We start from the raw sequence: 128301 nt of genomic DNA on the forward strand, positions 1-128301 counted from the left end.
ACTCCTGACCTCGTGATCTGCCTGCCTTAGCCTCCCAAAGTGCTGGGATTACAGGCGTGAGCCACTTTGCCCAGCCTAGATCATATTAGAATTTTTAAGTTGGTATTTGTCTAATATTTTTACTAATATCTTTCTCATAATGGTAAAATTCCTGTATGCATTAGTCAGGATAAGCTGACAAACAAGGTCCAGATCTCAGTCGTTTAACATAAGTAACACAAAGGAAGGATGTTCTTTTGCTTGCGTCACAATCCAGTGTGGAGTGCAGGAGAAAGAGGATCTGGCCCCTTGGCCATCTGAGGCCTCTGTCAATACCTCAGAGAAGTCCTTCAGTGAGTCTGCTGAAAGTAGGGAAAGGGCATGAAAGGCATCCCCACATGCATGGCCTCTGACTGGAGGTGACACACATCGCCTTCACTCACAGTCCATCAGCAAGGACGAGGAGATAAGGAGAATGTCAAGGAAGGCAGTACTGATGTTTAAGCTTAAGAACAACCAGCTAGTCTCAGCCACACCATGGGTAGTAACAATGCCTTATTCTACCTAGTTAAGTGAATGTATGTCCACCCCAGAGTGCTGATGCTAACATAGAAATTCTGGCCTCCCAGAGAGGTGAGGGAGAGGGAGATATATGGCCGGACGCCTTCCTGGTCCTTCTGTAACTCTGAGGAGGTAGACTCCTTACTTCACCGACCAGGTGGTAACTGCTTTCAGAGCAGGAATATTTGGATAGGGAAATATTCAGCTATGTCTCCTTCATGTAAAGGGCTGGAGGCCCAGGGGTTTTTAAATGAAGGGAGGAAGTCCATGGATTTGCTTCAAGCATTTGGTGACTCCCTGGAGACCATATGTAAAATTTTGTGTTCATGTGCAATTTTCTAGGAAGAGGGTCCCTAATTAGGCACATAGAAGACATTCATTAAATATTCCTTCTAAAACTCACAAAAGGGTCTGTGTAAGTCAGTGTTGTCCAGAGAAACAGAACTAATAGAATGTGTCTATAAAGGTATTTATTTTAAAGAATTGGCTCATGACTGTGGAGGCTGGGAAGTCCCAAACCTGCAGGGTGGGCTGGCAGGCTGAAGACCAGGAGGAGCCAAGGCTTAAGGTCCTGTCAGGCCAGAGAATCCCCTCTTGCTCAAGGGGAGTCAGTCTTTTGTTCTTTTCAGGCCCTCAGTGGATTCAATGAGACCCACCCATATTAGGGAGGGCCATCTGCTGTACTCAGAGTCCACCGATTAAAATGTTAGTCTCGCCCAAAAACACCCTCACAGAAATGTCCAGAATAATGTTTGACCATACATGTCTGGGCACTGTCACTTAGCCAAATTGAGACGTAAAATTAACCATCACAGAGTCCTTGACCCAAACAAAAGGCAAAGGTTGGGAACTACTGTTTTAAGAAGTTTCTGCCATTCTCCCTACTTCTCATCAGCTAGTCTCTATGCCTGGTCCAGCTTACTTACTCCAGTGGCATGTAACCACTCCCTTCTAGCAACTTTCCATCTATTCCACACTGAGAAAATTGGAGCAGGAATACTCAATTGAACGTTTGTAAATGTTAAAGAAAGCATTACTTTTCTCCAGGATATTTTTGTTTGTTTGTTTAAGTTGACAGAATCTCTAGAAACGTTGCTTAATCAAAACATTTTAATCTTCCTTTTCTGTATGTGTCAGTGATGGTATAATTGGCTAAGGTGTATATCTTTCAGTTTATATTTTACATCTCTGCTTCTAGTCATTTGTGTTGAAGAAATCCTCCAGCAAAACGAAGTTCCTTGAAATCACAGATTATACCTTATTCCTTCACAATTCTCTACAGCGTTAAAAATGCTACTGGCACAGGCACAAACACTCATTAACTTGTGGTGTTGTCACATTCTGTTTTATTTTACTCCACTAACATTAAACCACCAGCTACCCCTGGTATTAAAAATAACCCACATTTATCTTTCGGGTTGTCACTTAACTTGGACATCTCTACCTTGATTTCACAGAAGGAGCTGCACATACAGAAGACAGAGGCAAGGCTGGGGCAAGAATCATCTTACTTTCTGGTTATTTCTTTGCATAGGTAAAGTCCAGGGATTTAATGCAGATATTCTCTTCCATCCTCCTTTAGCCTAACTTAATCCTCATCTGAAAAAGTCCAGTGAGGTGGGTTTGCAAGAAAAAACTCTTTCTGCTCATTCTTCTGCAGGGCCCCTACTGGTGCTGTAATGTGGTATGGCTGCGACTTCCCTTCCTTGCCCTGGGAAAGAAAGGATGTTCTGTTTCGTGAAGTATTAAGGGACCTGGATAGGTCAGTGCTGCTCTATTAATATAAAATGAGATTATTCACCAGCTGTTGTTTCCTTGCTTTCAGCAGAGCCATTGAAACGTTTGCAAAATAGCAGAGGGTTCCAGATGGGAGGAGCCATTGTTCAAAGTCCAGACCACCCAGCGGGCATGTCAGGTAATGGGCTTTACATCTGACCCCCGCAGAAATTTGATAACACATTAAGGGTGTCATATGATTGGTCTGCGCCATTGGGCAAAATACCCTCCTTTTCCTTCCTGCTGACTTCTTTTTCCCCATTATCTTCCTTCTCCTCTTGTAGGACCACAAATCCTCCTAAAAATCTATTCAAAAGAAGTTACTAGATTAAGTTAAAGTTAAACTCAGTTAAAAAGATAGTAAATGTTGTTTTGGTGTCAAATTTGTCTTTTGCAGCTCACAACACGACCTGCTTATGTGTTTGATTTTCAGACCCGTAAGATGTTATTCCCAACGGAAGAAACAATGGCAGAGAAAGGTATCTATGTAGAGCAGCAAGCCCCTCAGATTTAATGTGCATGCAAATCAACTTGGGTTCCTGTTCACATGTTTCAGTAGGTCTGGAAGGGACCCAATAATCTGCAAAGCAAGCAACCAGGGGATGAGGAACTCTTTGAGTGGCAAGGATGTGGACTGGATGTTGTTTAACTGCTTCTATTTTGTAGCACATCTGTCAATTTGACTAAGCTATAGAAAATACAGGATGACAAACTTTTCTCCTTAAAACTGAATTCCTTAATGCTTTGTTACAGAAATGTATGAGGATAGAGCATTGTTCATTATCCTTTTTTTAAAAAAGGTTCTTTCTACTGATGATCATTCAACCTTCATTACCATTTTTGTTGGTTTTCCGCTGTGAGCACAGGACACCTATTCTCTATCTGGATCCAGTATACTAAGCTATAACCACCTCTCCCAGGAAATCATGTGTTTGCTGGGAGTGAATTTTCCAGAAGGCACCTTGGCCTCATGACAGGGAAGGTCTGATTCCAACTCTACCAGGGAAGAACTGAGAGACCCTGGACAAGTTGTCTCGCCTTTCTGATCAATTGCTGTACCTAAAATAGGTACACTGTGTGGGGGGAAGCGATTAAAATTTTTGAAAAAATTTTAATTTTTTGGTTTTTTATTATTTTTTATAGAGATGGGGTCTCACTATGGTGCCCAAGTTGGTTCAAACTCCTGAACTCAAGCGATCTTTCCTTGACCACCTCCCATAGTGCTGGGATTATAGGCATGAGTTACCTACCACTCCCTGCCAAAAATTTAAAAAAAATTTTGAGTGGGAAAATAGAACTATCAACTTCACAGGATTATTTTAAGCTTTAAATGAGATAGTGTATGCAAATTACTTACTATATTACATGAAGTAAGAACTAATCCTCATAAAGCCATGTGAAAAGCTCCATAAAGCAGGCTTAAAAACAAACAAACAAACCCCTGAAATTTACATTCAGAATTGCTACAATGTTTTCCTGTGATCCATATTGGAAGGAAATCTTTCCAAGACATCTCCCATCCCCTGCCTTGTTTAATGGTGTCCCCTGAATTCACTTTAGCTCTTTCCTCATGACTCAGGGTCCCTGTTTTGCAACGAGTGACTGTACTGTCCTGGAACATAGGGATGACCTCAGGCAGGGGTTTTTCTACTGTCCACCCTCCCCTCCCCCTCCTCCACCCACACTGTCACAGCCGTGTTCATAGTTCCATAATAGCACTTACCACACTGTGGCAAAAATATCTGTTTACTCAGCTTTTTGGCCTGGGACCCCCTTTCTTGGGGCAGGGGTCAGGTCCTCAGTAAATGTTTCCCCAGGCCCCATTTAAAGGGTTGGGTGTCCAGAACTCAGCAGCATGGCTTGTGTTCAATCATTCCAACACTTTAAAATGCCCCCATGTCCTCGGCCAAGTACTGAAAGCACTGCTCTGTTTTATCTTTTCCAGATAATCAAGGACAGAAATTACATTCCTCCGTAGAACCTTGTAATGGTTTTAAGTTACTGAAGGCCCAAGAAGATATTTATTCTTCGGCTAAAATTTAAGCCTAGTCTGTCTTCTTTGCTTTTTCTTTTGGGTCTTTGTTCTGCTTTCATTGACGGCAAGGACATTGGAATCAGACAGCCCTGGGTTCAAATATTGATCTACGCTTTAGTGGTTATCTGACTCTGAGTGAGTCACTTAAATTCTCTGCTACTCGGCTTCCATATCTGAAAAAATGAGATAATTCTCAGCCTGCAGAATTGCTATGCATGTGGAGAAGCAGTAAAGGTATAAAGATGAGTAAAACTCCTGTAAGGACGGAGTTTTGATTCCCCTGGCTTTGATAACCTTGCTAGGATTGAGGCAGGAGTAGGACTCTAAAGTGTCTTCCTGAGTAATGTTAGATGGCTCTTACCCAGGCTTCCAGAGCATCGCCTAGTCATAGTTGGGCATTGTACTTTGCAGAGCACACAGGTGAATAGGACACCAAGCTACTCAGGGTGGCTAAGTCTGGTGGTTTTCTTCCCAACAGTCATTCTCTCCTCACCTTTCATCCTTGCTCTCAGAATCCACTTTCCAACTCCAGAGGCTAAAAATGTCAATAAAGGTTGAACATCCCTAATTTTAAAATGTGAAATCCCAAATGCCTTAAAATCCAACATTTTTTCAGTGTCAATGTGGTGCTCAAAGGAAATGGTCATCAGAACATTCAGGTTTTGGGTTTTTGGATTAGGGATGCTCAACCGGTAAGTATAATGCAAATATTTCAAAATCGGGAGGAAAAAAATCTGAACTCTGAAACACTTCTGGTCCCAAAAAGTTTTGAAGTTTTTGAGTATTTTGGGATACTCAACCTGAATAACTGTTTTTTTTTTTTTTTTGAGATGGAGTCATGCTCTGCCGCCCAGGCTGGAGTGCAATGGTGCAATCTTGGCTCACTACAACTTCCGCCTCCTGGGTTCAAGCAGTTCTCCTGTCTCAGCTGAGTAACTTTTATTATAAGGGCATGAGCATGTAACCCAACCCCAGTGAAGGAGTTTAAAGGTAAGTCTTCTGAGATGTTTCTGTGAAAGTTTTTCCTTTATGATGTGGGGAGGAGGAATAATGGTCCTCTTCCTATCTTTAGATGTAGTTATGTGTGAACATAATTCCTGGAGCTGTGGCAGCCTTCTTGTGACCATGAGGGAAACTCTGAGGATGCAAACCAATATGCTGGGGATGGCACAGAGGAAAGTAGAAAGCACATGGGTTGAGTGCTTGATGATATTGTTGGATCCCTGAATTCACTAAACCTGAAAATGATACCCCCGGAGATAATAAACTTTATTATTTAAGCTTTATGTAGTTACATATTCCATTATTCGTTACTTCAGTATGCATTCAGCATACAACTGAGAAGGCTAAGCTTCGAAGTGTGGGGAGAAGGAGGAGGCTTGACGGTAGCACAGCAGAAAAGGAAATTAGAGAAAAGCCGCCTCTATTGGGTGTGCACTATAAATCTCTACTCCACTCTTTTGGGGAAGCCTCAGTCAATTCCACATGGCTCGTGAACACTTTTGGTGTTCATGGATTGTTCTGGGGGACTTGAAGAAGGGTTGAGATCTGTATCAAGAATGATGCCTGATGAAAACAGAGGCCCAGCTGGAAATAGGTGCACTTCTGGAATACATAAGAATTTGAGACTATATGCAATAAATGATAGATGCAATTATCACTATATGCAATAAATGACAGATGCTATTATTACTATATTATCAGTATTATCTTAGCCCCTGACTGGTAGGCAGAAAGGAGGTGGAAACTAGATGCTTGTGGGTGGGGAGGTACCTGGGGCAGACCCTGTAGTTGTCCTTGAGAAGAAGCCTGTGACCAAGGCTGTATGAAGACAGCAAGGGACTGAGCAGCAATTGGCAGTGGCCCCAGCGGATGAGCAGTAGCAGAGCCGCTGTAACTCTACAGATGGGACCAAAGACTGGATCCCAATTAGCGGAACAAAGGTCTGAAATCAGAGCAGGCTTAACACAAGTCTGACTTATTGTTTTGGAACATGGCTTCCTGAATTCTCCCTGACTAGGAAAGAACTGGTTCTACATCTCAGGTTGGGACTGACCTTCAACCTTCCACACAGAAATGAAGTTGCCTTAAGAATGTTACACACCAGCCGGGTACGGTGGCTCATGCCTGTAATCCCAGCACTTTGGGAGGCTGAGGCAGGTGGATCATCTGAGGTCAGGAGTTCCAGACCAGCCTGGCCAACATAGTGAAACCCCATCTCTACTAAAAATACAGAAAATTATCTAGGCATGGTGGTGGGCGCCTGTAATCCCAGTTACTTGGGAGGCTGAGGCAGGAGAATCATTTGAACCTGAGAGGCGGAGGTTGCAGCGAGCCGAGATTGCACCATTGCACTCCAGCCTGGGCAACAAGAACAAAACTCCATCTCAAAAAAAAAAAAAAAAAGAAGAATGTCATACACACACTACACATGTAGAAATACATATAAATTCTCCTTCTTTGTCTCGGTCTCTCTTTTTCTCTGTATGTGCATATCTCCTTATCTTAACCTCTCACAAAGGGCCTTGGGTGCTAACCTAACATACCCAGACAGCTACAGGGAGTTCTCAAAGCCAGGGATTTGCTTTGGTCAACGGGGTATCAAAGGAGTAACATACCATATTTGAACTGAGGCTTTAAAGGGCCATTGGGTGTTTTGCTCTTTTCATTCTGCCACGGAGATGACAGGCCTCGCTTGACTGGGGGCTCCTGCTGCAGCCTTGGTCCCCGAATGTGAAAACACATGGAGCAGAAGCAGAGCATTCACTGATGTGATGGCAGACGTGTAACGGCAGAGTGAGGAACGTGGATTGTTACAAGCCCTTGGGATTTAGGAAGTCATTTGTTACTGTGGTAAAGCTGACTAGTAAATCCAGACAATCACTCAGATTGCCAAGCTGAGAGACATCATAAATTTTTGTTGGTTTAAGTCACTACATTTAGGGTCTTTGTAAGGCAGGAATAGATAGCTGGAGGCTGAGTGGCTTCAGACACTGAAAAGGTTCAGGACTCAAATGATGCGCACAGGGTTCAATGTCTCTGCTTCTCTTAACTCCACCTTCACCCTGGATGAGCTATTACCCCAGCTCTGTGCAGCAGACTCCAGCAGCCTTAGATGATGCAGTATTTCCAGGCTCATATCTTTCCAGGTTCAAGTCCAATAGAAAGAGAGCTTCTTTTCTGGCCATGCCTACAAAAGCCCTGAGGTTCACTCTGAATAAACAGACAGGCTGAGGTCATGGTCCCACCCGTGAGCACTCACTGTGGGGGTGGGGATGGCAGCGGCTGGAGAAGGGGGTGTATCTGTTATGAGTCTTTCAGTTGAAACTCAAACGGCCATTTTAAAAAGGGAATTTATTTAGCCACGTAACTAAAAAGAAGAAAAATTCATGGATGGTTCCAACTTCAGGTGTGCTATGATTTGGAGCTAAAGTAATGTCACTAGGACTCACCTCTTGACTTTTCAAAATTACTGACAGACAAAATTACGGAGATGTGCTCCCCACTGGGAATTATGAAAACCAAGGAGAAGTGGGTTTTGATGACAGTAATAGGTTCCAATCAAATGTTTGGGTTCCTCATTTAATTTGGTTTCTACAAGTAACCATAAACTATAAGATGTTAGTTTTGATATATGGTCGCAGGTTTTTGTGTAGCAAGGAATCAGTGTCCATGTAAGTGCATCTTTGTTTCAACTGCCAACAGAGACAAGAGTGTAAAATGGAGCCGGATTGCCCAAGCTCAGATTCTGGCTCTAATACTTATTAGCTGGGTGACCCTGAGCAAATTGTTTAACCTCTCTATGCCTTGCTGTATTCATCTGTAAAATGAAAGATGATATTCTCTACCTACCGCATAGGGTTGTTGTTAATACATATGAATCACCTAGAATAATGCTTTAAACATATTAAATGCTCAGTGAATGCTAGCTATTATTCCCATTTCTATAGAAAACAAATGATTACTAATAAAGACATTTTTCAAAAATGACCATTTTAGATGGCAGGGGTTGGCTTGGTTCAGATTTTTTGCTTAGCAGAAAGACAGTGACTAGAACTGTATTTGCTCATATTGTGCATCAGAAAACATTCTTATATTGTTCTGCTGTGTGTTTTCACCTGCCCCTGCATGTTCTCATCAGTTACTGAGCTGTAGTCTTTCAAGAGAGATATTTGTGCTTCTTTTTATGAAAGAAACCCTACATAAAGCTCAACTAAAGCTACAGGGAGGAGACAAAGTAAAGATTTCTTAGATTAGTATATTTTGCAATCTAGCTTTGAATAGTAAGGATGAAGCATTGATTTCTTTTTTTTCTTTTTCTTTTCTTTTTTGAGATGGAGTCTTACTCTGCCACCCACGCTGGAGAGCAGTGGCGCGATCTCAGCTCACTGCAACATCCACCTCCGGGTTCAAGAAATTCTCTGTCTCAGCCTCCCAGTTAGCTAGGATTATAGGCACCCTCCACCACGCCCGGGTAATATATATATATATATATTTTTTTTGTATTTTTAGTAGAGACGGGGTTTCACCATCTTGGCCAGGCTGGTCTTGAACTCCTGACCTCATGATCCAACTGCCTCCACATCCCTGAGTACTGGGATTACAGGTGTGAGCCACCGCGCGGGGCCCTGGAGCATTGTCTTCTATCTCCTTTATCTTCTCATTGCATAATCTTGTCTATTTTTTTGGGCAGGGGAGCAGGGGGAAACTTGAAAAACTTGACTCTCCAAGTGTGGCATTAGTAATTATTTGAACTTCATATCATCATGAGTTACAGGTTACTCATTGCTTCTCAGGGTTATTTTTGTTTTAGCTGTATTGTATAATTGTGGTTGATAAAACAATCGTTTGATTAATCTGAACTTATTCTGGCTCTGGTTGCACACATTCCTAACGGTAATGTGCCCCTCTGTGAGACTGGCAGGGATTAAGCTCTGCAGGCACATTACCCACAGCTCTGTCTTTCAGCTTTGGATGCTTTTACACAAAGTTCCATATTGAGATGAAAAGGGGAAGAGTGGGTGGGGCTAGAGAGATGCTTAGATAAGTTGAAATGCTTTTGAAAGGACTGGTATGTATAACTTGAGTAGGTTTTATCTTCAAGCTAAAGTGGGGTAGGAAGATGAGAATTTTGCCTCATTGCTCTTCAGGTCAAACTTAGATCTCTGAGAGATTTCCTTCACAAACACAAGCATTTGCTCAACATGTTCCTGAATTAAATGTGAGGGATGGTTTGGGAATTAGAAATCTTCTGGGACAATTTATGAGTTTAAACAGCTACCTGAGTCTAAGGTTTCTCCAGGGCAATTCAAGTTGTTTTTCTCTTAGAGAAGGAACAAAAAAGTGTAAGTATTCTATGACATTTTTAATTTAAATTTTTGGTAGTCTGCAAGGTTTATTGAGTACTCAAGGTATGAAGAAAATACTGATATCTAATAAAAGCTTTTTTTTTTTTTTTTTTGAGACAGAGTCTCATTCTGTCACCCAGGCTGGAGTGCAATGGCACGATCTCCACTCCCTGCAACCTCTGCCTCCCAGGTTCAAGCGATTCTCATGCCTTAGCCTCCCAAATAGCTGGGACTACAGGGGTGTACCACCACGCTCAGCTAATTTTTGTATTTTTAGTAGAGATGGGATTTCATCATGTTGGCCAGGCTGGCCTGGAACTCGAGACCTCAGGTGATCCGCCTGCCTCGGCCTCCCAAAGTGCTGGGATTACGGGCATGAGCCACCACATCTAGCCTCAAAAGCTTTTTTACTTTTGAGTAAAGGTAAAAAAAGGGAATGTTTGATCCCTAAACACTAATAAAAATAGTTTTATAAAGCAATAAACTGTGTTGGGTATTATTGACCACCACCACACAGGTGTAGGTATATTTGTATTTCTTTCTTTTTTTTCTTTTCTTTTCTTTTATTTTTTTTTTTGAGACAGAGTCTCATTCTGTCACCCAGGCTGGAGTGCAGGGGCATGATCTTGGCTTACTGCAACTGCTGCCTGTGTTCAAGCGATTCTCCTGCCTCAGCATCCTGAGTAGCTGGGATCACAGGTGCCTGCCACCATGCACGGCTCATTTTTTGTATTTTTAGTGGAGATGAGGTCTCACCATATTGGCCAGGCTTGTCTCGAACTGCTGCCCTCAGGTGATCCACCCACCTTGGCCTCCCAAAGTGCTGGAATTACAGGCATGAGCCACCGCACCCAGCCATATTTCTATTTTATAGTTTAAATATCTGAAACTTTGAAAGTTTAAGAAACTTCCTATGGTCACAAGTGTAGTAAAAGATTAAGGTGGGAATTGAAAAGATGAAGGTCTGTCTGTTGCTAAATGTGTGTTGTGTTATTTCTGGGGTAGGCATAGAACTTCCTGTGATAATGTTCTATATCTCTGTTACCAATACAGTCCCCACAATATGGTGGCTATTGCACACATAAAATGAAACTAGTGTGACGAGAAACTCAATTTTTTTTTTTTTTTTTTTTTTGAGACAGGTCTTGCTCTCTGTTGCCCAGGGTGCAGTGCAGTGGCGCAATCATAGCTCACTGCAGCCTTGAACTCCTGGGCTCAAGCAATCCTCCTGCCTCAGCCTTCTGAGTAGCTAGGAGTGGCTTAAATGTAAAAATTTAGAAGAAATTTTTAAAAGAATTTTTGTAGGGACAGGGTCTCATTATATTGCCCAGGCTGGTCTCAAATTCCCAGTCTCAAGAAATTCCCCGCCGAGGCCTCCCAAAGTGCTGGGATTATAGGCATGAGCCACTGTGCCGGCACTAGAAATTTAATTTTTAGTTACATTTAATTTTCATTAATTTAAATTTAAAGTTAAATAGCCACATGTAGCTAGTGGCAGTTGTATTGGACAGCATAGCTATAGGACATCACACTGCCTTATCTATAAATGGTTAAGCTACTGTGATCTCATGTATAGGACATCTGGGTATCAAAGACAGAAAATGTGAAAGTGTAGTTGGAGGAAAAAAACACATTTTATCCAAAGCAAAGTTACTTTTCTTTTCTTTTCTTCTTTTTGAGACAGAGCCTCACTCTGTCGCCCAGGCTGGAGTGCAGTGGCATAATCTTGGCTCACTGAAACCTCTGCCTCCCAGGTTTAAGCAATTCTCTGCCTCAGCCTCCTCAGTAGCTGGGATTACAGGCGCCCGCCACCATGCCTGGCCAATTTTTGTATTTTTAGTAGAGATGAGGGTTCACCATCTTGGCCAGGCTGGTCTCGAACTCCTGACCTCGTGATCCACCCCCTTCAGCTTCTTAAAGTGCTGGGATTACAGGCCTGGCCAAAGCAAAGTTACTTAAACTGCAGTATTTAAAGGGAAATAGACCTAAAAGTTATAAGACTCATACAAGTTAGGTAAGAAAAATTTCTTTTAGAAAATTTCTATTGGCCATTTCACTTAAGGATTATTAATGTATTGGCAATGTTGATTATAAGGGACATAGGAATTTGAAATAGGGGGAAACAGTGTGCCCAGAACTGTGTTGTTCACTTTAGGAGACCAAGGTGGGCAGATCACCTGAAGCTAGGAGTTTGGACCAGCCTGGCCAACATGGCAAAACCCCTTCTCTATTAAAAATACAAAAATTAGCCAGGCATGGTGGTGCACACCTGTAATCTCAGCTACTCAGGAGGCTGAGGCATGAGAATTGCTTGAACCTGGGAGGCGGAGGTTGCAGTGTGCTGAGATTGCACCACTGCGCTCCCACCTGGGCAACAGAACAAGCCCTTGTCTCAAAAAAAAAAAAAAAAAAAAAAAGGCCGGGTATGGTGGCTCATGCCTGTAATTCCAGCACTTTGGGAGGCCAAGGCAGGCAGATCACCTGAGGTAAAGTGTTTGAGACCAGCCTGGCCAACATGGTGAAACCTTGTCTCTAGTAAAAACAAAATTAGCTGGGCCTGGTGGCGCATGCCTGTAATTCCAGCTACTTGGGAGGCTGAGGCAGGAGAATCACTTGAACCCAGGAGGTGGAGGTTGCAGTGAGCTGACATCACACCATTTCACTCCAGCCTGGGCAAAAAAAAGGAAATTCCATCTCAAGAAAAAAAAAAAAAAAAAAAAAAACATTGTTACTGCATGTTTCAGTTCTCTAGGCATTTTCCAACCTAGGGAATCATAAATTCCTCTCAAATAGTAGGGACAGAAGAGAATGTTTATAATCAAACTAATGAACCAGTCTTTTGGATGGCTACTTTCAGGTGTCTCCTGCCTCCCATTACCTTGTTTTCCAGGAATGACTTTAGAGCTGAATATTTATAGACTGGAGTCTTTAATGCTCCATAATTAGTAAGCAGAGTATGTCTCCTCCAAACAGCAATATGCAAAGAATAAAAAGGTATCTACTTAATACAACTCTAGATGACAAGCCCTTTTTTGTCTGACTTCTGGATTTAGTGGTTTGTCTGAGTCCTCTCCTAGACTTGCTGACTTGACGATAAAAATCTCTTTTTAGTAGAGACTAGCTTTTCACACTTGTTTAATTCTTCCTCTTTTGGTAACCAGTTTACCTAGACCTTTTTTTGTTTGTTTGTTTTACAACTAAACATAACATCATTGTCCTGTGGAAACCCTTTTGTTTATGCTGGATCAAGGAGGTATCTCTAGGTGTTGTGACCCAGACAGGGCACATGGCTCTCCCTCATCTCTCTGTGTGCCTGCCTGCAGAAAACCAAATTACAAACGTGGGCCCTGCAATCAAGTTGCATGGACCCTCTCTCCTCCTGACTGTGCAAGAGTTACTTAGCATTTTTTGCCCTCAGTTTCTTCCTGTATAAAATAGGGGTAAAAATAATTTCTACCTGATAATACTGTTGTGAGAATTAAAAGAAGTAATCCCAGAAAAGGCTTAATGTAGTTTCTGGCACATGGTACACACTCAGCAACTGTCATTGATCATTTTTTCCCCCATTTACATCTCTACATGTTGGTGATTTTAAAAAATCATTATTTTATTGTTTTCAGTTCCGGGGTTCATGTGTAGGATGTGCAGGTTTGTTACAGAGGTAAACACGCGCCATGGTGGTTTGCTGTTCCTATCAACCTATCGCCTAGGTATTAAGCCCTGCATCCATTAGCTCTTTTCCCTAATGCTCTCCCCTACTCCCTGCCATCCCCCGATTATGTTTTATTTTTATGTATGTATGTATGTATTTATTTTGAGACAGAGTCTCCCTCTGTCACCTAGGCTGGAGTGCAATGGCATTGATCCTGGCTCACCGCAACCTCCGCCTCCTGGGTTCAAGTGATTCTGTAGCCTCAGCCTCCCGAGTAGCGGGAACTACAGGTACCCACCACCATGCCCAGCTAATTTTTTAGAACTCCTGACCTCAAGTGATCCGCCTGCCTCGGCCTACCAAAGTGCTGGAATTACAGGCGTGAGCCACCACAGCCTATTATTATTTTATAACCACAATCCCCATCTTCACCAGACTATAATATGACTTTTTTAATGCAAAAAAAGAGACATGCTCCTTTTTTTTTTTTTTTTAATGGAGTCTCACTCTGTCGCCAGGCTGGAGTGCAGTGGCGTGATCTTGGCTCACTGCAACCGCCGCCTCTGGGGTTCAAGCGATTCTCCTGCCTCAGCCTCCCGAGTAGTGTGTGCCAGCACACCCAGCTAATTTTTATATTTTTAGTAGAGATGGGGTCTCACTATGTTGGCCAGGATGGTCTTGATCTCTCTTTTTTTTTTTAAGAGACAGCATCTCACTCTGTCGCCCAGGCTTGAGTGCAGTGATGCAATCTTGACTCACTGCAAGCTCCACCTCCCGGGTTCACACCATTCTCCTGCCTCAGCCTCCCAAGTAGCTGGGACTATAGGCGGCCGCCACCAGGCCCGGCTAATTTTTTGTATTTTTAGTAGAGACGAGGTTTCACCGTGTTAGCCAGGATGGTCTCGATCTCCTGACCTTGTGATCCGCCCGCCTCGGCCTCCCAAAGTGCTGGGATTACAAGGTGTGAGCCACTGCGCCCGGCCTGGTCTTGATCTCTTGACCTTGTGAACTGCCCACCTCGGCCTCCCACAGGGCTGGGATTGCAGGCATGAGCCACCGCCCCTGGCTGCTCCTCATTTTTATTATACCAAACATTTTATGGATTCCGTTCCAATGGGTAAGGTTAATGTTTTTTCTCTACTTGAGTTTATTTATTAATCCACCTAACATTTGTTGAGGCCTCATCATGTGCTATGTACCATATTAGACACAGGGAACCCAAAAACGAGTGAGACATAAATGCTTTCCTCCAGGTACTCATGTTTACTGGAGATGATGCAGAAACAGATAACAAATCTGGCATTCGTTCAAAGAGGTCACTTCCCAGTAGGTCTAGTATTATCAAAATAACTTCCAGCAGGGATCAGCTGAAATTGGATGCCAAAGGGTTGCTTTTTGTTTTCTTGTGTGGGGAGGGCAGGGTGGATGTTAATAACAGGTTAGATATATCAGACATTCCATCTGCTGGAGTTCATATGGTTTAATAAGGTCATTCATACCTTAATGTGAATGAATTATTTCTTATCTGAGATAATGATTTATCTTAATAACTTTTAATTTAATTTTTTTTTTTCCAGATATGGGATCTCATTCTGTCGCCCAGGCTGGAGTGCAGTGGTGCATTCACAGTTCACTGCAGCCTCAAACTCCTGGACTCAAGCAATCCTCTTGCCTTAGCCTCCTAAGTCTCTGGGATTACAGGCACGAGCCACTGCACCCAGCCTATCTCAACTATTTTGAGAGTGAAAACTTTGGTTTGAGGGTGATTTGGTGGCCTAATGCGTTTGAGACAGGGAAGACCTGCTGGGTTGAGCACAGTGGCAGCTTCTGGAAAATCAGAAGGCCCATGAAGGACTGGATATGAGTGGAAAAAAATCAGAATACTCAACTTCCTGTCCGTTTGACAATTATGATCAATTACTGTCTTTGTATTTCTCATCTGTAAAATAGGGAGAGACGGGAAGAGATGCTGCTGGACTGGAGTGATGGGCTCACAGGTTCAAAGCATTATGCCTGTGAGAGGAGCCTTCGAGATCACCCAGTCCAACATGCTCATTTCACAAGTGAGCAACTTGCTACTTATATGAAATAACCTGTTCAAGGACACACTGCTTGTTATTGAAAGAACCAGCAAGTTACTAAACTTTCAGGACTGTGTTCATCTCTAAGGTACCATTTCGTTCTATATCTAGTATTATACAATTATATTTTTACCTATATGTACTATAATATCTAGTATTTTAAAATTTTATTTATATATGTGTCCTACAATATATAGTAGTATAAAATTATATTTTACACATATGTAAAATCATGTAGATTTTACATATGTGTAAAATTATGCAGAATCATGACCTTGAGACCGTAAGTATATTCTAAATTATGCCCACTACTATTTTAACATTGTTTATTTGATTATAGTCTAATTATTTGAAAATGATATTGGAGGTACAATGTGTGTGTCCCGGGCCCATTAGCCCATTATTATGCCTTGAGGTTACCTCATTTGTGTTATCCACATAATTATGTATCAGTGCTTACTGGCCAGACAGTAGCCTCGCTTGAGGTGTCCCCAGTGATTTCTGAGGATTTATCTGGTTCTTCCTCTCTGACTTTTCGCCTTACTGCTACAATGCTGTGTCTGCTGCTACTGACTAGCATGGGTCATGAGATGGTTGCCCTGCTAGGCACATTCATTTCCATGACTGGTGCTCCCTGGAAAGGGGACACCCTTGGAGAGGAGACCTTGCTTTCCTAGAGTCTAAGGACTGTATTTGTTCTTTGGGGAGAGTGGAGGTCTTCATTACTGCTGTTCTAGACATTGGCCACAACAGAAACCACTTGTCTTTGTGTGTCTTTTTGCTTCCATTGTTCCTGCCAATACCACAGACCCTCACCATGCCTTGGAACCAGAGCTCCAAGCTCCGCCTGCCCTAGAGAGAGATGGAGATGACAATTTCAACCATACAGGGCTTTCACAGGGATTAGAGATGATGTATATAAATGCCTGGCAGGAATTCAGTAAATGAAAACTTTTATTATTTTAGATTTCTTTACCACTGAGGTAAGAGCACTGCTAGGTAGCTGGGTTGATGCATTTGGATGTCATTTTCTTCAATTTTCAGTATTTGCTTTTTGCTTCAGGTGTGCTTCAAGTGTGGTGAATTAGCCAAAAGGTGATCATGAGGGAAGGAAGGAGTTTACTCATTCACTCATTAATTCATTTGTTCATTCAGCAAACATGCATGATAGAACATGCTGCTAGAAGAAAACACCTGAGACCTGATAATTTATAAACAACAGAAACTTATTTCTTTTTTTTTTTTTTGAGACGGAGTCTCTGTTGCCCAGGCTGGAGTGCAGTGGCGCGATCTTGGCTCACTGCAAGCTCCGCCTCCCAGGTTCACACCATTCTCCTGCCTCAGCCTCTGGAGTAGCTGGGACTACAGGCATCCATCACCAAGCCCGGCTAATTTTCTGTATTTTTAGTAGAGATGGGGTTTCACTGTGTTAGTCAGGATGGTCTCGATCTCCTGACCTCGTGATCCGCCTGCCTCACCCTCCCAAAGTGCTGGGATTACAGGCGTGAGCCACCACGCCCGGCCAACAGAAACTTATTTCTTACAGTTCTGGAGTCTGGGAAGTCCAAGACCAAGGTCCCAGCAGATTCTGTGTTTGGTGAGGGCTGCTCTCTGCTTGTTGCTGTGTCCTCACATGGCAGGAGGGATGAACACTGTGTCCTCACATGGCAGGAGGGATGAACACTGTGTCCTCACATGGTGGAAGAGACAGAAGGACAACAGGCACTACAGTGCTCCCTTCATTTTTTTTTTTTTTTTTTGGAGATGGGGTCCTGCTATGTTGCCCAGACTGGAGTGCAGTGGCTGGTCACAAGTGTGATCATAGCCCACTATAGCCTTGAATTCCTAGCCTCAAATGATCCTCCTACTTCAGCCTCCCAAGTAGCTGGGGCCACAGGTCCACAACTGGCTCCAGCCTCTTTTATAAGAGCACTAATTCATTCATGAGGGCAGAGGTATGATGACTTCATTACTTCCCCAAAGACCCCACATCTTAATACTAGCACATTGGGTATTGGCTTCCAACGTATGAATTTTGGAGGGACCTAGACGTTCACACCATAGCAATAGGTGACAGAGAGAGAGATAAGACTACACAAATTGCAGCAATACAAAACTGTAAGTAAAGTTCTTCTGAGGTTCAGAGGGAAAGATATTACTCCTCCCTGGGAAGATAGTAACAACTAATATTAATATAGCAATTTCAAAGAACTTCCACATGCATTTTAGAATTTGATTCTCACAAAACCCCAGTGATTCAGGATCCTCACTTGTAGATGAAAAGAGGATTCAGGGCAGATTATTGACTTGCCTGGGCTTGATCTGATAGGATTCAGCCCTGAGACCTGAGTTTTCAGATTCTGAAGATCCTTCCACAGCACCATGCTGGGAAAGCTTCATAGAGAAGGTGACCACGTGGGATAAGTATTCAAAGAGGAAGCGATGTTGACAGGCAGAGATGGGGCAGGGCCATCTGAGCAAGTCAAACAGCAAAGATGTAAAAAGTGGAAAGGTTAAGATATGCTTGGAAAAAGGTGAGCAGAACATGTTAGCTGAAGAATGAGTCATGTGCAGGGGAACCAGAAATAAGAAAAAGTATCGGCCGGGCGCGGTGGCTCACGCCTGTAATCCCAGCACTTTGGGAGGCCGAGACGGGCGGATCACAAGGTCAGGAGATCGAGACCATCCTGGCTAACACGGTGAAACCCCGTCTCTACTAAAATACAAAAATACATATATATATATTAGCTGGGCATGGTGGCGGGCGCCTGTAGTCCCAGCTACTCGGGAGGCTGAGGCAGAATGGCATGAACCTGGGAGGCGGAGCTTGCAGTGAGCCGAGATCGCGCCACTGCACTCCAGCCTGGGCGACAGAGCGAGACTCTGTCTCAAAAAAAAAAAAAAAAAAAAAAGTATCTTGCACTGTGGCTGCATCACATATGATCTTAACCACTAGACGGTTTATTTATTTATTTTAATATATATATTTTTTGAGATGGAGTTTTGCTCTTGTTGCCCAGGCTGGAGTGCAGTAGTGCGATCTTGGCTCACCACAACCTCCCTCTTTCGGGTTCAAGTGATTCTCCCACCTCAGCCTTCCAAGTAGCTGGGGTTACAGGCATGTGCCACCATGCCCGGCTAAGTTTTTGTATTATTTTTAGTAGAGACGGCATTTCACCATATTGGTCAGGCTCGTCTTGAACTCTTGACCTCAGTTGATTCACCTGCCTCGGCCTCCTAAAGTGCTGAGATTATAGGCGTGAGCCACCGAACCTGGCCCTAGACTGCGTTTAGAAATGACTTGACAGACAATGGCAGAGGGGAAGGGTATGCTGATTGGGAGCAGAGGTGAAGTCTGGAAGATCTGGAGAAATGAGTCAGATTGCTGTGGAGGGATTGGGGAGGCAGGCGGACTGCCTAGGAGGTGTTAAGGTAGTCTTGTGGGTGGCATGGGAAGAAGAGAGAGATGCCAGAAACACTGAGTGGTGAATTAATATGGTGACTAGTTGAGGGAGTTGAGGGGGAGACAAGAAGTAAAGATGGCTCTTAGCTTGGAGAGGTGTCCCTGGAAGAATGGTTATGCCAATAACAGAGTGGTGAGTTTGCAGAAAGAAGCTGACTTAGGAGGCAAATCATGAACTCCTTTTCCCGTCTGTTATGCTCGTGTTGCCTACGGCATACTGCTACCTGACTGACTGCTGGCATGACTCCCCATGCCTTGGGAAGGTGGAGAGTGAGTCAGAGGGTTTGACTGACCCCTGGGCTGAGGACCCTTCCTTCCTGTCTCCCCCGAGACCCCCCAGTCCTTCATACATGTGCCTGATGAATACAATGCTTGGTATATGGTAGACACTCACAATATATGTGGAAAATAAATTCATTTAAAGTAAGAGCTGTTGAGAAGTTTCAGGCCAAGGGTGATGATTAGAGTGAGGCAGAAGAGAAGGAGATAGTTGCTAACAATGAGAAACACCAAATTTGAGTCTCTGGAGGTGGTCATTTCCCAGAGATTAAGGTCTCCAAGGTCTGGTGCAGGCTTGCACTTTTTACCACTTGAGTGGTAAAAAACTTGATGAAGTTAAGGATGTAGAAAGACTGTGGTGTCAGGGTGCCACATTTGTGGATGCTGAAGTTACCAGGGATACTGGCAAATAATAAAAATGACTAAACTAGATCGAGGCAAAAGGGCGGCCCTGCTTTGGACTGGGCGTGAAGAGAGGTGGCATAAGGTAACCTGAAAAGGGAATACCTACTAAATTATAATAGAGACTGAACAACAGTCTGAAATTTTCTCTTACATTTAATCAAGGAGAATGGCAAACACAAGTTCTGTTTCCTTAAAACTCAAGAGTTGAGCTAATGTATTCTTTCTTTTTCCTTTTTTTTTTTTTGAGACAGAGTCTCATTCTGTTACCCAGGCTGGAGTGCAGTGGCACGATCTCAACTCACTGCAACCTCCACCTCCCCGGTTCAAGCGATTCTCCTGCCTCAGCTTCCCGAGTACCTGTGACTACAGGCATGCACCACCACGCCCGGCTAATTTTTGTATTTTTGTCGAGAAGGGGTTTCACCATGTGGGCCATGGTTGGTCAGACTGGTCTCAAACGCCTGACCTCAGGTGATCCTCCCACCTCAGCCTCTCAAAGTGCTGGGATTACAGGCGTGAGCCACTGCGCCCCACCTAGCTAATGTGTTCCTTCTAAACTCATAGCTGGTGTGTGTGCATGCGTGTGCGCGTGCGTTTCCCTTCAAATGAGTAGTTAGACTAAGATCAGGTGTTGCAAACTGAGGACCTGATATTCTGAAGTGACTGAAATGCTTAAGTGTATTAACAAAATGTGAATTAATATTTAAAAATAAAGAGAAAAAGAATCTACCTTTTTGGTTTTCCTTGAAAAGTGGAATCTTCTGGCAACACTGGGCCACAGTCCAATATGACTAGAGTATCTGAAGCCTGTGTTTATCAAGGGGCCACACCCCACCACTCACAAGACGAATGCCCCTGGACATAGCTTGGCCACCAAAGGCTTCTGAGGGCCTCAGGCTCTTTAAGGCCCTTTCCCTTTAAAGATTGTCCTTTTTGATCCCTTCATGGTACATTCCTACCAACTTTTGACCTCAGTTCAATTAAATTATAAGTACTACAACATTACATACCTGCTCATGTCTACCATAGATTCTGAAAATTAATTAACATACAAGCTAATGAAGCTCACTTGCTCCAGAAAGCAGCTTTTTTGTTTGTTTTTTGTTGTTTTGTTTGAGACAAAGTCTCCCTCTGTCGCCAGGCTGGAGTGCAGTGGCGCGATCTGGGCTCGCTGCAACCTCCGCCTCCTGGGTTCAAACGACCTGCCTCAGCCTCCAGGCGCGCTCCACCACGCCCAGCTAATTTTTGTATATTTAGTAGGGAAGGGGTTTCACCATGTGGGCCATGGTTGGCCAGACTGGTCTCGATCTCTTGACCTGGTGATCCGCCCGCCTTGGCCTCGCAAAGTGCTGGGATTACAGGCGTGAGCCACCGCACCCGGCCGAAAGCAGTTCTTTATTAGTGCAATCCATCCAAATTTCCCTGTTTCATTCCTTTGATGCCCCCGGAGGGAGTGGCAGTGCTACACAGGAGAGTGTGCGGACCAGGGCTTGGCTGCTGCCTGAAGGCTAAGATTATGTGTGGTGGTAGAACAAGAAGTGTTGGGGGCATGGAAATACAGGGACTGCCAGAGTGAAGGTTGCAGAACCGGGGTTGGGAGGATGATGAAGAAACTGGGCGACACTAAAGCGCCAGTTCAACAAGTATTTATTGCGTATCTACGACATGCTAGGCATTGTTTTTACACTAGAGATTCAGCAGTAATTCAACCAAAGTACCTGCTCTCACTAAATTCCCGTGCGGGCAGCCAGGTAACGCACGTAAACACTCGTATCACGTAGATACACATGTACATGTCAGGTATATATACATGCTATTTATAAAACTGAAGCAGAGCATGGACACAGCGAATGAAGGTGGCTGCTATTTGGGAAAACCTCCAAAAAAGCGAGACTGCGAAGCACCCGCGGTTGTTCTTTTTCTGATTTTCTACCTACCGGCAGCGAGGTGCGCTCCCAGGAAGCTCCGCCCTCTTCCTCCTGATAGGGCGCAAGGTGCCAGGGAAGCTCCCCTCTCTTCCCCGCCCAGAGGCGGCCTTGTAGGGGCGGAGCTTTGCGCCCAGCAATCTGAGCGCAGCGCGCAAAAAGCCGCGCGCACAAGGGTCCCGGCATTCTCCTCGTTCGCGCTAGGCGTGGAGAATTACCCCAGGCGGATCGTGGCATGCTGGGAACTGTAGTTGACGGCCGCTCCCCCCACGCCTGAGGGGCGGTAAAAGCCGCCAGGTCCGGCTCCATTTCTGACACCAGACTTGCAGCACCCAGGGGTTGTGGAGAGCCCTAGCAGGGAAAGACGGCAGGGTCATCCCGAGAACCGACGGGCACGTCCAGTCCGGCGAACGCCCAAGCCGGTCGCCGCCCCCGGTCACGTGTCGCCAGCCTCCACGGGCGCGCGCCGCTCTCAGCACCGTTCCCGCCCCACCAGGCCAGGCAGTCGGCCCGCGCCTCCCCCGGCGCTACTGCCACCTCGCGCTCGGAGGCGTCACGGAACGTGCTCTCCTCTCCCCCTCCCCCCTCCTGCTCTTCTCCTCTTCCCCCTCCCGCGCCGAGACTCGCCGCCGCCGCCGCAGCCGCAGGAGTAGCCGCCGCTGGAGCCGCGCGCAGCCATGGCTGAGAACCCCAGCTTGGAAAACCACCGCATCAAGAGCTTCAAGAACAAGGGCCGCGATGTGGAAGTGAGTGTGCTTCCGTGGTCTGGGCCCGCCGGGCCAGCGACGCGGGGAGGGGCGGGGGGCCGGCGCCGGGCTGGTTCTCGCCGGCTTGTGGTCGGCCGGAGTTGGCCGCTGCCTCCCGTCACCGCGGCCCCGGGTTGGGCGGAGCGGGCGGTGAGACGCGGGCCGGGCTGCAGTCACCCTCCGAAGCTGCCGGCGTTGCGACCGGGAAATGCCGGGGTTTTCGGCCCCGTCACGCGGGCGCGGCCTTGTGTCGGCGAGGAGGGGATGTGGAGCTGAGGCGGGGTCCGCGGGCCGGGGCCGCCCGAATGAACGGGGATGCTGCCGCCCCGGCCCGCCGACCGCACAGCCGAGGGGGCGGCCGCTCCTTGGCGCCCGCCGCTGGTGCAACCTTCCGGCCAGTGCAGCCCCCTCTGCGCCTCCCGCGCGGCTGCACATGGAGCCTCGGCTCTGCCGGTCCCGGCTGCTACCTTCTGCTAGCCGGGCCCAGGCGGGCGGTGGCGGCCCGCAGAGGGGGGTGGGGACCAGCCGGGTAACTGACTTGTTTGAGGGTGATAGATGGGGGAGGGTAGGATGCGCCAGGACCATTTTCTTATATTCCAGTGCTCGTCTTTGGACTAGTCGTGCCGAGCTGTTCCAGCTCATACTCCTGCAACTGCTGGCATTTGAAGCGAGCTGAAGGTGGACAATAGTTTGCAATCTATTGTGTTCAGGCTTCGGAAAAGAGGTTGTTCCGACCTCCGCTCATAGGACTTGTTTTCTTAGCCTTTCTTGGAGTGGGGTGTGCATAGAGTGATAATTTCTTTGACACGTTTTACTAAAATAAATTGGATACATAGGGTTCATACGTTCTCTTACGTACCTCTTGCTCCAAGCTAGTAGAATTTCCAAGTGGTTGCAAAACTAAACATTCATCGCGGTCAGTTAGTTGCTACTCAGCTGTTGCCATTGTCTCATTAAGGTGACATTAGCAGGTACTATTTGCAAACTCGGCTTGTTGAGGCAGCGCTAGAGGTCTCTCTGCAGCTACTGAAAACAGTAAGTATAATGCACAAACTTCACTGGGACCGTGACCTTTGGATTTGTTAGGGGGAAGATGGTTTTAAGGCCACAGCCTTCTTTTCTAATACTAGGCGACATGATTTGCAGTTTTGTAATTTTTGGTAAGAAGCTAGTGTGATTAAGAGGTGTGTATTTTATCCTATCTTAAGGAAGGTTGTGGGGGTAAATACACCGTTCAGCGTTCTATTTTGTAGAGAAACAGACAAACTCAGGTCGTTTTACAGAGCTACAAAATTAAATACTAGTAGGAAAAAACCTAGGGAGATATCCGTGGAATTCCCATTTAAATGAGTCAAAGATCATATATTCTTTCCTGGTCATGGTTAAATTTGTGAGAAATACCTCTAAGCAAAAACTTGGGAATAGAAACAAGAAATTTTGGAACTGCCTCCTGTTACCGGTCCACTTGATGACAAGTGTTAATTTTGAACTTTTCCCATTAGGAGTTTTTCTTGAAGCCTACCCTGTTCCAAATAAAAATGTATTGAAAAATACTCATATTGTTTATACGGAAGAACCAGTAACGTTCTTCCTTCTCTTGGATATTGGTACAGGTTTTTGTTTCATTGTTTACCTCTATTATTGTGTTATGGTAGCTCAGTGATACTTACTAAGGACTCCTGCACATAATAGGTACAAAACAAATATTTGCTGATGATAAGAATGTAACCAGTGACTTTTAGATGCATGAAAAAGAGCATGGTTGCTAAGCCATTCAGCCTGGTATTGGTCACAACATTACATTTCTTGGGACTCTATAGGGTAACTAACACATGAAATAGACATTCAAATGGTAGTTCTAATGTGGCAGACACTGTGTTAAGAGCTTCATGATACCTTATTTAATCTGTGTAACAAGTGTATGAGTTAGGTGTGGCATTATCCCCACTGTACATGAGGAAAGTATTTTTTGAGACGGAGTCTTGCTTCTTTACCCAGGTTGAAGTGCTCAGGCACTCATAGCTCAGCTGCAAGCTCAAACTCCTAGGCTCAAGGAATCTTCCCACATGGCCTCCCAAGTAGCTGGGACTACAGGCAGACACCATCACACCTGGCTAATTCTTTAATCTTTTGTAGAGACGGAGTCTAGCTTTATTGCCCAAGCTTGTCTTGAACTCCTGGGCTCCCGTGATTCTCCCACCTCAGGCTTCCAAAGTGTTGGAACTACAGATGTTAGCCATCGCACCCAGCTGGAACTTTAGGTACAAACCCTCAGTGTGCTTATGTAGCCTGTGCATGTCACTCAGTGGATATGGGTATTATTTATTCACTGATTGTCTATGGGTATCTATCGATGTTAGGTCTTGGGGATAAGGAATAAGACGCAGTCTGTACCTCAAGGAGTTTACAGTCCAGTGGGGGTGATAATTACAATGCAGAACAACAATTGTTACAGTGTGGTATTCCGAAAATGCATGCCAAAAAACTACTTGGAGGTGAGCAGAAAGGGAAGATACTCTGGTTTATTTCTAATGGATGAATGGGAGTGAGCTGATGGTGAAGGATTAAAGAAGGTGGCCAGGCAAAGAGTGGGAGAAGGCGGATGGAAGAAAGAGGCATTCCAGACCAGAGGGAGCAGTAATTGAAGAGTCCTGAGAGAAATGTAGGAGAGAGAGAGACTGAAAGGTAAACTGGGGTCAAATCTGATGAAGGGCCTTTATTGGGGATTTAGGCATATCTAAGAGTAGATAACCATGCTTAGTCTTGTCCGTTAGAAACATAGTACAACTTAGCTCTGTAACTGAGTAGTTGTGGTTATCAGGCTGTTCTAAAACAGTGAGATGCACTTTGATAAGCTGTGATGCCTATTTTTTCATATACAGGATAGACAAAAGCTGAAACATGTTAGAAATTGTAGAAGCAGCTGATACACAAGATGTTAGGTGCAAGAATAAGATACATACTTGTTAAAGAAAATAAAAGGATACAGTTATGCCAGGGGATTGTGAGTAGAGACAGGATTGAGGAAGAAAATTTCTTTATTGTTCAGTCAAGAGAGACTTTAAGAGATCTTTGGAGAGGAAAAAAAAATGAGGTTAGTGAATCTTATAGGAAGTATGTACCAAACTTAAAAGGGGCATGTTAACTGGTGAATAAATATCCAGGTAAAAAAGAAGAGTGATTATATTAAAGAGAGGAGACTTCCAGATGGCCTGTGTTGGTCCAAGAATATCTTGTGGCAAAGAGTTGCTTGGAAGCTTTTTCTTGATAGGGAAATCTGGAGGAATTTATTCCAGAGCAAAGAGAAGGTGTAACATGATTAGAACAATGGAAAGGGTGACAGGGCAGTAATACCTAGAATTCATTTTTGAGAAATAATGCTGCTATCTGGTCTGCAAGGAAGAGTTTTCCAAAAAATTGAGACTGGGAATGGCTACAACCTGGAATGAGGATTTGATGATGCTGTTCTTCCTCCCTCTTCCTCCTCCTTCACATTCTTTTTGTAAAGATCACTGAAGAGAAAGGGAGTAAAGGTTATTCTGAGGTTTATAGATGGAGGAAGGGAAGGAGTAATTATTATCACTGATAGAAATTTGGAGCTTGGGTAGGGGAATGGATTTTGTAGCTGAAACTAGGAAGTACATATTGGAAGGGAAACATTTCCTTTTATTTGTTCTGGAATGTGCTTTTTAAAAAACAACACAAAACAGGGTCTGGCTCTGTCACCCAGGGTGGAGTGCAGTAGTGGCCCAGGCTGGAGTGCAGTGGCCCAATCTCAGCTCACTATAACCTCCACCTCCTCCCAGGCTCAAGCCATCCTCCCATCTCAGCCTCTTGAGTAGCTGGGACTAGGCACATGCCACCACACCCGGCTAATTTTCGTGTTCTTTGTAGAGATGGGGTTTTGCCATGTTGCCCAGGCTGGTTTCAAATTGCTAGCTCAAGTTACCCCCTGCCTTGACCTCTCAAAGTGTTGGGATTAGGGACATGAGCCACCATGCCCGGTCCTGGAATGTGCATTTTAATACTAGACCTTTTCATGTAAGGCATTGATTCTTAAAAACTTTTTTCTTGTTTTCAAAGATAACTTGTAGAAAAGTGTGCAAAATAGTAACGTTCTGTTTAATGAATACTTACAAAACAAATGCTCAGGTAACTGCAATCCACGCCAGTTTCTCATTTTCTTGCTCCTGTATATCTCAAGGATGTGACATTTTCATTAGTAACAGTAATTAATAATCATTATTTTAAAAACCTTAACATTTATTGTTTACCGTATACCAGTGCTAAGTACTTTATATAGATTATCTATTTAATCTTCACAACAGTCCTATCAAGTAGGTACTATTGTTATCCCCATTTACTGCTGAGGAAATTTGAGGCCTACAACTCTTAAGTGGCCCTGAGTTTCCATTGGGTGTTAAGTGGCAAAGCCTGGACTTATATCAAAGCTTGATGCTAAGCAGCCGGGCGCAATGGCTCATGCCTGTAATCCTAGCACTTTGGGAGGCTGAGGCAGGTGGATCACCAGAGGTCAGGAGTTCGAGACCAGCCTGGCCAACATGGTGAAACCCCCATCTCTACTAAAAATGCAAAAATTATTAGCCAGGTGTGGTGGCTCATGTCTGTAATCCCAGCTACAAGGGAGGCTGAGGCGAGATAATCACTTGAACCAGGGAGGTGGAGGTTGCAGCGAGCCGAGATGGTGCCACTGCACTCAAGTCTGGGTGACAGAGTGAAACTGTGTCTCAAAAACAAACAAAGCTTGATGCTAAAGCCAGAACTCTTGCTTACTGTGCTGTACTCCACCGAAGGGAATCTAAGACTTAACTTGGGAATCTAAGACTTAAAGTTAGTGAATGGGTAAAATATCAAAGAAACATTGACTATCAATCTCAGAAATTGCTATTTCTTTTTTTTTTTTTTGAGATGGAGTCTCGCTCTGTTGCCCAGGCTGGAGTGCAGTGGCCAGATCTCAGCTCACTGCAAGCTCCGCCTCCCGGGTTTATGCCATTCTCCTGCCTCAGCCTCCCGAGTAGGTGGGACTACAGGCGCCCGCCACCTCGCCCAGCTAGTTTTTTGTATTTTTTTAGTAGAGACGGGGTTTCACCGTGTTAGCCAGGATGGTCTCGATCTCCTGACCTCATGATCCGCCCACCTCGGCCTCCCAAAGTGCTGGGATTACAGGCTTGAGCCACCATGCCCGGCCTAGAAATTGCTATTTCTATATTTTAAAACCTTGCTAATAATTTTTGATGAATTTTATTATTAGATTTATTTGCCTTTTTATCTTTTTACTCTTGCAAAGTTTCCTTCTTATCAGCAAGGAGCCAGTTAGTTGGTTTTACCAAAAAATGATAATCCATAATGGGCTTAACACTTAAGCTTTCTGCTTTAGCTTCTGATACTAGGGCTAATATATATTTTCTTTTTTTTTTTTGAGACGGAGTCTCGCTCTGTCACCCAGGCTAGAGTGCAGTGGCCGGATCTCAGCTCACTGCAAGCTCCACCTCCCGGGTTCACGCCATTCTCCTGCCTCAGCCTCCCGAGTAGCTGGGACTACAGGAGCCCACCACCTCGCCCGGCTAGTTTTTTGTATTTTTTAGTAGAGACGGGGTTTCACCGTGTTAGCCAGGATGGTCTCGATCTCCTGACCTTGTGATCCGCCCGTCTCGGCCTCCCAAAGTGCTGGGATTACAGGCTTGAGCCACTGCGCCCGGCCTAATATATATTTTCTCACCTGCAAAATTCAGTTAGCTCTACCAGACTTGCTTCTGTCTCTCTGGAACCTCCAATGGTAAGTGGCAGTATCTGATTGTCCAAGTTTAAAACTCTATCCTTGACGCCCTTCTCTTCCCCTCCTTCATCCTTTTCTGTATTAGTCATCTGAAGTACCCTCATGTTTGTACCTGTTACCAACCTTACTTCCACTGCACCTAGTTTAGACCCTTACCTTTCTTGCCTGAACAAGTATAATAGTGTACCTAGCTCTTCTGTGTTCAGTATCTTCTCTCCCCAGTGTATCTTGTGGATTGATTTCTCAGATCTTTCTGTGTTACTTTCCTGTTTATGATTCTTCCCATTGACTTCAGGATAAAAGTCCTTAGCATGCCACACATAGTTATAAGACCCTACCTTTTTTTTACCTCACTTTGCACTATTTCTTATATCTCCTTTGTGCTAGCCTTGATAAAGTACTGGAGATGCTTGAGTAACGAGTAGTTTCTTCTTCATGCCTTTGTATATGCTGTTCTTTGTGCCTTCTTTTGGCTGTCTGTTGAGTTGGGGCTCACTCTGGCAACGTATCTCTTCAGTGAGACTCCTTCATATATCTCTGGAACACCAAGATTACAATTCTGCTACACCATGTCATTCTAGTTAAAAACAAAAAACAGACCTTTAAAAATTCTCCGTGAGGCCTTTCCTGACTTATAGCATGCTTGGTGCTATCAGTTCCTATTCTTTTCCTCCTCTCTAGTGTTTCCCTGTGTGAATTTTCCTTCACCTATTTGGGATAAATTGCTGTGATATACAACAAATTCTGTTTGTGTATAGCTATTCGAGTATTTGGGCTCTGTTGAGAAGCTCACTGAGAATAGATAACCTTGGATGTAACTTGAAACACATGAAACTTAATAGAGAAGAAAGACTAGATGGTATACCTGAAAAAAGTCTACATTTGGGAATGAAAGGTTCAGTATTATTCTAAGACATTAATTTTCTTTTGGTGTTGACTCCATGGCATCGATACTGTTGCCTAGCCCACCTTGAACAGACTGTTCTCCTATAATGTATTTCTGTAACATGAACTCACTCATACTTGAATGGTAAATAAAAGAATGTTAAGGCAAAATTCATATTAGTCCATATGTGATTTTTAGTAGCACATTAATGTTTAGCACTCTCAAATAACAGCAGTTGAACATAAAATACAGAAACACAGTTGAATGGATCAAGTCCAAGAGTATACATATTGGCCATGCACCCGTGTTCTGCCTCTTGGCTCTGTTTAACCATGTGCAGTGTCTAAAGGTGCTTACTACCATCCGTCCTGTACATTGCCCTCTTTCTTCCTAAGTTTGAAGAGTGTTAAGTGTTTCAGGAATCTATATGTCATAGAACAGACAAACTTGTTGTTGTTGTTGTTGTTGAATGCACTAATGGGGCATATACTGCTTCCTGGTTCTTGGAGTACTCTTTTTCAGTCAGCTTTGCTAAGTCTTCTTCCTACCCTTTGAATGTGGTGGGCATGGCTTGGGATTCTGTCTACGATTCTTTTATCTATAGACTGTTTTTCTTGCTCGTATCAGCAGCTCCCTTGGCTTTAATCATCATTTCAGTGTAGGGGGAATTAAATTTCATAAAATCATCATCTGGAAATTATTCACATGAACATCTTTTTAGCTTCTCAAGCTCGAAGTGTTTAAAGCCATGTTCTGCCTTTGTTTTTTCTTTTTTCTGTTTATGGCATCATCACCCTCACTGTGACCTGAATTTGAAACTTGAGAGGCTTCTTGGACTTCTTTCTCCTCTTCCACATTCAGTCAGATGTCAGTTATGGAGCTCGAATCTCTGTGCTGTCTCTGGATTTTGGCCCTGCCTCTATATTCTGCTGCCTCCAGCCTACTTTAGGCCTTATTACCTGTCACCTTCCTGTTTAAAAACTCTCTCCAAAGTGGTGTTCTTCCTCTAGTTTATGAGATTTTTCAGTGAGCCTGATGCCTGATTATTTCTCCAGATTCAGCCTTCTTCCCCCACCCCCTTAAGCCCTAGCAACACTGAACTTCTTATATGCTTATACATAATCTGGAATCCCGCCTGCCCCTCCTCGCCAGTGCTATTTCTATTCTCAGGGCCATCTTGCTGACTGGAATATCCTTCTCTGCCTCCTGTTGCCTGGCTAATTCCTACCACTTTTAAATACTCAACTCTGGTAGGTACCATTCTTTGCTCCTGGAAGAAGTCTGAGTGTATCTTTCTCATTGCAATTATGATAATGTATTCTAATTAGATTTTATTTTTCTTACTAGATTGTGAGCTTTTTGAGGGCACAGACTATGTATCTTCATTGCCTACCTCTTAGTACAGTGACTAGAACCAAGCAAGCACTAAAATATTCCTTGAATAAATACATCCTAGGCACCACAGACACGATAATTTTCTCACGTATTTTTTAACCGAAACATTTACTCTTTTAGTGCCTTTTTCTACTGCTTCCCAAATCAACTCCAAGCTTTTTATTATGACAGGTGAAGTTCTGGGAGATTAAGGCATGTACATAGTGAATGAATTAGTGATTAAGGCTAATTTATATGGCTAAGTAACATTCCTTTATATGTATATACCACATTTTGTTTACGCATTCAACTATGGATGAATACTTGGGTTGTTTTCAACTTTAGTCTGTTGTCTCCCAACCATTTAAAAATGCCACTAATTTGTTCAGGTCAGTTTTCTTATATTAAATTGCACTATATGAAATTGCCTTTTTCCAGGTTTGTAACAACAGCCAAGTATTGGCAATTTCATATGGTTTAGCCTAGTAGACTGTCCTAATTACTGGGTTTGTCTGTTTCCTTCTGGTGGTGCTTAACTGGTTCCTCTTATTTATTTTTTTTTATCACTGTTTGGATTTTTTGTAATCTGGAAGTTTTTAAAAAAAAATTTTAAAACTTTTTTGAGACAGAATCTTGCTGTTGCCTGGGCTGGAGTGCAGTGACATGATCATGGCTCAAGGAATCCTCCTGCCTCAGGGTCTTGAATAGCTAGGACTACAGGTGCATACCACCGTGTCCGGCTTATTTACTTTGTGTAGTGATGGGGTCTTGCTGTGTTGCCCAGGCTGGTCTTGAACTCCTGTCCTCAAGCAGTCCTCCCTCCTCAGCCTCCCAAAATGCTGGGATTATAGGCATGAGCCACTGAGCCCAGCCTAAACTGGAAGTTTGATTTAAAGGCTTGATAAGCTTCAAGTTAAGCTTTTATTTATTTATTTAAACTTCAGTTGGTGATAGTGTGTACTTCATAATATATCTCAGTAATGATAATAAGATTGGTCATAGGGTTCAGGTGATAAAGAACAAATAGTTTAATGCCATGAATGTGAAAGTTATTTAACAGTTTGTGAAGTGAATTTTAGTTATTTGGGTGAAATGCTGCATGAACTGGGTGAAATGTGACATGAACTGGATGGCATTTCAAGAAGTGGAAAAAAAAGTAACTTGGTATCCAGTAAAGGAGTTACAAAGTATATTTCTAGAACTTCTAACTTCAGAGTCAGTAGGATTTTCTTTCTATGACTGACACCACTCCTCAGTTGACTTTTTGTTTAGTTAGCATACGGTTTGTCTGTATAGTTGGCCCTTTGTAACCTGTGGATTCGTAGGGCTGACTGTACTATACCATTTTATAGAAGATACTTGAGCATCTGCAGATTTTAATATCTTCGGGGGAGGGAGCATCTGGAGCCAACCCCCCGAGGATACTGAGGGAGGACTGTATTCTCATTTTCAAGTCTATTCCTTTATCTTGGAGGTGAAGGAATATTAAAAGTATAAGGAGGACGTAGCTATCCTTTTTGCAGTTTTACTATTAAGAAAAATTTTGTTACAGCATAGCTAACATCAGCAGTTAAAATGTGGTAAAATAAATCTTGACTATATTTACTTGGAATTAATCATTCTCGATTTTCTGGGTTAGGGAGGTTGTATATATACAAGATTTTACTTTATTTTGACACCTGCCTTAAATATAGTTTAGTTGTTTTCTTGGTTCTTGAGAATCACCATTATGCACGTGGATATTGGGTTTTGCTTTTATATAAGTGATGCCTTCAGGTTGTTAGATTAACAGAATTTTGTCCTTGATTTTTATGCTTGTGGAGTTTTTGCTCTTCATAATTTTTTGGCATGTCCTTCCCTTACTTTTCGTCTATTAGCTTTCTCTTTGATATTGTCAGCATGTTTACCTGTGGTAGCCCCTGTGTTTCTTTTTATTTGATGCTTTACATATTCTAGTGACTTGGGAAACAGATTTATTAAACATTTATTTAGCTTTTTTTTTCTTTGAGATAGGGTCTTGCTCTGTCATCCAGGCTGGAGTACAGTGGCACAGTCACCGCTCACTGCATCCTTAACCTCCCAGGCTCAAGTGATCCGCTCCAATAGCTGGACAGGTGCATGCCATCAAGCCCAGCTAATTTTTATATTTTTTGTAGAGACAGGCTGTCGCCATGTTGCCCAAGCTGATCTCAAACTCTTGGGCTCAAGCAATTCACTAACCTCAGCCTCCCAAAGTACTGGGATTACAGGCATGAGCCCCCGCTCCCGGCGTGTTTAGTATTTTCTTTTTTTTTTTTTTTTTTTTTTTTTTTGGAGACGGAGTCTCGCTCTGCCGCCCAGGCTGGAGTGCAGTGACCCGGTCTCAGCTCACTGCAAGCTCCGCCTCCCGGGTTTACGCCATTCTCCTGCCTCAGCCTCCCAAGCAGCTGGGACTACAGGCGCCCGCCACCTCGCCCGGCTAGTTTTTTGTATTTTTTAGTAGAGACGGGGTTTCACCATGTTAGCCAGGATGGTCTCGATCTCCTGACCTCGTGATCCGCCCGTCTCGGCCTCCCAAAGTGCTGGGATTACAGGCTTGAGCCACCGCGCCCGGCCGTGTTTAGTATTTTCTACATGCTGTGTAGACATCATTAGGTGCCAAAGATTATAAATATGAAAATATTCCCTGATCTAAGGAAGTTCAGTTTAGTGGGAGAGACTGATACTTAAGCATATGGCTAGTGTACAGTGTGATAAATTCTGTGATACAGGTACATAATTTGTAAAGTACTGTAAGAGCATAGAAAAAGTGTGACTGTACCTGGGGAAAATTAGTAAGTTACACAGAAGGTCATACTTGAGTTAGGTCTTGAAGGATGAGTTTGCCAACTCAGAAAGAAAAATAGCATGAATAACAGTGACTGTGTCATGGAGTCTGAAGGCTGGGCATGTTTAAACTGCAGCTGTTATGAGGGGCATCGTATCCATTCTCCCTGCTTTTGGAAACAGCCTTCTGATTTGGCCTTGGGAAGCTACGTTTCTGCCATTGGATATCTCATGGTGGGATTTTTAATGTAGGTAATCCTGCCTCTGGTTAATTGATGTGCCTCACACTTTTCTGGCTAACACAAATTAGGCTAATTCTATCTCTGGCATTTAAATCTTGAGTGAGCTGATACTGAGACCTAATTGATTCATCCTGACAGAAGTACTGTGAAGGTAACCATCCATTAATTCCTGCCTGCTAGATATGTGGGAGTTGCTTCCATAGGCTTGATTCTTCAACTTTGCCTTGGTTTTGTGAATTACTCTATATTCTACCAATAAATTCACTCTTCCCTTTTTTTCTTAAGTTAACCCAAGTCAATTTCTGTTGTTTGGAACATAACTCTAAGGTGATCAACTGTCTTGGTTTGCCTGGAACTGAGGTAGTTCCCAGTATACAGGACTTTCAGTGTTCAAACAGAGAAAGTCCTGGACAAACCTTAACACATTGGTTGCTCTAATTGAAACAGTTTGGGTGTAAAAATAATGAGTTCTCGGAATCCAAATGTTGTTCAGATGAAAATATTCAGTATGCAGCTGAAAACGGTGCAGAACTAGCTTGCTTCAGTTATGTCACTCAGCAGCTATTCGAATTCTTTACTAAGTGTGAGGGATAAAACAATGAAAATAATGATAACCAGTAATTGTTGAGCACATAACTATGTGCAAGGCACTGTGTTTATATGAATAACCTTAAATAATCCTCACAAAGTTTACATTATATAGAGGAAGAAAATGAGTTCTTCTTCATTTTCTTCTTAATTTGTTAAGAACATACGGTTAGGAAGGGGCAGAACTTGCATTCAGTCCCAGATTTCCGACTTTAAAACTCCATGCCCTTAATAGCTGTTTTTCTACTTTACCTCAGGGTTCCTGCTCAAGGAATGTGTAGACTAGTATGCAGATTATATGAAAGCAAGTAAATATTTCCTGTAGTGGAAGTGTGTACCTAGTAGAGCGGGCACATGGGGAAGGAATCACCTGAGTTGGCCTGGGTGAGTCACAGAAGGCTTCATGGAGGTGATTGTGCCTGAGCTGAAAGTAGAAAAATGTGTAGGTATTTGTGGTAAATCTTGGGCAAGCCTGGAAGTAAGAGACAGTGTGATACGTTCTGGGGAACTAAAGTAATTCAGTATTTCTGGCTGGGCGCAGTGGCCTTTTACGCCTGTAATCCCAGCACTTTGGGAGGTTGAGGTGGGCGGATCACCTGAGGTCAGGAGTTCGAGAGCAGCCTGGCCAACATGGTGAAACGCTGTCTCTACTAAAAATGCAACAATTAGCCAGGTGTGGTGGCGTGCCCCTGTAGTCCCAGGTACTCTAGAGGCTGAGGCAGGAGAATCGCTTGAACCTGCAAGACAGGGGTTGCAGTGAGCGGAGGTTGCACCATTGCATTCCAGCCTGGGTGATGGAGTGAGACTCCGTCTTAAAATAAATAAATAAATAAAAATAGAAAAGAAATATTTCTTCAATATTGAGGTGGAGTAATTGGAAATTTGGGTAGAACAGACAAGAGCTAGATTGTGAAAAACCTTTTCTCTGGGGAACATTTTAAATAGTGAAATAGATTGTGCATTTAGAAGCATTGCTTTGGTTATACCATAGGGGATGGATTGGTGAAGACGAGAAGAGAGTTTGGGAGTAACAGCAAACCCTTAAGGTCTCAGGTAGGTGGCCTGACTATAGCATTGGCATTGAAATTGAAAAGCAGAAAAAGTTACTAGGACTCATCTTTTGGCATATTTTACCTTACAGAGTAGAGGTTGGCAAGTTTTTTGTAAAGAGCCATAATATTTTTTAAAAGCCTAAATATTAAGGCTTTGAGGGCCATTCTGCTTGTATTGCAACTATTCACCTGTGCCTTGAGCACAACAGCAGCCATAGACTGTAGGCAAACAAATGAGTGTGGTTGTATTCTAATAAAGCTTTATTTATGGAATCAGTTGGGGGGTCTGGATTTGGCTCACAGGCCCTTCTAGGCTAGTGTGGCCAGTGGTGAAGATTAATAGTTCAAAGCAATGACTAGTGTAAGATGATAATATAGGTGAGGGATTATAGGGATAAGAAGGAAAGAGGAGCAGGGGAGTAAACAACCCTGAGGAACCAAATCATATTAGGAGACAAGGTGAAAATGGTGCTGAGGGAGTCTGTAGGAAGCTTAGCAGCAAAATGGTGTATCAGAACTTTAGGGATGAGTTTCCTGAAGGAGGGGCAGTAATTGCAGTATCAAATGCTACAGAGAGGAGAGACATGATGAGATCTTAAAATAAGCCTTTCATTGTATTTGCTCATTGGGGCTCAGTGAGAAGTGGAAAACTGAGAGTGGTGGAGGCTGAAAGCTAGATCATGATGAGCTAAGGAGTGAGTTGGAGTTGAGGTAGTTAGACTACTTAGAACTTTGGTTTAAATATTTGGTAGTTAGTCATGGGAAAGAGGAATCACAGGTTAGCCTGAGGAAGAAGTAGGATTGAAGGAAGGCTGTTCGTTGTTTTTTATTTGTTAAGAAGGGTGGTGTTGACTGTAGGCTAAACTGAAGAAGCCAGAGCAAAAGAGACCTGAGGACTTGGTTAGAAAAGGAGCAAACGACTGATAGAGTAAGTAGGGAGTTGTTAGGGAAGGCAAGTAAGAGATGTAAGAGATGTGGAGAGATCTTGAAGGAGCCTCAGGTGGAAAGGACTTGAAGTACAGACAGAAATGAGGATGGGCTGCATTAGGGGTGGAGAAACTGGAACAAATTATACTTAGTGGCCTCTGTTTTCTTTGACAACGTTATCTATAAAGAATGACAGGTTTAAGAGGTAATACTTGAAGGAAAGGTGTTTCAGGGAAAGCAAACTAGGATTTATATAGGAATGAAGGCCCAGCTGAGGTAAGTACTGTACTGGATTGTTATTTTGGTAACAGTAATGAACGATTTTCAGTTAAATTATATCAGATTTAGCTATGAATGCATTCTGGATTTTAGTTAGAATTGTTAAACCAAAATCAAAGTGTAGAAGTCATATTCAATTGAATTGTTAAAAAAAAAAAAATGGGGCCGGGTGCGGTGGCTCACGCCTGAAATCCCAGCACTTTGGGAGGCTGAGGCGGGTGGATCACAAGGTCAGGAGATCGAGACCATCCTGGCTAACACCGTGAAACCCCATCTCTACAAAAAATGCAAAAAATTAGCTGGGCGTGGTAGCAGGCGCCTGTAGTCCCAGCTACTTGGGAGGCTGAGGCAGGAGAGTAGTGTGAACCGGGGAGGTGGAGCTTGCAGTGAGCCGAGATCGCGCCACTGCACTCCAGCCTGGGCTACTGAGCGAGGCTCCATCTCAAAAAAAAAAAAAAAAGGAACTAGCAGGAATGTTGGAATTTATTGAGTCCAACTCCTTTTTCACAGATGTGAAAATTTAAGGCATAGAAAAATAATGAATGCTGTCCTCTCATCTAGTTGGTAACCAGGTTTTCTGATTTCAGAAAACCAAAAATCACTTGTTTTTAATTATGGGTTTTAGCATAACACACTTAAAAACAAAAATTCTGGCTGGGCACAGTGGCTCACAGCTGTAATCCCAGCACTTTGGAAGACAGAGGAGGGAGGATTGCTTGAGGCTAGGAGTTAAAGACCAGTCTAGGCAATATAGTGAGACCTCATCTCTACACAAGATTTAAAAAGTAGGCAAGCATGATGGTTCACAACTGTAGTCTCAGCTTGGGAGGCTGAGTTGGGAGGATCTCTTGAGTCCAGGAGGTGGAGGCCACAGTGAGCTGAGATTGTACCGTCTCAGAAAAAACAACAACAAAAAAACAAAAGCTCTCTTTTATAAAACTTTCAAACATATGTAAAAGTAGAGAGAATAATATATTGAACTCCCATGTGGCATTTTAAAACAATTATAATTTATGGTCATTTTGTTTAATTTATATCTTGTTAAAAGAAAGTCCTTAGCCAAATTAAAGAGTTTAACTGAGCAAAGAATGCTTTGTGAATAGGACAGCCTCCTGAGCCACAGTATGTTCAGAGAGATTCCAGCACAGCCAGGTGGTGGAAGATGTATAGACAGAGGTACAGAAGCAGTCAGATTGGTTACAGCTCGGCATTTGCCTTATTTGAACATGGTTTGAACAGTTGGCCCCTTTTGACTGGCCAAAACTTGGTGACTGGCACAAAAGTAGGTTACAGTCTGTTTACACCTCCATTTAGATACATTTATAGTTCATTATGTACAGAGAAACCTTTAGACTGAACTTCAAATATGTAAGGAGACAGCTTTAGACTAGATTTAACAATCTCTACCCACTTCTACTCTTCCCTGTATTGTTTTGAAGCATAATCTATCAGTATTATGTTTCATCTGCCAAAATTTTAACATGTATGCCTGAAAGGTAAAACATACGGTAGTTTCAGTATTTTTTCCCCTTTTAAAACATAACACACAATATGGGTTAATGTGGGTTATGTGGGCTAAGCAGGTTGATGTGGGTTAATGTGAGTTCTGTGGGCTAAGCAGGTTGATGTGGTTAATTTTTAATTTCCAAAGATGTTTATAAGTTATTATGAGTGGACTTTTTGGAAATAAAGATTTCCTCGTATTGCAGTATTTTGGAAAGTGATTTTACTAAAAAAATAATACAGGCCAGGCATGTGGCTCATGCCTGTAATCTCAGCACTTTGAGAGGCCCAGGTGGGAGGACTGCTTGAAGCCAGGAGTTCTAGACCAGCCTGCTCAGCAAAGTGAGACCCTACCTCTACAAAAAATACACACACACAAAATCAGCTGGGTGCATTGTCGTGTGCCTGTAGTCCAACCTCCTTGGGAGGCTGAGGCATGAGTGATTGTTTGACCTGAGGAGATCAAGGCTGCACTGAGCACTGCATCACTGCACTCCGGCCCACGTGACAGAGCGAGACCCTGTCTCACATAAAGAAAAAAATAGTATAACAACAGTTTATGTGGCATTTATATAATATTGGGTATTATAAGTAATCTAGAGATGATAGGTTATATGCAAATACTATGCCATTTTATATAAAGGGACTTGTGCATCCTTGGATTTTGGTATTAGGAGGTCCTGGAACTTGTATACTTTCTTTGCATTTCCTGTTTCAGAATCACAAAAGGAGTACAGATCCAACTCTTCAGCATATCTTTGTGGTGGTTACAGAGGGTGTTAAGACATATGCTGTTGTTATTTTTCTTTATTCAAAATGATAATAATAGGGACTGAAAGGTAGAAAGCTGAACAGAGTATGGAGGAAGGTAACTGAGTAGGCACTGAAATAATTAGAGGGATTGGATATTGCATGTGTGTTCCTCAACATTTGAATCAGCAAGAAAAAAGGAATTAGGTAGACTGAGAAGGATGAACATGTTGGCTAAATATTGGGCTACAGATTGTAGAGATGCAGATATGGGTGGTAGAGAAAAAGTAGAAACTAGCTTTTGTTGTCCTCAGCTAGCAGAGCAATGGACTATACAGTTAGTATCTTTTTATAAATTTGAACTGACTATAAATTTGAAACTACTTCCCATGACTATATGTATCTTGGTTTTGAAATATATACTTGGGAATGCTTATTGAGGTGCTTTTTTTTGTCTTTAGATTATGCAGAAATAATTTTAGTTAACTTTAGCATGTGGTATTTTAAATAAGGGTCAAAAAAACATCAGAAATGGATAGAAGTGTTTTTCAGTAAATATTTTGGGAATGGTCCTTGTATAACTTAATTTGTGTACTAATTCATATTATGTATTCACTTATAGTTACATTTCTGCTTATTCTACTTACTAGTAGTTAAAAATTAACTATTTTTTAAAGGGAAGGGGAGGATGAAAATAAAAATTGTGATTCTAAATAAAATCTAAGCATTCAGATAGATTCACAGATTTTACAGAGAAAATTTATAAGCTGGTAATTCCCAGTTAGGATTATCATACTATTTAATGATAAAATGCATGTTTACTCCTGTATAATAAGAATAAATTCTATTGGCTGGAATCCTTCAATAGATGTGAAAATAATTTAAAATGCTTCCTCACTGCTCTTGGGCAATTTAAAGTTACTGTCAGGGACTATGGCTGGTAACAACAGTGTGGTTTTCAGTTATCTGTTAGAGTTCTGGAAACCTTGTTTTTGCTTGGAAGAAAGAATTGGTACTTGGATGTTAAAGTTCTATAGGGGCACAGCTGGGTATGGTAGCTCATGCGTGTAATCCCAGCACTTTGGGAGGCTGAGGTGGGCAGATCTCTTGAGGCCAGGAGTTCGAGACCAGCCTGGTCAATGTGATGAAACCCTTGTCTCTACTAAAAATACAAAAAAAAAAAAAAAAAAGTTCTATAGGGGCTGGATATTTGCTTTTGTTTTCTAAATTTTGTGGATGTGGGGCTAGTGCAAACAAACATTTTTGTGTATCCTGTTGAACTCTTGAAACTTTGGAAAATTTGGAATATTTGAGAGGCTTGGAACTAAATAAATCCAATTTCGGAATACAGAGGGAGAAAGTACATGGACTATTGTAGTACAAAAAGCATTGTCACTGAATATGACCCACCCCAAGTCAGATTGAACAAACATTGGTTGTACAAACTCTTTTTTCAATATTGTGGAGCCAGAAGGAAATAAAAATGAATGAAACAAGATCCTTGTATTCAAGGGACATATTTAATTTAATAAGGTAAATAATAACTGAAGGCAACTATAAAACAGAACATGATAGTTTAGTAAGAGTAAAGGAAGTTTGGGAACACAGAGAAAGGATAGGTGTGAATTACAGCCTTAGAGATTTGTGAGGGCTTCTTGGTGGAGATGAACTGGGCCTTGAATGTTTCATGGTTTGACGAAGATGCATAAGTTAGAAAAGCAGAAACAAATATTTTTTAAAGCTGGTTTGTTTGTGACGGTTTACAGCCATATGGATGAACTTCTCCCTAGTTTGTCTCAGCGACCCAGGGCATTAGCATGAGAGCCTGTTAAATCAGTGTTTCCCATCTGGTGCGCTGCCCTAGGGGTGGCCACCCAGGGACTTGGGTGGTGGAGCCTGTGTAGCCTTGTCCTTTTATCTCAGTATGCTGTATAAATATTTTCTGTGTGTGTCGTGATGTGAAAGTGGCTGGGAAGCACTATTTTAACTTACTAAATATTTCTCTCCTGGTAATAAATTCTTCAGTGTATTGTTTAGCGTTTGTCAAAAATAGCTAGAATGTTTTCTTTTTTCTTCTTTTTTTTTTTTTTGAGACAGTCTCTCGCTCTATTGTCCAGGCTGGAGTGCAATGGCACGATCTCCGCTCACTGCAACCTCCGCCTCCCAGTTCAAGGGATTCTCCTGCCTCAGCCTCCCAAGGAGCTGGGATTACAGGCATGTGCAACCATACCTGGCAAATTTTTGTGTTTTTAGTAGAGGCAGGGTTTCACCATGTTGGTCAAGCTAGTCTTGAACTCTAGACCTCAGGTAATCCACCTGCCTTGGCCTCCCAAAGTGCTGGGATTGCAGGCATGAGCCACCACGCCTGGCTGAATATTTTCATAATGAGAACACATTCCTAATTAGTTGTTTTAGTTACCAGTGCAGGAGTCTTCTGATACATTAGACATAGCTCCATGCAGCAATTAGGGGGCACAGCCAGGTTTATAACTTTCATTCTAAGTTTTTGTATTTGTGAACGTGATAGTATTATGTGAGGACATGATATGTTTGTGGTCATGGCTAAACTTTAAATATAATTTAACCAACATATCCCTCCCTATGCTTTTCTTTTGGTAAGCATAGTAAATACTGGACCTATTTCTGAGAAAACTGTACACTGTTTACAGCAGTGCAGGTATTAGCGAGGAAGGGATGTTGGGCAGATCTGCTTAGGGTTAAAGATAGCCTTGCGAGGAGGTCCAGAGCTCTCTTGTCTAAAAGGCAGAGAAGGAAGAATGAGCAAAAGAGAAACCTAAAAGTTCTGAATTTACAATCCAGAGGAAACCAGGCAGCTGGACATCCAGGCCTAGGTGTTATAGGAGACCTCTAGTTATGACTGCTGTCAGGTGTTGAATTCGGGGTATAACTGTAGATTCTTGGGGCTGTGGCTCATGTGGCTTTAATTAATCTTTCTCTCTTTTTAAAGAATATATTAATTGTATTGAAGTGGAGAAATTGGAGTCTCTGCTGACTTGTATCAAGGAAAAGGACCAAGACCTGGTGTGGTGGCTCACACCTGTAATCCTAGCACTTTGGGAGGCTGAGGCAGGGGGATCACTTGATCCCAGGAGTTTGAGACTAGCCTGGGCAATATGGCAAAACCTCGTCCCTTTAAAAAAAAAAAAAAAAAAAATAGCCTGGGTTTAGTGGCGCACACCTGTGGTCCCAGCAACTTGGGAGGTTGAAGTGGGAGGATCCCCTGAGTCTGGGAGGTTGAGGCTGCAGCAAGCCGTGATCACTACTCCACTCCAGACTGGGTGACAGAGCGAGACCTATCTCAAAAAGATGACTATGAATGGGTTAGTCTTGGTGCTATAGACTTTCAGAATGTGGTTACTTCTTCCTTTCTTTTTTCTTTTGGTGAGGTAGGAGTTATGTAGTGCCTAGAGGTGTTTCAGGGACCTTCAGAAAATATATAGCACCTTCCTGCTCTTCTTGTTCAGTTCCTCTGCCTAGTAGACTTCAGCAGTGTAAGTTTGGTTTTATAACTACTGTAAAGTCATTTTTACATGAACTCACCACTTAGTCCTAATAATCATTGGAACATAAAATGAACAAAACATTAAAATATGTCATGTAAATGTTATTGTAAATTTTACTTATTTATAACACTCTTAAAGGTTTATTAGTTTTTGACTGCTTACAATTTTTTTTAATTACAGGGAATGTTTATCAGCTGCCCCAAGTGTTGATAAGCAACACAGGTCCAAGTGCATAATATGGTATTAATAGGATAAAAAATTAGGACATTGGTAATTAAATCATAGAAAAAATAATCTCTGAGGCAGACTAATCTAGAAAGGGCTTTAAATAATTTAAGTACTTCTCAGAATAATTAACATTAAAAAATTACAGAAGTAATACACATCAGTATTTAGCATGATGAGTTTTGACAAATGATTACCCCCTTGTAACCACTATTGCAATCAAAATGTAAGTATTTCTGTCTTCCCAAAAGTTCCCCCATAGCTCTTTGTAGTAACCCCTTCCTGTCCCTCACCCTTAGGCAAATATTAATCTGCTTTCTTTCGTTGATCAGTTTGCCTTTTCCAGAATTTCGTTTAAATGTGATCACAATACATACTCCTTTTGTATCTGACTTTTAAAAAATTTAATATTAACATTCATATTTTGTGTGCCTAAAGTTCATTCTTAATTGCTACTCATATTCATTACATGAATGTATCACAACAGTAGGCCATTTACCTACTGTTGGCCATTTGAGTTGTTTCTAGTTTTTGGCAACTATAAGTAAGACTGCTGTGAATATTTGTTTATAAAGCTATGTATTTGTCTTTTGGATCAATATAAGTCTGTGTGTTTCTCTGTTGGATCAATACCTAGGAATAGAATGGCTGGGTCATATAAGTGTGTATTTATAACTGTATTTATTTATTTTGAGACAGAGTTTTGCTTTTGTCACCCAGGCTGAAGTGGAATGGCACGATCTCGGCTCACTGCAACCTCTGCCTCTTGGGTTCAAACAATTCTCCTGCGTCAGCCTCCTGAGTATCTGAGATTACAGACGTGTGCCACCATGCCCTGCTGATTTTGGTATTTTTAGTAGAGATGGGGTTTCACCATGTTGGCCAGGCTGGTCTGGAACTCCTGACCTCAGGTGATCTACCCGCCTCGGCCTCCCAGTGTGCTGGGATTACAGGTGTGAGCCACTGTGCCTGGCCCAACAGTATTTAGAAACTTTGAAATTCTTTTCCAAGGTGGTTGTACTATTTTACATTCACCAACAGTACGTGAATTCTACTTGTTCCACATCCTCACCAATACTTTGTTTTGCCAGTCTTTTAAATTTTCATCATTTTACTAAGTGTGTAGAGGTGTCTTACTATGATTTTATTTTGCATTCTTTACATTCTGTTGATGAAGTTGAAGAGCATCTGAAAAATCCACAGCTTACATCATATTAATGGTGTAAATGTAAAGCTTTCCCCCTGAGATCAGGAATAAGACAACGGTATTCATTGTTGTTGTTCCTATTCAGTATTGTACTGGATTTTCTAGCCAACACAATTAATTAGGCAAGAAAACAAAATAAAAGATAACCAGGTTGGAAAATAGGAATTAAAACTCACTGTTTGCAAATGTGATCTTCTGGATAGAAAATCCTAAAGAACTCACTTAAAAACTATTAGAGCTAATAAATGTTTTCAGCAAGGTTGCAGGATACAAGAGCAGTATGTAAAATCAATTGTATTTTAGTATACCAGCAATGGGCAATCTAAAAATTAAAACAGGCCAGATGTGGTGGCTCATGCCTATAATCCCCAAAATTTGGGAGGCTGAAACAGGTGGGTTGCCTGAGCCCAGGAATTCAAGACCAGCCTGGGCAACATGGCTAGATCCCATCACTACAAAAAAAATGCCAAAATTAGCCTAGTCTGGTGGTGTGTACCTGTAGTCCCACCTACTCTAGAGGCTAAGGTGGGAGGATTGCTTGAGCTTGGGAAGTCAAGACCGCAGTGAATTATAATTGTGTTGCTATGATGAGCAATAGAACCTCCAGCCTGGGTGAGACTGGATAAGCAACAGAGTGAGACCCTGTCTCAAAAGTCAAAAATGTAGAAAGCTGGGTGTGGTATCACATGCCTGGAGTCCCAGCTACTTGGGAGCAGAGGAGGGAGGATCACTTGAGCTGGAGATGTTGAGGCTGCAGTGAATGGCGATTGCGCCACTGCACTCCAGCAGGGGTGACAGAGTGAGACCCTGTCTTAAAAAACAAAATAACAATTTTGTTACAACAGCATTAGAAAGAATAAAATAGGAATAAATTCAGCAAAAGTGTAAGACTTTTTTTTCTTTATCAGGAATTCATTGCTTACTGAAAGTTTATGACTTGTGCGCTGAAAACTACAACTTCACTGAAAGAAAGATCTAAGTAAATGGGAATATATTTCATGTTCATGGATTGGAAGAGTTATTGTTAACCTGCAATATTCCCCAAATGACCTAAGAGATTCAATGCAATTTCCCATAAAATCCAAGCTGACTTGCCTTTTTTCTTTTTTTCGATTCTTTTCTTTTTTCTTTTTCTCCTCTTCTTCTTTCTTCTTTCTCCTCCTCCTCCTCCTCCTCCTCCTCCTCCTCCTCCTCCTCCTCCTCTCCTCCTCCTCCTCCTCCTCCTCCTCCTCCTCCTTCTTCTTGAAATAAGTTGATTCTGAAATTTGTATGGAATTGCAAAGGACCCTGAATAACCAAAGCAAAACTTGAAAAATAAGAACTAAGTTGAAGGACTCATATTTAGCAATTTCAGAATTTACAGAACAAGCAAACCTATAGTAATTAAGACCGTGTGATACTGGCATAAGGATAGACATATGGACCAATGGAATAGAATTGAGAGTCCAGAAATAAACTTTCACATTTACCAGTTATATTTTGGGGTTTTTTTTTCTTTTCTTTCTTCTTTCTTTTTTTTGGTAGGTGGGTAGGTCAATTGCTTTTCAACAAGGGTGGCAAAACAGTACAACAAGGAAATAATAGTTTTGGTTTTCTTTTTTCAACAAATGGAAGAAATGACTATCCACATACAAGAGAATATTGGACCCTTACCTCACACAGTATGAAAAACCAACTCAAAGTTGATTAAAGATATACATGTAAAAATTAAAATGTGTAAACTTCTCAGAAGAAAACATCTGTATAGATCTTTGTAACCTTGGTGCTGGTTTCATAGTACCACCTTAAAAGCACAAGTGACAAGAGGAAGTATAGGTAAATTGGACTTTATCAAAATTAAAATATTTTGTACTTCAAAATACGTCATTAAGGAAGTAGAAAAGTGGCCAGGCGTGGTGGCTGGCTCACACCTGTAATCCCAGCACTTTGGGAGGCCAAGGTGGGAGAATCGCCTGAGCCCAGGAGTTTGAGACCAGTCTAAGCAGTGTAGTGAGACCTCGTCTTTATAAAACATTTAAAAATTTTCCTGGTGTAGTGGAAACACACACATCTAGCACATCTGTAGTCCAAGCTACTTGGGAGGCTGAGGTGGGAGGATCACTGGGGCCCAGGAAGTTGGGGCTGCAGTGAGTGGTAATCACGCTCCTGCACTCCAACCTGGGCATCAGAGCGAGACCCTGTCTCCAAAAACAAGAAAGGAGAAAAGCAGCCCGCAAATGGGAGGAAAAAATTGCAAATCATACATCTGATAAAGATACTACTTAACCTCCAGAATTTGTAAAGAACTACAACTGAACAATACAAAGACAATCTAGTTTAAAAATGGGCAAAGACTTGAACAGTTCCTTGAAGAAGGCATACAAATGACCAACAAACACACGAAAAGATGCTTAATGTTATTAGTCATTAGGGAAATGCAAATCAAAAGCAAGAGATACCATTTCACATACACTAAAATGGCTAAAATCAAACAAATAATAGCATTGGGAAGGATAAGTAGAAATTGGAACTCTCATACACTTCTGGTAGCATGTGCAGCAACTTTAGAAAATAGTTTAGCAGTTCGAAATGTTAATCATAGAGTTCTCATATCACTTAGCAATTTTATTTTTAGATATGTGTTCAAGAGATGAAAAACATGTACACAAATGCTTGTTATAGCATTATCATAATATCCCCAAAGTGGAAACAACCCAAATGTCCTTGAATGGAAGAATAGGTAGATAAAATGGGGTATGTCCATACAGTGGAATATTATTCAGCAATAAAAAGGAGTAAAAATTTATACTAGCTACGGCATGGATGAATCTCAAAAACACGCTAAGTGAAGAAGCCAGACATGAAAGTCCACATATTATATGATTCCATTTATATGAAATGTCTGGGCAGTCACATCCATAGATACAGAAAGTAGATTAGTGATTTCCAGGGGTTATGGGAAGGAGCATGGGGAATGAATACTAAAGAGTATGTGATTTCTTTTTGTGGTGATGAGAATGTTCTAAGGTAGTGGTGATGGTTATGCAACTCTGTACTAGAAACCACGGAACTTGTCCTTTTCGGATAAATTTTATGGCATGGGCATTATATCTAAATAAAGCTGCTACTAAAAGAAAAAAGGAAAAATATAAGTAGCATAAATTACCTAAGGAAGGCATTTTCAGAATGGAGTTTATGTAGTAAAAGTAGCATGGCATTCTGGCTTCTAGTAATGATGTAGTACTGTAGAGTTACCTTCCCATAGATAACAATGATAATATCTGGACAAAATATATTAATTTTTCTTTAAAGGTACTGGAGAGTGATCAAAAGCAGACAGAAACTGGAGGAGAGCCTATTCTTAAAACATAACTATCTTGTGAAATTTATGAGTTGGTAGGTTTTTGTCTGAGGGTGCTCTGTAATCCTCCTTCTACTTGGTGAAGAATACCACAGCCTTATTTACATGAAATGTAAGAGTACAGAGTTCTGGGCTAACAGAACAGCAAGAAACTTAGTCGGTAAATCCTGGAAGAGAGGCAGCTAGAAAAAAAAGTGAGTCCAAAAATTCTCATATAAGATCTGTCCAAATTCTTGGCAGTTTTTAAATACTATGCATGCAGTGGTGGCATGTGTGGTACATGTGTGTGTGTCACATGAGTGGGTTCTTGACATTTAGTAGGTAGAACATTAACTCCTAATAGATTAAGTTAAAGTCACAGTTGTGATCCCTAGTGAGTGATCTCAAAATTAAAAGGTGAACCTAAATGCCAGGAGAGGAATATCTAATGGAATGCTAGAAAAAAAAAAAAAATTGTTAACCCAAATGAAGACAGGCTGGCAGAAACAGAGAAATAAAAAACAAATGAGTTGATAAAAAACAAAAATACCATAATGAAATGCCCGATACCAACAATATCAATCATTACGTTACATTTAAATTGACTAAAGCACCCCAATTAAAAGGCAGAGATTGTCAGACTGGATTAAGAAGCAAGACCCAACTGCATACTGTCCATTTTAAATACATTTTGCACTATGTAGTGCAATTTGGTTACAGTGCACATTGACTTCTCTGTAGCAGCATTTTTTTTTTTTGAGACAGAGTCTCTCGGTGTCACCCAGGCTGGAGTGCAATGGCATGATCTTGGCTCACTGCAACCTCAGCCTCCCAGATTCAAGTGATTCTCCTGCCTCAGCCTCCTGAGTAGCTGGGATTACAGGCATCTGCCACCATGCCCGGCTAATTTTTGGTATTTTAGTAAAAAAAATTTTGTATTGTATTTTTAGTAGCTAATTTTTTGTATTTGTATTTTAGGGGTTTCACTATGTTGGGCAGGCTGATCTTAAATTCCTGACCTCGTGATCTGCCTGCTTTGGCCTCCCAAAGTGCTGATACTGTGTAGCAGCATTTTAAATACAAAGACACAGGTTGAAAGTAGAAAGATGAAAAAATATAATAGTGGTATGTACATTTTGGACTACATAAGGTAGATTTATTTGTTGTTGGTACTCACATTGTAACTTAGTAATAAAGCATAGGTTTTAATGAATGGTTTGTATAGGTATACTTTGTGCAGTAAACAAGTCATATTTTGTAGATGTTCTGTAAAGACTTGTTATGGAAGGCACTTTTGCCATACTGTCCCAGAGAGAGAGATTGTGATATCCTTGTTTCTTAAGTGGGGACTCTGGGGTTCAGATAGGTTAAGTAATATGTCCAGGATCACATAGCTAGTTAGTGACAGAGCCACTAATATGGTCTTTCCATTGTATAACTCTTGTGGCTTTAATACCTAAGAAGGTACATAGGAATAGATTTTTTTGAAATTTGAATCACATTATTTTTTAAAGAAGCTTTAAACTGTACACAGTTTAATACTCTTTCACACACATATATACACTGATGAAACCATCACCACAATCAAGATGATAAAAATATCATTTGTAATAGTTCTTTTTATTCTAATTTAATTGATATTATTCTTTTTTTGTTTGAGACGGAGTCTTGCTCTGTCACCAGGCTGGAGTGCAGTGGCGTGATCTCGGCTCACTGCAACCTCCACCTACTGGATTCAAGCGATTCTCCTACCTCAGCGTCCTGAGTAGCTGGGACTGCAGGCGCCGGCCACCACGCCCGGCTAATTTTTGTGTTTTTAGTAGAGACGGGGTTTCACCATGTTGGCCAGGCTGGTCTTGAACTCCTGACCTCAAGTGATCCGCCCACCTTGGCCTCCCAAAGTGCTGGGATTACAGGTGTGAGCCACTGCACCCGGCCTAATTGATGTTATTCTTGCATTAAATTATTTGATGGTATTGCTCTAAAATTTTAAACTCTTGGAACATAATGTCTTGTGTTTAGTCCTAAACCTATACTTGCAGTCCTTTTTCCAGTCAGAACTTAAAAAAAAAAAGAAAAAAAAAATCCTAACTTGATTACCTCTGTAAAGAGGAAAAAAAAGGAATCCCATTTCAGTTCTTTGTAAAGTGAAAAATCTCACTGCCTTCTTAATTTTTTAAAAGAATTCTAGTTGATAATCTTGTAATATTAATGTAATGGAATTTTCTGTCTACAATGGAGTAAGAATAGGCTTTTTTGGAAGGGTAAAACAGGCTTTAATTTTTGATGTTAGGTTTATTAATAAACTTCTCCACCTCCTGCCATATCTTTTTAAACTGTAACTAGCAGACCAGTGGGACTGGATAGAGAAGGAAGTTTGAAGTTTCCTATTTATTCTTAATTTCCCATACTAGACAAGACTTTTTTATCTTCCAGAGAGGATGCCATTCAAATAGCAAATTTAATATAATTTCAAATTTAATAAAAATCTAAATTATTTGATTTTTAGTTACTACTATAGAGAGGCTAAATGTTTCAAATTTTTGATGGTCTCACTAGCACAGGAAGAGAACAGGTTCATAATCCAAAATTATAAAACACAGGAAGAAATATATCACAGATAATACAAACACCAAAAACATCAGTCTTATGTCTCCTAAGAAATTCAGCAATAGAGGTCATCAGAGAAAGACTATAAAATAAATATCTTTAAGATGATTGAATCATTTTAAGAAGGACCTAAAAACATAAAGAAGTAAAAAGTACTACAAAAACAAACTATTTTGCTAGAAGTGAAAAATAAATCATTGATGTTAAAACCTCAATGGACGGGAGAAGTAATGGCATTTAATATTGGAAACGGAGATTACAACCTGTAAACAGAAACAGAAAAGGGAAACAAACATTGATGACTGCCTGCTTGGTAACACGAGCTGCTTTTATTAATGTTTATTTTATTTAATTATTGGAACTCCTTTTTTTTTTTTTTTTTTTTTTTTTTGAGGCGGATTTTCGCTCTGTCGTCCGGACTGGAGTGCAGTGGCCGGATCTCAGCTCACTGCAAGCTCCGCCTCCCGGGTTTACGCCATTCTCCTGCCTCAGCCTCCCGAGTAGCTGGGACTACAGGCGCCCGCCACCTCGCCCGGCTAGTTCTTGTATTTTTAGTAGAGACGGGGTTTCACCGTGTTAGCCAGGATGGTCTCGATCTCATGACCTCGTGATCCACCCGTCTCAGCCTTCCGAAGTGCTGGGATTACAGGCTTGAGCCACCGCGTCTGGCCTGGAACTACTTTTTGAGGTAGTTGAATATCCCACTTTTAGAGAGTGCTGTTATCTAGAGATAAGGTAAAAACAGTAAATTAAGTAAGACCAGTGAGGAAAATGATGAACTCAGTTTTGAATGTCTTAAGGAACATGTGGGGTTTTCTGGGGAGTAATCCAGGAGATACTTTAGTTCAGGAGAGAGATCCGGGCTTGAAATTTTAAGCTGCTTAGATTCCCAAGGATGTGGCACTTGCAGAACACACCAAAATCTGTTTACTTAGAAATATAGCAGTTTACTTAAAGGATGCTGTCTAAAGGGAGCTATAGTTGGAGGGGTGATTCACATCTGACATATGACATTTTATATCAGCATTTTCAAATCTATAGAGACAAAAAGTAGATTAATGGTTTTGTAAGACTGAGGTGGGGAGCTGGGTGGAATGGGAAGTGACCGCTAAAGGATAAAAGATTTCTTTATGGCCGGGCGCGGTGGCTCACGCCTGTAATCCCAGCACTTTGGGAGGCCGAGCGGGCGGATCACTAGGTCAGGAGATCAAGACCATCCTTGCTAACACGGATGAAACCCCCTCTCTACTAAAAATACAAAAAATTAGCCGGGTGTGGTGGCAGGCACTGTAGTCCCAGCTACTCGGGAGTCTGAGGCAGGAGAATGGCGTGAACCCGGGAGGCGGAGCTTGCAGTGAGCCGAGATTGCGCCACTGCACTCCAGCCTGGGTGACAGAGCGAGACTCCACCTCAAAAAAAAAAAAAAAAAAAAAAAGAAAGGTTCTTTATGTAGTGATGAAAATATAGGCCAGGCGCGGTGGCTCACTTTGGGAGGCATAGATGGGAGGATCACTTGAGCCCAGGAGTTTGAGACCAGCTTGGGCAATGTAGTGAGACCTCATCTCAGAAAAGGAAATATGATAAATTGATGGTGTTAATAGTTGTATAACTCAGTGAAATATACTAAAAACTATTGAATTGTTTAGTTTAGGTGAATTGTTTGGTAAGTGAATTATATCTCAAAGCTGTTATGACAAAAAAGGTAATGGTTCCACTTTGATGTATTGATTAATCATAACCTAGAATATATACAGGTGAGCAAAATAATGAATAGTACTGTTTTAGATGCCAGATACAAATATTTTTCTATATTTAAAGATTAACTAGATTTTTCCTTATATACTGTTTATAACATGGAAAAGTTACATATTACTGCACAATTCAGAATTCATCAGGAAACAAATCTGGATTATCCAGAGTTATTAATATGTAATTGGTAATTGAAGCCATGGAGATATATATGATAACCTAGAAAGGGTTTGTAGAGTAACGAGATGAATAGGCAGAACCTTGGGAAGAGCAACATGGATAGATGAAGGAGGAAGATGAAAGAGGAGGAAAACCAGGAATGTGGTATTATGGAAGTCAAGGAGATGAGAATGAATGAAGTGTTCTCCTGCAAAGATACCGTGTAATTAAGGATTGTGTTCCATGAATAGAAGGTTGCTGATAATGTTGGCAAGAGCAGTGCCAATGGAATTTTGGATGGAGTGGACTAAATAAGTAGAAATGAAGGCAGTCTAGACGATTTCAAAAATTATGGCGAAAGAGAACAGTAACTAGTTAGAAGAAAATGTAAAAATGTAGGTTGAGAAAGGGGTTTTTTTTTTTTTTTTAAATGAAAGACATGGACATGCTCATGATATGGGAAATAGAATACTTGAAAGATGGGGAGAGGAGATGGATAATTGGTGAAGCAAGGGGACAGTTGATGAGAGGATATTAGATTCACTGCACAACCAGCCACCTCTTGCACTGTCATTGTGACAGGATGAAAGGAGACAGGGATGTTGGGATTGGGGAGGAGATTTAGATGTGCACATTAGGAAGTTGAGGGAGTGCTACTATCTGATAGTTTATGTTTTCTCAGTAAATATGAGGCCTGGTCTTCTACTGAGAGGAAGGAGGATTTGGAAGGGGGCTTGAGCAGTAGCTTTTTGTGCAAAATCTAACTAGCGGAAAGCCTGGAAAGATTTCTAAACAGTAAGCATTGAGAGCTTAATTGAGGTTAGAGACCTAGAATTTGTTATACCTATAATGGAGGTTGAGTAATTTGTTTTTTCTCTTGCAACACTTAGCAACTCAGCTTTTGGAGTGAGAATTGAAACAACCCAGGGTTAATTTTTCACCAGGGCAACAGGATAGAAGTACAAGAGTTAGAGTTGATGAAGTATGAGGACTGTGTAAGAAGGAAACAAAAACAGGAAGAGCGAGATTCTGTCTCAAAAAAAAAAAAAAAAAAAAGGACCAACAGACTAAAACCTGACAAACTGACTCTTTTTTTTTTTTTTTTTGAGACAGAGTCTCTCTCTGTTGCCCAGACTGGAGTGCAATGGGACCACAACGGCTCACCACAGCCTCAACCTCTTGGGCTCAAGTGATCCTTCCATCTCAGCCTTCAGAGTAGCTGAGACTTCAGGTGCTCAGCACCACACCCAGCTAATTTTTTTTCTTTTTGTAGAGATGTCTCATTATGTTGCCCAGCCTGTTCTTGAACTTCTGGGCTTAAGCACTCCTCCCACCTCAGCCTCCCAAAGTGCTGGGATTGCTGGTGCCCACCACCTTGCCTGGCTAATTTTTGTATTTTTAGTAGAAACGGGATTTTGCCAAGTTGGCCAGGCTGGTCTTGAACTGCTGACCTCAGGTGATCTGCCTACCTAGACCTCCCAAAGTGCTGGGATTACGGGTGTGAGGCACCGTGCCTGGCCAGTTTTTAGTCTGTTGCTTTTTGAAAATAATCTGTTTTTCGCTGGCTCCTTCTAGGATATTTTCCCCCTGGGTAAAGAAATCTTTTTATTTTCCCATTTGCAGTTTGCTGGGTGTCTTGAATCTGTGATATTGTTTTTTATCAGTTCTGGAAAATTCTTAGCTATTATCTCTTCAACAGTTGCCTCTGTCTTGAGGAACCCAAACAAACACTGTTTTGTATTTTTTGTATCCTCTATGTTTCTTACCCTCTCTTCTGTATTTATCGTCTTTAGCCCTCTTTTATTTCATAATTGGCAGTTTCTTCTGACCTGTCTTAAAGTTCATAGAATCTCTTAAACTACTTTAAATTTGCTGTAAAAACCATCTATTGAGTTCTTATTGTTGGTTATATGTCTCACTTAATAATTATTTTTTCATATCTCAAAGTTCTGTTTTATTTTTTTTTTATTTTTCAGATCTGGTCATTTCTGATCATTTCTTCTGGCTTGCTGATATATTTTAGTTCCATTTTTCTGTTCCTGAAATACTTGCTGTAGTTATTTTTTATTGTATAACCTAAGTGTTAATTTAGGTTTAACTCTCCAGCCTGGCATCAGGGGTCAGGACTTTATTTCTGTTCCCAGTATAAATTAGGCAGCTACCCTCATAGTTTTCATTTCACTTAATTACCTTTTATGACTTCTCCCTTAAGTTCAACTTGACTGATCTCTCCTCCTCTTTACTACTTATATGACATCAGCAATGCATTAAAAATATTTTTTTCTGTTAATAGCCAGGATCCAGTTGTAGTAGAGCAGGTAACCTCCCAAAGTATGAGGTCTTTCAGAGAAGTAACATACACTGTTTCTGTCCTACTTTTTTTGTTATTAAGAATATGTGTGTTATTTAAAATATAGGAATTCTTTTTAAAGACATGATACCATTATGACACTTGCTCATGTGATCATGGGGAGAAAGGGCGGCAGTGCTGGTTCGAGTCCCGGAATCCGAAGGCCATAGAACCTGGAGTTCTGAAAGCAAAAATTACTCTTTGCTCCTCTTTTTGTTCCGTCTGGGCCCCCAGCTTATTGAATGCTGCCCACCCACATTGAGAGTGAAACTTCCCCTATCGGTCTACTAAGTCAAATGCCAGTCTCTTCAGGAAATACCCTCACAGGCACTGGGACAGCCTAGTCATTCTCATCAAGTGCCTGACCGCCTGGGTTTTCCTTTCAGCAGAAGAGGGACGAGCTCAGTGCCTTCTGAACCACTGAGGATAATCAGTGCTTTTACCAGCTTTCTGGGTATCCCTTAATCCAGTCAGGTTGACACCTGGAATCCACCATCACAAGGTCCACACATTGTGATGATTGATTGATACGAGTTCAAAGTCTCCTTTTTAATTTATGGTCTCTTAACCTCACCATCTTTGTCTTTTTCTATGCACTTTATTGTTGGAGAAACTAGGCGTAGAGGTTCTCATAATCTGAATTTTACTTTTTTTTTTTTTTTGAGATGGGATCTCATTCTGTCACCCAGACTGGAGTGCAGTGCTGTGATCTTGGCTCACTGCAACTTCTGCCTCCTGAGCTCAAGCAATCCTCCCACCTCAGCCTCCTGGGTAGCTGGAATCACAGGCATGTACCACCATTCCTGGCTGAGTTGTTTTTTGTATTTTTAGTAGAGATGGCATTTCATCATGTTGCCCAGGCTGGTCTTGAACTCTTGAGCTCAAGCACTCTGCTTGAATTGCTGGGATTACAGGCATGAGCCACTGCGCCCGGCTGGATTTTACATTTTATCGTGTCTCTTGACATGTATATTGGCCCTCTGTATTTCCTGTAAATTCAAAGTGGAATCTAGAGGCTTTATCAGATTCTGATTATTTGGGGGAATTGGGGAACAAGACTGCATCATATGTGATGGTTTTCTCTTCCATCAGAAAGGCACATAGTGTCTTGACTGTCTCTTTCTGTTATGTTGACAACCACTGAGGAACATTGTCTAAGTCTGTTATTTACTAGGATTTGTAAAATGGTGCTAATCTGTCATTCCTTCTTTAAGCTAGACCAGGGGTTCCCAGCCCTGGACCACTACCAGTCGGTGGCCTGTTAGGAACTGGGCTGCACAGTAGGAGTTAGGCAGCAGGCAAGCAAGTGAAGCTTCATCTGTATTTGCAGCTGCTCCTCATTGCTTGTATTACCACCCGAGCTCCACTTCCTGTCAGATCAGCAGCTGCATTCGATTCTCAAAGGAGCACAAACCCTGCTGTGAACTATGCATGTGAGTGATCTAGGTTACATGCGTCTTATGAGAATCTAATGCCTGATGATCTGTCACCATCTCCCATCATCCCCAGATGGGACCTCTAGTTGCAGGAAAACAAGCTCAGGCCTCCCACTGATTCTACATTATGGTGAGTTGTATAATTATTTCATATTAGAATATAATAATAATGGATAAAGTGCACAATAAATGTCGTGTACTTGAATCATCCTGAAACCACCTGTTCTACTTCCTAGTCCATGGAAAAATTGTCTTCTGTGAAACCGGTCCCTGGTGCCAAAAAGTTTGGTAACAGCTGAGCTAGACTACATCTATTAAGAGAAGACTTCCCCTCATCTATTAATTGGTTAAATTACCCCATGATAAAATTTGTTTAGAAACAGTGAAATGAATGCTTGATTCTCTCCCCTTATCAGTTTTCAAAATAATGAAGTAGTTCATTATCATCCTTCAATGATGACCATTTAGTTGTTTGGGTTTTTATTTTTATTTCCTGGATTTACAGATTGAAATCTATGTGTATTTGAATTCATTGTCTTATTGATAATTGATTATAATTATACTGTTTTTGAACATTTGGAGCCTCTTCATGTTAGCTCCTGAGTTGTTTTTACAAGACTCTAGTCTTGTAAATATCTTTGATATTTGGTTATGTTAAGATATTGCAGGCTTATCTTATACCTTTTCTGCCCACTGGTCAGAATGAACCAGTTCTCTCTGTTTGCTATTGGTGGTATTTTTTTTTTTTTTTTTTTTTTTTTTTTTTTGAGGCGGAGTCTCGCTCTGTCACCCGGACTGGAGTGCAGTGGCCAGATCTCAGCTCACTGCAAGCTCCGCCTCCCGGGTTTCCGCCATTCTCCTGCCTCAGCCTCCCGAGTAGCAGGCGCCCGCCACCTCGCCCGGCTAGTTTTTGTATTTTTAGTAGAGACGGGGTTTCACCGTGTTAGCCAGGATGGTCTCGATCTCCTGACCTCGTGATCCGCCCGTCTCGGCCTCCCAAAGTGCTGGGATTACAGGCTTGAGCCACCGCGCCCGGCCTATTGGTGGTATTTTTGAGAGTATTGTCTATGCACTCACTGATTTGGTCATTGTTTCTAGGCGTTGGAGATACACATCTCCAAGTAGACATCTTGGAGTGGATAGATGAAGGATTAAAACAAAATTTTGTGTGTGTACGTATGTATATAAATATATGTGTATGTGTGTATATTTATATGTATACATATGTATATGTGTATTTATATACATACATGCATGCATAAACACACACATATAATGCATATATTGATATTCCAGTTCAAATTCAGGACTATAGGTTTTACTAAACTACCTCTATCATATATCTGTCTTTCTCCTAGGCCAAACTTCCTGTTTTTTTCTGACACCAGGAATAATAGAATATGACATTTTTACTCATTTACTTTATTCCACATAGACACATAACAGTCTCGGAATAACAATACCAGCAGCGCTGCACCCAGTAATAGGGTTACTCAGAACAGTTTGGAGCTCTCCTGGTAGTTCTCTTTAGGATTGACTGGGGATGCAGGGTTAAATTGCTGTGTTGAAAAGTTACATGGGATAGTGTGATTATGCTACCAAATGGATACACATTTATGTTCATTTCTTTATTTTTAGGGATTGCTTTTCTTGTTAAATTTGATTTTGTCATATACATATGCAGTTTATTTTCATGGTTTTAAAGTCAAGTCCTAGTTTCCTTGTTGTCACCTATATATTTGTGTATAAAAGAGTCATTGTATGTGATCTGTTTTGTTTTTTCTGTTTTATTATACTTTTGGCCTTTAGGAATGTTTGTGGTTTTGTTTTTGTTTTCTTTAGTCCTCTCCTTCTTAGTTATTTTCTATTGATTCCCCATTATGTACATTATTGAAATTAGTTGTGACTTTCTCTTCTCCTTCTCCCTCAGCATCTGATGTATATCCTTTAACATTTTTATTAAAAACTGACCTTTATTTTGAGGTAATTGTTGATTCACATGTGGTTGTAAAATATAACACAGAGAGATCCTGTTTATCCTTTCTCCAGTTTCCCCAGTGGTAACATCTTGCAAGATGCTTGTACAATATTTATGTTCATTGAAGTCGTTACTTGTATCAGCAGTTTGTTCCTTTTAATTGCTATATAGTGTTCCATGGTATGAATGTACCACAGTTTAAGCTGTGAAGGATACCTGGGTTGTTTCCAGGTTGTAGCTATTAAGAATAAAGCTGTTGTAAACATTTGTGTACAGGTGTGTGTGTGTGTGTGTATGTAGGTAAGTTTTCATTTATCTTGTATAGATGTCCAGCATATGGTTGCTGGGTCCTGTGGTTGTTACATGTGTATTTTATTTTATTTTATTTTTTTTGAGACAGAGTCACACTCTGTCACCCAGGCTGGAGTGCAGTGGTGCGATCTCAGCTCACTGCAAACTCCGCCTCCAGGGTTCACGCCATTCTCCTGCCTCGGCCTCCTGAGTAGCTGGGACTACAGGCGCCCGCCACCACACCCAGCTAATTTTTTGTATTTTTAGTAGAGATGGGATTTCACCGTGTTAGCCAGGATAGTCTTGGTCTCCTGACCTCGTGATTTGCCCGCCTTGGCCTCCCAAAGTGCTGGGATTACAGGCGTGAGCCACCGTGCCGGCCACTTGTGTACTTCAAGAAATGGCCAAAGATGCTATCATTTTACATTCCCACAAGCAATGTATGAAAACTCTCCACACTCACCAGCATTTGATATTATCACAATTTTGAATTTTAGATGTGTAGTAAGATCTCATGGTGGTTTCAATTTGCATTTCCCTAATGGCTAATAGTATTGAACATCTTTTCATGTGCTTGTTTGCCATGTGTATATCCTCTTCCATGAAATATTTTTTCATTTCTTTTGTCCATTTTCTAATTCCATTGGTTGGTTGGTTAACTGTTGAGCTTTGAGAGTTGTTTTTGTTTTTGTTCTTTAATTCTAGATATTAGTACTTTCTTGGATGTGTGGTTTGTGATTTTTTTTTTTTTTTTTTTTTTAGTCTCTAGCTTCTCTTTTTATCTTCTTTACATGAGTGTTCACAGAGCAAAATAGTTTTTTATTTTGATGAGGTCTAGTTTACTAACTATTTCTTTTACGGATCATGCTTTTATGGTCAAGTTTAAGAACTCTTTGCCTAGCCCCAGATCCCAAGGAATTATCTCATATGGTTTTTCCTAAAAGTTTATAGTTTCACACTTATTTTGAATTAAAATTTTTTTTAAGGTGTGAGGCTTAAGTCAGGGTTAATATTTTTGTCTCTCAATATCTATCTGGTCCAGCACTGTATGCTGAAAAGTTCATTGACGTCCTCCGTTTAACTGCTTTTGCACCTTTGTAGAAAATCAGTTGGATATATTTGTGTAGGTTTATTTTGGGTTCTCTGTTCTTTTCAGTGTGTATATTCTTCCACCGATATCACACAATGTTTATTACTGTAGCTATGTAATATATCTTAAAATTGGCTAGATTTATTCTTTCCACTTTGTTCTTCATTTTCAGAATTGTTTTAACTATTCTACTTACTTTGCCCTTCCATATAAATTTTAGAATAATCCTTTCTGTCTCTGCAAAATATATTGCTGGGATTTTGATAGGAATTGCATTAAACCTGCATATCAATATGAGGAGAATCAACATCTTTACCAAGTTGAGTCTGCCAATCTGTGAACACAATATGCCCCTCCATTTTTTCTCTTTTTTAAACTAGAAACAGGGTCTTGCTCTGTCACTGAGGCTGGAGTGTAGTGGTGCAATCATAGTTCACTGCAGCCTTGAACTCCTGGGCACAAGTGGTCCTCCTGCCTCTGCCTCCCAGGCAACTAGGACAGTAAACACTTGCCACCGTACCTGGCTAATTTTTAAATTTTCTGTAGAAGCTGAGTCTCTCTATGTATGGTCTTGAGCTCCTGGGCTCAAGCAATCCTCCCTCCTTGGCCTCCCAAAGCGTTGGGATTACTTGAGCCATTGTCCACCATTGTTTGTTTGTTTTGAGGCAGGGTCTATCTCTGTCTCCCTGGCTGGAGTGCAGTGGCACAGTCTCCATTTACTGCCTGAGCTCAAGAGATCCTCCTACTTCACCCTCCCCAATAGCTGGAACTATAGGCATATACCACCATGCCCAGTTAAATTTTTTTTGTTTTTTTTATAGAGATGAGGTTTCGCCATTTTGCCCAGGGTAATTTCAAACTTCTGGGCTCAAGCATTCCACTTGCCCCAGCTTCCCAAAGTGCTGGGATTACAGGCGTGAGCCACCACACCCAGCTGTTGTTTGTATTTTTAATTTCAGTGTCTACGTGTTCATTGCTAGTATGTAGAAATACAATTGATTTTTATGTTGTATTCTGTGACCTTGTTGAACTCACTTAATAGATCTGGAAAGTTTAGTATATTCCTTGGAATTTTTAAATCATGTTTTCTGCAAATACGGGATTGTTTTATTTCTTTTATTTTATTTTATTTTTTATTTTTGAGATGGAGTCTCCCTCTGTCGCCAGGCTGGAATGCAGTGACGCGATCTTGGCTCACGGCATCGTCCGCCTCCCGGGTTCAAGCGATTCCCCTACCTCAGCCTCCCGAGTAGCTGGGACTACAGGCGTGCGCCACACCCAGCTAATTTTTGTGTTTTTAGTAGAGACGGGGTTTCACCATGTAAGCCAGGATGGTCTCAATCTCTTGACCTCGTGATCCGCCCACCTCGGCCTACCATAGTGCTGGGATTACAGGAATGAGCCACCGCACCCAGCCAGGATTGTTTTCTTTCTTTTGCGTCTATATGCCTTTTACTTTATTTTCTTGCCTTATTTTACTGGCTAGAACTTCCTATGTTGAATAATACTGGTGAGAATGGACACCGTTTTCTTGTTCTCAATCTAGGGAAACATAGTATTCAGACTTTCACCACTAGAATGTTAACTTTAGGCTTTTATTTTTCTGAGTGTTTTTACTGTAAATGGATGCTGAATTTTGTCAAATTTTTATCTGCACTGAATAATATAATCATTGATTTGTCTTCATTAGCCTATTAGTATGGTTTATATTGATTGATTTTCAAATACAGAACCAGCCTTGTATCCCTAGAGTGAAGTCTGGTAGTATGGTGAATTTTAGTTGGTAATATTTTGATAAGAATGTTTGCATCTGCAGTCACTGAGAATATGGGCCTGCAGTTTCTTTTCTTCTCCTTCTTTTTTTTTTTTTTAATTCTGTCTTGTCTGGTTTTGTTATCAGGTAATTTTGTAATTAGCTTCATAAAGTGAATTGAGAGTGTATCCCATCTGTTTTTTGGAAAGATTATGTAAAATTGGTGTTAGTTCTTCTTTAGGCATGTGGAATAATTCTCTAGTTAAACCATCCAAACCCTGAAGGGAAGTTTTAAAATTATAAATATAATCATCTTAATAGTTACAGACTTACTCGAATTAGGTATTTCATAATGAGTGAGGTGTGATAGTTCTTGTTTTTTGAGGCATTGGTCCATTTCATCTAAATTGTCAAATTTATGTGTATAGAATTGTTTGTAGTTTTCCCTTGTTCTTTTGATGTCTGCAAAGTCTGTAGTGATAGTACTTTTTTCATTTATAATATTATAATTTCTGCACTTTCTCTCTCTTTTTTTTTGGCCAGTCTTGTGTTAATTTTACTGATTTTTCTTTTTTTTTTTTGAAGAACTGGGTTTTTGTTTCATTAATTTTCTCTACTTTTTTGTTTTTAGTTTCATTGATTTCTGTTTATTAATTCCTCCTGCTTGTTTTCGATTTGTTTTGCTTTTTATGTTGTAGGCTGTCGAAGCTGGGAGTTTTGATTATTGGTTTGACTTTCTCTCTTTCCTAATGTTTGCATTAGGTGCTTTAAATTGCTCTCTCAGCACTGCTTGAACCTCTTTTCTGCACTACTCTCCTTCAGCATCTAATGTGATGCAATTTCCTTTTCTCACCAGTTAATAGTTAATAAGGCAATCAGTACACTTTGTTGTTTTTTTGTTTTTATTTTTCTTGAGATGGAGTCTTGTTCTGTCACCCAGTCTGGAGTGCAGTGACGTGATCTCGGTTCACTGCAGCCTCCCCCTCCCAGGTTCAAGCGATTCTCTGCCTCAGCCTCCTGAATAGCTGGGATTACAGGTGCACACCACCACACCCGGCGATTTTTTTGTATTTTTAGTAGAGATGAGGCTTCACCATGTTGGCCAGACTGGTCTGGAACTCCTGGCCTCAAGTGAACCACCCGCCTCGGCCTCCCAAAGTGCTGGGATTATAGGTGTGAGCCACTGTACCCGGCCCACTTACTCTGTATTTCACATACATGTTTTGTCTTCCTCTTGAATTTTGTGTCTACATTGTCAGGGCATGTAGCAGTTAAATACTGTATTTTATCCCTTATAACAGTGGTCCCCAACCTTTATGGCACCAGGGACCATTTTCGTGGAAGACAGTTTTTCCATGAATGGCTGGTGGGGGAGGATGGTTTTGGGATGAAACTGTTGCACCACAGATCATCAGGCATTCGTTAGATTCTCATAAGGAGCACCCAACCTAGATCCCTCACGTGCTCAGTTCACAACAAGGTTTGTGTTCCTATGAGAATCTAATGCCAACCCTGATCTGACAGGAGATGGAGCTGAGGCCCTAATGCTCACTTCCTGCTGCTGTGCAGCCCAGCTCCTAGTAGGCCATGGACTGGCACCAGTTCGCGGCCCAGGGATTGGGGATCCCTACCTTAGTTCTACAGGTAAATAAATTCAGTGCTCACAGTCACCTTGTATCAGTGTCTCTCCAGTTATTTTGGTTGTGTGGTGACCGTTCTCTATTAAATTCTTCAGGAAGTGCTCGTATAAACAGTAGTCCTTGAGTTGTGTTCATAACAGTTATTTTGCCACTTGTATGCTTTAAATTTAGTGGCTTTGACTGGATATAAAGTCCTTGATTCACATTTTCAATATTTTTTGCCTGGTGTCCAGATGCATTTTTCTTTTATTTTCTTTTTGGAAGTCCGTTAATTTTACTTGTATGTGTCTCAGTGTTGGTTTTTCTGGATGGATTCCTCCGGTACTTGGGTGTACTTTCAGTATTTCAGTTCAAGTCTTCTAATTTCAGGAAGTTTTTCTTGATTTATAGTTTTAAGTATTTGCTCTGTTTCATTGCTTCGATTTTCTTATTTCAGGACTCTTTATTATATGAATTTAAAATCTAAGTGCCTTTATTGTCACTTCCTGCTGATAATTTTCACCTTCATTTCTGATTACAGTTTTTTTTCTTTACATAGTCTATATTTCTCTTAAGCATTATCTGTTGCATACTGGCTCTTAAGATTGCTCTTGGCTAGGTTCCTTTCTGAAATAATTTTTTCCTTTATTTCTAATCCTTTTTTGATTGCTAGGACCTCATTTCTGAGTTTTTCTAATTCTGACTGATAATGTTCTTTCACATTTTCTATCATTTTCTAGGATAGTTTTGATCAGTTTTGTGTGTATGTCTTTTCAGTAGGCTTTCAATAGCATCACTCTGTTTCCTATTCTCTCATTTCTTATAGCATGGGCTTCAACGCCAATCCTTTCCTGTCCATTTTTTGATAGATTTTCCCGAACTTTTAAGAGCAAGAAGTGGGTCCGGATAGTCTTTCTAGTTTCACCACTCAAGATCTTTTTCTTCTGTTGTATGTTACAAGATGTTTTTTTTTTTTTTTTTTAACGGGAGTGGCATTGGCATCCTATTTTCTGAGGTCTGGCTCTGTTCATTGTAGGACATTGTCCAGAAAGAGGACTTTAGTTCTTTGATTTTGAGTCTAGTTCCATCATACTTTACAGTGTTGGTGTGTGCAAAAGATCCCTTCCATTTGCAACTGTTCTCAAGTTGCCTTTCCAAAGTCTCTAGTCATTCATGATTTGGGAATTTTCTTATTCTCAGGGTCTTCAATTACTCCATGACTTCTGCCCTTCCATTTTCTTCTGCATATATGATGGTACCATATGAGTCCTGTAGCTGGTGATTTAACCAGACCCTGCTTGTATTTGAGAATTTGTTGGAATACTTTGTCTCCCAACCTTGTAGGTGTTGTTTGTTTGCTTGTTTTGGGGACAGGGTCTCTTATCACCCAGGCTGGAGTGCAGTGGTGTGATCATGGCTCACTGCAGCCTTGACCTCCTGGGCTCAAGCCATTTTCTTGCCTCAGCTTCCTGAAGAACTGGGACCACAGGTGCACACCACCACATCTGGCTAATTTTTAATTTTTTTGTAGAGACAGAGTCTCACTGTGTTGCACAGGCTGGTCTCAAATTTCTGGGCTCAAGCAATACTCCTGCCTCAGCCTCCCAAAGTTCTGGGATTACAGGCGTGAGCCATTGTGCCTGGCCCTCTTGTAGGTTTTGTCTGTGGAGTTTGAGTTTGGCTATTCTGATGACATTTTTTTGGGTGGGGCAGGGGATGCCAAGAGATGAAAAAAATCATTGACACATCTTATTCGAGAGAAAGATAACACAGGTTTTGCATTTTAAAAAGAATCCCCTGGCTGCGTTGTGGAAAATTGATTCAGGGCATGGAAGAAGACTGGTTAGGCTATTTTAGTAGTCCAGATTAGATGATGGTGCCTTACTCTTAGATAGTGGCGGTGGAGCTGGGAGGTTTGAATCCTGTTTTGGTGACTTGTTTGATTTCAAAGGACTGAAAGAGTGAGTAGACAGGGATAGTCTCCCAGGATTGGTCTCTTGCAACTATTTGGATAGTGGTACAATTTCCTGGCATTAGCAGTATTGACAGGAGAGGAGATGTGGGGATCTTTTTGGTGAGGGTGTTAGGAAGGGAACAAGCATATTAGTTTTAAGCATACTGAGTTTGAAGCCTTAAAACAATCTCTCTTCCAGCCTCTAACATACATATGCACATATTTTAATTCTTTTGGGAGCCTTTTTCTGTCCCTCTGATTATATCTCCTTTTGATATAAAACTTAACATTTACTTTCCTATCTCAAGCTTCATACTTTTTTTTTGAGACAGAATCTCACTCTTGCCCAGGCTGGAGTACAGTGGCGCACTCTTGGCTCATGGCAACTTCTGCCTCCCCAGGTTCAAACAATTCTCATGCCTCAGCCTGTTGGGTAGCTGAGAATACAGGCGTGCGCTACCATGCCCGGCTAATTTTGATATTTTTAGTAGAGATGGGGTTTCACCATGTTGGCCAGGCTGGTCTCGAACTCCTGACTTCAGGTGATCTGCCTGCCTCTGCCTCCCAAAGTGCTGGGATTACAGGTGTGAGCCACTGCGCCCGGCCAGCTTAACACATTTTTATCACTCATTATTACTCTCATTTCCACTAGACTAGGTGTTGGCAAACCTTTTTTTTTTTTTTTTTTTTTTTTGCCAAGGCAGGGTCTCACTCTGTTGCCTAGGCTGAAATGCAGTGGCACCATCATGGCTCCTTGCACCCTTGACTTCCTGTGCTTAAGCAGTCCTCCATCTCAGCTCCCCTGAGTAACTGAAACTGTAGTTGCACACATGAGCACAATGATGCTACCTCTACAAAAAATGAAAAATCAGCTGAGTGTGGCTGTGCTTAAGTGATCCTCCTGCCTTGGCCTCCAGAAGTGTTGGGATTACAGGTGTGAACCACTGCACCTAGCCTGCTAACTTTTCCTTAAAAGGACAAATAGTAAATATTTTAGCATTTGAGGGCAAAAAGGCAAAAATAAGAGCATGATGTAGGTACTAAATATCATTTATAATGTAACCACTTAAAAAATGTAAAAACCATTCCTGTTGTGACCTACAAAAACATCCTGCCAGATTTGATACACAGGCTATAGTTTGCCGATCCCTGTGCTAGAATGTGAATTCTGTACTTGCTTCCTAGTTAGCAAATGCATTGCCCGATGTATTTTAAATGTATTGCGTAAATTTTTGTTGAATGGGTGAATGACTTATAGATTAGGAGCTTAAGAGACAGAGTGGACTAAAAATAGATACTTGAGAGTGGTCATGAAACAGTAGTTGCAGACATGAGGGTAGTTGAGATCACTTGGGAAGTATTTAAGGGAGAATATACGGGAATCCATCTTTTTCTTTAATTTAAACAAAGAGCATAATAAGTCACGACTAACTCAGAGGCACTTACATCATGTATAGTAGTCAGTACCTCTTCTTAACTGACCTAAGTGAGTTTGGCCATTTACACTCATGATTCTTTTGGGTGAATAAGTGATCTTTAATTATTAGAGATAGGTGGTAATAGATACTTTCGCCTTTGAAGTTTTGCTATTAATGAGTTATATACACAAGTCTTAGAATTCTACATATATAAACATGTATTAGTAAACAGTCACAAAAGTCACACAGTTTGTTTCATGCGTATAATACTTTTAGACTGGAGATTACCACCTTGTAAGAAAACTTCAGCCCTAAGCAGATACCATAATGTTCTGACTAGGATTAGATGATACAGTTCTCTAAGAAGAGATGGAACACAGGATCAAGGGGGTTTCTAGACACAGAAACTTCTCTGAAGTTGAGCTGTAGGGCCTGCCAGATTCTTAGACCCCAAACAAGTAAGAATCAAGGTGCCTGCATTTCTAGTCAATTCCTGTATCTTGAATAACAGTTCTACTTTAGCAGTAAAAATCTATTTCCAACTTTCCTTATGTAGATTATCAAACCAGTGTCTATAAATTGAGATGTTCATTTTTGAAGCACTTATTACCTGGGAGCTAACTCCTGTTTAGGTGTGTTTAAAATGTTAAATTAATCACCACTTAAGTGTGGTTTCCTAATTTAGTGTGGTTCTTCAGAATTTAACTCACCAATTCTTTCTATACAGAAATACCTTAGTGTGAATTAAGATGATAGAGCAGAAAATCGTATTTTGGAGCACATATGCTGCCTGGGTCTTTTTGTTATGCATCATCTTATAATAACTTATAAATAGTTAAGTGTTGCAAATATTGCAATGAAAATATTTTTCTTTTCAGTTATAGGAACAATTGGAGTAAATATTCATTTAGGTAAAATTTTTAAGTGGTAGAGTTCTAATCTTCCAGTGAATAAAGATAGCTTACAGAGTTATCAAATAACACTTCATTAATGTTGGTATTTGAAGATCATTCAACATCCATTGTCATTTTTATGAATTTATGCATAAGACATTCTCTCTATTAATAGTACTAAAGTCACAATATAGAAACATACTAAGTATAGAATTAAATTCAACGCTCTTTCTGGTGTTGAACCTTATCAAGGATAATAGTTTTTATCAGTGTATCATTCCATCACATGAAATGAATATGACTAATTTGAATTTTGTTTGGCAGTTTTGTTTATATTTAATATATATCTGTATTTAAGTGTAAGTTTATATCTAGATTATTTCAGTATACTTAGCAAACTTTATAATTTGAATTTTGTGAGATTTTTTTCCTTAAGAAGATCACTGTGGTTTTAGAAAGAGATATCACAAAAATTATTAAATAAAATACAGCATACTGAATCTGGCAGTGTATTAAAAGAATAATATACCGTAACCATATAGCCTTTATTCCAAGAATGTAAGGATGTAACCATGCTTATATGTATAATAAAAGAATCCATTATATCAGTATGTGTTGCGGGAAGTCAGGGACCCTGAACAGAGGGACTGGCTGAAGCCATGGCCAAAGAACATAAATTGTGAAGATTTCACAGACATTTATTAGTTCCCCAAATTAATACTTTTATAATTTCTTACACCTGTCTTTACTGCAATCTCTGAACATAAATTGTGAAGATTTCATGGACACTTAACACTTCCCCAATCAATAACCCTTGTGATTTCCTATGCCTGTCTTTACTTTAATCTCTTAATCCCATCATCTTACTAGGCTGAGGAGTGTGAATGTTGCCTCAGGACCCTGTGATGATTGTGTTAACTGCACAAATTGCTTGTAGAGCATGTGTCTTTGAACAATATGAAATCTGAGCACCTTGAAAAAAGAACAGGATAACAGCAATGTTCAGGGAACAAGGGAGATAACCTTAAATTCTGACTGCTGGTGAGCTGGGCAGAACACAGCTGTATTTCTGTTCTTTCAAAAGCAAATAGGAGAAATATCGCTGAATTCTTTTTCTCAGCAAGGAACATCCCTGAGAAAGAGAATGCGCCCTGAGAGTAGGCCTCTAAAATGGCCGCTTTGGGGATGGCTGTCTTGTACCGTTGAAGACAAAGGGATGAAATAAGCCCCAGTCTCCTGAAGCACTCCCAGGCTTATTAGGACAAGGAAATTCCCGCCTAATAAATTTTGGTCAGACAGGTTGTCTGCTCTCAAACCTGTCTCCTGGTAAGATGTTATCAATGACAATGTGTGCCCGAAACTTCATTAGCAAGTTTAATTTTGCCCCGTCCTGTGGTCCTGTGATCTCGCCCTGCCTCCGTTTGCTTTGTGATATTTTGTTATTACCTTGTGAAGCATGTGATCTCTGTGATCGACACCCTATTAGTACACTCCCTCCCCTTTTGAAAATCGCTAATAAAAACTTGCTGGTTTTACAGCTCAGGGGTCATCACGGAACCTGCCAACATGTGATGTCTCCCCCGAACACCCAGCTTTAAAATTTCTCTCTCGCACTCTTTCCCTTTATTTCTCAGACCAGCCGACGCTTAGGGAAATAGAAAAGAACCCATGTTGAATATCAGGGGTGGGGTTTTCCCCGATAAGTATGTTAGAGGGGAGATATATATTATTTCAGTGTTTCCTCATAAGGCATACCTCTTAATAAACTCAGAAGGATATCTTACCTTTTGATACAAAACATCTGTCTCAAATTTATTTTTATTTTCATGTTTTTAAGGCCATGCCAATGAATTTACTTTTTAAAAATATGAATCATTAGAGATACAATTCATTGATTGCAGGCATCAGAAACCATCTATGGCTGACTTAAGCAAAATCATAATTTATTGGAAGAATATAAGGTAGTTCATAAGGTGAGTAGAGAAATGGAAGAACTGGGAATTGAGCAAGTCAAGGATATAGGCATTATTTACCACCTTGTCCAAAATTCTTCCTTTGGAATTTAATGTGCCTTTTTTTCCCTTTCTCCTTAAGATTCAGAGTTATAGAGGAGATAATTCTGTTAGTGTAGTTGAGTCTCGTGACCTATTTAAGCTAGGAGAGAGTGAGCTACTTAGGTCTCATTAAGACTTCAGGATGGGAAGGATATAATTCCCCAAAGATGACTGGGTACAATTAGGGCAGGAAAATGGGTCCTAGGCAGCCAAGTCCCACCTTCTACAAAATTAACCAACAGATATCCAGTAAGATACAGAATTTGGCTTTTTAACGAATTGTAGCTCATCATTTAAAGTATAAGATGTGTCAGTCATTGAGATATTATACGTTTCTTCTTTCTTTTTTATTTATTTATTTTTTGAGACAGAGTCTCGCTCTGTCACCCAAGCTAAAGTGCAGTGGCATGATCTCAGCTTACTTCAACCTCCGTCTCCCAAGTTCAAGCGATTCTTGAGCCTCAGCCTTCAGGAGTAGCTGGGACTACAGGGGCATGCTACTGCACCCAGCTAATTTTGGTATTTTTAGTAAAGATGAGGTTTTGCCATGTTGGCTCTGGTCTCGAACTCCTGGCCCCAAGTGATCCTCCAGCCTCCTAAGGTGCTGGGATTACAGGTGTGAGCCACTGCGCCCAGCCAAGATTAAATTACTTCTAACTCAAATATCTTGAGGTTTTTTGGGGGGGAGATGCAGTCTTGCTCTGTCTCCCAGGCCTGGAGTGTACTGGCGCCACCTCGGCTTGCTGCAACCTCTGCCTCCTGGGTTCAAGCAATTCTCCTGCCTCAGCCTCCCAAGTAGCTGGGATTACAGGTGTCTGCCACCACGCCTGGCTCATTTTTTTGTGTTTTTAGTAGAAACTGGGTTTTACCATGTTGGCCAGGCTGGTTTTGAACTCCTGACCTCAAGTGATTTGCCCGCCTCGGCCTCCCAGAGTGCTAGGATTATAGGCGTCAGCCACTGCGCCCAGTTGAGATCTTTATATACTAGCAGTATCCGTATTTTGATACATCTGTAATCTTTATTTTTCTTTTCTAGACGATGCGAAGACATAGAAATGAAGTGACAGTGGAACTGCGGAAGGTAAGGTTGATTTACATTTAAAGAAAAGTAATTAGATTTTTCTGATGTTAAAATTCTGTGTATCTTGAATAATGAAAATACTGTGGCAAATTCGTGATCATCCCTAAAATCACACATCACTGGATACTTTATCATGGTCCGTATTCATAATAACTTTCATTTACTGAGGGTAGTAGGCCCTGTGTGAAGCACTTCACCATTACTGAAATTTCATAACATCTGATGAAGTTAGATACTTTTTCTTTGACATCCTCTTTCTGTGGGCTTCCTCTCCCTTTCCCCGTGTAAAAGTTATACATAGTTGTTAAAGATGCTTTAGATAAATAAATAAAAGTAGAAAAGCCTTGTATTTTCCCAACTGAAAGCAACTGTTATTAAAATTTATTGTATTTTCTTCCATTGCTTTTGGAGGATCTTAGAGTTACCTTCATCAGATTGTGTTTTCTTTTTTCTTTTTCTTTTTCTTTTTTTGAGACAGCGTTTCACTCTGTGCAGGTTGGAGTGAAGTGGTGTGATCTTGACTCACTGCAAGCTTGACCTCCCAGGCTCAAGTGGTCCTCCCACCTCAGCCGCTTGAGTAGCTATGAATAAAGGCACACCACCACACCCAGCTAATTTTGTTTATTTTTTGTAGCGACTAGGTCTCACTGTGTTGCCTAGGCTGACCTTGAATTCCTGGACTCAAACAATTCTCCTTCTGCTGGGATTACAGGCATGAACTACCATGCCTGGCCCAAATTGTGTATTCATGTGAACACATTTTATTTGAAACAAATATTTAAATTGCTAATCAAGAAAATAATAGTGAATTCTCTTTCTATACACGTATCTTTTTTTTTAATTCTTTTTTTTTTTTGAGGCAGGGTCTTGCTCTGTTGGCCAGGCTGAAGTGCAGTGGTGCAATCTTGGCTCACTGCAACCTCTGCCTTCCGGTTCATGCCGTTCTCCTGCCTCAGCCTCCCAAGTAGCTGGGACTATAGGCACCTGCCACCTTGCCCAGCTAATTTGTTGTATTTTTAGTAGAGACTGGGTTTCACCATATTAGCCAGAATGGTCTCGTTCTCCTGACCTCGTGATCTGCCCGCCTCAGCCTCCCAAAGTGCTGGGATTACAGGCGTGAGCCACTGCACCTGGCCTATACACATATCTTTTAAAAAATAAATTTAAAACTTATTTCACATCTTTGATTTTTGTCTTAGGTTAGACTTTTCCTCATCTAATTCACTCCTAAAACTCCTTCCTATATTAAATTACCATCTTGGGCTGGGTGCGGTGGTTCATGCCATCATTCCAACACTTTGGGAGGCCAAGGCGGACAGATCACCTGAGGTCAAGAGTTCGAGACCAGTCTGGCCAATGTGGTGAATCCCTATCTCTACTAAAAATACAAAAATTAGTTGGGTGTGGTCGCATGCACCTATAGTTCCAGCTACTTGGGAGGCTGAGGCTGGAGAATTGCTTGAACCTTGGAGGCAGAGGCTGCAGTGAGCCAAGGTCGCGCCACTGCACTCCAGCCTAGGTGACAGAGTGAGACTCTGTCTCAAAAAATAAAAATAAAAATCAAATTTAAAAAAAATTACCATCTTGAAACTTTTCAGTTGTAGGGAGAAGGAAGGAGGTCTTGATTCTGAAAGTACACATTCTCTTACAGTCACTAGAAATAGACTTGTGCATTTATTATTTAATAATTATTTTAAATACATACTTTGCTTCATACACTGGCTGGGTAGCTCTTCAAATCTGTAAAGTTTTAAAACAGTATTGCCAGAAGCCCATTTTAACTACATTCATAAGGTCTTCATCAGAAATGCATTTAGTTATTCAACCAAGCATTACCATTTGAGCAATTGTCTCATGGAGATGAACACTAGATAAATAATCACGTAACCAAATATATCCTTACAAATTGTGAATGATGCTATGGAGGAAAAATAGCCATGAAAGTTAACAGAGTGAAGTTTTTTAAAAATTGCACATTCAAAGGTGATTTGTCTGAAGAAATAACATTTAAGCTGAAACCTGTAGGATAAATAGGAATTAGCTTATTTTTTTCTAAATGTTTAATAAATAAGCATATTTTGAATTTTTGCCAATCAGTGTCATGCTTATTGGTATAGTATATAGTTCCTGACATCCATTCTCCTGTACCCTTTCCCCACCCCCTTTTTAAAATTAAATTTTGAAAATAACTTACTAAGAGTTGTATTATGTACTTACTAAATTTCAAAAAATTTAGTAGAATATTTTCTATGTAATTAATTAGCCCAGTAGCTCCAAAATTAGAAAATTAACAAGGAAGATCATTGTTTTGTTTCATTCATCAATGGATTAAAAGCTAATATGAGAGAGACAGAATTATTTTATGTCTATTATCTATTAATGTAATCATCGATCATTTTGTTTATTAATAAACATTAACATAAGCTTAAAAAATACTTGCTAATTCCAGTTCTCTGACAACTCCTTTATGAACACAATAATACCTTGGTAATCATATTTGCAAGTTCTTTCAGATCTTTGGGTCATTTAGACCAGAGAGATGAGTTAAGCCTTAGCTTAATAAAGTAAGGTGAGATTTTTCCAGTCTTAACACTTTAAACTTTTTTTCTTTTTCACATTTTGTTGACATACAACATACATACAAAAAGTCCACACATTGTAAGTATCCAGCTTGATAAATATTTGTAATGTGAACACATGTGTGTAACCACCAGCTCCTGGATCAAAAAAGAGAATACCCCAGGGCCTCTTTCTAGGCATTAGTTATCCCCAAAGGTAACCATTATTCTGATTTCTAACAGATTTTTTTGCATATTTAGAACTCTACATGGGTAGAATAGTGTGTGTCTTTTTTTTGTCTGGATTTTCGTTCACTGAATGAAGATTACTTTCTTTAATAGATGCAATAGAAGTAAAATTGGAATTAAGCAATTAGTATTTATTGCCATCTGTTAACATTACACCGTCTGCCCCCAGATATGGGCCCTTACTTTTCCTTAACTTTTCGTGCTTGCAATTCCACTTTAAAACTTTTTTGTTCTAGTATTCAGAAGCCTCCTCTAGTTTAATCATTTTAGCCCTTCTAATGTACTTATATATCTATGCTACTAATTTATATTTATATTTGGTTACTTGATCCTCCTGTTGTTGTGCTGCCTTCTCTAATTTATAGAACTGAAAATTCTTGCTTGTCACAGCATATCTTTTTAAATATTGACCTTAGTTGCCTTAGAGCAACTAAGGCGTGAGCCACTGCATCCGGCCTGAAGTTTTTTTTTTTGTTTGTTTGTTTCTTTTTTTTTTTTGAGATGGAGTCTGGCTCTGTCGCCCAGGCTGGAGTGCAGTGGCCAGATCTCAGCTCACTGCAAGCTCCGCCTCCCGGGTTTACGCCATTCTCCTGCCTCAGCCTCCCGAGTAGCTGGGACTACAGGCGCCCGCCACCACGCCTGGCTAGTTTTTTGTATTTTTTTAGTAGAGACGGGGTTTCACTGTGTTAGCCAGGATGGTCTCGATTTCCTGACCTCGTGATCCGCCCGTCTCGGCCTCCCAAAGTGCTGGGATTACAGGCTTGAGCCACCTGCCCGGCCCGGCCTGAAGTTTTAAGGCAACTTAGTTGCCTTAGAGCTTGTGCCCTTTCTTTTTTTCTGGGTAACATTATTTCCTTTCCAGTTACTGTGGTTCCATTTCTGAAAATACTTGTAGTAGGACCAAAAATGAAATTAACTAAAGAAATCTCAAGCAATTTCTTATTTCAAATTTAAGAATTCCCCAAGAAAGCAGTAGAAAGCAAACTTTTCCTGAAACAACGCCTAAAGTTTATTCAGACAAAACTTACTTGATTTTGATGTGATTTTGCAGAGATGTGGAGAGCTCTTCAAGAGAAGATTCCTCCACTCTTTATGGTCAGAGTATCTGTCCCTGATTCCAGGCCTTGCTCTCTCTCTTGCTCCATTGAGGAGAGAATCACATTGTTTTTATTTAGTGACATTGAGATTCTTGAAAACAAAAGAGAGCTAGTCCCCAGAGTTTCATTGAGAAATTGAACTAGTGGATATCATCCCTCAATTGTAATTCATTTTACTCCAAGGGATTTTGCTTTGAATATTTCATTTTCCCTTAGATTGTAAGCTTCTAAAGTGCAGGTAATAACCACATTCACTATCCATCTACATCCCTCCACCCCAGCCTCCCAAATAACTCCTAAGTCTCTTCCTTAACCCATCTCAAAATGCCTAATCAAATTATGTCTGTGTAGTTGATACTCATTAAGTGCTAATATTCAAGAATTAAATTTAATTATGATCTCTAAAAATATGCACTTATATTTATGTATTGAATTTTTTTTTTTTTTTTTTTTGAGACGGAGTCTTGCTCTGTCACCTAGGCTGGAGTGCAGTGGCACAATCTCGACTCACTGCAAACTCTGCCTCCCGGGTTCATGCCATTCTCCTGCCTCAGCCTCCCGAGTAGCTGGGACTACAGTCACCCACCACCGCACCGGCTAATTTTTTTTTTTGTATTTTTTAGTAGAGACGGGGTTTCACCGTGTCAGCCAGGATGGTCTCGATCTCCTGACCTCATGATCCACCTACATCGGCCTCCCAAAGTGCTGGGACTACAGGTGTGAGCCACCGCACCCGGCCTGAAGTTTTAAGACAAATACTTTAGATATAGGCTGTGCTACTCAAAAGTCCTGATCTCTGTGACAAGTTAGGGAGCTTGTGCCAAAATGTAAAAGAAGGCACTGCTTCCTTCAAGAGAGTCTTTCTGACAGAAGTAAATGGAAAGATGTCCCATGTTCATGGATTTGGAAGAATTCATATTATTAAAATATCAGTACTACCCAAAGCGAGGTACAGATTCACTACAATCTGTATCCACCTCTAATGTCATTTTTCACAGAAATAGAAAAAAATACCTCTAAAATTTGTATGAAACCACAGAAGACCCCAAATAGCCAAAGCAATCTTAATGAACCCGGAAACATCACACTAACTGATATGAAAATCTACTGCAAAGCTATAGTAATCAAAACAGCATGATAGTGACATAAAAACACACACACACACAACAGTGGAACAGAACAGAGAGCCCAGAAATAAATGCACACATTTGTAGTTGGTTGATTTTTGACAAAGGTGCCAAGAACATGCAACAGGAAAGGACAGTCTTTTCAATAAATGGTCTTGGGAAAACTGGCTATCTACATGCAGAAGAATGAGACCAGGCCCTTATTTCACACCATGTAGAAAAATCAACTCAAAATAGATTAAAATGTAAACATAAGATGTGAAACTGTAAAACTACTAGAAGAAAACACGGGGGGAAAATCTCCATGATATTGGTCTGGGCAATGTTTTCCTGGATATGACCCCAAAAACACAGAAAACAAAACAAAAACAGACAGATGCAGTTATATCAAATTTAAAAGGTTCTGCACAGCAAAAGAGACTATTAATAAAGAGAGAACCTATAGAAAATATTTGCAAACCATACATCTGATAAGGGGTTAATATTATGTAAGGAATTCAACTCAATAGCAAGAAAACTAATCAATTAAAAAATGGGCAAGGGTTGGGCATGGTGGCTCACGCCTGTAATCCCAAGACTTTGGGAGGCCAAGGCGGGCAGATCACAATGTCAGGAAATTGAGACCAAAAACACGGTGAAACCCCATCTCTACCAAAAATACAAAAAAGTAGCCGGGTGTGGTGGCACTTGCCTGTAGTCCCAGCTACTCGGGAGGCTGAGGCAGGAGAATTGCTTAAACCTGGGAGGCGGAGGCTGCGGTGAGCCAAGATCACGCCACTGCACTCCAGTCTGGGCGACAGAGCAAGACTCCCATCTCAAAAAAAAGGACAAAAACCAGAATAAACATTCTCAAAACATAGAAATGGCTAATAGGTATATTAAAAATTGTTCAACATTACTAATAATCAGAGAAATAAAATTAAAACTACTGTGAGATTTCATCTTAACACCTGTTGATAACTGTTATCAAAAAGATGAAAGATAACACATGTTGGTGTGGATGTAGAGAAAAGGAAACTCTTGTACACTCTTGGTCAGAACGTAAGTTAGTACAGCCATTATAGAAAAGCAGTATGGGAAAGTTCCTAAAAATAGAACTACCTTGTGATAAAGCAATCCCACTACTATGTATATATCCAAAGGAAAAATGAAACCTACATGTTGAAGAGATATCTGCACTCCCATGTTTATTGTATCACAATACCCAAGATAAGGAATCAACCTAAATGTCCACCAGTAGACAAACAGAAAAAGAAAATGTGATATGTGTACATAGTGGAATACTTTTCAGCCTTAAAAGAAAGAAACCCTCTCTTTTGCAACAACATGGACGAACTTGGAGGACATTACATTACCAGAAATAGGTCAGGCAAACAAGGCAAATATCACATGCTCTCACTTATACATGGAGTCTAAAAAAAGCTAGACTCATAGAAATAGAGAGTAGGATGGTGGTTACCAGGGGTAGGAGGCACAGGGATTTGGGGAGATACTGATCAAAGTATCTGGGTAGCTGGGACTACAGGTGCTCAACACCATGCTCAGCTAATTTTTTGTATTTTTGGTAGAGACGGGGTTTTGCCATGTTGCCCAGGCTGGTCTTAAACTCCTGAGCTCAATCTGCCCGCCTTAACCTCCCAAAGTTCTGGAATTACAGGCATGAGCCACTGCACTCAGCTGTGTTTATTAACTTATAAAAGCCATTCCACAGCATATATATACTTCAAAGCATCATGTTTTACTCAATAAATATATAGAATTTTTGTCAACTTTTAAAAAATATTATGTTTAAAGTAGGTCTTTCTGTCTAAAGAACTGAACTAAACAGTGTGCTTAGTTTCACAATTGATTTATGTTCTGGCACAAGCTCCCCTCCCCACCTTTTTTGTTACTTTAGACGCTTATCACCCTGAAGGTAAAACCTCCCTTATCTTGTAGCAGAACTGTAACAAATAGTTTGAGAATTATTAACCAGTGTAAGGATCACACTTCAAATAACAGATATTGATCCGTCAAAATTGAGGATGACAGATGACATCTGTTTATTAATATTTACTGTTTACCTGGCCTCTGACTCCTTTTGTGTGAGTTGTTTTTTCTCTTAACCTCCTTGTTCTCTTTCTTCCCAATTTAGTGAGGCTTTTATGCATCAACACTTAAACACATTTGTACCTCCTTTTTTTTAATCACATTGTAGACAGAGTTATGTAGGAATTAAGTGACTTGCATAGTCACACGCTAATAAATGGCAGAGCTCTTAACCATTATGCTATAATGCCTCTCAAAATACATGTGTGTTGGTTGAATAATGCTTCGTGGGTTGAGAATAAGCTCAAAAACCTGTTACTTGTATTTTCAACTTTCGGCACATTATATTAAACTTGATCTAATCTTTTCTTGATGATTGGTCAGTCAGATAGGCCTAAGTCCCCCCCCCCCCTTTTTTTTTTTGAGATGGGGTCTCGCTCTATTGCCCAGGCTGGAGTCCAGTGGCGCGATCTCGGCTCACTGCAAGCTCCGCTTCCCGGGTTCACGCCATTCTCCTGCCTCAGCCTCTCAAGTAGCTGGGACTACAGGCACCCGCCACCACACCCAGCTAATTTTTTTGTATTTTTAGTAGAGACGGGGTTTCACCGTGTTAGCCAGGGTGGTCTTGATTTCCTGACCTCGTGATCCACCCACATCGGCCTCCCAAAGTGCTGGGATTACAGACGTGAGCCACTGCGCCCGGCCAAGTCCCTTATTTTCATTAGATTTGGAGGTGAGGCAGGTTTAAGATCCTACATAAAGAAAAAATCCACCCAAGTGCCCCACTTGGTTGATAAGATCCAGTACTTGTTTTAGTTAATTGTTTGAAATATATTTTTAAAAATACTCTAAATTCCCCCATATCAACAAGCCAGAGAAGAAAAATACGATCATATCAGTTACTCATTTCTGGTAAAAGGAATAGAAAGGAATTACCTCATCTTGATAAAGAGCACCACAAAAACCTCACAGCTAACATCATACTTAATGATGAAAGACTAAATGCTTTCCCCTGAGATTCAGAAGCAAGGTGGTGATGTCTATCATAACTGCTCTTACCCAGTATAATGTTGGAGGTTCTAGCCATTACCCTATAAGGCAAGAAAAAGAAATGAAAGGTATGTAGTTTGTAAAGGAAGAACTAAAACTGTCCCTATTTGCAGATAATGTGATTATCTGTGTAGAACATCCCAAGGAATCTATCAGAAAGCTCCTGGAACTAACAGGTGAGTTTAGCAAGGTCCCAGAATAAAGAAATCAGTCGCATTTATGTATGCTGAACATGTAGAAACCAAAATAAAAAAATACAACTTTTAGACAACTCAAAGAAAAGAAAATACTTCCGTATACATTAACAAACATGTACAGGATTTATACAGTGAATATTACAAAATACTGATGAAAGACATGGAACAAGACTTAAAGAAATGGAGAGACGTATACCGTGTTCATGGATTGGAAGCCTCAACATAATAATGACATTGATGCTCCCTAAATTGATCTCCCTAAATTGATCCTATTGAAATTCAACCAAGATATTTTGTGGACATAGACAAACATTTAAAAATATGTATGGAAAAGCACAGTCTCTAGAATAACTAAAACTTAACAAAGAAGAAAAAGAGGAAATTATTTCACCTAATATGAAAGCTTATAGTATATAGCTATAGTAATCAATACTGTGTGTTATTGCTAGAAGGAAAGACATAGACAACAGAACAGAAAATATAACACAGAAATATGCCTGCACAAATACATCCAGTTGATTTATAGCAAAGTTACAAAACCAATTCAATGGAAGGAAGGATAGCTTTTTCAAAAATGATGAGCCTGAACTTCACACCTTATGCAAAAATACAAAATGGGTTATAGACTTAAATGTAAAGCACAAAGCTATAAAACTTTTAGGAAAAAACATAGAGAATTTTCTGGATCTGGAAAGAAGCAAAGAGTTATATTTGACCACAAAAGACTAATCCATAAAAGAACAATTGATAAATTGGACCTGATTAAATTAAAAATTTTGCTGTGTGAGAGCCCATATGAAAAGATAGAAAAGACAAGCTAGATATTGGAAGAAAATATCTGTTAAACCACATATCCAGTAAAAGACTAGTATCCAGTACGTATAATGAACTCTCAAAACTCAGCAGTAAGAGCCAGGTGCAGTGGCATATATGTGTATTCCCAGCTACTCAGGAGGCTGGGGCAGAAACAACACTTGAGCCCAGGAGTTGGAGGCTGCAGTATGCTATGATCTTGCCTATGGACAGCCACTGCACTCTAGCCTGGGCAACATAGTGAGACCCCTGACTCAACACACACACACACTCTTAATAGTAAGAAAAACCAAAACAATCTAATTTAAAAAGATGTGAACAGTCATTTCATTGAAAGGAGGACATACAGACATTAAATAAGCACATGAAAAGATGTTCAGCATCGTTAGCTATTAGGGAAATAGAGATTAAAGCCACAACTACACATCTATCAGAACAGCTAAAATAAATAGTGTCAACACCAAATGCTGGCAACAATGTGGAGAAACTGATCACTCATGTTAGTGGTGGAAACGTAAAATGGTACAGTCACTCTGGAAAACAGTTTGTCCGTTTTTTGTCTAAACATGAAACCTCTGTGTAACCCAGTGCTTACAGTCCTGGACATGTATCCCAGAGAAAGGAAAATTTATATTCATATGAGATCTGTACATGCATGCCTGTATAGCAACTTTATTTTTAATGGCCAAAACTTAGAAACAACACAGATGGCCTTTAATGGGTAAATAGACATACTGTAATATATCTACAGTATATCAATATGATAAAATACTATTCAGCAATAAAAATGAACAATTACATAAGCAACAGTTGTTGATACAAGCAACAATTTATATAAATCTCCGAAGAAGTATGCTGAGCCTATGATTCTGTCACAAAAAGGTTGTATGCCGTATGATCCCATTTATATAACATTTTTGAAATGATAAAATTTTAGAAATGGAAGACAGGTTAATAGTTGCCAGGGGTTATATAGGGTGTCAGAGAGATGAGAAGGATGTGGTTTTGCATATAAAAGGTCAGGAGGCATGCATCTTATGTTTTTGGAATTGTTTGCCATCTTGACTCTGGTGGTAGATAACATGAATCTATACAGGTGATAAAACTGTATGGGATGTAATACACACACACACGCAAATACATGTAAAATGAGGTCTAAATAAAACAAATGGATTGTATCAATGTCAGTATCCCAGTTGTAATATAGTTTTGCAAAGTGTTAACATTGGGGTAACCTGGGTAAAGCATACAAGGGATCTCAATATTATTTCTTTTTTTTTTTTTGAGACAGAGTCTCACTCTGTCGCCCAGGCTGGAGTGCAATGGCGCCGTCTCTGCTCACTGCAAGCTCCACCTCCCAGGTTCACGCCATTCTCCTGCCTCAGCCTCCCGAGTAGCTGGGACTACAGGTGCATGCCACCACGCCCGGCTAATTTTTTATATTTTTAATAGAGATGGGGTTTCACCATGTTAGCTAGGATGGTCTCGATCTCCTGACCTTGTGATCCGCCTGCCTTGGCCTCCCAAAGTCCTGGGATTACAGGCGTGAGCCACTGCACCCGGCCCATATTATTTCTTATAACTGCATGTGAATATACAATTATCTCAATAAAAATTTCAGTTACCAAAAAAAGCCTAAGTTAGTATCCAAAAAAGCAGCTATTTGATAATGATCCTGCAGGGAAAAAAGAAACGTGCATTAGATTGTCAGTTCTTACATGATTGATGAACCAATAGTGTTATTTTAAAAAATTTGTTTCAATCAAAGTGTAATACACTGAACAGAGTGCCCAAAATGTAAACTTATAAAACTTGTGGGTGAATATCCATGTAGTCATGCAGCAGTAATATCATTTCATAAATGTTAATAGTGAGGGGAATTTTCATTGAGTATGTTTTCCTGCCTCGTTAAAAGCATTTAGATGCAACCAGGGTTGGACTGTTTCTAAAATTAAAAAAAAAAAAAGAAAGAAAAGAAAACAAACCCTAAGGAACTAAAGCCTAAACTAGATGAGGATTTAAAATTAGGGTATTATTGGATAAAAACATTTAATTACTTATTTCAAGCTTGAAAGGGGGCTGATAAATAATGTAATTATCCTTTTCATAAGATTTAAAAGAAGTGACATCAAATTTGCTCCACAAGTTTAGGTATAGAATTGCAAGCCAGTTTTTCAAGATGGAAAGAAGAATTTGGAATGAAAAGGAAGTACTTTATGTACAGATTAATAACATATAGAACTTACTAACTCAAACAATATATTAAGTTGGGTTATAAGAAATTGCCCATAGTTAACTGCTTTGACCTACAAAACAGTTCATGTGGTTCAACCTAGTAGAAAACAAGATCCAAAAGGGCTAGATAAATACACGCATACATGGATAATAGATTAATAATGGATTTTTAAAGGAATTTAAGAAATCCAGCTAATCCATATGTGTGTTTAAGGATTAGTTGGGTATTGAAGTTAGGGAAGTTCCCATAACCCCTGAGCTTCTTTCTCACTTGACAAAAGAGAAGTATACCCTTTATGGATGCTGAATTTATTGTAGTGCAGTTTTCAGGAGAGTAAAAATCTCTAGGTATCAAGTGAAGGGACAGTTTAAGTTATTGGTTTTAATGATTAATCTGACCATTAGAAACCTGCCCAGTGATTATTTTTCCTTGGCTTGTACTTATTTTTGTTAAGAGTAAAGTATGGGGCGGGCGCAGTGGCTCAAGACTGTAATCCTAGTACTTTGGGAGACTGAGGCGGGTGGATCACCTGAGGTCAGGAGTTCGAGACCAGCCTGACCAACATGGAGAAACCCCATCTCTATTAAAAATACAAAATTAGCCGGGCGTGGAGGCACTCAGGAGACTGAGGCAGGAGAATCACTTGAACCCGGGAGGCGTAGGTTGCAGTGAGCCGAGATCGCACCATTGCACTCCAGCCTGGGCAATAAGAGCAAAAACTCCATCTTAAAAAAAGAAAAAGTGAAGTATGGTTCTTGTGCCATAGATATTTTGGTCTATGTTAGGATGTTTTCAGTTTAAATGCAGGGGTTGTTACCTAATGTTTGATAAAAGAAAGAATTTACTAAGAAGCTATAATAGCTTTAAACTAGTATATGCCTAATAGCATGTCTCTCTCTCTCTCTCTCTCTTCTCTCTCTCTCTCTATATATGTGTGTGTATATATAAAGTCAAAATTTGCAAATTTAGAAGAGGAAATTCATCAAATAATCATTGTGGGAGATTGTCTTCTTAGTAATGAATAAACACCAATTAAGAAGAGATAGAAAATGTAAATAATTCACAAATTTTAACTAATAAACACATGTAAAACCACATATGTATTTGGAAACTGGTTTTATGATAGAATAAGTTATAGTTTCCAAACTGTGCACTGAGGTAACATGGGGCTCCACAGTGACCTGAAAGAGTCTTTGGGATATTTTAATTTTGGGAGAAATACAGTGACATCTTTCAGACACCACAGACTTAGATCTTGAGATAGTCCACAGTTTAAACATTTAAATAACACTACATTCCTTTCTACAGTTATTTTATCTAAGAGTGAAATAATTTTTTCTTTCAATTTATTTGTTTTTCTTTTCTTTTTCCCAAATGAGTACTTTGGCCTACACTGTGGACTGAGAAAGTTTGGGAACTTCTAGTATAAAGCAGGTGTCAGCTAATTTCAGTGTGTTGTACATACATGTTCTCTGACCACAATATAATTAGAATAAGACAGTTACAAAAACCTCATGTTTTAAAGTACGTCTGAATATATTGAATATATTGAGCATCAAAGAAATCTTAATGGAATCTAAGAATACCTAAAAATGAACAGTAGGAAAACTATTACATGTCAGAACCTGTAGAATACGGTTAAAGTGGTAATTCGAGACAAATTTATAGCAAGTAGAGAGAAGGAACAACAACAAAATACTAGGAATTTTAGAAGTCATATTAATTTAAATACAGCATAAATTTAAAAACATGAGTGCATCAGCTAGTTTTTTGCTGCATGATACACCACTCCAAACTTTGTAGCTTAAAACGATAGCCATTTTATTGAGCTAACGGTTTTGTGGGTTGGTGGAGTGGGTTTTTCTCGCATAGGCCAGTTCAGCTGTTTTCTGCAGGCTTCCCTTATTGTCTCTGGTCAGCTGGCAGGGTTGGTTGGTGACTAGATGATCTAGCATGGTCTCAGGTAACTTGGCTGGGACTTGGTTGTCTCATTCTCATGAGACACGCAGTCTCATTCTCCATGGCTCAGTGTTCACAGGATGGTTTCAGGAAAAAAGTAGCAAAAGAGAACCTGTCCCTGATGTGTAAGCACTTTTCGAGTCTGTTTGCTTAACGTCCCATTGCCAAAGTAAGTCACACAGCCATGCCTGCAGTCAGTATGGGACTGGATATGGGAAGGGGAATTACTGCCATTTTTGCAAACAATCTACAATTTAAGTATGAGCAAACTTACGCAAATAGGCAAGGCACAGTGACTCACGCCTGTAATCCCACCACTTTGGGAGGCCAAAGCAGGCGGATCACTTGAGGCCAGGAGTTCGAGACCCGCCTGGACAACATGGTAAACCCTGTCTCTTCTAAAAATACAAAAATGAGCTGGGCATGGTGGTGCTCGCCTTTAATCCCAGCTACTTAATGAGGCTGTGAGGCAGGAGAATCACTTGAATCTGGGAGGCGGAGGTTGCAGTGAGCCAAGATCATGCCACTGTACTCCATCCTGGACAACAGAGTGAGACTCTGTCTCAAAAACAAAAATCAAGAAAACAAAAAACTTACGCAGATAAATTTGGAGATTTATGTGAAGAGGGCAATTTCCTAGCAGAAAAAACTAATTTACCCAGCTGACTCAAGAAGATAACCTGAATAGATCTTAAAAAAAAAAAAATCAAAGAGGCTAGGCGCGGTGGCTCACTCCTGTAATCCCAGCATTCTGAGAGGATGAGGTGGGCAGATCACCTGAAGTCAGGAGTTCGAGACCAGCCTGACCAACATGGAGAAACCCTGTCTCTACTAAAAATACAAAATTAGCCGAGTGTGGTGGCGCATGTCTGTAACAGCTACTTCGGAGGCTGAGGCAGGAGAATCATTTGAACCCGGGAAGTGGAGGTTGTGGTGAGCCGAGATTGCGCCATTGCACTCGAGCCTGGGCAACGAGAGCGAAATTCTGTCTCAAAAAAAAAAAAAAAAATCAATTTAATACAGCTAAAAATTTAACCTCTCCCACCATCCTGTAAAAGAAAAGGTAGTCTTACAGGTGGAACTCTGGCAGACATTGAAGGAACAGATAATTCCAGCCTTATTAAATGATTTCAGAGAAGGTAAAGAGGGAACACTTCCCAACTCATTTTATGAAGCTGGCAAAACCATGATCCCAAGCAACAGACCAAGACAGTCTGAGAAAAGATGCTTTTTAGCCAGTTTCACTTAGGAACATTGAGGAAAAAAATCCTAAATAAAATATTAACAAATTGATTTCAGGAATGAATATTTTTTTAAAAATTCTAATAAAGTTTCCAGGACTTGCAGGGATATTTTAATATTAGAAAGTCATTTAATTTACCATATTTACAGATGAAAGTGGAAATATAATATCCATTTCAATAGATGGAAAGAAGCACAATTTGATGAAATTAAGCACTCATTCATGGCTTATAAAGAAAAAAGTTATTAGCAAGTTAGGAATAGAAAGGAGTTGCCTCGCCCGATAAAGGGTATCTACCAAAAAAGACAGCATACATCCTATATAATGATAAAATGCTATCCCCAGATTGGAGATCTGTATATGTAGGAAACTTTAGTTGTATTTATGCTTTATATTTCTTCTATTCCAGAAATACTTGGAAAGGAGGAATAGAGGGAGTAAGATTCCTTAAAGACCTCTGGAAGCTTGATTGATCAGGCTCTGGAAAAGAGGAAAATAGAGTCAAAGAATGAAAATAGAATGGAATCAGTGTTAAAATCATTTGGGGGTAGGGGTTAACTTGTCAGTAAACTTTGTTAAAACTGTTTAAATGGATTAAATCCAAGAGATGTTAAACATTTCTATATATATTACAACATAGAGTGTAACTGTAATTTTTTTTTTAATTTTACACAATTTCAGATTTGTAGTTTGAAGTTCAAAGTTGTGAGAATAGTATAGAAACATCATATACCCTTCACTCAGCACCCAGGTTCCCTAGCATTTTTCATATTTGCATTATTATCTTTGTATACATTTTTTTCCTTGAACCAGTTAAATTGCAAGCATCATGCTTCAATTCCCTTAATACAACAACTTATATTTCATAAAAACAGATAGTTTCCCAATGTAAGCACAGTACACTTGTCAAACTAACTTAGGTAAAAATCTACCATTCAATCCATAGAACCAATTTAGATTTTGCATATGGTTCCCAGTTATGTCCTTTATAAATCCAAGATCCAAGCCAAGATCAGAGATGGCATTTAGTTGTCATGTTTCTTTAGTCTCCTTCAATCTGGAACTCTTCCTCAGTCTTTATCTTTCATGACTACATTTTTGAAGAATATAGGGCTTTTTTTTTTTTTTTTTTTTGGTAGAATGACAGACTTGGGTTTTTCTGGCATTTCTCAGGTTATTTATTTATGTTAGGAATACCACAGAAGTTATGTTTTATTAGTACACAAGACCCCAGGAGGCACACAGTGTTGATTTGTTCTTCACTGATAGTGACACCTTTTGTCATTTGGTCAAGAATGCTGTCTGCCAAGTTTTCCCACTTTAATGAATATTCTGTGGGAAGCCACTTGAAACCATGTAAAATATCACTGCATGGATTTGAATATATACACACACACACACACACATATATATATAATGAGGTGCTTATAATGTGAGATTATATAATGTGAGATGCTGTAATTTAAAAATATTTTAGAATTGGTTAAGTTACTAAAGAAGTATGCTTATACAAGTGGAAATTGGTAAACTACTAATGATTGACATATATAGACACCAGTTTATTTAAATGTGCTTGCTTATACCCAGCACAAAAATTGGCATGCGGATAAGCATGTTTCTATATCCGTATAGAAATAAGTATCTGAATCTTATTTTCTAGTTTATCTGAATTTTAACATCAATAGTAATGTCTCTTCAGTAACTTTGTTATAATGAAATACCTTGTAAATATAGCAAACATTAGAAGTTTGCCTTTTGAAATTTTTAATTGAAAAGGATGTTAGACATTATTTGGTCTCTTGATGTAACTTGTTTTAATTCTATAGAAAAACTAAAAACTTAGAGAAAATCCTTGATTTAGTCACAGCTACATGTGTAAAATGGCACAGGTTACCGTAACAAACAATTGAAGTTCAGTGAAATTTGGAAATTGATTTGCTAATAGAGAATTTTTGTTTGTAAAAGCCAGATAGCAAGAGTTTAAATCTGAGATGATGGCGGGTAGGCGGCATTTATGTTCATGAATTCCTACTCCCCACACCTAGCAAGCATATGCAAACCTCAACATTTGAGCATTGGGCTCTTCCCATTAAGCTGGTTTCTTAATAAACTGCTGCAGGTAACCATTAGCCATAAGTAAATGAAAACTAGCATGCCAGTTGAAATATATTTGCTAGACTTTATAATAATATTGCATCTCCAAATTTAAATCTTTCCTAGAGATTAGGAGGCACACCAACATGGCCAAAACAGTTGGTGCTGGCCTGTGCTCATGCCTATAATCCCCGCACTTTGGGAGGCTGGAGGCAGGCAGATCACTTGAGGCCAGGAGTTTGAGATCATTCTGGCCAACATGGCAAAAATGCATCTCTACTAAAAATATAAAAATTAGCCGGGTGTGGTGGCTCATGACTGTAATCCCAGCTACTCAGGAGGTTGAGGCATGAGAATCACCTGAACCCGGGAAGCAGAGGTTGGAAGTGAGCTAAGATTGTGCCACTGCACTCCAGACTGGGTGACAGAGTAAGACTCTTGTCTCAAAAAAAAAAAAAAAAAAACTACAGTGGGTGCTTAATGAAGCGTGTGTGTAAAAGCAAGCCAGGTAATTTTGTTACCAAAGCGAGAATGTGACCCTTGTCATTGGTTTGCAGTATGCACGTTTAATTCATATTATCCTTATGTGTTCAGTATTTGTTTCATAATTGCCTAGTACAGTTGAAGTCGTTTTAATGGATTTTTCATTAACAGCAGTCCTTACGACTTCTTAAGCATTTATTGGTTGCCTTTCAGAACAAAAGAGATGAACACTTATTGAAAAAGAGAAATGTTCCCCAAGAAGAAAGTCTAGAAGATTCAGATGTTGATGCTGATTTTAAAGCAGTAAGTTACCATGTTTTTATAGTGACTTTAATTTTTATAGTAACTGTGAGAACTTCATTTTTAATATGACACCAACTTTATAATAAGTATATTAACTTTAACTTTATCGGGTACACTATTTAATGAATGTGATTTTGCTAATAAACTCTGCTGAACTATGTTTTTTTTTCTTTTTAAGCAAAATGTAACACTAGAAGCTATATTGCAGGTATGTTATTAATTTAATATTCTCATTTTGAAGTATTTTGAAATTGATTTTTTTTTCATTTCTGAAATTTACATTTGGTATTGCAGAATGCCACAAGTGACAACCCAGTGGTCCAATTGAGTGCTGTCCAGGCAGCAAGGTAAATACTACTTTGTCCAGAGAGAGAATTGTGTCATTCCTCAGTCGTGTTACCTGGTGGTCTAGAAGTTAATACGTTGTTATTTCTTTTCACAGTTTGAAAATTATAGCAATTAATTTCTTATATTTATTTTCCTAGAAAACTGCTATCCAGTGACAGAAATCCACCGATTGATGACTTAATAAAATCTGGGATTTTACCAATTCTAGTCAAATGTCTAGAAAGGGATGATAAGTAAGTATGGATTTGACTCCCTATTCAGTTTTTTTCAGTTAATTTTAAAGTTTGGATTATTATTTAACCAGTGAGTTCAGTTTGGCTTTGTACTTATGATGTTTTTCAGTTGTCATATATTTTAATTTAATTTTATTATTCTGTGATTATATCTAGCAGACTCAGAGTGCTTCTCGCTTTGATTTCTGAAGGATGTGTGTGTTTTCTAGGAAATTTTTATCTGTTTATTGCCTGCTTTAACTTATCTCAAATATTTATAGTCTTTGTTAGGACTTTTTATTAAGTAATATTTTAAAACAACCCAAATAATGTTTGAGTCACTCTTTGCTTATGAGTCTATATATAGATTAACCTCGTGACTAAGTCAGCGTGAATGGTTTCCAGAACTAAGTGACTCTTTCTTACCCTGGGAATCTTCCACCTGATTACTGATCCTCTGTGTTGTCTTTAACGGGATGATAAGTTGTCCAACATCAGACTTTTTGTCTGCAAATTAAGAATAAGGGGACAGGTTATACTTACCCAGAAGAGAAGAAGCAAAACTCAGTGGCATCTTTTGAGGAACTGATCCTATTTCCATTTTTGTTTAGTGATATCTCAGTGCTGTGCCTTAAACTTCGTTAATTTGGATTAACTGGGGAGAATATAAGTTTGAACTCCAAATATATTAAAACAAATGCTTTTTTTGCATTTAAGAGCATCTAGACTGAAACTTGGGATATTTTGCTAAATGTTGTCCAAGGAATTTTCAGTTGGCTAGATAAGAATAGTGGTATATAAATGTTGCCACTAAGAGTTTTTAGTATTTAAAAATACCATTTGCTTTCATTGTGTGCCACAACCTTTCCCATTCTCCACCCCCAGGCCCTTAACACTTTTTAAAATACTATCATGTTTGTTTTCTATAACAGTGTTTATTTAAGTAAAGGTAAGTTTTATTTTAGCTGTTGAAAAAATAAATTCTGCCCGGGTGTGGTAGCTCACACCTGTATAATCCCAGCACTTTAGGAGGCCAAGGTGGGTGGATTGCTTGAGTCCAGGTTCAAGACCAGCCTGGGCAATGTGGCAAAATCCCAGCTCTACCAAAAAAGAAAAAAGAAAACAAACAAACAAAAAAAACCCCCCACGAAAATTAGCCAGGCATTGTGGCACATGCCTGTAGTCCCATCTGCTTGGGAGGCTGAGGTGGGAGGATCGTCTGAGCCTGGAATGTGGAGATTGCCATGAGCCAATATCGTGCCATTGCACTCCAGCCTGGGTAATAGAGCAACCCTGACTCAAAAATAAAATAAATTCGGCCGGGCGCGATGGCTCACACCTGTAATCCCAGCACTTTGGGAGGCCGAGGTGGGGGGTCACGAGGTCAGGAGATCAAGACCATTCTGGCTAACATGGTGAAACCCCGTCTCTACTAAAAAATACAAAAAAAAAAATTAGCCGGGCGTGGTGTCGGGCGCCTGTAGTCCCAGCTACTTGGGACGCTGAGGTAGGAGAATGGTGTAAACCTGGGAGGCGGAGCTTGCAGTGAGCCGAGATGGCACCCCTGCACTCTAGCCTAGGTGACAGAGTGAGACTCTGTCTCAAAAAAATAAATAAAAATAAATAAATAAATAAAATAAGTCCTATCTACTTTTACCTTTAGGACCTTCCACTTCTTTTTTTTTTTTTTTGGAGACAGAGTCTCCCTCTGTTACCCAGGGTAGAGTGCAATGTGCAGTGGTGCAATCTTGTCTCACTGCAATGTCCGCCCCCCACGTTCAAGCGATTCTCGTGCTTCAGCCTCTTTGAGTAGCTGGGATTATACGTGTGGCTAATTTTTGTATTTTTAGTAGAGATGGGGTTTCACCATGTTGGCCAGGCTAGTCTCGAACTTTTGACCTCAGGTGATCCGCCTGCTTTGGCCTCCCAAAGTGCGGAGATAACGGGCGTGAGCCACTGTGCCCGGCCTAGGGCCCCTTGTTTGTGGCCAACTTCTCTTCTTTTTTTTTTTTTTCTTTTCTTTCCAGCCTTTTATATATAGACTCATTTGTGTGGGTGTGTCTGTGAAACATAACATATATAATACAGAAAAATATGCTAAAATATATACAGCTTAATGAATAATTATAAAACACAGACCTCTGTAACCACCACCCAAAGCAAAAACAGAAAATTTTCCGTGATTTGGATCTGACTTTATGGATTTGTCATGGGAAGTTGTGTTATAATGTAAAAGGCCATATACTTTGGAGCCAGATTGACTGTGGTTCAAATCCAGGGTTTGCTGTTGATGAAAATCCAAGTGGCTTTTGAACCTCAGGTATCTCATCTATAAAAATTAGGTGATGGTAAGGAATGGAAATAATACATAAAAAGCACTCTACACAATGTCAGGCTTATAATAAATGTCCATTTGTTATTACACTCATTTATTTTTTCTATTTCTTTTTTTCCACATGACATCTTGGAAGACTTTCTCTGGCTTTATAATTTTATTTTTTACATTTATCCATTTTCTCATTTAAGTCCCTCATTCCCAGTATTTTGCCAAACCACCTAACCAGCTTAATAACTTTCTCCTTCCAGTCTGAGGCAACATATACTATCTTACTATTTTTGGTCTTACTGGTTTTTTTACTACTTCTCTGCCTCTGATATACCATCTTATTTCCTACCTTCTGCTAGAATTCATGTACAGGGGAAATTTTAAAAGTTTGTGGAAAAATGGAATCAAAGATAATAAAATATATAAACTTGATTTCTCAACATAAGCTCCATCATGGTCAAGACACTTTTGTAAGTGATACTACCAGCCATTGTCTATCCCTAAAGAACTGAGGGTCCTGGGAATTTAACCATGTCAGCGCAGTCTTTTTCATGATATTAACTGAAGAAAACTAGATGCCCTTTACAGGTTGTTTTTTTAAGATTAGGAAACAAAAAGAAGTTACAAGATGCCAAATCAGAACTGTAAGGTGCATACCTAATGAGTTCTTATTGATTCTCTTGCAAAATTGCTCTTGTTTGATGAGAGGAATGAGCAGAAACATTGTGGTGGAGAAAGACTCTCTAATAAAGCTCTCCCAGGCTTTTTTCTGCTAAAGCTTTGCCTGACTTTCTCAAAACACTCTTGTAATAAGCAGATGTTATCATTCTTTGACCCTCTAGAAGGTCAACAAGAATAATACCTTGAGCATCCCCAAAAACTTTTTTTTTTTTTTTTTTTTTTTTGAGGCGGAGTCTCGCTCTGTCACCCAGGCTGAAGTGCAGTGACGTGATCTCGGCTCACTGTAAGCTCTGCCTCCCGGGTTCAGGCCATTCTTCTGCCTCAGCCTCCCGAGTAGCTGGGACTACAGGCGCCTGCCACCACACCCGGCTAATTTTTTGTATTTTTGGTAGAGACGGAGTTTCACTGTGTTAGCCAGCATGGTCTTGATCTCCTGACCTCGTGATCCGCCCGCCTCGGCCTCCCAAAGCGCTGGGATTACAGGCGTGAGCCACCGCGCCCGGCCAGCTTTGATTTTACTTTGTCTTCAGGATCATACTGGGAAAGCCATGTTTCATCTACTCTTAGAATTCCTTGAAGAAATACTTCAGGACCTTGATCCCACTGGTTTAAAAATTTCATTGAAAGCTCTGCTCTTGTCTACAGCTTATCTGGGCACAATGGTTTTGACACCTATCAAGGGGAAAGTTTGCTCTACTTTAATTTTTCAGTCGTAATTGTGTGAGCTGAACCAGTCGAGATGTCTGGGGTACTGGCAATTGTTTCTGCTGTTAATCAACAATCATCCTCTATTAGGGCATGACCAAGATTAATTTTTTCCTCAGATATTGATGTTGTTTGCCACCGTGGACTTCATCTTCAACATCGACTTGTCCCTTGTTGAAAGGAGTTAACCATTTGTAAACTGCTGATTTCTTTGGGGGCATTTTCCCCATAAACTTTTAAGTGCATCAGTGAATTCACCATTATTTCACCCAAGCTTCACCATAAATTTGATGTTGTTTTTGCTTTAATTTTAGCAGGATTCCTGTTGCTCTCCTCCTAGGGGCTCATTTCAAATTGATGTCTTACCCCTTACCCCTCTTAGTGCCTCAAACTAGATCATGTTCAGACATATATAGGAAGTTAGTATGAGTTTATTTTGGTGCAAAAAAAAATTGAAATCCATGGAGTTTTTTCATAATACACATTTTTAATGAACTTTTAAAAGTCACCTCATAGTTCTTCTCTGCTACTTCATTTTCTCACATGTTCCATCTTTTGAACCTGTATATATATTTCATCCTCACTGTTTGCTGTATGTCTGACATTTATTCTCCTTAAAACCTTTCGTTCTTGGATCTCTAACTTTTTTTTTTTTTTTTTTTGAGAGAGAATCTCGCTCTGTCGCTGAGGCTGGAGTGCAATGGCGCAATCTCGGCTCACTGCAACTGCCGCCTCCCAGGTTCAAGGGATTCTCCTGCCTCAGCCTCCTGAGCAGCTGGGATTATAGGCATGCACCATCACATCCAGCTAATTTTTGTATTTTTAGTAGAGACGGTTTTTGCCGTGTTGGCCAGGCTAGTTTCGAACTCCCGACCTCAGGTGATCCACCCGCCTTGGCCTCCCAAAGTGCTGGTATTACAGGCGTGAACCATGTGCCCAGACTTCTTTAACCTTTTGATACTAACAACCTTGCTTGTTCTCTTCCCTGTTTATAGACTTTTCTTTGAACTCCCTAACCTTTGTCTAATGTTAATTTTTGCTGACTAAATCCCCCCAACCTTGGTATTCCACTTAAGGGAATTTATACCCTTTCAGCTATCCTAACATAATATCGATAATTTCCTTTTAACAAGTCTTTCCTTCATGTCTTTTTTGAGACAAGATTTCACTCTGTCACCCAGACTGAAGTGCAGTGACACAATCACAGCTCATTGAAGCCTCAAACTCCTAGGCTCAAGCAATTCCCCCCCATCACTGCCCAGCCTCCCAGGTAGCTGGGACTACAGGTGTGTACCCACATCTGGCTGATTTTTTTATTTTTTGTAGAGATGGAGTCTCACTGTGTTGCCCAGGCTGGTTTCGAACTCCTGGGCTCAAACGATCCACCTGCCTCAGCCTCCCAAAGTACTGTGACTACAGGTGTAAGCCCCAACATGTCTTTTAATAGGCTTCTCATACATCAGCCTTTAACCTTTTTAAGCTATTCTGCATACCATTTATTTGAATATTATTTTCTTTCCTCCCCTTTGCAATGCCCCATCCTTAGCATATCTGTGGAATACACTTGTCACTCCCATCCTAAAACACACACACACACACATGCACAAACACCCTGTTATTTGCTTCTTAGTTAGTTTCAGCTCTCTTGATCTAATCCTTGTCATTCCTACACATCATGATCCTTCCATGCATGATACCTTTTTTATTTCCAGCTGTCACTGCCTTTCTTTTTAAACCCATCTTTGAGAAGCTAGTTCAGTTGCTACTTTCTTTGTGAGGTCTTCCATCACTATTAAAAAATACAGTGATCTTGTTTTTTCAACAAAATTATACAGCCTTGTAATATCCCTAGTATGTAAAGCAGATGGTGTAATGGAGACAGATGGGGTTCTAGCTTTAAGACCAGCCTAGAGCCTGTGATGGTGGTTAAAGTGAGATGATTAGGGCCTCAACTAGCACTTAATATTAGGGGTGATTATATAAATGTAAGAAATGTTTAAGGTAAAATTGACATGATATATTGATTAGATGTGTCTGTGGAGAGGAAGTCAAAGTCAAGGGAAATAATGACTGGCTGAATGTTACAATACCAGTGGACATAAAGAAGCAGGTTCATAGTGACTGGCTTTGGAGGTCAAAGAGATTTTTAAAGTAGAAATGACTGCTGGGTACAGTGGCACTTGCCTATAATCCCAGCACTTTGGGAAGCCAAGGTGGGAAGATCACCTGAAGTCAGGGGTTCAGGACCAGCCTGGCCAACATAGTGAAACCCTATCTCTACTAAAGTACAAAAATGAGCCAGGTGTGATGGTGTGCACCTGTAATCCCAGCTACTTGGGAGACTGAGACGAGAATTGCTTGAACCCCAGAGGCGGAGATTGCAATGAGCCGAGATGTGCCACTGCACTCCCGCCTGGGTGACAGAGAGAGACTCCATCTCAAAGAAACAAAGACAAAAGTAGAGATGGCTAGCAGGCAGTTGGATTATAACAAGGTGAAATTCAAGGACAAGGCAAAGGATAGCCATATCATATCAGTCTTAAGAGTCATGAATTTAAGTGGTAGTTAAGTGTCTAAAAAGATGTTTTACTGTTTTTTTACAGTCCTTCATTACAGTTTGAAGCTGCTTGGGCATTAACTAACATAGCATCAGGAACTTCTGCACAGACTCAAGCTGTTGTGCAGTCTAGTAAGTAAATTCCTTATTGTCTGAACTTTTTATTTTTTAATGATGGCAAGGAAGTAGAATTTTGTAATAAATTTTATCTTGTAATATTTTTAAAATGATGACTTTTGTAAGTTACTTTTGATGACCAATATCTTTTTCATAGCCATTATTAATCTATCATGAAAAAATTTTAATTGTGGTTACTAAAAGAAGAGTAGAGTTTTATCTTTTGGAGTAGACATCATGCTGTGATAACAGGATTTTAAATTTCCATTGCTGATATCTTCAGGATGCTGAATGGCTTCTGCCTTTTAGCTTATGACATTTTAAATTTTACTTTCCTCAAGGTGGGCTAGTAATTATTGTTAAATGAAACTGACACAAGCTCTTTAGAAAAGTACTAGATATCACCACGTATGTTGTTTCTTATAGTATGGGACACTTAGCTAACTTTAGGTGTGGTAATCAAGGTGATTTTAAGTAGCATGTGATAAGTTACATTGAATCATGTATTGAGAATACCATTCTCACCAGACCACGGATAGCTCATGCCTCTAATCCCAGCACTTTGGGAAGCTAAGGCAAGCAGATCACTTGAGTTCAGGAGTTCAAGAACAGCCTAGGTGACATGACAAAATCATGTCTCTACAAAATATTAAAAAATTAGCTTTGCATGGTGGCGCGTGCCTATAGCCCCAGCTATTCAGGAGACAGAGGCAAGAGGATCGCTTGACCCCAGGAGGCAGAGGTTTCTGTGAGCCGAGAATCCACACTGCGTTCCAGCCTAGGTGACAGAGTGAGACCCTGTCTCAAAAACAAACAAAGGTCGGGCGCCGTGGCTCACCCCTGTAATCCCAGCACTTTGGGAGGCTGAGGCGGGCGGATCACGAGGTCAGGAGATCGAGACCATCCTTGCTAACATGGTGAAACCCTGTCTCTACTAAAACTACAAAAACAAAATTAGACGGGCGTGATGTCGGGCGCCTGTAGTCCCAGCTGCTTGGGAGGCTGAGGCGGCAGAATGACGTGAACCCGGGAGTAATACACAGATACAGCAAAAAAAAAAAAAAAAAAAAAACTACTTAAATATTACTAGGGGAAAATAATGAAATTGATTCTTTTTAGGGTAAAGATATTTGCCACATTTGTTCTTCCAGCAAACTATAATTGGGCAGCTACAATATGCCAGACTCTGTATTTGATCAATTTCTTTGAGCTGAAATCTATAAACTCTTCAACATGTTGCTAGTATAAATATTAGTTTTTCTTTATTACAGATGCAGTACCTCTTTTTCTGAGACTTCTTCATTCACCACATCAGAATGTTTGTGAACAAGCAGTATGGGCTTTGGGAAACATTATAGGTAAGTGGTTTGAAAGGAATCCTGTTAAGAATCTAAATTAACTTTTTTCCTACATTGGCATAGCCATTACATACTATGTTTCCTCTGAATTTAATGTGGGTTGACTCTCTTCTTGCTTCATAAGTACTAACTTAAGATGATACTCTTTGAAAAGGATATACAATTTGCTGTTAGCATTGGTAGGTTAAATTTATGTTCCCCAAATCAAAATCTGGAGAAACAACATTTGATGCCTTTGACTAATGGTGAGGAAACATAGAACGTCAGTGTTCCCACATGAGCCATTGCATACATTTCAGACTTTCTCATCCTGAATGTAAGTTTTTTTTAAATACAATTTTCATTTCTGTAGGTGATGGTCCTCAATGTAGAGATTATGTCATATCACTGGGAGTTGTCAAACCTCTTCTGTCCTTCATCAATCCCTCCATTCCCATCACCTTCCTTCGGAACGTCACATGGGTCATTGTCAATCTCTGCAGGAATAAGGATCCCCCACCGCCTATGGAGACAGTTCAGGAGGTAAATGAAGAATTGTAAAGGCCAGATGGTATATTTTCCCTATGTTTGTACTTTAGGAATTCATTTACAGGGGACAGAATAACACATGTACTGATTTCATTGCAGGTGTGAGTTTTTTTGGGTTTTCTTTTTTTTGAGACAGAGTCTTGCTCTGTCGCCCAGGCTGGAGTGCAGTGAGGTGATCTTGGCTCATGGCAAGCTCCACCTCCCGGGTTCACGCCATTCTCCTGCCTCAGCCTCCCGAGAAGCTGGGACTACAGGTGCCCGCCCCCACGCCCGGCTAATTTTTTTTTAATTTTTAGTAGAGACGGGGTTTCACCATGTTAGCCAGGATGGTCTCGATCTCCTGACCTCGTGATCCCCCTGCCTCAGCCTCCCAAAGTGCTGGGATTACAGGCGTGAGCCACCGCACCCAGTGTGAGATTTTTAAAGTAACATACCGTATTTAATGACCCCTATGAAATAAAAGTTGACTGTCTAACTAAAAGAAGGTCAGTTCATCCTATGCTTATTTTTTAATTGATTATCTTCATAAAAAGAAAATATAAAAAATTTAGAGAGAAAAATACAAAAGGAAAACAATCTCAAAGTCTTATTACTGTATTGCATTGTTGGTTTAAAACTATAAAAGGGGGTTGCTACAGGCAAAACTAGTATACTTACATGCAAATGTTCTTGAATGAGTTTGCTTTAAGTCCAATTGGTTTTTTTTCTTCTTCTTTTTTTGAGACAGTCTTGTTCTGTTGCCAGGCTGGAGTGCAGTGGCATGATCTCAGCTCACTGCAGCCTCTGCCTCCTGGGTTCAAGCGAGTCTTCTGCCTCAGCCTCCTGAGTAGCTGGGATTACAGGCCAGCACCACCACACCCGGCTAGTTTTTGTATTTTCAATAGACATGGGGTTTCACTATGTTGGCTAGGCTGGTCTTGAACTCCTGACCTGAAGTGATCTGCTCACCTCACCCTGCCAAAGTGCTAGGATTACAGGTGTAAGCCACTGCCCCCGGCCTAACTGCAATCCCAAAGTGCTGGGATTACAGGCGTAAGCCACCGCCCCCGGCCTAATTCCAATTTATTTCTGATAAAATTGGAGTTATTAAAAATGTGACATATTGGCCGGGCGTGGTGGCTCACGCCTGTAATCCCAGCACTTTGGGAGGCCGAGGCGGGTGGATCACGAGGTCAGGAGATCGAGACCATCCTGGCGAACATGGTGAAACCCCGTCTCTACTAAAAATGGAAAAAAAATTAGCCGGGCGTGGTGTCGGGCGCCTGTAGTCCCAGCTTCTCAGGAGGCTGAGGCAGGAGAATGGCGTGAACCCGGGAGGTGGAGCTTGCAGTGAGCAGAGATGGCGCCACTGCACTCCAGCCTGGGCAACAGAGCGAGACTCCATCTCAAAAGAAAAAAAAAAATTGACATATCTTTTGTTAAATCTCCTAGTTAAAACAAAGTAAAAACTTTTTTATTTACATTTGATATGTAAATAGATCCGAGTACTTTGCATTATTTAAAAAACCCTCCATAACCTTTATTCACTGTTGACTATATTATCTCTTTTTTTTTTCTTTTTTTGAGACAGTCTCGCTGTATTTCCCAGGCTGGAGTGCAGTGGCATAATCTTTGCCCACTGTAACCTCCACCTCGCGGGTACAAGCGATTCTCATGTCTCAGGCATGTGCCACCATGCTAGGCTAATTTTTGTATTTTTAGTAGAGATGAGTTTTCACCATGTTGGCCAGGCTGGTCTTGAACTCCTGGCATCAAGCAGTCCATCCACCTCGCCTTCCCAAAGTGGTGGGGTTACAAGCGTGAGCCACCACACTTAGGCAACTGTGTATCTTTAAAATGAACATCTTTCTGTAGCACCTGCTACTTTTTGTTGCTGTGCAAAGGTATTTTGTGTGATTTCCTACCACTCCCCGCTGCCTTTCTCCCAGATTTTAAAAAGAGATCTCAGGGGCCTGAATTCAACAAGCAAAGCTTTGTACTTTGTACTAGTTCGAATTTTCTTGACTAAAGCTGAAGTTGAAAACTTTAGTTTGACTTAAGTAGCTTATTAAATAAAATCGTATTTTTACTTTAAAGCAGGTAAGTGAGACAATTATGGAAGTTTTAAGTGTAGCTTTTCTTTTTTTTTTTTTGAGACGGAGTCTCGCTCTGTCACCCAAGCTGGAGTGCACTGGCCAGATCTCAGCTCACTGCAAGCTCCATCTCCCGGGTTCACGCCATTCTCCTGCCTCAGCCTCCCGAGTAGCTGGGACTACAGGCTCCCACCACCTCGCCCGGCTAGTTTTTTGTATTTTTTTTTTTTTTAGTAGAGACGGGGTTTCACCATGTTAGCCAGGATGGTCTCGATCTCCTGACCTTGTGATCCACCCGCCTCGGCCTCCCAAAGTGCTGGGATTACAGGCTTGAGCCACCGCGCCCGGCCAACTGTAGCTTTTCTTAAATAGCTATAACTGTATACTTGCATCTCCTTTTTTTCCCACTTGACATTTTATGCCATAAAGAAGCTTATTAAAAACAAATGTTTTTCTTTTAAGGTACATTAACTTCTGCCAGATTTATTTGCATGTTTTAACTTGTTAATTGAACATATTTCAGTTTAACATTTGAAATATGTTTTTGGTTTTTTTAGATTGAATTTATCAGATTTTCTTTTTCCTAAAAGATTTTCAGACAAATTTAACATTGTCTTTCTCGCTCTACAAACCTTACTTACCTGCTTTTTATGTCAAAGTTGTTTATTTTTAGACATATTTATTAACTAATGTTATTATTGTTTATCTTCTTTCCTCAGATTTTGCCAGCTTTATGTGTCCTCATATACCATACGGATATAAACGTAAGTTAAGAAGCAGCTTAAATGTGGGATTTTGCTCTTGATGGGACTGAAAGGGTTTTTATATAAGTGTCAGCATACATTTTATCAACTTGTCTAGTTTCTATAATGTAGATACAGTTTTCAGAAATAGGGTTAAGCTTAAATTAGGTTTATAGCTTAAATCTGTAAGTGGTAACAGCCATACAGCAAAAATGCTCACTTTTGGGAAACTACTGCATATGTAGTTTATTTCTGTCATTATTAAGTAGTGTTTTTAAGCATTAATATTTGTAAAGCAGTAAAACCTCATGAAGCACCTTACTTTTTAAAAAAATCTCACTGGGTCTTACAACAGGTAGGCTAGATATTATCCCCCTCCCCCCCTCCCCGCCCTTTTATAGAATAAGAAGAAACGGACTCTCAGAGAGAGGTTAAATGACTTACCTAAAGTGGAAGAGCTAGTAAGGGTCAGAGTCAATGTTCAAACTGAAGTCTTCTCATAACAGGTCTTGGGTACTTGTCACAAAACCATGCTGCCTTTTTATGCTACAACCTTTTTAGATATAGTATTGAAGAATATATAGTTTTAAATGCAAGGCATTTTTAGATGATTTTTTTTTTCATTATATTCAGATTTAGTGAAGCATTTACTGTCTACATTCTGGCAAGTTTGATACTATCTAGGCAATCAGAAAATTCTCCTAAACCAGTAAGGTAAATTGTTACTCTTTCATGGAGTAAAACAGTGAATACATTTTGGTGACTAGTGTTGATCCAGTTTCTGTTATTCTAACTAATATCTCTTTCTGATTTGTTGTATATTTGTGTTTTGGTAATCTTATCTTTATTCACATACACGTAACATGTACATACATATGTGTATATGTGTGGCAGAATTGTGAATTGTGTGTAATTTATCATTGGGACGAAGAAAATACATCTTTGCTTACATTTCTCACAAGGCAATATAATTTGTATATAAAAATTGTATCACATTAGCTCATTTGCAGATTTTAAGCTCTTGGGATGGAATCTTTTAAAGGTAGCTAAAGTCACTTCATGTTTGACACAGCCTAATGTCATTAAAATGAAGTAAAACATGTTTATATGCTGTCTTATTTCCAAAATGGATATAAAGTAACTTAACAAAAGACATATAAGATAATATCTGTAAAGGAAAAAGTAAAATTTATACAGAAGTTTAGTTGTTGCTGTTGAAAGTTTAGTTGTAAGCTTTCTGACAGCAAAGATTAAAAGGGGAATAAGCAAAATATCTGCTGTTTGCCTCAGGACTTTTCCCCAGAACATTACAGAATTAATTATAGGCAAATAAAAGCTTTCAGCATCTATTGATTGTGTTTATGTGAAAACTGGGGTGTTAAAGTGGCAGTGTACTGTAGTTACAGATATATTGGTCAAGTTTAGCAAACACTCACAAATTGTTCCACTTAAAGCCAAAATTGTGCCATGAATTGCACACTCAGTGATAACACATAAAGAGACCATGCCCTCTAAGACCTTAACGTTAAAAACATAAAAAGAGTAAAAGGAAAGAACTTATGTCAAGAAATTGCTGTGCTGGATCTCTTTCTGTAGTCTCCTTTTATCTTACCAGTATCCTTGTAAGATAAGTTTTATTCTGTTTTACAAATACAGAGATTGAAACCCAGTGAAGTTAAATAATCTTTCTAAAGTCATACAACAAATGAGAGCCATACCTGAGAACTGAATCCAGGTCCAAGGCCTGTGCTTTTTCATACCATGATCACATATTCAGTATAATCCATAGGCTCACAGTGAGGAAAAAAAAAAAAATCATACCATGAGCACATAAACACAAAACATGGTATGAAAGCCAACAAGAAAAAAAATACGATAGAGGAATGACAAAAGTGCTGTATTACGGAATCACAGACAATTTTGTCTGGCAAAGCAGAAAGCTTCATTGACAGAGTAACATTTGAGACGAGCATTATAAGGAGACAAAAGTAGGGCCAGAGCTAAAGATTATAGTGTTCATAGTTAGCATTTTTTGAGTTTAAAATCTGCCAGGCACTGTTTTAAGCACTTTTGATATGTTAACCCATTTAATTCTTACAAAAGTCTTGTGAGATTGGTACTCTCATTATCTCCATCATCTACAAACGTTGTAAAAGAAGCAGAGGTACTTAAGTAATTTGTCTCACATCATATAACTAGGATGAATAGGATCTTGACAGGTTGAGAGAAAGTCATTTCAAGAACATGGGGGAAGATATTAAGGACTCAAGAATACATGGAGGTTTAAGAGAATACAGGTAGATAATAACCTAATACATTTGCTAAGGAGTTGATTTGCAGAGTCTTTGATTCTTTTTTTTCTTTTTTCCAAGATGGAGTCTCGCTCTGTCACCCAGGCTGGAGTACAGTGGCGCAGTCTAGGCTCACTGCAACCTCCGCCTCCCGGGTTCAAGGGATTCTCCTGCCTCAGCCTCTCCAGTAGCTGGGATTACAGTGTACACCACCACTCACTGCTAATTTTTTATATGAGTTTTTGATTCTATATGAAATAGTTTTAAGTTTATCTTGTAACGAGTACAGAGTCGTTGTAGATTTTTTTAAATTGAGAAATGATATTTCTGTTTTATGCAGATAAAATTATCTGTAACAGACAAATAACACATAAAAGGTGTGGAAGGTTTGGAAGGGGGGTAAGTTTGAATGTAGGTAGATGTACTTTGCTATCATAATAGGTTTAGGGAAATCGATGGAGGCATGGGCTCTTATGAAATTGCAATAGTAGGAATGGTTAGGGGAGAAAAAACTTTGAGTGTTAGGAAATAGAGTAGAACTTGGAACTTGTTGTTCCTCAGTGGTGGTATTTTACAAAAGCAAAAGACAATACAGATTTTGGATTTGTCAGTATTTAAGGGATTGATGAAAACCTGGGCATTGAATGAGATTACCTGGGGGAGGCTGTATTTTGGAAGGAGGGCTAAAAATGTAACTGAGGAATTCCCTGCATTTCAGCAATGGCAGCAAGGGAAGAAGAACCAACAAAGGAGTTTTTAAAAGTAGTGTGATGATAGCTGGGCACGGTGGCTCCCGTTTGTAATCCTAGCACATTTGAAGGCTGAGGCGGGCGGATCACTTGAGGTCAGAAGTTTGAGACCAGCCTGGCCAACATAGCAAAACCCTGTCTCTACTAAAAATACAAAAATTAGCTGGGCATCGTAGTGTGTGCCTGTAATCCCAGCTACTCGGGAGGCTGAGGCCGGAGAATCGCTTGAGTCAGGGAGGTGGAGGTTGCAGTGAACCAAGATCATGCCACTGCATTCCCGCCTGGGCAACAGAGCAAGACGCTGTGTTAAAAAAAATAATAATAATAATAAATAAAGTAGTGTGATAGAAGCATAAACTATGGAACAAAGAGTGGGGAAAAATAAGGCAGAGATTTAATAGGTTCTAGGTCATATAGTCTTGTCTAAAGAACTACATATCCTTTTTATGTAGCAGATAAGGAGCCACAGAATAAATGGTCAAATTTTTATTTTGGGTTGATAGCTCAAAGGCTAATATAGCTCAAAGGCAAGAAAATCGCTTGAGCCCAGGAGTTCAAGTCCAGCCTAGGCAACATACTGGGACCCCATCTCTAAAAATAAAAAATTAGAGACTACAAGTATCTGCAGTTTCAGGGTGCCTAAGACCCAGCTGTAGCTTACCTTCTCCCAGCCTTTGAGATATTGTCATGGAGTCCCCACTGAAAACAGTTAATTGATCTCAGTCTACAATTTCATTATTATATTAGCTAGAAAACTAGTTTTCTGCTAGTAGTAGTAACCATGTAAGTAGTATTATCTACCTTAAGAAACATCTTAAGGCATCATGTCATTTTGCACAGGATTCTGTTTCGTGGACACAGTTTATTTAAACACACTATTATGGATAGGCATTTAGGCTATTTCCTGAATTTTGCAAATGTAAAAGTATTATACCAAAGACTATTGTGTGTTTTCATGTGTTGGAGGTATATCTTCAGGGTATGTTCTTAGAAGCAGGATTGCTGGGTCAAAGAGTGAATGCATTTGTAATTTCGTTGCATACTGACAAATTCCCTACTGTAGGGTTGTGCCATTTTGCCTTGGTATTTGGGAAGGTTTGTATTCATGTTCTAGTGGTAACTTTTATTCTTTTATCTTTTCTTTTTTACTGTTTTGACAGTTTTAAACTACATTTTTCGACTTCTTTATCTATTATGTAGTGTATGCAGTGATGCATGGCTTACTGTATGCATTCAGAAGTGAAAGTGGCTTTCTCAGTATCCTTGCCAATAGAGTGTGTTGTCACATTTAAAATTTTTGATCATCTGATAGGTGAGAAAGAGTATCTCAGTTTTACTTTGCATTTTACTTTTTATGAATGAAGTTGAACGATTATTTCATTTGTTTAAGGGCCATTTTAGTTTGTATCTTTGCAAACAGACTAGTCATATTTCCTGTCCGTTTTTCTGTAGGATTTTTGGTCTTTTTCTTAGGTTTTAAGAGTTCTTTATATATTAAAGATACTCTCTTCCATACTTAAAATATTTCCCTAGTTTGTCTTTTGTCTTTGAGCATGATATTTTGCCATGTGAACTTTTTGTATATAATCAAAATTCATCGATCTTTCTTTAATTCTTATCTACATTTTGTCTGAACTGTAGATGTTTTATGTAAGAGAAATATCTATACATTCCTTTTTTTGGGTGTTCTATCAAGGACACTCAAAAAATGTGATGAATTTTTCATGTCTGTAGAGAAAATTCTATTATTTTTCTCAAATCTACTAATAAAACTTATATTAATGATATTTTAAAAAATTGACCCATCCTTGCATTCTTTGAATAATCTCACTTGATCACTGTATGTTAGTTTCTTAATGTAGTGCGTGATTCTGTTTAATATTTTATTTCAGATTTTTACATCAGCATTCACATAAGTGATACTGGTTTGCAGTTTAGCTTTTGTTCAATTAGGCAATAATTTACATTAATTACAAATACTAATATTAAATTTAATTATATTAATACAGTTAGTGAATGGTGCTATCATCATGATGTATTAGGTTTTATACTTTTATTGTTTTATTAAAGTTTAGGTGTTAATGTTATGCTTCCTTCATTTTCTGTACTCTGGAACAATTTATGTAGCATCGAGTCTATCTGACCTTTGAAGATTTGATAGTTTCCCTCTTAAATCCTTTGGGGTTTTGGTACTTTTTGGTGGAATTAGTTTCGTGATAATTTTCTTTATTTTTGATGTGGAAGTTGGCTTGTTTAAGCACTCTTTCTAAAGGAGGTCAGTTTTTCTAAACTATTGTTCTAGGAAATTATTCACTGCATCTACATTTACTTGCATTAAAGTGTGCAGGGTAGTTGTTATATGGGTTTTGTTCTAGTTTATTTATTTATTTATTTATTTATTTTTGAGACGGAGTCTCTCTCTGTCACCCAGGCTGGAGTGCAGTGGCCAGATCTCAGCTCACTGCAAGCTCCGCCTCCTGGGTTTACACCATTCTCCTGCCTCAGCCTCCCGAGTAGCTGGGACTACAGGCGCCCACCACATCGCCCGGCTAGTTTTTTGTATTTTTTAGTAGAGACGGGGTTTCACTGTGTTCGCCAGGATGGTCTCGATCTCCTGACCTCGTGATCCGCCCGTCTCGGCCTCCCAAAGTGCTGGGATTACAGGTTTGAGCCACCGCGCCCGGCCTCTAGTTTATTATTTTAAGGGTTATTGTCATTTCTCATTTTGTGTATTTGTTCCCCTTCCCTGCTCTTTTCTAATTAGATTAGGTAGGACTTTTTCTGTGTTTCTTAGTTTTTTGTGTTTTGTTTTGTTTTGTTTTGTTTCAGAGAACCAGGGTTTCAGTTTATTAGCTAGATCTGTGATTTTTCTGTTCTTTATCTCATTACTTCTGTATTTTTCTTTTTTTTTTTTTTTTTTTTTTTTTGAGGCAGAGTCTCGCTCTGTCGCCCGGACTGGAGTGCAGTGGCCAGATCTCAGCTCACTGCAAGCTCTGCCTCCCGGGTTTACGCCATTCTCCTGCCTCAGCCTCCCGAGTAGCTGGGACTACAGGCGCCCGCCACCTCGCCCGGCTAGTTTTTGTATTTTTAGTAGAGACGGGGTTTCACCGTGTTAGCCAGGATGGTCTCGATCGCCTGACCTCGTGATCCGCCCGTCTCGGCCTCCCAAAGTGCTGGGATTACAGGCTTGAGCCACCGCGCCCGGCCTACTTCTGTATTTTTCATTGACACATCATAATTACCCAAGATCCGTAGTTTACACTGTGGTTCATTCACTCTTGCTGTTGTGCATTCTATGGGTTCAGACACATTTGTATAAATTTTTAAGGCTATGAATTTTCCTTTAATCACTGTTTTAAATATACCTCATAGATTCTGATGTGTGGCATTTTTGTTTTAACTTTTTAGAAATTTTGTTGAGTTTAGGCCAGGCATTTTGGCTCATGCCTGTAATTCCAGCACTTTGGGAGGCTGAGGTGGGCAGATCACCTGAGGTCAGGAGTTTGAGACCAGCCTGGCCAACATGGTAAAACCTCATTTCTACTAAAAACACAAAAATTAGCTGGGTGTGATGGCGCGCGCCTGTAATCCCAGCTACATGGGAGGCTGAGGCAGGAGAATCATTTGAACTCAGGAGGCAGAGGTTGCAGTGAGCCAAGATTGCGCCACTATACCCCAGTCGGCGTGACAGAGTGAGACTGTCTCAAAAAGAGAAAATAGAAATTTTGTTGTTGGATTTTTTTTGTGTGTGTGTATTTTTTTTCACCCAAGAGCTGTTTAATATAAGGCTATTACATTTCTGTATAGAAAGGCCTTTTTGGTTTTTTTATTTAATTTAATTTTAATTTTATTTTATTTTATCTTATTATTTTGAGACAGAATCTGGCTCAGTCACCCAGGCTGGAGTGCAGTGGCACAATCTTGGCTCAGTGCAACCGTTGCCTCCCGGGTTCAAGCAATTCTCTTGCCTCAGCCTCCCGAGTAGGTGGGATCATAGGCATGTACCCCCATGCCCTGCTAATTTTGTGTTTTTAGTAGAGACGAGTTTCTCCATGTTGGTTAGGTTGGTCTCAAACTCCTGACCTCAGGAGATCCACCTGCCTCAACCATCCAAAATGCTGGGCTTACAGGCGTGAGCCACCGCGCCTGGCCGGTTTTCATTTTATTAATGTATAATTTTATTGCCTTGTGATAGGCTTATAATGTTTCTGACTTAGGTAATTTATTAATGTTTTCTTTGAGCCTAATGTGATATTTGTACATGTGCAAGTTGCCATTATTGGAGTATAAAGTTCAATATACATTCATAAGAGTTATATCTTCATTTTTTGCCAATTTGACTTCTCTCATATGACAATAGTATGTTAAAACCTATTATTAGTATGTTTTTGCATATATTTGTGTGTATGTTTATTCTCTGCTTTAAAACAGTGATTGCAAGATTATTTGATTAATAGATGTTTATAATTGTTGTATTTTCATGATAATTTGTGGGATTTAACTTTGTATAGTATCCTTTTTCCTTTGTAATGCTTTTTAGCTTAAATTCTACTGGTCTTTTTACAGGATTACAACCTCAGCTTTCTTTTTATCTTTTATTTGGCATACTTTTGCTCATCCCTTTATTTTTAGCCTTTCCAAATTCTTTGTTTTATGTGTGTCTCTTGTATACAGCATGGAATTGAGTTTTGAGAGCCAGAGCCAATTGGAAAATCTTTTTTTTTTAAAATAGGTGAGTTAGGCCCATTCACATAGGTTGATAGATTGATTTGAACTGTCACTTTGTGAAATAATTTCTGTGTGTTTTTTTTTCTCTGCTTAGCATACTTTTATCTTTTTCAATTTTCTTTTGGTATTTGGGGAAGTTTGTATTTTTGTTCTAGTGGTTACCTTTATTCTTACACCTTTTTAATGCTCCTTTTTTACTATCTGTTTTGACAGTTAAAAATGATATGGTTTTTTTTTTTTTTTTTTTTTGGAGACGGAGTCTCACCCTGTCGCCGGGGCTGGAGTGCAGTGGCCGGATCTCAGCTCACTGCAAGCTCCGCCTCCCGGGTTCCCGCCATTCTCCTGCCTCAGCCTCCCGAGTAGCTGGGACTACAGGCGCCCGCCACCTCGCCCGGCTAGTTTTTTGTATTTTTTAGTAGAGATGGGGTTTCACAGTGTTAGCCAGGATGGTCTTGATCTCCTGACCTCGTGATCCGCCCGTCTCGGCCTCCCAAAGTGCTGGGATTACAGGCTTGAGCCACCGCGCCCGGCCAAAAATGATGTTTTTTAACTTCTATCTCTTACCTGTGCAGTGATGCATGAGCTTATTCTATTTTCTCTTCTCTTGCCTCAGCCTCCCATTTTTTTAATCTGATGCTAGACTTACCTATTTTGCCAAATTTGGAATATGTTTCTTCACATTTTTTTCAGCTCTTCCTTTCCTTGTAGGGACTCTGAAGACACAAATATTAGATCTATTTTTATTGTGCTGGAAATTCCTGAGAGTTAATTTCTCTTTAATCTTTTTTTTTTTTTTTTTTTTTCTGTTGTTCAGTTTGGATGATTTCTATTGAAGTATCTTTGGGTTCATTGATTTCTTCCCCCCCCCCCTTCATGTCAGGTTTTTTGCTGAGAATTCCCATTTTAAATTTGTTTCAAATGTGTTCATAATTGTTCACCAGTGCATTTTTATGATAGTTACTTTAAAATCTTATCAAGTCCTTGTCAGATAATTCCAATATCTGTGTCATCTCAATATTGGCATCTATTGACTGTCTTTTCTCTTTTGAGAAATTCCTGGATCTTGGTATGAAGGGTTATTTTCCATTGTAGCCTACACATACTGGTGTTATGAGACCCCTGTTTCTAGATAAATCTAGTTACCTGTTACTGCCAGGCTGGGCAGTAGCCAGACTTTGTTCTTACACACAGCATCTGCAGACACCTCCAGTGGGGAGGCCTCCTCACTTCCAGGGTGGGAAATGGGCTGGTAGGTGGGCTCTGCTCTTAGGCCCAGCTTCTATCCTCCAATTTTTGAAGTTGCAATATTTCTGTTTTTCTGAAACCTATAACATTTACAAATTCTGTTTCCACTCTTATCTCCATGTTTGTGTTAGTCCTTGATATACAATTAACATATATTATATACTCATTTATCAATCCTGTTGCTGAAGTGCCCCAGTCATCTGTTGAATGAAGCTCATGCTCTAGTTAAGGGATCAGTAAAATTTTCTGTAAAGGTTCAGAGAGTATTTTAGGCTTTGCAGGCCATATAGTCTCTTCCACTGAAGTGGACTTCCCTCTCCCTTTCTCTTCTCTCTTTTACACAGTCTTGAGGCAAGAGGTCCAGACAAAAGCTAGAATTTAATTTTTTTCTCCTCTTACAGGTAATGGAAATTTTTAGTGTTCTCTTAGTGATGCTGAAGGGGTGTGGGTTTTATGTGTGGTTTTATTTTATTTATTCATCTATATGCTTTTTTGAAGGGTATGTGAATTCAGGTGCCTGCTATTATTTTAGGACAAAAAGATATGATGTCTTCAATTTGGATGACCTAATAGGAAACATCTTGATTTTGCATAAGCTACAACCAGTGCTTATATTCCTCTGTGACAACACCAAGCAATGCCACATACAAGATCTGTGACTTTGAATGAATCACCAGATCTCTGAGCCTGTTTTCTTCTATGTAGTTGCAAAGTTAGGATGGGCATAGGGCATGGTTTATACTCCAGATTTTTCAGTTGGGGACACATTTCAGGAGATTTTCCAACAATTTTTTCCCCAGATGAAGTTAAAGTGCTAAGTCATTTCTTTTATTAGTTTACTTTAGTAGTCTGAAAAATTGTGTTGCTAAATATGTTGGAAAACCAGTAGAGTATATAGAAGACCTTTCTTTTCTCTTCTGAACTTAAAACAGTGTGGTATGTTGGCCTCGTTCTTTTTTTTTTTTTTTTGAGACGGAGTCTCGCTCTGTCGCCTAAGCTGGAGTGCAGTGGCCGGATCTCAGCTCACTGCAAGCTCCGCCTCCCGGGTTCCCACCATTCTCCTGCCTCAGCCTCCCGAGTAGCTGGGACTACAGGCGCCCACCACCACGCCCGGCTAGTTTTTTGTATTTTTTAGTAGAGACGGGGTTTCACCGTGTTAGCCAGGATGGTCTCTATCTCCTGACCTCGTGATCCGCCCGTCTCGGCCTCCCAAAGTGCTGGGATTACAGGCTTGAGCCACCGCGCTCGGCCGCCTCATTCTTATAAATAGTGTCTTTCTATGTGATTATTAGGTAGCTAATTTGTGAGGGCAGGGAGAATTACTTTTCTGCCTGTTTTTAAATTCATCTATCTGATACATAAATGCAGAAGTTGGAATAGAAGTTTTCCCAGAGTTCTGTGTCTCATTTTTTGTGAAAAATGATCTGAGGTAGGCATTGAGAGACAGGTAAGGTACTTTCTACTTAGTAGATTAATCAGCTAAGCAGATATTTTGGCCGCTAAGCTAAAACATGAAATTTGCTTACTTTTTCTGTCACTACTCCTGAGGCGTGTTGAACATGTAAAGCATTCAAACAAATATGTAAAATGGTTTTTCTTTTGTGTTTCCTATAGATTCTTGTAGACACTGTTTGGGCTCTGTCATACTTGACAGATGGAGGTAATGAGCAGATACAGATGGTTATTGATTCAGGAGTTGTGCCATTTCTTGTGCCCCTTCTGAGCCATCAGGAAGTAAAAGTTCAAGTAAGTATTTTTAAATTCTTCTTATTTGTATGGAATTGTTTGCTATAACCAGTTAACTTGTATAACTAGGCTTTAATTCTATCTGTGAGTGCTTATCTTCCAGATTTCTTCTGCTAGTCCCTGAGCCTAATTTTGTTGATTTCCAAATCTTTATCTCACCCAGATTCGTTGCTGAGTTCCACACCTGTATAGCCAATTGTTCTTGACCCTTTATACATACCATCTAATAACTCCTTCAAGCTTTCCATGTTTTACTAGACAGAAATGAAATGATCATCTCCCACATACCTGCTCTTCTTCCTTGTCTGCTTTCAGTGAACAGCATGGCCTAAGCTAAAAATTTTGATTCCTCCTTGCAATTCCCATTCCATTACAAAATCATTTCAGTTCTTCTTATATAGGTTCAAATCTGTCTCTCCTTATCTATCTGGAACCACAGATTTAGTTCAAGACTCTATCTTTCACCGGGCGCGGTGGCTCAAGCCTGTAATCCCAGCACCTTGGGAGGCTGAGACGGGCGGATCACAAGGTCAGGAGATCGAGACCATCCTGGCGAACACAGTGAAACCCCGTCTCTACTAAAAATACAAAAAACTAGCCGGGCGAGGTGGCGGGCACCTGTAGTCCCAGCTACTTGAGAGGCTGAGGCAGGAGAATGGCGGGAACCCGGGAGGCGGAGCCTGCAGTGAGCTGAGATCCAGCCACTGCACTCCAGCCTGGGCAACAGAGCAAGACTCCGCCTCAAAAAAAAAAAAAAAAAAACTCTATCTTTCCCCCAAATACTTGCAATAACCTAATTTCATTTCTACTTTCTCTCCCACTCTAATTAGGGGTAGGCACTTGCTAGATCTGTTCATCCTACTTCTACCAAAGTGACTTTCTAGGTGGAAATGTGTGCCCATTCCAGGCCTTTATTAAAATATATATGTATTTTTTTGAGATGGAGTCTTGCTCTGCTGCCCAAGCTGGAGTATGGTGGTGGGATCTCTGCTCGCTGCAGCCTCTGCCTCTCAGGTTCAAGCGATTCTCCTGCCTCAGCCTTCAGAGTAGCTGGGATTAAAGGCATGCACCATCACACTCGCTAATTTTTGTATTTTTAGTTAGAGATGGGGTTTCACTATGTTGCCCAGGCTGGTCTTAAAACTCCTGACCTCAGGTGATCCCCCGCCTCGGCCTCCCAAAGTGCTGGGATTACAGGCATGAGCCACCATGCCCAGCCTTAAGAAACTGGACTTCTAACATTTTAATTTCCTTTTATTTTTTGAATCTTTTTCCAACCAATTTTCACACAATTTTTTTTTTCATAAAGTTTCAGTTTTTCACAAGAGACTATTTAAAATTCAGAATTGCTCTCAGACTGCTTGGTGCTTTGTGAAAGGATGAAATAAGTGTTATTCACGCCTTGCATTTTTACTTTTTCTCAGGATTATGAAAAATATAGAATCAGTCTTATAAGCAAATAAATTTATAGAAAACATTTTATCCCCACCCTAGACGGCAGCCCTCCGAGCAGTTGGCAACATAGTGACTGGCACTGATGAGCAGACCCAGGTTGTTCTCAATTGCGATGTCCTGTCACACTTCCCAAATCTCTTATCACACCCAAAAGAGAAGATAAATAAGGTAAGGCATATAATATCCTCATCATGCTATTTCTCTTCCCATGTCTCATTTTTAACTGTCTCCTTATTTCTATTGCTGCTTGTATGTTTTTCTTAAAAACCACTGCAGTGAAGATGAGAATTATTAAATCACCTCTGCAAGTGTATTTCTTCAACTTTTTGTTTTGTTTTGTTTTTGTTTTTGAGACAGAGTCTGTCTGTCAACCAGGCTGGAGTGCAGTGATGCAATCTCGGCTCACTGCAACCTCTGCCTCCTGGGTTCAAGCAATTGTCCTGCCTCAGCCTCCCAAGAGTCTGGGACTACAGGCGTCTACCACCACACCTGGCTAATGTTTGTATTTTTAGTAGAGATGGGGTTTCACCACATTGGCCAGGCTGGTCTCGAACTCCTGACCTTGTGATCCGCCTGCTTCATCCCCACAAAGTGCTGGGATTACAGGTGTGAGCCACTGCGCCCAGCCTTTTTCAATCATCACAGAGTAAAAAACATTTTTAGACTACCTGTGTTTCTATTTAAATAGACTGAGCATAGCCACAATCATTAAATTGTAGCCACTTGAAAGCGCAGACAAAATCTGCCATTTGAATGGGCTGGTATTTTTGTTAAACAGATCATAAAAATTTGATCTCCCAGCAAAATTAGATTGGATCCAAAGACGAGGTGCCTAAATTCAAGGATCATAAAAAATTACTCTTTTTAAGATTTCAAGCTTCATAGACAAGTTTATTATTAATTGTGTAATATGTACTTACTAGTAAAAAGTCTTCATGTCTGGCTTATTTCATCTAGCATGTTTTCAAGGTTCATCCATTTGGCAGCATGTGTCAGAACTTCTTTCTTTGGCTGAATAAATATTCCCTTATATGTATACACCACATTTTGTTTTTCCATCTTTCTGTTGATGGACAGTTGGGTTGTTTCTACCTTTTCACTATTACAAATAATGCTGCAGTGAACATTGGCATACAAATACCTATTTGAGTTCCCACTTTCCATTTCTTTGGATATGTAACTGAGAGTAGAATTGCTCGATCATATGTTAATTCTGGGGTTAGCTTTTTGAGGAACCACCAAACCATTTTCTATTGCAGCTGCACTGTTTTACATTCCCACCAGCAACGTTACTAGAATTCTAATTTCTCCACATCCTAGCCAACACTTATTTTTTATTAAAAAAAATTATTGACATCCTAGTGTATGTGAAGTGGTGTCTCATTGTGGTTTAAATTTACATTTAATTTACTGAAGTTTTGTCTGCCTAATATACTACCATCACCCAAACCCAGCAGAACTGATCATTTCTTCTTCATCGTCATAACTATATTTATGTAGTTGCTTGACTATAATTTGCCTGTTGAGTTCTTATAGAAAAATATGGTGTCAAAAAACACATTTTATAGATACATTTGTTCCAGTGAAGAGAAAGAAGCCAGAGACTTTCAGACTCTGGACCAGTTATTTTTACTATAGAAATTTTTAACAATATAGGTGATTTTTTTTTTTTTTTTTAGTTAAATGTATTCCATAACTGGAAACAACTGAAAAGTGAGGAATCTGAGCAGAAGTCAGCAGAGAAAGGTTTCGGCCTGTGATGCAGTATGTTCTTAAGTGAGGGTATTGTAGTGGTAGAGGAAAATTTCATAGAAATGCTGTCTCGGCTTCAGCATGCAATTAGTTACTTCAAAAATTTTTTGCCTTGAAAATTTGTTACTTGCATCTTGAGACCATCATGGGACCCAGGAAGTAGAAGTTACCAACTTGATTTTCTTCCCTCAGCATTTTTGTTTGAAACTTTTTAAATCTACAAAAACTGTGCAAGAATAGTATAGTGAACACCCATGTACTCTGAACACAGATTCAGCAATTATTAACAACTTACCACAGTTGGATGGCAAAATAAATTCAGTTGTAGAAGAGGAAGATACACATGTGATCCTGACCTATAAACAGCTCACAGACGTGTTGATGACTTCTAAATCCTTTAGTTTTAGAATATTTATGTTATATAGACCCATGCTAGACTAGTTAGATGGTTAATTTCTATGGAATACTTGAATGACTATATCTTGTGAGTAAATGTTTTTAAAATAAAAAAAATCACCTTTATTGGAAGTAGTTTTTAAGTAGTTTTAGAAATTCAGTTGTATAGTGGCTGGGCGCAGTGGCTCACGCCTGTAATCCCAGCGCTTTGGGAGGCCAAGGCGGGTGGATCACGAGGTCAGGAGATTGAGACTGTCCTGGGTAACACAGTGAAACCCTGTCTCTGCTAAAAATAGAAAAAAATTAGCCGGGGGTGGTGACAGGCACCTGTAGTCCCAGCTACTCAGGAGGCTGAGGCAGCAGAATGGTTTGAACCTGGGAGGTGGAGCTTGCAGTGAACCAAGATCATGCCACTGCACTCCAGCCTGGGCGACAGAGTGAGACTCCATCTCAAAAAGAAGAAAAAAAAAAAAATTCAGTTGTATATTTATTTCTGTCTTTTAGAGGAAGCTAATGCACAGACATGTAAGCTCCATGAATAAAGATTTCTGCTTTGTTCACTTCTGTGTCACCATTTCCTAGAATAATGCCTAGCTTATAGTAGGCCTATATACTAATGAATGGATAAATGCCAGGTTATTAGAGCCCAAATATAATTAGTGGAAATTTCCTTATTACTTGTTTAAAATGGAAGATTTTGTATACCTAATCACTTTTTAGATACAGTCTGTTTAACATAATTTAGGTGGTTTTGTTATTGTCTATATAAAATATATTAAAATAGAAAGGCATTAAAGGTATTATTTTTCAAATAAAGGTGCCTTATATTTTGTTCAATTGTAGGAAGCAGTGTGGTTCCTTTCCAACATAACAGCAGGCAACCAGCAACAAGTTCAAGCTGTAATAGATGCTGGATTAATTCCTATGATTATTCATCAGCTTGCTAAGGTTGGTCATATTATGAGTTCACCGTGTCTATTAATCTGTTAATAACCAAGACTTTTTGGATAGAGTCCATTTTATGATCTCTTATTTTTAACCTTCAGGGGGACTTTGGAACACAAAAAGAAGCTGCTTGGGCAATCAGCAACTTAACAATAAGTGGCAGAAAAGATCAGGTGAGTTTGAAAACCTGTATGTTAATGATTGTTAATACTGGAAAGCATGCTACTGTCTTATGTTTAGCAGTTGCTGACTGTGTTATGTTCTTTTTGGGGAAAAGATAACTGTTGCCCAGGCTAGAGTGCAGTTGCTATTCACGGGCATGACCATAACGACTACATCCTCCAACTCCTGGGCTCAAGATACCCTCCTGCCTCAGCCTTCCATGTAGCATCACACCCTGCTGGGGAATAGATAATTATATAAATAAAAATATATCTTCTCTTTTGTTGTCTAGGTTGAGTACCTTGTACAGCAGAATGTAATACCACCGTTCTGTAATTTACTGTCAGTGAAAGATTCTCAAGTGGTTCAGGTGGTTCTAGATGGTCTAAAAAACATTCTGATAATGGCCGGTGATGAAGCAAGCACAATAGCTGAAATAATAGAGGAATGTGGAGGTAAGAGTGGATTGATTGAAGAAGAATATTTGAGCACTGGAACTCTGAAACATTAGTTCTTTAAAGTCAACTTAGTAGAAAGAAAATTACTAGGATATGTTGTTTTTAAATGATCACAGTATGTTGCTTTTCTTTATTCACTATGTTTGCATTCCAAGAGGATTTTCCACAAGAGAGTAGTCCATACTTTGCAAAAACTGGTTGTGAAGGTCTCTGTGTAACCTTCTAGAGATTGACAACATAGTTTTTTTTTGGAGACAGAATCTTGCTCTGTCGCCCAGGCTGGAGTGCAGTGGCACAATCTCAGCTCACTGCAACCTCTGCCTCCCGAGTTCAAGTGATTCTCACACCTCAGCCTCCCAAGTAGTTGGGATTACAGGTGCATACCACCACACCCAGCTGATTCTTGTGTTTTTAGTAGAGACAGGGTTTCACCAAGTTGGTCTCGAACTCCTGACCTCAAGTGATCCACCTGTCTTGGCCTCCCAAAGTGCTGGGATTACAGGCATGGTCCACTGTGCCTGGCCTGACATTTCATTTTAGGAAACACTAATACTTCTCTTGAAGCCACAGTGTATGACAGCAAATTAAGAGCCCTTGCAACCACTACATAAATTTTAAAGCTTTATTTAATCCAGCATTTCTTAAACTCCTTAACAATGAAACACTTTTTTGTGTGTGTTATTACCATGTAATTCTGTGGACCCCACTTTAGGAAATACTATTCATATAGTTGGAAAAGGTTATTGACTTCTGAGTCACCTAGATACTGTTTCAATCTCGTAATCGTTCTTATGATTGCCACAACTACATGCCGAAGTTATTACCGTGGCAGTTACTTTGAAATTTTAATGAGAAATAATTGTGATTTGACATGCTGTATTATTCTTTAGTAATGACATGTGAAACATGTTAAAATTCTATTTTTAAATGTACATGTTCAATATGTACTAACATGTCTAAACCTTAGTTTATCATAATGTCATGTTTTAGATTTTACATTTCATTGACTACTTTATATGAATATTCTATTGTTTATTTATTTTTTAAGAGAAAACAAATGCAGTAGGATCATAGAACACTCAGACCGGGAGGATTTCTTTTTGTTGTTGTTGTTTTTTGGTTTTTGGTTTTTTTGAGACAGGGTTTTGTTCTTGTTGCCCAGGCTGGAGTGCAATGCCTCAATCTCTGCTCACCGCAACCTCAGCCTCCCAGGTTAAAATTCTCCTACCTCAGCCTTCTGAGTAGCTGGGATTACAGGCATGCGCCACTACGCCGGCTAAGTTTTTATACTTTTAGTAGAGACAGGGTTTCTCCATGTTGGTCAGGTTGGTCTTAAACTTCCGACCTCAGGTGATCTGCCCACCTCGGCCTCCCAAAGTGCTGGGATTACAGGCGTGAGCCACTGCACCTGACCAGGAGGATTTCCTAAGAATAAATTATTCCAGAGATTTTAAGGAGTCTTGTCCAAGGTCACAGAAGTAGGTTGTGATAGAAGCAAAATTAAAATCCAGATCTTCTTACTATTAATTCACTGCTCATTCTGCTTTTTCAATATTTTAAGATAATTAAAAATGAGCATTGTAGTCAGGTTCATAACCCAGCAAGTTTGAGCAACTTAGAGAATTATTACTCTTCAGCTTTTTATCAATATAGTTACTTTTGTCTATAGGAGTAATAATTAGGATACATATTAATATTTTATAATATTGTATAAAGCACTTTGGCAACAATTTCCCCCATTCTTCTGGTTTATTAGTATATAAGGAAAAAAATGCAACTATTTTAACATAACCTTCAAAAAGACATTTCAAGGAAGAATATTAAAGTTTGAAATTGGTAAACTTGTGTATATGATGTGTGGAGTAAATATATTGGAAATATAAATGAAGGCATTCTATGGTATCTGTTCTGGAAATATTTTCCCCCAGGTTCATTGTGGCTATAGGACATAAGACCTCTATTCATTTTTTAAAGAAAGTTTTTCAAAATTTAAATCTTTCTCTTTTATACCAATTATAAGGTTCTAAAAACTTATTTTGTGGTTATATAAAAGTACTAACATTTGGAAAACAAAGAGAAAGATACAAATTATTTTATGAGGCAGTAAGATTAGTAAGATTGGCCGGGCGCGGTGGCTCACGCCTGTAATCCCAGCACTTTGGGAGGCTGAGGCGGGCAAATCATGAGGTCAGGAGTTCGAGACCAGTCTGGCCAACATGGTGAAACCCCGTCTCTACTAAAAATACAAAAAATTAGCTAGGCGTAGTGGCGGGAGCCTGTAATCCCAGCTACTTGGGAGGCTGAGGCAGGAGAATCACTTGAACCCAGGGGGTGGAGGTTGTAGTGGGCCGAGATTGCACCACTGCAGTCCAGCCCTGGGGACAGAGTGAGACTCCATCTCCAAAAAAAAAAAAAAAAAAAAAGGGCTGGGCGCGGTGGCTCATGCCTGTAATCCCAGCACTTTGGGAGGCTGAGGCTAGGGGCGGATCACGATGTCAGGAGATCGAGGTCATCCTAGCTAACACAGTGAAACCCTGTCTCTAAATTATCCGGGCATGGTGGCAGGTGCCTGTAGTCCCAGCTACTCGGGAGGCTGAGGCAAGAGAATGGCGTGAACCCAGGAGGCAGAGCTTGCAGTGAGCCGAGATCTCGCCACTGCACTCCAGCCTGGGCGACAGAGAGAGACTCCATCTCAAAAAAAAAAAAAGGATTAGTAAGATTATATTAAAGCAGTGTGGGGGAGTCAGTTCTAGTACTGTCACAAACTTGCCATATAACTTGAAATAAGTCTCTTTACATATTTATGCCACAGCTTCCCTCTGTCAAATGGAATGTTTGGGTGTTTTTTTAGACTGCCTGCCTCAGGGATCCGGGTACCTCACGGGCTTCTAAGAAGGAAAAAAATTAGTGGGATTCTGGTCCTCCAACTAGTACCAGCCCCGTGTTTTATCTGTTTTTTAGACAAACCACCATCTTAAATGGGAGAGCAGTGTGTTCTGAGTTCCTTAGGATTTCTCCATGATCAAAATGAGCATGGTTTTGATTAGTATCTCCTTATCAATTAACCAGTTATTTTGATTATTTTATTCTTAACCAGGTTTGGAGAAAATTGAAGTTTTACAGCAACATGAAAATGAAGACATATATAAATTAGCATTTGAAATCATAGATCAGTATTTCTCTGGTGATGATGTAAGTAGATATTAAAATAGGGTGTGTCTTCATGTAAATGAAAACCTATACACAATGTAAATTTACTGAGAGTTTTCCTTTTATTACTAGGATGACCTAAGTTTGTACTGTATTTCTATTAGACATTCCATCAGTCACTTTCTCTTAAATACTTTGAAACTTCATTATAAGGTAAAGTTGTAAAAACAGTTCTTGTTTCATTTGTAATCTATTAACTAAGAAGAAATAGTAAGTGATGTATGTTCAGATAGATTAAATAAATCTACAGATATGGAAACTTAAGGATGCAGTTTTGAAACGTGTTAAATTTTAAATTGTTAAATTTGCTACTAAAATTATTGATTTATCCGAATATTTTTAGGTGATTAAAGCATTCACGTATAATTATTTGCTAAGAGGTAAAAAGTCAATTCCATTTACATCATAATGTATGGTATCATAACCTAATAAGGATTTTTTTCTTGTTTTTTTATAGATTGATGAAGATCCCTGCCTCATTCCTGAAGCAACACAAGGAGGTACTTACAATTTTGATCCAACAGCCAACCTTCAAACAAAAGAATTTAATTTTTAAGTTCAGTTGAGTGCAGCATCTTTCCCACATTCAATATGAAGCACCACCAGATGGCTACCAAATGATAAGAACAACAGCAACAAAAGGCTCCAAAACACACATGCCTCTTTGTTTTGATGCTTCTAAAGCAAGCCATGTCTCAGTCACTTTGCAGTTGCCAAAAGTCACTATCACATGGACTGTAAATGCATATGCATGATTTCCTAAACTGTTTTAGAACTCTCCTTAACAATCTCAACTACCCTATTTTTCCCTGTTCCCTGGTGCCACAGGCTGACAACTGCAGTCTCCAATTTAGAATAAATATTCCATAGTGGTGACATGTCAGCTGCCCACTGATACTCCTTTGGAAAATGGTGCGCTGTGGATCAAGACACTTTGGTATGATGCATATACAAGTTGGAAGACTAAAGAGGTGCAGTGTGATCTGAGCCTCCATCATTGTCCTCCACAAACATATTTTCATATTCTTTATGTGGAAGAATAGATTTTAAAGTACAAGCCAAATGATTTTCATTGGTGGAACTGACACAAAAAAAGTAACTTAAAAACAAGGAACTTGGTTATTGAATAAACAGATAAGTTTTAAAAAAAAAAAACTGTACTTCATCTACCAGTAATTGATGTGTTTATTATCTGCCTCAGAAGCCAGGGTTGGAGGAAGAACTTTAGATATGGATATTAATGCTTTTGCCATTATACCTAATTTTTGAGAACAGCAAGCCCTATTTGACCACTCTCTTCAGCCTGTGTGTTCCTGCTGTTTTGAAGTAATCAAATGCTGTGCATGGTATTTTACCTGAGCTGCAAACTGTTATGGACTTGAACTTCTGTTTAAGTTGAAAGCAAGAGTCCCTGACTATAAAGGAAAAGCAGCAAAACAAAAAACAAGACAAAAAAAAAAAAACTACAAAAGTCTAAAATACCCATTGGTGATGTTTTTTAAAAAATCTTGCTTTCAGCTTTCAGGAGTTAATATTCTTTGTTTTAATTTGATAATTGGATATGGTTGATTTATATTGGGTTTAAACTGTGGAGCTTTCATGTTTACTGTAATTTAGTCTTAAAATATTTTTTACTTAGTAACCAGTGCTTTTGATAATGTGGTTGGCAACAAACCAGCAACTATTTAGAAGTGTCATAAGACTTCATTCTTTGAGTACTGGGAAAGTTAATTCAGATCCTACTCTAAAAGCGTCTTCACATATTAAAAGATTCAGACAGGGATCTGTGTAGAGGAGTAATTTGCAGTTATTTAACATAAACCTGATTTGCAGTGATCTCTAAGTAATTCTGCAAAATCCTATTACTATGTCAAGTTATTGCTTTTGGTAAATTGTCTGGCCCAGTTATTAATGAAAGAATATGGATTTGAAAATTTTTAAACTAAATAATTTGTGCTGTCACAGAAATAGTATTGTTGCTCTTGTTTACTGGGTATAATTTTCCAATGCATTGATGTGAAGGGATAGAAAATCTAAACTAATTTAGTTATCCATTGGGGGGTGTATTTACTGTGATGAAGATGAGACAGATGCCATCAGAGCTTTGTGAATCAGCTGGGGTGTTTTCACTGATAAACAACACATAGCAGGTGTGCATTCATTACAAATATATGTATCTGCCAAGGTGGAGCCACTTTAAAGAGTGAGTTTTGTCTTGTATCTAAAGTGGATACAAGCGTATGTTTAAACTGCAAGATTTTTACTTGCTAGAGAATCTGTTTTAATATAGTGGTTTGGCCTCTGATTATTTATAGGTTTTATAAATTTTAGAATCAATTTCTCTTTAAGGTGGCTCAGATTTTTCAACTCTTGTGCACATAAAATTGAGTTGAAGTTCATTGTGCCTTTTTTTCTTTATCCAAATTTTGAGTTAAAGCTTCATATGGTAACTGCATCCTGTTTGGACACTATAGTCTAAATTTTTGAAACTGCGTGGTGTTCACTAAAAGTAGGAATAACAACGTAAAAGCTAATTAAGGTCACAAACTTCGGTGAAACCCTTAAAAGTCCAAATCTTCTTGATATTGTGAACTGTACCCCTTCCAGTTTAGTTTCTTCTGGACTTTCCTTACTTAACTGACAGTTACCTTTTAAAATTTGCACACATTATGATTAAAATTGGGCCTCTACTGTGATGATTCCTATTTCCTCTCATGTTTTAAAGTGCAAACTAACATTTAAGTGAACATTAGCATCAAGTAGTGCAGACATTTGTATGCATTTCCTTGATTCAATTTGTGACCTCACCAGTTTTGAATTGGAATTGCACCATTTCGTAGATAAAGGAAACTAAGTATATTGCTGCACTTTTAAGTTTTCAAAACAGTGTTTAAAAATTGCATTGTTTTTATTTTTTTTTAAACTCAGTTTAAAAAGACTAAAACGTTCTTTCAAAAGAGGCATCTAAATGTGTTCCTAATTTTGTATATGGGCTTAGGTTTTGTAACCAATAAAAAAAGCTGCTATCAAATATGATAAAACATTGAAAACTTATTTCTGAAAATAACTTGTTTGTTTTCTGTATGGTTAAACTTAAATTTGGAATTATTTTTTAAAAATCACAATGGAGGTAAATCATGAATTACTCTTTTATTGTATTTTAATATCTCCTTCACACCATTTTACTGAACTAAACTGAAGTCTGTTCACCTGGCACAGTTAGCCAAACATTCACAGCAAGGTTTTGCAGCAGGAAAAAGGAGGGCATTTATCTGCAGGCAAGGCACCAAACAAGAAAAATGAGGCAGCTCACGCTTAAGACCCAACCTCCCTCATGGCTTTACAAGCAAGGGTTTTTAAAGGCAGGGGTGAATTTCAGGAAAGCATAAGTTACGGGCAGAATTGTACATCAATACACAATGGTGTGGCCTAAAAAGGTGGCCTGTCTTGAAACTCAGGGTGGCAGGGGGTGACTTATAGGTCATAGGTGAATTTAAAGATTTTCTTATTTGCAATTGATTAAGGAATCAAAGCTTTGTCAAAAGACTTGGGGTCAGCAGAAAAGAATGCTAAGTTTGCCCCATGGGCGTGACTTCCTATAGGCCCCTCAGGAAGACATTGAGAACAAAGAATGGCAGTCAGAGCTCAGTCCTCAGTTCCCCCTTCCCTGGCCAGTGGATCCATTTGGTGGGGGACCAGGTTTCTGAAGAACAACTCAGGGACATATGTTAAGATGTTATCTTTAGTTTCTATAAGGAACCAAATATCCTGTGACTTCCTTGCTTATTGTTTTAAGCTACTATTACTCTCTTGCTTATCAAGTTGCTTATTTATTCATAGGGCTAGCTAGGTGCCTGGAATTTCCCTTGAAGGAACTCAAAATTTTCCTTTATTTCCATGCTTGGGGGACACCTGGCAGGCCCTTAAGAGGGGTTCCTGCTCCATCTCAACTCTAACAAACCAGGATGATCAATAATAATGCTAGATTTGAGACTCTTTGTGACAAATAAGAATTACCAAAATCTATATTAGTTTCCTAAGCTGCCATTACAAAGTACCACAAATCAGGTGGTTTCAGACAATAGAAATATATTGTCATCCACTTCTGGAGACCGGAAGTCTGAAATCGAGGTGATGGCTGAGCCGGGCTCTCTTTGGGGGCTTTCATGGGGACGATCCTTCCTTGCCTCTTCCTAGCTTCTGGTGGTTCTTGGCAATCCTTGGCATTCCTTGGCTTGCAGCTGCATCACTCCAGTCTCTGCCTCCGTCATCACATGGCATTTTCCCTTTGTGTCTCAGGTTTAAATACTATAACTTAGAAAAAGCCCATTTTTTTGAGATGATGGTATGATATGACTTTCTTGAAACAAAAACTCTTTAAGACCTGGCTAACCCTTGAAAACATGTGACTATGGAAAATAGTAATCAGCGCCAACCTAAAAGTTTTAACCTGTTAGGTAAAGTTATGGCACTAAGTGAAATATTGCATTAATTAGAAGAACAAAGGAGCAGCCACTTTTGAGTGTAGAAATGTTTACTTTTGTATAATGCCACTTCAAATTATTTTTAAAATAAGTTGGTATATAAGTAAATGTGATAGTACTCATAGTCTTGCCATCATTTCTTTCAGAAGGGTCATCCTGAAGGGCATGGTTGGTGGCAGACACCTGTAGCTCCAGCTACTTGGGAGGCTGAGGCAGAAGGATCACTTGAGCCCAGGAGCCCAGGAGCTTGGGAGCAGTCTGGGCAACATAGCAAGACCCCATCTTTTAAAAAATTCTATTTTTATATGAAAAGAAAATGTTTAAAGAAGGGTCATTCCGGGCGGATCACGAGGTCAGGAGATCGAGACCATCCTGGCTAATACGGTGAAACCCCGTCTCTACTTAAAAATGCAAAAAAAAAAAAAACTAGCCGGGCGACGAGGCGGGCGCCTGTAGTCCCAGCTACTCCGGAGGCTGAGGCAGGAGAATGGCATAAACCCGGGAGGCGGAGCTTGCAGTGAGCTGAGATCCGGCCACTGCACTCCAGCCTGGGTGGCAGAGCAAGACTCCGTCTCAAAAAAAAAAAAAAAAAAAAAGGGTCATTCATCCTTTCAGGGGATTAGTTAATGCGGATAAACAAGTAAACAAGAGCAACTGACATTCACAAATGTCCGTTGTCTTACAGTGGTGGTTAATTTTAACGCTAGTTAAACTGGGGAAGTTTACTTAACTCTTGGGGTGAAAGGAAATATAATTTCTGTATATGAAGCTATGGGTATAAATGTTGTACTTGTTTAGATAGCTGAAAAACAGTGATAGAATGATTCTCCAAAAGTACTATATACAATGTGTGGGAAAAGGGATGTGGGAATGCAACCTAATCCCACTGTTTGCCCATAAAATCCCTCAACTAACTTAGGCCTAAATTTTTTTTTGTTTTTTGTTTTTTGTTTTTTGAGATGGAGTTTCCCGCTCTTTAGCCCAGGTTGGAGTGCAATGGCATGACGCACTGTGACCTCTGCCTCCCGGGTTCAAGTGATTGTCCTACCTCAGCCTCCTGAGTAGCTGGGATTACAGGCACCTGCCACTACGCCTGGCCAATTTTTGTATTTTTAGTAGAGATGGGGTTTCACCATGTTGGCCAGGCTGGTCTCGAACTCTTGACCTCAAGTGATCTGCGTGCCTCGGCCTCTCAAAATGCTGGGATTACAGGCGTGAGCCACCACACCTGGCCTAAATTGGGATTTTTTTAAACCCTGCACTATTAACATTTTCAGCTGGATAATTCTTTGTTGTGTGTCATCTGCCCTGTGCAATGTAGGATGTTTAGTAGTATCCCTGGGCTCTACTCACTAGATAGCAGTAGCACCTCTCTCCTTCCCCAAGTTAAGACAACCAAAAATGTCTCCAGACATTGCCAAACATCTGGGGGCCCAAAACCATCCCTGATTGTAAACCACTGTCCTAAATCAATTCCTATAGAAAACTCCACTCAAATGAGACAGCCTAAATCATGACTTTCTTGTTGTGTGAACAGTCCCAGGCTTTCCTCAGATGCATAAGATGAAAAAAGGAGACACAAATGTGTCTTTTCTTCATTCTGAGTTTTAGGAAAAATTGGAGGCACGCCTAACCTAATTTCCCAAATCATATGTAGGAAACTCCAGGTAGTACTGAACACCTATTTCAAGGGACTTGGGATAACGAAATAGAAATACGGAGCAACTAGTTACCTCTTAAATTTATCCTGTGACTAAAATACAGGATTGTGAAACAATCAAATGTGTTAATTGCCCAAATCTCAACAAGTGTTTTTCAAACACTTCTAGGTGAAAATCTCAAGTTATCTAGGGAAAACTGGAGTTGGACTAGAAAATCATAGCATAGTTTGAAGATCACTTCTTGAAGCATTGTTGAGAGATTGGCCCCATCAGAAAACTTAAAATCATCTATTAAATTATTGAAAACAGAAACTATGGCTGAGCCATGCTATAAAGAATTATCTGCAGGGAATTTCTTCTATAGCATCCCCCTTCCCTACCCTAGCAAATTGCCATACACCTTCTTGAGGAATTCTCTTAAACTGTGGTACCCAAAGATGCATGGGGCCTTGTGCCAAATAATGTGAGAAGCCATAAGATAAGGAACATCTTCGTGGGACAGCAACTTTACTAGGTGGTAAGTAAAAGTTTTATTGGTAATACAAGCCAAAGTGTTATAAAGTATACATTTTACATATTTTAAACATAAAATCAGATTTTTGAGGCAGGGTGTTTTATGGAAACATTTCCTGCAGGAATAAGTCAGGAGAGCTTGAGAAACAAGGTACTCATTTTGAGGGAGCTTTGTTATTTATTGCCTAGCTTTGCTTGCTACAAGATCCTTTCTTAACCTGGGTGCAGTGGCCCACAACTGTAATGCCAGCATTTTGGGAGGCCAAGGTGGGTGGATCGCTTGAGCCCAGGAGTTTGACACCAGCCTGGGCAATATAGTGAGACCTCATCTCTACAAAAAAAATTTAAAACTTAGCTGGGCCTGGTGGAGCACGCCTGTAGTCCCAGCTACTTTGGAGGGTGAGGCTGCCATACACCTGAGCAGAGATTGTGCCACTGCACTCCAGCCTGGGCCACAGAGTTGTGAGACCCTATCTCAAAAGAGAAAGAAACTTAAATATCCATCATTACAAATTAACTGTTTTTGATCGGGAGTAGACTTTGTTATTTCCAGATAGCAGAGGAGACTTAATCCATTTTTTAAATCAGCTTTCTTCTACCCGAACACACCTTGCATTTCATCCATTCTCATAAAAGTCATTGCTGGACCTGGTTCCTGTCAGCTTGAGGCACTCCAAGGATTCCAATGATAAGGAATGTGGTGTGACTGGTTTCTGGGTACTTTGGAATGAATGGGAACATTCCATTATCTGGACATTTGATTCTATTAATGTGGGGAGATTCAGTTATTTTACCAGCTTCATCATAATTAGATTTGTGATCAAGTCACGCCCTCTTTATCATTAGCTCTCTTTGACCCAAATTGTTAGGCATCTACCCCTTTTCAACTCTAAATATAAGATAAATTTCATATTCAGCCTAGTTTTTCCTCATGAGATCACATTCTACATATGTATCCTTTCGATGTTTTCAGTCTATAATAAGAATTCTGACTAAGCCTTTAGAAACATTCGAATACTAGGCGGGGCACGGTGGCTCACACCTGTAATCCCAGCACTTTGGAAGGCCAAGGCAGGCAGATCACTGAGGTCAGGAGATTGAGACCATCTTGCCTAACACGGTGAAACCCCATCTCTACTAAAAATACAAAAAATTAGCCAGGCGTGGTGGCAGGGAGGTTGAGGCAGGAGAATGGCATGAACCCAGGAGGCGGAGGTTGCAGTGAGCCAAGATCGCGCCACTGCACTCCAGCCTGGGTGACAGAGTGTGAGACTCCGTCTCAAAAAAAAAAAAAAAAACTCGAATACTGAATACTCTGTCCTGTACCAGGTACTATGCTATGGCACAGGATACTTGTAAAAATAACAGGAATAAAAAAATGACAAGTTTTGACAAATGTTAGAAAAAAATGAGGTATACAATGATATACATAGTAGAGGAAATTGGCTACTGAGAAAGGTGATAACCAGGCTAATGTTGAGCCCTTAAAAATGCCAGCCAAAATTTTCACTGATTGTGGTGAAAAGGTAGGAGTTTACTGGGCAGATTGACTGGAAAAGCTTTCCAGCAGTGCAAGAGTCTGTACAAAGCCTTGTGAGAAGCACCATGGGGCATTTGAGGAAGTGAAAGAAAGCAAGTATAGCTAGATGAAAGATTATAATGGGAAGGATTAATACGGGAATGGGAAAGGGCTAGAGAGATAGGGAGGGGCCAGACCCCACAGTCTAGTAAGTCATGAAAAGGATTTTGGTATTCTATATGGAAAATCATCAAGCAAGAGGGATAGCATTAATAAAGATCACTAGTTGGTAAGGCTAAGGACAGGAAATGTCCTTTGGATTTAGTGACGTAGAGGTTGCTGGTCACATTAAGTGAGTGAAGCACAGAGACAAGAGATAGTGAATAGGTCCATGAAATGCATGGAATCAAGAAATACTTGGCTGCTGAGGAGGAGCTGGTGATGCCAAGTTTGGGGAGAGAGAAGTATTGGGGATGATTTCTAGGTTTCCAGGTTGTAACTGATGAGTGGAAGTAACATGAGGTAGGAAAGAGAATCAGACATTGGGGTGCAAAGTGATGAGCTCAGTTTGGGTTGTGTTGAGACATCCAAGTGACTGTCAAATAGGGCAGTTGGAAATAGTGGTCTGGAGTCCAGAGAATAGGACCAGGCTAGAGATTGAGTTCTCTGCCTTACCTTCATTAAAGCAGAAGGTAAGGATGAGACTGCCTGGATCTGGGGTCTGAAGTGAGAACGGCCTAGGACTGTGTTGTGGAGCTGCAGTAATCACTGGGCATTTGTAGTGGAAGATGCACTTGCAGAGGAAACAATGGCTAAGGAGGCTGTGTTCTTAGAAAACCAAAGGAGGCCGGGCGCGGTGGCTCACTCCTGTAATCGCAGCACTTTGGGAGGCCAAGATGGGTGGATCACAAGGTCAGGAGATCGAGACCATCCTGGCTAACACGGTGAAACCCCGTCTCTACTAAAATACAAAAAAAAAAAAAAAATTAGCCGGGCGAGGTGGCGGGTGCCTGTAGTCCCAGCTACTTGGGAGGCTGAGGCAGGAGAATGGCGTGAACCCGGGAGGCGGAGCTTGCAGTGAGCCGAGATCGCGCCACTGCACACCAGCCTGGGCGACAGAGCGAGACTCCGTCTCAAAAAAAAAAACCAAAGGAAAAATATTTCAGTGCTGTGATGCCGCTCAGAAGTAAACTAAGAAAACGAACTGCTCTTTGGGTTCACTGATGTGGAGGGCAGTAGTCACCTTAGTGAGAGCTGTATCAGTGTGATAAGGCAGGAACTAGAGTAGAAAGGACTGAGGAGCAGGGTAAAGACATGAAGACAGGGGATCTGATCAGTTTTTTCATTAAGTTTCTATTTTGCTCCGAAGGGGAGGTGGGCAGCATGGTCCCCAAAGGGTGATAAGTTACAGGACAGGATCCAGAGCATAGGTGGCTAGATTGGCCATACTCAGTCGCCAGTTATTTAACTGAGCAGCTAGTATATGCCAAACTCTGTAATAGGTGCCAGGGATACAGCAGTAAAAAGGTAGCCACAACCCCTGGCCTTGAAGACTTACAATTGCAGTGGCAAGAGATTAGCAATAAGTGCATAAACAAGGATCATTCTATCTGGTGTTAACTGCTATAAAAAAATGGTATAGGAAGTGACTAGGGGAAAAAGTTCTTGTGTTCAGTGCCAGCATCTTTTTTTATAATTATAAAATGCATATAAAATTTGCCATCTTAACCATTTTTAAGTGTGCAGCTCAGTAAAGTATGTTCACGTTGTTCTGCAACCAATCTCCAGAACATCATCTTGCAAATCTGAAACTATCCCAATAAATAACACTCCACTTTTCCCCACGGCCCCCCTCCCCGCCCTGCCCCGGTAACCACCATTCTGTTTCTGCAAATCGATTATTTTAGACATTTCCTGTAAGTGGAATCATAAGTATGTTTTTTTGAGTGGCTTGTTTCACCGACCTCATAGGGTTGTGAAGTTAAATAATGTAGGTTTGTTCCCGGACCAAACTGGGTGTTGGGCAGCCCAATTAACAAGGTGCAGATGAACCGGGGAAGAAGGGTTTTTATTTCTGCAACCGGTTACAGGGAGAAGGTCTGGAAATTATTGCCAGACCAACTCATAATTACAAAGTTTTTCCAGCGTGTATATACCTTCTAAGCTATATGTCTACGTGTAAGAGTGCATTCATCTAAAGACATAAGTGATTAACAACTTCTAATCCTGAAGACCTTCCTCTGGAGCCTCAGTAAATTTACTTAATCTAAATGGGTCTGGGTGCTGGGATGATTACCCTTATTTTGTCTCCTGCTAAATCATGCAGGCTTGTGGAATTCCTCCAGACCCCCAGTAAACTTGTTTGTGGAGGCCTGGGGAGTTTCTTCAGACCCCCCAACAAAACTTGTTTAATCCTAAACGGGTCCTGTTAAGAATTCCTTCCTTATCTTGTCATGCTTCAAGGCCCAAGAAAGGCCTAGGCAAAACTTCGTGGGCTTTTGTTACATTCCAGCCTTTGTATATGGGCACTGACTCTCTCAGCTTTTCATATTTAACTTAACCAGTCAGTCAGTGCTGAAACAGTTGTGATGGAGGCCTGCGATAGTGAGACCTGGCCTGCCACAGGTGAAACACATCTATCGCCAGGCCAATAGGACTTGCCGCTCCTCTCACCCACACTTCTACTTTTCTGGAGAAATGGAAAGATTGTCAGAGTAGGCCACAAGGGCTTTAAGCCGGC

The 128301-nt window shown here is 40.1% G+C and overlaps 1 protein-coding gene across 1 annotated transcript; it reads left to right on the forward strand.

Annotated features, from left to right (window-relative positions):
* The first annotated feature begins 21380 nt into the window (after positions 1–21380).
* KPNA3 (karyopherin subunit alpha 3) lies at positions 21381–120420 on the forward strand. The gene is made up of 17 exons (XM_033176857.1): positions 21381–22250; positions 69119–69163; positions 86511–86600; positions 86779–86808; positions 86895–86947; positions 87086–87181; positions 93476–93561; positions 94818–94904; positions 95257–95426; positions 98224–98268; positions 108875–109006; positions 110501–110629; positions 113453–113557; positions 113656–113727; positions 114009–114171; positions 117272–117366; positions 117842–120420. Exons 1-17 carry the CDS (start codon positions 22182–22184, stop codon positions 117938–117940), a joined length of 1566 nt encoding a protein of 521 aa, XP_033032748.1. The 5' UTR covers positions 21381–22181; the 3' UTR covers positions 117941–120420.
* The last annotated feature ends 7881 nt before the right edge of the window (positions 120421–128301 follow it).

The sequence above is a fragment of the Trachypithecus francoisi genome, unplaced genomic scaffold (genome assembly GCF_009764315.1).
Source record: "Trachypithecus francoisi isolate TF-2019V2 unplaced genomic scaffold, Tfra_2.0 Lachesis_group18, whole genome shotgun sequence".
Lineage (NCBI taxonomy): Eukaryota > Metazoa > Chordata > Mammalia > Primates > Cercopithecidae > Trachypithecus > Trachypithecus francoisi.

What these genes read in the sequence shown, in the direction of transcription:
- KPNA3 (XM_033176857.1), top strand. Translation starts at nt 22,182, where the DNA reads ATGGCTGAGAACCCCAGCTTGGAAAACCACCGCATCAAGAGCTTCAAG. An exon ending in CTATGGAGACAGTTCAGGAG is followed by an intron (nt 95,427 to 98,223) that starts GTAAATGAAGAA and finishes TTCTTTCCTCAG; the next exon opens with ATTTTGCCAGCTTTATGTGT. An exon ending in TATACCATACGGATATAAAC is followed by an intron (nt 98,269 to 108,874) that starts GTAAGTTAAGAA and finishes TGTTTCCTATAG; the next exon opens with ATTCTTGTAGACACTGTTTG.